The sequence below is a fragment of the Lutra lutra genome, chromosome 5 (genome assembly GCF_902655055.1).
Source record: "Lutra lutra chromosome 5, mLutLut1.2, whole genome shotgun sequence".
Classification (NCBI taxonomy): Eukaryota; Metazoa; Chordata; class Mammalia; order Carnivora; family Mustelidae; genus Lutra; species Lutra lutra.
The window spans coordinates 83,840,994-83,962,889 of NC_062282.1; the positions used below are offsets into that span (position 1 = coordinate 83,840,994).

The 121,896-nt window shown below is 41.3% G+C and overlaps 1 protein-coding gene and 1 non-coding gene across 4 annotated transcripts; both read right to left on the bottom strand.

The window, feature by feature from the left end:
* Positions 1-56,148: 56,148 nt before the first annotated feature.
* Positions 56,149-120,896, bottom strand: PRELID2 (PRELI domain containing 2). Of its 3 annotated transcripts, none has more exons than XM_047731166.1 (8): positions 120,729-120,859; positions 115,631-115,722; positions 107,718-107,775; positions 105,488-105,561; positions 103,826-103,986; positions 86,085-86,190; positions 60,418-60,487; positions 56,149-56,369 (listed from the first exon to the last, which is right to left on the bottom strand). In XM_047731166.1, the coding sequence occupies exons 3-7, from the start codon at positions 107,761-107,763 to the stop codon at positions 60,428-60,430; spliced, it is 447 nt and encodes a 148-aa protein (XP_047587122.1). In that variant the 5' UTR covers positions 107,764-107,775; positions 115,631-115,722; positions 120,729-120,859; the 3' UTR covers positions 56,149-56,369; positions 60,418-60,427. The 3 variants fall into 3 exon arrangements, with proteins under 3 accessions (XP_047587122.1, XP_047587121.1, XP_047587119.1); XM_047731165.1 differs by lacking the exon at positions 120,729-120,859 and adding an exon at positions 116,974-117,089; XM_047731163.1 differs by lacking the exon at positions 115,631-115,722 and having other exon boundaries at positions 120,729-120,896.
* LOC125101484 (U2 spliceosomal RNA) lies at positions 59,127-59,316 on the bottom strand. Its single transcript, XR_007127880.1, has one exon. It is a non-coding gene; the product is annotated as a U2 spliceosomal RNA (small nuclear RNA).
* Positions 120,897-121,896: the final 1,000 nt, after the last annotated feature.

Here is a 121,896-nt window from a genome sequence, read left to right on the forward strand (position 1 = left end):
GTTCTCCAGCTAGGACTGGGAAGGCACTGGAGGGTGTCTTTCACACCCTCATGATCACGGCAATTTGAGAGCAGAGACTAATGAATCCCACAGTTGGGGTTGGGAAGCTTTTGTCTCCTTCAGCACTGGAGAAAGCCCAGCTGGCTTCACTGAGGCACGGGGCTGGGAGGAGTACACAGGAGGAAGCTGGTTTCCCAGGTCGAAAACAATTACTGAAAAATTCTATCCAGGAGCCATGTTCCAAACCACAATGTGCACGGTAAGCAGGAAACAAGGAGCTGTGAACAAAAACTCCTGCCTATGTGTCACCTTCAGAGGACAAATTTTATCTCTATTAGGTTAAAATCTTCCTCCCTTTCATTTGCTTCTGCTTCCATGACATGGCCCTCTATCTTGTCTCTTCTCTGAATTTTCTTGGCTACAGACCATGCTGTTTTGTCCTCTTTCTACCAGAAGATACACATTCTGAGTAGGATCCAAGTCAAATTCATTTCCCAAATTGAATGGATAGTGCCTCACACAGAAAACCTGTTTACGAACACAGACTCTGCCACTTACTTCCTGTGTGATCTTGGAAAATGTTCTTCTCCAACTTTGATCTTCCTTGACTATGTAACAGAGCTAATAGCCCCTCGCTCTTGGATTATGGCTAAGTGACCACTAAGATGTCGGTAAGCACACTACCAGTAGTAGGCATTATTAGCAAGCACTAGCCTAATCAGTGACTGAACCAAACTGTGCCCCCTTCTCTCCTACACATTGTCATCACATTGTCCACAAGTGCCCCAGCAGCCATGATTCATCCACTCTACCAGTAAGGGGAACTAGGCTAGGAAGAAAGCATGAGATAACCATGGTAGTGAGTATAGGGTAAATGACTGCCTTGTGCCCAGCTTTGAAATGTGCAAAAATTCTACCTGCTCATGCCAAATTAGAAACGGCTTCTAAGTGCCTGATGCTACATTCATCACCATGTCCCACAAAGATGCTGACTGAAGGTTTTCAAAAACTTCAAAAGGCTCTCGAAATAATTGCATATTCATTAGGCAAATTAGTTCTAGATTATTTTTAAAACCATAACTTGGGGGGAGAAAAGAAGACCAACAAAGAATTTCAATAGAATTATGCAGGAGTTGTGTTTAGAATACAAAAAATGGAGAATACTATTCATTCTTTTTGAAAGCATTAAATGATTTTTTGAAAAAAGGAAAAAACAAGTAGAAGAGGGAGAAGGGAAACTAAAAATAAAAGGGCAATAGAGGAAAAAAAAAATCTCTCTACAAAATTTGGACCCGGGGAAGTATATAGAATTTCTCCATCAGTTTGGGCTATGGGGAAACGCGTATATTGCCACCTCTGATGGGAAATATCATTGTGAAAATAATAGCGACCATCAACATAACATTACATTGGCTGAAGTAGGTGATTAACACAGTCTGACCCCTAAAACAAGTGTCTGCAGTGATCTTGTTCATTGAGAAGCCACAATCTGGTGTCATAGACACCTGGGCTACATTTTTTTAGGCTCCATTATTCCTAAAGGGAAAAAAAAAAAAAAAAGCAGCTACCACTTCACCCACACATCTTAAGAGGGTGGAGAGTCAGGAAAGGCAAAGCAAAGCTACCAATGCAGTATCAGGTGGCTCACAGCTTCCTTCTTAAAACACATTACAAAATGGAAAAACAAGTTCCAGAACATGGGCTTAGGCAGGGCTCTTCAGAAGCAGCAAGGAGTGTAGACGCAGGTGTTCACCATGTGGGAAGGTTAAAGGATGCACTCCACTCCTGAAGCCACATGTGGACAGTATTAAGGTATAAACTGAAGAGCCCAGCAGTAGTTCTGGTTACTTGCCAGTGCCCACAGAGGTTGATCACTTCACCATATGCACAGGGCTGGCTGCCTTTCACCTGGCAGAGAAATCAAGAGGTTCGTTCCAAAACCAACCCCGTCTTCTATGATTATACACTATAGGGCTAGTAGAGGAGGTAGAAATTGAAAAAATAATTAGAGAATTAAATTTATAATTACAAACCACAGCTAGTGCTCTGGAGTTAAAAAAAAAAAAAAACAGAGCTACAGAGAAAAATAAAGGGCATTATTAACACTGGGGGAAAGTGAACAGGCAGAGAAGACCAACATTTTTTTGACAGTGGTTAAGATCCCAGGCACAGTTGTCCAAAAGATTTCCACTTAAATGCAAACCAGCTCCCTTTCTATCTCTGTGACTCTGACTTTGGATAGGTCATTTCCAAGTTTCAGTTCCCTCATTTGCAAAAATGGGAATAAGAATATGTAAATAATACCTAAAGATATCATGGTGTTTTCTATCTTACCTCTAGAGTATATAAGCACTTCTCAGTACAATTGTTATTTTCAGACATGAGAGTCTGAAGTAGATCACACCGGTACATTAGCTTGCTAAGGCAATCATGTAAATACCATAGACTAGGTGGCTTCAACAAGAGAATTTTATTTTCTCACAGCTCTGGAGCCTTTAAGTCCAAGACAAAGGTGTTGGCAGGGTTGGTTTTTCCTAAGGCTTTGCTCCTTGACCTCCCGATGACCACAGCAAGAAGGTGGTAGTCTCTCTCCTGTGTACACACACATCTCTGAGATCTTGCATCCAAATTTCCTCCTCTTAGAAGGACACCAGTGAGAATGGGTTACAGCTCATTCCAGAGGCCTTGCTTTAACTTAACAACCTCTTTACAGGTCCTATTCCCAAACAGTCACATTCGGAGGCACTAGGGATTAGGGCTACAATATATTAATTTGGATGGTAGACAATTTAACCTGTAACCACAGGTTGACCACGGAAGCTAATGGATCAGAAAAGATGCTGCTTAACCACTAGCCAATCAGAGCAAATGCTGATTGTACAGAACACAGAGAACTGACACAAACAAGTTATTGTTCCTATTATGATTATGACCATTCAGTGAATTTTATTAACACTGCCTTTACTCAGAGACATGCCATCTTTTCAGGGAGAGAGATCCAATGTTTCCTAGAGACCTGATTCCTGAAAGCAAAATACTCATCAGTCAATGTCAACTTCTACACCCTGTCTGTCCCTGGAATTAGACAAATACCTGGTGCCTTTAAAAGTTACCTAGTGAGAAGAGACAGGGCAACAACAGTTGCATGGGAAAGGAGAAGGAGACCTAGGGAAGATCGGTATTAGAAGACAAAGACCAAGAAGAAGAACATTAAGTGGAGGGAGGGAAAGCATCATGAAAAGGGCTAGTTATAGCATCCTGGGTGCAGGATGCTTCAGGAGTCCCATACCCAGATTTGGTTGCAGTCCAGGGGTCAGGAGTCAGAAACTTCACATGGTCAAAAAGACTCCCCGCATGCCTCATTTACGTCAAACAGATTCTTCCTTTTCCTCTGAACCCAAATGACTGCTTTGGTTTCCTTCCTGTGGGGTGTCAGAGTGAAGACTGTAGAACTAAACCATATCACCCTCTTTTACAGTATCTTCTTATCTCTCTCCTTCAGCTTGGTCGGCCTTTATTCTGTTCTGTCCATGTGCCACATTGCATCTCTCATTTATGCCTTCATTTCATCCTTGTGACCTCAACAGCTGTTATTTTACAAGTAACGTTTAGTGAGTCGCCAAGGGTCACACTACAAAGTAAGGGCCGAGTTAGGACAGGAGACCAGATCGCAGTTTGAAGTCTGCGCTCTGAAGCATCATGATATCCAGTGACTATACATCCAGGACAGAGCAAGTGTCAAAGAACCAAGCCTGGGCCCAGGTAGCGAGCAGCAGTAATATGTAGAGGACAGATTGTAGCCGTGGGAGCAGTCAGCACCACCAGGGCATAAATAGGTACCAGGAGCCTGAGGTCAATGCCAAGATTTGAGGTCATGGTATTAGGAAGAACTGAAGACAGAGGGAAGCTTCCAGGTCTGAGAGCAAGAAGGAGGTACGAGGTTGGGTAGTTCATCTTTGATTCCTCCTCTCTCTCATTCTCTACATCTAATTCATCCCAAAATATTGGTCTCACCTCCCACATAGTTATCATTCTTTGGCCTTTCCTTCATTCCCAACTACCACCCACCTCATCCAGATGTCTCAGTTGGTCTCTCTACTCCCAGGTTTGACCCACTACTACTTTCATTCTCCTGCCACCACAGTGTTCTGTCATGTAAATCTGATTCTAGCACTTTCCATCCCATATGTCTTCTGTAGCTCCCCATGGTCCTTAAGAGATGGTGTTGGATAGAACGTTTCCAAGGCTTTCTGTGGTTCAGCCGTTTCCAACCCCATCTCTCACTTGTGCCCTGTTTTCACTCTCCCATCAGTATATCTGAAGTCATCCAGAATGTTCTCTCTCGTCTCCGGGTTTTTGGCAGTATTCTGCCTGCTGTCTAGAGCACATTTTCTGTTACCACGCCTCAAGTCTCAGCTTGGACAGCGCTTTTTGGAAGCCTTCTCTGCAACAGTAAGAATTGGAAAGATAAACTTCGTCACATCAGAAGCTCCCTCACCACCGTCTCTTTCAACCCTCAACAGTCACTACCAAGGCAACTATAATTGTTATGATCTCACATCCATTTCACAGTGCTATGAAAAACTGTGGGTGTAGAGATGGAAGTTATGCATATTAATCAGAAGAATAAAGAAAGACAGAGACCGGAGAACAATTACCTATAATAAATATTAAGTAATTATCACCAGAAAAGAGGTTGAGCATATGGAGGAGAGAAAGCCACTAATTCAGAAGGGGAAATGGACCTGCTCTGTACAGAGCAGTATCACTGGTTCACCTTCAAAAGGAATCCAAAAACTTGATAATCCTCCACACCCTTGTCCCTGACAGCTTCTGTCTCAGAATTCTGAGCAAACTTCTCTAGGCTTTTCTGAGGAAGAACCCAGAAAAGCTCCTTGATTTCTCTGGTCACCTGGGTCCCTGATATCACCGTTCTTTGAAAATCCTTGGTCATTAGTTTTCCAAGTTCAGGGCAAATGGACAGCATGGAGATATGGATCTTCTTAAGCAAGCCAAATGCTGTTCTGCCTTTGTTCTTTTTCCATGAGATAAAAGTAACCATTAATGAGCAAATTACACATTTAAGCCTACCCACACTACCTCCCTCCAAGTCTAATTATGTGCTCCCTACCATCCTGTGGTTAGCCTACACAATTGCCCATGAATGCCCCCCCACACACATACTTAGGACTAAGTTCTCTGAAAATGGGAACCATGTCAGAGTTATTCATTTGTTAAATCCGCTACCTACCATGGTGTCTGCATTTAATGGTGTGTTCCACCATTGGAAATGGTGGTTTTGAATAAATGTTTATGCCATTAACAGCCCACACATGGCCATCACTGTTCACCAGTGGGACATCGATACCTGAAGTATTTTCCCTCACTGCTCACCCCCACTACAAATTGTGGCAACGAGAGCTAAATGTGGGGACGGTCTTCCCCCAGGCACACCTAGAGACATCTTCCTCAACTGCTTTAGGGATAAAAGGAAAAAAAATAAAATAAAGGCTCAACTAGAAAGCTGTGAAATGGCAGAGTTCATTTAGAGCTGGTTTGGACATCTTTTCTTAATAACATCTAGTCAAATGTTTAAATGTACTTGAGGTCCAATTCATGAACTTGAAAGTAGAACATGGGCTCAGAACACCAATTACTTGCCTCTTTGTCTCCCCCATTTCTTTGAGAAAATTTAGTGAGCTAACTCCTAGCATGCCAATATAATAAAGGACCCGACATTTGGGTAAATTATAGATTAGCTGCATCAATTGTTCAGCTTTTAAAAAGAATTTTCCAAATAAAAAGTTTTTTTTTTAAATTTTAGTGCATTTTGTTCAATGTCCTACAGTTTTGAAAAACACATCATAATAGAACTGAAATTGTCTCATGGCATTTAACTACATTTGGTCTAATTTTCCTAATGTTTTTCCTGTCTGCTCTATTAAAGCAGGACAAATTGTCACTTTGAGATGAAGACATAATGAAGAAATAAAATAACTACAGATTTTTTTTTTAACAAATAGTCACTCAGACCTGGAGGTACTAGATGACGACAACCAAGCAAATGGTGAGCTTTAAATGGGAAGTAGGTGTTCCCGATGGTTATCAGAATTTCAGAGCTGCTGTTATTTCCATAAGCTGGCTGTGTCACCAGGACAACTCTTCTGGGCTGGGGCTATAGGGTCTTCTGACCTCTGAGCCTCCTGGCAGATTTAAAAGGAAAGAGTACAAGACATGAGGTCAGGCATAGCTGCACCATTTGCTGGCTGCATGGTCCTAAAAAGCCCATGGGTCAAAAACAGACAAACCTGAACTGAGAGACCTCCTACGAAATGACTGGCCCAGCCTCTTCAAAATGTCAATGTCTTGTAAATCAAGGAAAGGCCAAGGAACTATTCTAAAGAAAATACAACTAAGGAGACCGAACCCAAGGCATGATCCTGGACTAGAATGCTCGATCAGGAAGAAGAAAAAAAAAAATTCCATAAGGAAAAATGTCAAGGCAACTGACAAAGTTGTCATTCTTCTGCTGATTTGTTACCTTTTCACATTTTTTCATCCTAGGGAGAACTCCATGAAGAGAAGAACATTAAATGTGTCTGCTTTTGTATCACTAGCATTTAAGAGACCTTCAAGGAGGTCTTTGAACCCATGAATGAAGAATGCTTGAGTGGGATCAGCTCTGCCAATCCAAGCATTTCCACAAACTGCCATGACTTCTTAGTTCTGTGCATGGTACTTTACCATCAGTTATTTCTTTTAGTTCTCTTCAAATCAATAAATCAAGTTAAAGAAAGGCTACCGGCTCTGTTTTGCAGATTAATCATCACACCATCTCACCCAGGGCCCTAACATCACTGATAAAACCAAGGCTAGAATGAAGTTCTGGCGCCACGGGCTTTGTTCTTACATCACATGGTGCAGCCCCAGGAAAGCAGGCATGTTCAGTCTTCCTGTCTGATCCGATACCTCTCAGCAGCATCTGGAAAGTTTATGTGTGAAGACTTGACAAGTCTTCGTTTTCCTCTGCTGCTTATCTTTGACACAATGCCTTCGGCGGCTGAGGGTGATGGGAAGGCTTTTAACCTGGTGAATCAATAGCTGATCCCTGTCCACCTCCATCACTGGAGTGACATGTGGCAGCCTCAGAGACATCCCAGGTCTTTAAGGCATCTTGTTTGTTGCCCTTGAGTCCCACTTTGGCAATTTTCACCACATTAGCTTGTCCTTTGGATAGGAGATGAAACCCCGGGTAATCACATAGGGCATGACTTGCGTCAACAGCAACGGTCACTGCATTTTTGTCCTTGCTCCAGTAAAGTAAAAAGCAAGCACCGTGATTTTCTAAGGAAGTCCTGGGCAAGGGATTTATTAAGCTACCTATGAAATTCCAGTTTCCACTTACAAGGAACTTGCAGTCCAGTGGGGGAAAAGGGCAATCGAGCAGTTAAATGGATGCCTTCAGAAGCAAAGGACAGGGTAACACGGGAAGGAGGAGAAATCAATAAAAAGCCTTTCTGAGGAGAAGGAGACCTCTGCTGACATCTGAAGGATATGTGACAGTTACCCAGAAATTCTCAGCATTCGTAGGAGAAGGGATGGTACCTTCAATGGTCTGAAGTGACCGAGGGAACACCCGAAGAACCTGAAAGAGTTCCCCATGCCAAGAACTTAAGGTGTAAGCTAGGCACAGCAAGAGATGTAGCCATAAACCAGCCAGGGCCCGAGCACCTAGACTTTATCCTAAGGGCAATGGGAAGCCAGTATTAATCCTCCATCAGGATGATTTTCCTTCAGGCTTACTTGGAAGGATCGTACGACACTGCAAGGAGACTGGTACTACTTCTGTCAGGGTCTCCTTGGGAAACAAACCGCACCCCTTATTTTAACAAAGCGATCTTCAAGGAAAGAGTTATTAATCAAATGTTGGAAAAACATAAAGACCAAAAGGAGACATAGAGGCATCAATGTAGTAACTGCCAGAAGCAGTTACCATTTCAAGGCCCACAGAAGCAAAGAGAAGAAGTTGGCATTATCAAAGCGTGTAAGCTGAAGGGAGGGGCGCTGTAGAGTTCCAGCCCAGCTCTCTGAGGAGAGGATGCTGCATGGTTGCAAGTCGAGAAGACCCCGCAGAGCTGGGATTTAGATTTCCAAAGAAAAGCTGGCTGGGAGCTACAGAGATTTCCAAGAGGTCACCATGGCACAGCACGTGCCAGTGTTAGACCAACAGACTGGAACCGACGATCACTGGCAAGGTGATGCAGCACTGCTGCGTTACATAAACAGGTGACAGCAAGGGCCTTCTTCCTCCTCCAGCTTCACACCTTCTTGGCTCCCCCATCCCACCAGGAAAGCCTCCCAAGATGCCATGAGACAAATGAGGTCAGCAGAGTCCCAGCCCCAGTATCACCAAGCTGAGCAACATGGGCATACCTGCTACTAAGGGACAAAGGTTACGGACCACTACCTCCAAGGTCTGCAGCCTTCTGGTTCCCAGGAAAGGAGAGCAAAAGAAGGAAATGAAACCTATCCTGGAGGGCGAAAATACAGGGAAGGAATCTGGGCATTGGGAGAATCATGGCAGCCCTACTTCCACGGACTGGAAGAGTTCAGGTTCATCAGGCTCAGCTGGAGGCCACATACTGCCACAGGCAGTTTACCCAGGGGCTCTTCAATTTCAGGTGTAACCCCCACTGCAGATGCTCTCCTGAAACTCCACCTTTCCCTAACCACGGCTCTGTCATACAGGTGGAACCCTCTAACCTCCTTCCCCACTCTGGGCAACCACCACCTCTCTGACCACACTCAGTGTGAAATACCAGATCAGCCTAGCAGAAGAGCACCTGCCACATGCCGAAGCCCGTGCCCATCGGAACCCCTCATTCTCCTCGCCACTGTGAGTGGTTCAGGAGGTCTGGGGCTCCGGTTCAGCCCCATGAGACTGAGAAGCAGGCTTGGCTCTGCCATATGAAGCCGGAAACAGCTGCAGCCACAGAACCACCGCAGCTGGGAAGCCTACTTAAACATGGGACTACAACACCCAAATGCAAAGCCCAGTGCCCGGAAATGGATCCTGGTAACATGAATGGAGTCTTGAGCTACAACTAAAGCCAAATCTATTGTCTGCAATTTTCAGGTAGGTCAACTACTAAATGTCCTTTTTTTTTTTTTAATTATTCAAACCTTTTGAAGTGTAACACCAGTGTCTTCCACCTTTTCTCCATTTGCAGAACAATCTTTCCTTATCCTCCTCCTGGATCACAGTACCAGCAGGAAAAGGTCTTCATAAGATAAAAAACAACACTATTAAACAAAATAAAAATTGTTTAACTTCACTAGTAACCAAAGAAAAGCACCTTACAAAGAGAATGAAGGCTTCTTAAATTGCCCCCTTAAAATTTTTTTTAGGGACATCTGGGCGGCTCAGTTGCTTGAGCATCTCAGGGTCAGGGTCCTGGGATGGGGCCACATGTCTGGCTCCCCACTCAGCAGGAATCAGCTTTTCCTTCTCCCTTGTGTGCTTGCACACTGTCTCTCTCTCAAAATACATACATACATACATACATACATACATACATATATACATAATCTTTTTGGAAAAAAAAATTTTAAAAAGGAAAATAACAACTCTAACAAAATTATGATAAAACAAAACATGTGCATTTCTGTATTGCACATGACTGGGTAAATTGGTATAGCTATTGGGAAAGCACATTGTAACATGTATTAATGGCCTAAAAGTGCTCAGTATCCTTGACCCCCAGTCATCACACACTCATACATTTATCCTAAGAAAGTAGTTGCAGAGATAATTCTCTATCTGGTTTGACCCTACTGATAGAGCTCTAGTTGATTCATGTCCTATTTGATGACATTAAACTGTACACCACATTCTACATATAGAATACAGTGTTCCTACCCATATGAAGGATGCTACATTGGATTTCTGTCCTAACGAAGCACGGGTTAACTTTTCTTTTGGAGTTTATACTCATCTTGTTAAACCTCTTACATATAACAAATTATGCATATCCTGCTTTGTGAGTCCTTCGCATGTTTGTAACGCCCTTCTGCAAGAAGACTCGAAGTTCCTTCAAGTCTTAGCTCTCCTCACTGTAACCCCCCAATATCCCAGTCAACAAACACATAGCCCATACCTACCACACAGCGCAAATTGTATAGCAGCTAGCACAGAGCCAGTCACAGCTAGTGAAGCATCAAGAGACTAGGATCAAGGTCTTTCTGGGAGTATTTGCACTCAAAACGGGGAAAGAGAGCCAAGACTAATCCCAAATGAATCAGTTGTAATGGAATTCCAAGCAGCCTCAGAAATTATCTCAGACTCCTAAGTTTTCCCATGGTCCTAAAACCTTAACACAAAGATGACCCATGGTCACACGTATTCAGTTGCCCCTTTCTGGAGCCCAAGGAGAAGCAGAACGTGGATGGGCTCTGCAGGAGCTTAGGCTCCTAGGACTGCAGGAGTTCTTGGGGACTGAAATCTCCTGATACTTCATGCTCTTTTGTAACTCTTTGTTTTTAAACATTTTCCTCTCTCCCTACAATCCCCCTTCCCACTTTGGCTACCTGATGAATTCCTTCATCAAGGCCTACCAGCAATGAGGCCTGCTTTGTGCTGTTTGCTCTAAATCTCTCCTTCCCGGGATGCAGGAGAATGCTGTTCCCTGCATTTATTATTATTTGTGACAACATAGCTTGGCCTCCAATTACTTCTTTACCAGGCTAATGTTTCCAGAATACCGTGAACTCTGACTTTGTCTTACCCTTGCATTCCAGCAAGGACACATCCCAGTACGGACACAAAGCATGGCCAATAAATGCTTGTTTAATTAGCAATACATTTTACAATGATTGCACCTGAATATTTTGAAGGCTGTTGGGGTAAACACGTTTCTGTGTACTCTTGTCCAGGCAGTCCTGCAAGTTTGTATGTACACAGACACAGACATACTTGCACATGCCAGGAGGCCTCTCTTGTATGCTCTCCGTGTTTCACTATTAGCAAAGAGAGTTCTTGGCCAGCTGGAGACTTACCCCTGAAAAGCACCACGCATCAATCACAAGAGTTTGGGCTGATACTTCGGGAGGTAAAAACATTCAGTGTTTTCACCCAAAGCATGACATTTTGTCTAATGATGTTAATTTTGCACCATTAACACTTTATACTACCAAGAAAAAAAAAAAAGAAATGCTTCTCAGAAAAAAAAAAAAAAAACAGTTACAAATGGCTAAGGAGAGACAGATTAATCCTGCAATAGTGAGTTTGGATTATCCAGATGACAAGTATTTAAACAATTTGACAGAGATTAATTAGCTCTATGTCTTCATACAGCAAAATCTTCTGTTTGGCTTGAAATAACACTGATCTGCATAGGGTGTTACGTATACAGCTATGGTTTACTTCACTTGCTCCGTCTTTACCTCAATTTCCATTCTGAATTCTCCACTCTCACTCAGAGCTTTTCCCACAGTTATATAATACCTCCATTAACGAACACATTTTCACTTGTACTTGGTGGGTTACCAACCCTATTTTCAGGAGAAGCAACCATTTGGTAAGAAGAAATGCAGGTGGACCTCCCTGGAAGACATTCACGAGGCAGTTGCCTCATACTCCAGATGTATTAAAAAAAAAGCCTACTTTTAAAATTATTCCCCATAAATTCCTTAAATTACTGTATATACTCATGTTGAGCTTTATATACCAGTTTGAGAAATTAAACCTAAATACACCATCATATAGGTGTGCATTTATCTTCAAGTTGCTTTTTTGGAAGGTTATTCATAGTAGGGGGGGGAAAAGGAAAATAAAGGAGCCAAACAATTCCTTTTTCTTTTAATACATATATATATAGAAGAATTGCAGTATTCAAGTACTCCAACACTACAAGTAACATTGCAATGGAACAGAGAACCCTCAGGAAGATGGTTTTGATTCAGTGATAGGGGGAAAAAAAAGTCATAATCAGTATTTGAAGCAGCAAAAACTATGGTTTAGAGCATGGATTCTGGAGCCCAACTACCTTGGTTCAAAGCCCAGTTCTAGCGCTCACTAGCTGGCAGGCTTCAACCCAGCTACTTCACTTCCTGGTTCCTCAGTTTCCTCCTCTGTGAAATGATGTAATATTAACACTTCCATCATCAGGCGTTGCGCCATATAAAGGATAAATGAGGCTTAGAACTTAGAATAGAGCTGTTCATGTAGTGCAATATCAACACTGGCTCTTCTTAACGTTTAGAGTAGGTTTGTTTTTAAATACAATGAAAATATTACACACACACACAAAAAAAAACTTGAAAGAGTATGCCAAATATTAGCAATGATTAAGTCCATAATAAGGGCAATTTTCACATTTTTTTAACTCTCCAGGAATAAAGAAAACACTTTTTTGTTGAACATTTATAATTTTTAATTAAAATCACCTTTCCAGGGGCACCTGGGTGGCTCAGTGGATTAAAGCCTCTGCCTTCAGCTCAGGTCATGATCCCGGAGTTCCGGGATGGAGCCCTGCATCAGGCTCTCTGCTCAGCGGGGAGCCTGCTTCCCTTCCTCTCTCTGCCTGCCTCTCTGCCTACTTGTGATCTCCGTCAAATAAATAAATAAAATATTTTTAAAAAAATAAAAAAATAAAATAAAATCATCTTTCCATTTATGCTTTTGGCTATTAATAAAACACCTTTTTTTAAACTAGCACATTAGAAAGTAATATATCTGCAGATTTTACTTGAAACTAAGCGCAAACCCATTTCACAAGTTAAAGAATTCAAAGTCTAGGATATAAAGTAAGGTAGGACTATGGTTTTGTTTAATGTTTTATTCCCTGGCATCAATTATCCCTATATGGCATTCAGAAATGTCACTCATTTATTCACTTAATTATTTTAAGTATCTGCTCTGAGGATAGAATGCATAAAGCCCTTGCCCTCAGGTATTTTTACATTCTCTTGGGGAGTGGCGGGGGCTCCAAAACAAAGTATCAATAACATTTGCAGGATGTTGGATGATGATTGGATCTGCAAATTAGAAAGCAGAGGTGCCAGGCTAGGGCAGAGTGGAAGAAACCACAGAGAGCGCCACAGTTTTAGAAGAGGGGAGTTACTAAGCCTCGCCAAGAAGTTGGTATACACCAGAACTGATGAAAACTTCTCTGGTGCATATAAATATTCATTCCATCATTCCACCAAAAGTTACTGAGCATTTGGTCGATGTCAGGTCCTGGGCTGGAAGTCAAAGATGCTGCAGTGTCCGCGCTGTCACGGGTGCCGCCGTACTCAACTAAGTCTAAAAATCGTATGGTCACAATACTATCTGGCCCTTTACAGGAGAATTTTCTTGACCCTCTGCTCTTACCTATGATCTCATCTGAAAAACTCATTTGAGGATGTGGGGAAAATCATTCTCATAACAATCTTTTTAAATAAAAACATTCACAGAGTTGGGAAATGCGGACTGTGCCTTTAAGGTTTAATACATTTAATGCTTGAGAGGAATTACAAGAAGACATTTTGTGACATTTGAAGCTGTTTCAATTTCAGCTGCCAGTTATCTGACACTCCAAAATAAAAATCACTAAAAATTTGAAGCCCACTTTACTTGTAAGTTCACAGAGGAGACCTGTGATTCTCCCGATGCCCCTCAAACACAGAGATCCTTCTTGGAGATGTTGTGGTTTGCAAGGCAATGAAAACCTATAAATTCAGGACTTTGGGTATTGTTAACTAAAAATAGTATCCATGCCTCTTTGCAGGCTCAAACACAGAAACTTCCATTTTAAGTCTAAAGGAAATTCATATTTCAATTACATTCCACGAAATCTCAAGTATTCACTCATTCCAAATTTTTACTCAAAACCTACTAGGTGCCTAGCATTGCCATTGCATTCAGAAGAGTTACATTTCAGACACCATCAGTCTATTTAGTATTACATACCCCTCACCAATGCCACTTTCACTTTTTTTAATTTTAAAAGTTATTTTTCAATGATTTCTACACCCAATGTGGAGCTTGAACTCACAACCTCGAGATGAAGAGTCCCGTGCTCCTCCGACTGAGCCAGCCAGGCACCCTAGTATTTTCACTTATAAGTGACAGGAAACAAGTATGTCCCTATTATCTAGGAATTTCATGTTATGCTAAATAATAGAGAATTCAAACACAGATATAAATAATCCTATCATTTAAATTGTCCAGAATGTGTGAAGAAGGTTCTAGAGAATAATAGGACATCTCAATCCTATTTGAAGACCAAGAAAGCTTCTTGGAGGAGGTGGCATCCATGATGGCAACAAGAGGAACGGGGCTAAGTAAATTATATGTAAAACAGTACCCTTGTCCCTTGTTCCAACAGTTACACACTGAAATGCTAAGGATTTGGCTAAACTGGGACCAGGATAGAGTATTTAACATACTCAAGTTGGACATTTTATTTTTACCCTTCTACATACAGACATAAACTTACCAATAGCTCAGCTGAATCTGGAAGAACAGCCAACACATCCACTGACCCAGAAAAAGGCAAATCCTACATCTAATTCAGCCTGGCTCTGTGACCACAGCTTGCCATTGTCCCAATGTGCACCCATTCCCAGCTCCTCGACCCTAAGGAAACTGGCCAGACTTGGAAACACCACCCAGCTCCCATTTCAGTTTGTGGGACACTGGACTATTCCGAACGGAAATCAATTTCAGAGCCATTGGATTTTACGTTAAGGTTTCCAAATGCAAAGAGAAGAAAATGTCAAAAGCTGTCATTTAAGCTCAACCCCATGCTCTCTACAATTTCGGCAGCCCACTTACCCCACCCTCATTAACACAGCTGCTCCATGTATTTCTTTTCTGGAAAGAAACATCAATTCTTTGGACTCTTGGACATTCATGAAAATAGATACTGGTGCTTTATGAAATGCCATTTCCCCTTTACCTGCTTTCCTGGTCCCGACACTATTTCTTCGTTGCAGGGGATGCCACCCAGAGTCAGGAAGCAAAGCCTAGGATCTCAGGCTCTACAGCCACCCAAGTAGAAAGCTATTCTCCCTTTACAGCAAACATGTATGTGGAAAGACATAACCACGCATCTATTTGTCACTTAATTCTCACTTGACAGTGGAAGAAAAATAATGAGAGGAGTGATGTGACCTCCACCACTCTAATGGCTATTTAGAGGATGCTTCAAGCATCAGTGGTACCCAGAGGTTATTCTATAGTCACCAACTGGTCCCAACTTTCCTCTCTTCTGAACATTCACCTGTAATGATTCTGGAACCAAAAGAGCAGAATTCAAATCCCTAATCTTGTTCACATTGGCTCTGATCTTGGGCAACTGAAGTGATTCACCTGAGCCTCAGTTTTTATACCACATGCTCAAAAAAATATTAATTTACCTTCCTAGATCCCCCTTGCTATTCTGCTTGTTTTCATAAGCAGGGTAATAGGGATTAAAGACTACTAAAATTTATCTCTCATTATGGTATAGAGCAACTGCCTTGAGCTTTCCAAGAAACAGCCCCTCCCAGTATCCCCAGAATCTCTTCTTAGTCCAGCAACTAAAGGCTAACTAACATATCTGGGACCTTTAAGACCCCACAGCTGGTATCCTTTCTGATTCGTTGATGCCCAAGACATTCCAAGTGCCAACATATCTGTACTTGCTTCCAGGGACCCCAAGGGCTAGCCATGCTTCACGTATGCACTCCTCCAGGCTGAGGATCCCCGACCAACCTGACACACACATACAGGGCAGTATAGTCACTATGCTCCCAGATGTCATTATCGTTCCACTGCCGGAAGGTGTCCTGAGTGGCACGGTGGGGTAGGTATGCCTTTGGAGGCACTGTAGCCACTGTAACCCAGCTGAGGAAGCCCTCTGTGTCTATCTGGCCCCTGGAAGGCTTTGACTCCCCACCTTGGGATGACATTCCCTCCAATTATCTGTGTGGCCACTGGTGGAAATTTCAGCCACTGGCAGCCAGGTTCTGAGAAAACCAGAAAAAGATGGGTAGAGCAGATGGTCAGGCCAGGAGATAGGAGCCACTGCAGGCTCAGACCAATGGCAGGAAGTTCCAACTGCATGGCTCACACTCCCCAGAGAATATAGCGAAGACCAAATATAAAACTAGTCATCTCAGAGACAGAGGGTACATGCTTAACCTTCCCATTGCACCACCATTTGGCCTGAAGTGTATTTTCAATTTAATTAAACATGACATTCTAGTAAGCGATTTTCATGGCTTAGTTAATAGGACAGAATTTGGCTATATAAAAATCTTGGGCAACATTTTAAAATCTGGGGAAAAAACTTTAATGTAATTGCTTAGTTCAGCAGAAGCTCAAAGAGGACCTTAAATAGTATTACTGATTTTAAAAGAAATTCTGTACTTGACTGCAACTCACCTAATGACTTGAACAAAATGGTGGGTACAAGACTTGGATGTAATACCCTGTCAAACCACAAGGTTTCATTTAGTACACCACAGCCATGCCACCAAAAGAGAACACCAGTGTCTAAAAAAATAAAACAAAAATCTCTAGGTCAGTAAATTTTATTTTAATGAACTATGTGTATTACAATTTCGTTCTTGGTAAGCAGTTTTTTGAGTTCAGAAGTTTAAAAAGAACACTATGTATAGCTTGATTTATACATTAACTATACTACTGTAATGCTTCTTAAGTATTTTTACATACCACCATGGCATTTACTAACCAAAAAAGTGTGTAGGTGGGTCAGCTAGCACAATTATCATCATCTTAGTTGTTATGTAAGCACCACCACTTTGCACAATACACACCTGCAAATCTGGATGTCCCACAGACCACTCCCCGTCTATGATTGAGGATAGAGCTGTGCACCATCAGGATATCCAGATAAAGACCAAGGAAAATGACAGATGTGCACTGTTGTTGTTGTTGTTTTGGGTGTGGGAGGGGAGATTCTCAGCATCCCTCCTTAGGGGGATCAACCCTCCCTTACTTCATGTGGTCCAGCCAGAATTCATCAGGAGGCTTTCCATGGCTTATGGCCTGAGTTAAACAGCATTAAAAAAAAAAAAAAAAACAAATATTTTAAAAAGCAGTCTCATACCATAGTATGACAGTCAGAATCTGGGAACATCGATCTCACAATCTAAGAAGACAAAAGGAAAGCTGTTCAATGCCATCAAGGTATCTTAGACTTAAACTTTTCCATAGCAATCCCACCTCCACCTTCCATTTACATCTTGTTGGCCAGAACTGAGCTATATACACCTTGTAAGCCAACCACTCACATGAGGGAAGAAAGGGTCTCAGTGATGCCATTCAGGGTATTCCCTACATTCCAGAGCACCCCTAAGACAACTTCAGCCCAAAGTCAAAGGAGAGTTCTTAGACTTAAATTCTACATCTACTACACGAGTTCACCAAGGTAGAGCTTAAGAATGCCAACTCATTTAGATGATATTTATTTCCACTTCTGTCAAAAGACACCAAACACTATAAAATAAACCAATCACTCACCTTTCAACCCTGACAAAAATGTACACTAACTATGCAAATATGAAGCTGTGTCCAAATTATGGGCAAGATTAACCCTTCCTTTACTTTCCATGCAGTACCTGTTGGCCATCAAGTAACAAGTATGTTAAGCCTTTGGAAGAAGTCAAATTACCAAGCAAACAATCTTTTCAGAGTAGACAATTACAGACACTATTTGCATCTGAGGAGGTTTTTTGTTTTTTGGTTTTTGGGGTTTTTTTTTTTAATGCAAATTGTTACAACACAGGCTAAATGACTTCAACAATCTACCCAGAGTGGGCTTTCAAAGAAACTTATGGATTCATCCTTCCCAAGGACTCCCGGCATTTCGTGTTGGTTTTTCCTCCAGTTGGGATAGCTTCAACATCAGACTCCATATGACAGACATGCTGTCCACCTACACAACAGCTCAAGTTTCACTCTTATGACAAAATGGCTGCCTCAGATTTAGATCCCACATTCTTATCATTAATGAGCTGTGGAAAACAGTAAGTCAAGACCTGGCTATGTGCCATGAATTAGGACCTTACATTGTCCAGAACAGTCTTATTTGGCTAAACCTAAATTAGTAACTGCAACCAAGGGGAAGAATATGAAGGTTGGCATGGGTCAGTCATAGTATATCTTCTCCTCTGTCATTGGATCAGTCCCACCCCCCAGCCACACTTAAGTGGGTATGTTCAGAATATAGTTCAAGGGAGGGAGTAGAAAGCCATGATTATTGGTCCAGCAAACAACAAATTGCTCCTCCACATCGGAGTTTGTACCTCCTTGGAGGAATTTTTCCAGCAAACCTCCAATTTCCAGGAATATTTCCGAGCTACACTGTACCAACCACAGGACTCATGATTCATTCAACGTAAGACAAAAAAAGATTAATAAAACCATGGCATTTATTCTGCAAATACCCTAGAATCAGTCAACATACCAAAAGCAACTTCCTCAGTTGGTTCATGGTTTTGTGGCTACAGCTCTCACAGATGAAACATCGTGTCAAAGTGGTTTCTGGATTCATGCTCCCTGTCCTATAAGCATCCCTAATCAAGCTTGGAAATTTAGTTGCTGGCATTAGACACAAAGATGTGAAACCAAAATTGGGCTAAGGGATGACATGCCAGCCCACATTAGCACATGGGTCACTGTCACGCATAACTCTGAGCACAGTGATCAACCAGGAGAAAATTCCAAAACCTGCATCTATCCATCAAGCTCCCAGCTGCAGCCTAGACCCAAAGCAAGAAATATGGAGGGAATTCTCAGTTTCCAAGGATCTATCAAGCAAGGAGATGAAAAATGAGCAAACCAGGACCTGTAGCCCAAATAGGACATACTATTGCAACAGCTCGAGTCCCCAACAGTCAACAAGTAGTAGTGGGTTGCACTCTGAACACACCCAGGATTGGATTCAGAAGATTTATTTGACAAATTACTTTGCTGCTTGGGTAATTCATTGGGTATCTACAAGACTCAATTTCCTCTTCTGTAAAATGGGAGCAATATAATGAAATAGGTTACTTCTGAAGCAACCACATGGCTTATAAAGGAGCCACATTGTAAATACAACAACCGTTTTCATAATCATTGCACATGATTGGACCAGGGATAAAATCTGGCCAATACTGAGCCAACTCTATTTCTTTCCCACATAGTATTTAGAATTAGGCCTGAAAGGGAATAATTAGGCTCCTTGAGAGTGATGGGACCAGGAACACAGAACCTCATGCTGTCATCACGGAGAGTTCATCTCTCGTACTAACCAGAGGAGAGAAACAATCTATGCAAAAAGATTTTAAAAGACACATAGAAAAGCTGAAAGGGAATCAGGAGAGTCCCAGCTGCATTCTAGGCCCTTGCAAAAATCCCAGCTACAGTCCTGCCAAAGTGTTCCATGGCGAATCCCTTAATCTTACATCAATCCTCCTCAATACCCTGCTCTGGTTAAAACATTTAAGTTGGTTTCTGCTACTTTCAAGCACATAATTTTTAAGAATTCTTCATGTCTCACTCCCTAGGCAGCTCTGAGAATTAAGGGGGATAATAATGATTTGCAATAGGCAACCTACTATAAAAACTGATAAGGAGAATCCATTTCACGACTGACAACAACAACTGATCTGACCAAAATGTTCCAAGTTTAATGAAAAACAAATTATTTGGCCAAAAGGAATCTGTTAACATGTAAAGATGTTTAAGATTTGTCATTAAGTTGATCATCAGTTTCGCAAAATAGAATTTTGTACCAGGAGTCAAACTTCTGTAAAGTGCCAAATTGCAAATGAGTATTTGAAGCTTTTTGGGCCACATGATCTCTGTCCTAACTACTCTATTGAATCAAGAAAGCAGCCATAAGTAATATGTTAATAAATAGATGTGGTTGCATTCCAGAAATGCTATTCATGGGCAACAAATGTGGGTTTCACTTAAGTTTTTCAGGTCACAAAATTGTATTCTTCTGATTTTTTTTCTCAGCCATTAAAAAGATACAAAAACATATTCTTAGCTGTGAGCTCTGCACACATACTAACACACACAGCTTTGAAAATCAAATTAAATTAAAATCCTGCATTTCAGGGATACTTATTTTCTTTTTGAGAACTGTAGGGGCCTATTTAGCCCCACCTAAACTGAGGTGGGGCCTCAGTTTAACAGCGATTTTGTTGTTTTTGCAGTAAAACTTAAACTGACCCTGACCCTGCCCCTGCCCCAGGGAATTTACTTAAAAGCAAGTCTGGGAAACCAGTCCCAGGTAACAAAGCCCAAATACAAGGGTGGGTCAGGTCAGGTGGAGACATCCAATCAGTAAAGCGCGCATACTGTCTCCCTAGCTACCAAGGAGTGTGGGCCCGCCTTTGGGGCGCCAATTCTCACCAAAGTGATAGGCTAGTTCAAATGTCTACTATAGGGTAAATTGTAATTCAATTGGTCACTTATGTGTGACCTAGCATGACTGTGCAGCTTTCTCTGTGTGTTACAATCTCATTGGCCACCTGTGTGTGGCCAGGCCCAACCACATGGCCTTTGCTCTCTAAGTTAGTCTGTAAGGCAGGGAGGGGTCGCCTCTTTGCAAGGGACCGCACTGGCCGGTCAGTTTGATTCTCCACGCTTGGCGCGAAATAAAGCTTTGCTTGACCTTTGCTTTGTATCAGTCTCGCTCCTTTGAACATGGACCCATTATTGGGGGACCCAACAATAACATATATTTTCTGTTTTCCTAGTATAGGCATGTATTACTTAAATTAGTTTTAGTTACATATTTAAAAAAGAAAAAAGAAATGAGGTCATGAAAGATCATTCAAAGACAAGGAGAAGGAAGAAAAAGGTCAGGGTCGGAATGTGCAAGCCCTCCTGTGCCCTCCATCATCCTGGGGGGCTAGTCCAGGAAGTCTCACTGAAAGCCAGGACTATACCACTTGGGAAAGCAGGAAATTCTATCTGAAATGAGCTTCCCCATCAACACAGAGATCCTTTACCACATTCACAACCTCAACTATCCTAGCCTCCAGTTCCAGGAATCATATTAAAAACCCACAGCCTGGAAGGACATAGTTTTTGTTTTTTATGTTTGTTTATTTGGGTTTTTTTTAAGATTTTATTTATTTGACAGAGAGAGACATCACAAGTAGGCAGAGTGGCAGGCAGAGATGGGGGAAGCAGGCTCCCTGATGAGCAGAGAGCCCCACAAGGGGCTCCATCCCAGGACCTGGAGATCACGACCTGGGCCAAAGGCAGAGGCTTAACCACTGAGCCACCCAGGCGCCCCAAGAACACTGTTTCTAATTGTGGCAGATCCAGATTGAGCAGAGAGTAGTTGCTTTTTCTTTTAGAACGTGAAACAAGATGAAGCCAGAGAGGGGGACAAACTATAAGAGACTCTTAGTCTCAGGAAACAAACTGAGGGTTGTTGGAGGGATGGGAATAGGAGGGATGGGGTGGCTGGGGGATGGACATTGGGGAGGGTATGTGCTATGGTGAGCTCTGAGAATTGTGTAAGACTGATGATTCACAGACCTGTACCCCTGGGGCAAATACATTATACGTTCATTTTTTAAAAAAGAGGGTTCCTCAAGGGAGCATCCATCCCAACTAACCACAAGACCGCATAGCAGCCCTTTTGGCTTACCCCCCAGCAGGGGCCAGAAGGAACTTACGTGCGCTGTTGCGTGTCAACGTCCAGGGCTTACCTCCTGTGTGCCAGGCATGATGCTAAGGGCTACTCAGAAGACACACTGTCTCCACCAGTAGCAGTACAGTATGCTCCCCAATCCTTCCTATTAAGGCTTACTTTAATAAATATGAAGTTAAAAGCGCACCAACCATAATGGTGCAATACTCCTGGAACCCAGGGTCTCATTTTTTTTTAAAGATTTTATTCATTTATTTGACAGAGATCACAAGTAGGCAGAGAGACAGGCAGATAGAGAGAGAGGTGGAAGCAGGCTCCCTGCTGAGCAGAGACCCCCCCCCCCCCAATGCAGGACCTTATCCCAGGACCCTGGGATCACGACCTGAACCGAAAGCAGAGGCTTTAACCCACTGAGCCACCCAGGTGCCCCCTAGGGTCTCATTTTAAGCCTTCACTTGACCTTCCATGTCTAATCACCCTAGCTGTGAAGAAGAGGCTCAGAAAGGCACAGTGATTCTCCCCAGCCAGCAAGTGTCCAAGTCAGGATTCAAACACAGATCTTCAAGTCACTAAGCATCCATGACCAAGGGCCTAGGACAAATGCAGAATTTCAGGCCCCACCCTCAGACCTCATAGTGAATCTGCATTTTGACAATCCTCAGGTGTCATGTGCCCAATAAAGTCATTGCCCTAAGAAACTTCTTCAGATTATAAGGAAAGGAAAGAAACAGGCTGTACTAAGTGCCTGTGGGTCAGGCATTGTGCACTTGAAGAGATTTTTTAATGACAAAATTATCTCCAATTCATACCCATTAATGTTAACATATAGGTGAGGAACCACAGGCTGAAGGAAGTACCTTGCCAACAATCACAGCCTGTGAAAAGCAGGGGATTTGACTCCAAGAACCCCAACACCTCTCCATCTGCCCTTCCTACTTTCATATCAGGCACTCAAAGGAGGTAGAGGACCACACAGCCAACTTGGAAGATGGTTCAGGTGACCATTGGGAATGGAGTTTACAACTGATGTCATAAACAGAATCATTTCTATTTTATACATTCAATTTTTAATTTTAATAGGCTGCATTAGGGCACAAGAGGTATAGGGTACTTAATTTTGTCCATGAGAAATTTTTTTAACCTCTTCTAATTAAGGATGTATAGTATTCTTATGAGGTTTGTCCAAAAGATGCTGAAATGGCAGCCTTTGGAATGGTCAAGTTCCTCATCGGTAATAAAAGTGGAAACAGAAATTAGTCTCAGGGCAACTATTAAACCCTCGGTCAGCTAAAGAGAAATGTCTGAATGAACGCTGAGAAATACTGTATCTTTTCAAAACAAGGAAAGACTGAACTATTTTCTAATTAGGTCAGGAGGGTGGTATCAGGCAATTACTTGTTAACAAGTAAATAAGTGGTATCAGGCAATTACTACTAAATACATCCAACACTGCCCCCAGGAAATCCGAGGCCTTCCACAGGGGTGTCTCTAGAGAATGCTGGGGGACCCTGGGTGGATACAGCAGGCATGCCGGAGCTCCCCCCCACATCCAGCTACAACGTCACCTCTCCCAGTACCTGGCTTGTAACTTACATTTACTATCCAGAGTCTCCTCACTACAAAGTCACTAAAATGTTGGCAATCCAGTTCAAGAAAACAAGATGGATCAAGAAAGAAGAGGATTCTAACGGTACTAGCTATGGAACCCTGAGCAAATGGTTTCACCTCCCGGGACCCCATGTTCATCCTTCATAAGACAGTGCAAGTCTGGTTCCATTATTTTTAAGGTCCTTCGTGTTCTGATGTAGCTTTATTTCATCATTTTAGTTACCATCCAATTTCATTTTTTCTTTTGCTTTATTTTCTTTACAACAAGCCTTTTTTTTTTTTGTAGGAAGACTTATTTTCAAAGACATATAAATTAAATTAAACTAAAAAATCCCTCCCAAGTATACCCTGAATTTGCATTGCTTTTAACAAAAGCTAGCAGAGATGTTTTCCACGTTCTCGCCTGGGGAACAGAGAATTTAAAGTCAAGCTGTAGGGAGAGCTGGAGCCTTCAAAAGCAAGTAATGCTTAATCTGTTCTATTTCTGAAGCACGAAATAAAACCAAACAAAAAAGAGAAATAAGCTACCGCTTCACCAGTGCCAAGTTTTCTCATGCATAAATAGAGATCCATCCAGAAAAACAGCCTTCTCAGTCGGGTGGGACAAATCCTTGTGTGCTTTTGTGGAAAATTCCCCAAACTGGCATCAAGGACACAGTCTACAGCTGCCGCCATGTATGGCCAGAAAACCACACAGAAGTTGTGAGATGCCATGAGTTCTGCTGGGGCAAGTGAAAGAAAAATCTGCTCCATCTCTTAATCTCATAGCGTAAACATGAGTGACAGTTCTTGAGCTGACTCCAAGACCATACTGAGCAAACCTTGTGTAAGAGAAGTCTGGTATTAGACCTTCAGTCTCCATTGTATGGGTGTGGCTTTTCTTGGCCCACCAAGGCCCTTCCCTCACCCATCTCCTCCACCATGAATTTGAGAGGTTAGTGCTGCTTCCCCATGAGCCTACCCAGTCAGGCACCAGCACCAGTCCTTGCCATGCATTCTTGCACTTTATCTGTGTAGACCTGCCCTTGATTTTTTTTTCTTATTTGTTGCTGTAAGTCTCGGAATGTTAAAACACAAAATCCAAGGACTACCCCACTGCCCACCGTAGTTTATGTCAAACACGGCCTCACACACAGTGAGCGCTCAACAAATATGCACTGAATGAATGGACGGTCTTGACTCACCCCTTACAGAGCCAAACTGACTTGGATGGGGCCCCCCCATCTCAGAGCGCTTAGGAACTGCTTTCTCATCTTCAAGGGCAAGTCAAGACTTCATCTCTCTACACTTCCTTTTCATGTTACACTGCGGTAACACTAAAGATTTTGAAAACATGAAACAGCAACCCATAATACCATCATCAAAGCAAAGCACTTCTGTTCACACATGAAGTATTTCCTTTCAGATTTTATTCATAAGCAGATACGTACAGTTTTCACAAAATTACAGCCAAAGAATGTTCACCATTTTACTGGGTTGCCTTTTTTTTTTTTTTTTAAGATTTTATTTATTTATTTGTCAGAGAGAGAGAGAGAGAGCGAGCACAGGCAGACAGAGTGGCAGGCAGAGGCAGAGGGAGAAGCAGGCTCCCCACAGAACAAGGAGCCCGATGTGGGACTCAATCCCAGGACGCTGGGATCATGACCTGAGCCGAAGGCAGCTGCTTAACCAACTGAGCCACCCAGGCGTCCCTACTGGGTTGCTTTTTATACTTACTAGGGTACACATTTTCTAGGCTACTGAGTATTTTTAATATATTAATGATAGCCACCATTGCAGAGTTTATTTGCCAGGCACTGTTCAAAGCCTGATATTACCTTGTTTTATCTGCATAGTAAGTTAAAGGTAGGTATATTATTTCCATTTTGTAGATTCCCCTTCCAGACAAGGCCCGTACACATGCACACTGTAGTTCTCAACCAATTTCAATAGGAAATTCTTTTTAAGAATGACTGGCTAGAGCTTATATCCATCAATGGAAAGTGTCAGTCAACAATGATGCAGTTCATCTGTAGAGATTATACCTCTTTTAAAAATAATTACTCACACATACAGAAGATAGGTTTAAAGCTTCTAACCCAAGTAGAAAAAAAAGTAGATGTAAAAATAAAAATATGTAAGAGAAAAATAAGAAGTATCCCATTAAGACTTGCTTTAAAAAGTCATGTACAGCTAAGGAAGACCACATGTTGTTTAATTCCATTCACACAAATCCACAATGGTAGCAACTTTATTGGTGGTTGCCAGAAGTGGAGGTGCGGGGGGGGGGGGGGGGGGCGGGGAGGGGAGAGAAATGAAGAGTGGCTGCTAATAGATACGGGGTTTCTTTTCAGAGTGATGAAAATGTTCTGGAAGTGGACACTGGGGAGGAGTGTGTAATTTGTGAACACCTCCAAAAAGCACTGAATTATCCACTTGACAATAGTGGGGCTTCTTGCTATAGGAGTTCTTTTACAATGGAGAACATATTTAAGAAGTAACTGAATAAAGAACTGGTATAATATACACATAAATAACTTAAAAATCAAGGAAAAGGTTAAAGGATGCACAGAACACAGTTCATAGTGGAGGAAGGAACTGAAGACAATGACCGAAAAGTAAGAATTTCTTCCTCTCTATTCTACATTTTCTCCATGGCATTAACGGACACTACATTAAAAATATACACACACAGGTGTTGCCAGCTCTCCGATAATCACACTGAAGAGTAAGGGTAAAGAATATGTTCTTTTTGTAAATTGTAAAGAAATTTGTTCATGGACAGCCAAGAACAAATCTAACACTGGTGTATTTTCCTACTTTCATCTCACCCAAAAATATACAATGAAATGCTCAAAATCCATTGAGTGAGAGGGTGGACAAAGCGGAGGCTTCCTGTGTCAATTATCTATGATCATCTACTTAGAAAAACAGACATAATCTAGAGACAAACTATTAGAATAAGTAAGAGAGCTCAGCAGTGCTAATATATGATTAGCCTACAAAGATCAATCTTACTACTCAACATTGGTAATAACCAGCTAGAAAATATAGTAAGAGAATGAACAGAAATAGAAGATATTTAAGGAGTTAAGTTGATCAGTAAAACAAAATACCTCTCTAGAAAAATAACTGTAAAATCTAATGAAGGACAAGGATGATCAGAACACGTGGAAATTTCAACAGTTTTTTACATGTAAAATTTGCCATCACTAATCTGTAAATCCCTAAATTTCAACTTCAACATTTGAGAAATAGTATTTGCTTTAAAATTCACATGGAAGAAAGATGCATAGGCCCACACATAGCTCAGTCAACTTTAAAGTAGAAAGTTGAAAAAGCTGGCAAGCAGATGCTAAAACACACTCTAAAGCCGTAATAATGAAATAAACCAGTGGAGCAGAATAAATATCTTAGAAATCCTTATGTGTATATGAAAAACCTCACATACAACAAAATGCAAGTAAAAAAGGGGTTGTTTAAAAGAAGGTGTTGAGAAAATTTGTTCACTACATGGGGAAAAAAAAAATCAAACTCTAAAAACATTCTAACACTATACAGGGGTGCCTAGCTCAGTGGGTTAAAGCCTCTGCCTTCGGCTCCGGTCATGATCCCAGGGTCCTGGGATCGAGCCCCACATCCGGCTCTCTGCTCAGTGGGGAGCCTGCTTCCTCCTCTCTCTCTCTGCCTGCTTGTGATCTCTGTCAAATAAATAAATAGAATCTTAAAAAAAAATTCTAACACTATATAAATAGGGAGACTCTGGATAGGCTTGAGATAGAAAAGCAACAGAACTATAGTGGTAACTGAAAAAAAAATTTCTTGCGCTTCATAAACAAAACAAATAAAATAAAAACATATGCAGGGAGCCCAGCTGCCTCGGTGGGTGGAGCATATAACTCTCCACCCTGGGGTAGTGAGTTTGAGCCCCATGCTGTGTGTAGAGATACATGCTGTGTGTAGCGATAACTTAAGTAAACTTAAGTTAAAAAAAAAAAAAAAAAAAAAAAGGTACCGACTAGTCGGGGAAGGAGGGAAAAGATGATTGATTTGGTTGCATCACCACCCGGGGTGGGTCGAGAGCACCGAGAGCATGTAAATCGGCATCACTCCACAATTGGACTGAAGTCCACAGATCAACCGTAAGAACAAATAAAACCGCAAACTGCTCAAGACTTCGGCCTCACTGCTAGATCAACAACCGCGATTCCCCCAAAAAGCTCTTATGGAAAATGATGGAAACCCAGGAAAACTGGGGAGGGACAGACAAGGATGATACTAGCCCTATACCCAGAGAGCAGGCGGAGACTGAAGAAGTAAATAGGCATAAGCCCCGCCCACACTAGTAGGGGACAGATACTAAAAAACAAGATAACTTACCTAGGAAGCTTCTCTTAGACGCTGCAAAATTGGGAGAACTCCACCCCCAACTGCCCCGTCTGATGAGTTTATAAAGAGGCCTTGACTGGCTTCCACTGTGAACATCACACAGATGTTCTCAATAGCACAAAGCTCCCTCCACACTGTGTCCTTGAAAATGACCCCAGCTGGGGGAAGGTGGGAGGAAGGGAGAACCGCTGATTGCCTAGGTTCCAGACTATGGGTCAACCAAAGGTCACATCCTCTTGATGACCTCCTTCAATACGGGGTAGTTGCCTAACACTGAATTAAAATCACTTCCAGAAAGAAAAAGTCCATACTAACTGTGACAAAACTTAGTAAGAAGAATGACTACAGAAAAGAGAGTTAAAGGTTTGTAGGACCCAAGGTGGCAGCCTCAGAAAGGAACAACATCTGAAGGGAGAAGAAACATTTTAGAGTCTATGTTGGTAAGGAAAAAAGAAGCATGTGGAGGAAATTTGGTATCCTACAAGACCAAAACACATTTTTTTTATCTTTATTCTATTTTATTTTTAAGAGAGAGATCACAAGTAGGTAGAGAAGCAGGCTCTCCATTGTGCAGAGAGCCCAATGCGGGGCTCGATCCCAGGACCCTGAGATCATGACCTGAGCTGAAGGCAGAGGCTTAACCCACTGAGCCACCCAGACGCCTCCAAAACACATTTTTAAATCAGAGAATGCCTGGCAGTTTTCTTGCTATGACAGATAGATAGATTATTGATAGATACACATTACAGACATTGCATCTCACTTCACAGTCATGAAAGTTCCTGAAATAAACACTTTCAGTCTTCCCAAACCTGATCCTGATGTTTTAAAGCAAAACAGACTCCAAGATAGTCTACCTGGACAGTCTACATCTATACAGTTGGAAGTATAAACCTGAGACCTAAAACTGAAACATTTAAACCGGTGAAGATTCTGCCACACCACCCCAAAATAACAGCAAAGCAGAACAAACTACATAGCACAATACTCCAAACCAAATCCAGTATTTTCAACCAAGCACATGGAACTATAAACATACCTGAATCAGATTATTAAAAATCTAAGGAACCAGAATGGACATAAAACAGGAAGAAAAAAAGTAAAAGTGGATGAAATGAATAGAAGAAAAAGAAAAAAGTCACCTCGGGAACCAAAAATTAACTTGCAATTTGCCCAACTAAGTTTAGAACCAAATGAACATTTAATAAGTAGAAGGGATATAGAAAACCAACTAAGATAATAAATTTATATTTTATTTTATAAAATAAAAACATAAGAAAAGGTCAAAAAGAAAGTCGTTTAAATGGAAAATGAACCAAGGCAATCCAGTTACACAGAAAAACAAAACAATGCAGGGGCACGTGGCTAGCTCACTCAGTAAAGCCAGCAAGTCTTTTTTTTTTTAATTAATTTATTTATTTATTTGTCAGAGAGAGAGAGGGAGAGAGAGCAAGCACAGGCAGACAGAATGGCAGGCAGAGACAGAGGGAGAAGCAGGCTCCCTGATGAGCAAGGAGCCCGATGCGGGACTCGATCCCAGGACGCTGGGATCATGACCTGAGCCGAAGGCAGCTGCTTAACCAACTGAGCCACCCAGGCGTCCCAAAGCCAGCAAGTCTTGATTTCGGAATTGTGATTTGGAGCCCCATGTTTGGTGTCCAGATTACTTAAAAATAAAATCTTTAAAAAAAATAACAATGGGGCGCCTGGGTGTCTCAGTCATTTAAGCATCTGACTCTTGATTTCATTCAGGTCATGATCTCAGGGTTATAAGATCAAGCGGGACATTGAGCTTCCAGCTCGACAGGAAGTCTCCTTAAGGGTCTCTCCCTCCGCCCCACCCCCGCAACCGCTTGCATACATACTCTCTCTCTTAAAAAAAATAAATAAATAAATTTTAAAAAAACACAATACAATAGAACCAATATTCTAAAATATAACCGTGAAAAGATTCAGGAAATGACAGAAAATCTAAATCCACATATGGAACAGGCCCACGAGGTGCATGGGAAAATAAGCCCAGAATAATCAACGCTCAGATATACCCTAACAAAACTATTAGACTTGAGAGATGAAGAAAAAAAACCTGTAGCCTCCGCTCAGGCAAAAAGAACTAAAAATTTTAAAAGAGCAAAAAAACTCACCTGGGATCACTCTTCCCAAGAGCAAAATACAAACCAAGGCAGGAAGCAAAAGCAACATTTGCAAGAACTCAAGGGGGCAGACATGCAAAACAAGGAGTTTATATCAGCTAAGCTGTTCAATAAAAAGGCCATAAATACGCTGTAACTTAAAAAACATTTTTTCACATGCAAGAACTTGGGGAATACTGGATTCATGAGTCCTTGAAGAATCTGCTAAGGGATGAATTTCATCCAACCAAGTTATGACTAAAGAAGTTTAGGCAAAAGGAGTGACAGGAAAGATTTGATACATCTAATTTTAGATTTAAGGCTAAGTCAAAAATGGAGAGAAGAGCAGAATAATATAAAATGCCATATAGTCCAACAAAGGAAATACGAGGTGAAGAAAAAGTGAAAGGGAGAAGTAGAAAAGAGAACAAATTCACTGAGGTTACACAGAAGTACTTCTCAAACTTCTTGTCCTCTGAAATCCTTTACAATTCTCAAATTTTTAAGAACTTCAGAAGGTTTCTGCTTATTAAATTTTTTTAATTTAAGTTCAATTAGCCAAGGTATAGTACATTATTAGTTTTTGATATAATGTTCAATGATTCATTAGTTGAATATAATTAATACAGGTAGCAATATTTTCCATATTAGCAGTTAAACCTGCGAAGTTATTTATTTACTTAAAAATAACAATAATAAACCTGTCACATGGTAACATTAGTAACAGTTTTATGAAAAATAATACTGTTCCCCTGAAATACAGTGAGAACAGTGGCGTCATCTACATTTTTTTGCAAATCCCTTTAAGGTCTGGCTTAATAGAAGATAGCTAGGATTCCATAATGCTTCACACATTTCATTAGCCATCAGGGTGATAACATTATCCAGTATCATATAGCCTCTGGAAAGCGTTCATGTGAATTCTTGAGAAAAAGTGAGCAGGAAAGCAAAATGATGTCTTAGTGTTATTATGAAAACGGTTGGACTCACAGACTTCCTGAAAGGATTTCTGAGACCTCAGGAGACAACAGTTTGAGAACCTTCATTGTGCACAGGAAAGGAAAGAGTGGGAGGATACACTAGAAACTGACAAATTAGGGACACCTGACTGGCTCAGTAGGTAGAACATGTGACTCTTGATCTTGGAGTTGTGATTTCCAGCCCCACACTGGGTGCAGTGTTTACTTAAAAATTAAAATATCAAAAAAAAAAAAAAAAAGCAAGCAAGCAAGCAAGCAAACAACTGACAAATTAGATAATGAAGGTTAAGAAAACAGTGGAGAAGGGCATTTAAAAAGGTGTGCGTACGGGGCGCCTGGGTGGCTCAGGGGGTTAAAGCTTCTGCCTTCGGCTCGGGTCATGGTCCCAGTGTCTCTCTGCTCAGCAGGAAGCCTGCTTCCTCCTCTCTCTCTCTCTGCCTGCCTCTCTGCCTACTTGTGATCTCTGTCAAATAAATAAATAAAATCTTAAAAAAAAAAATTAAAAATAAAATTTAAAAAAAGTGTACGTACAAAGGTTATCACTGAAATACATAATCTCTCTCTGCCTGCCTCTCTACCTAATTGTGATCTCTGTCAAATAAATAAATAAAATTTAAAAAAATAAATAAAATAAAAAATAAAAATATTTCCAAAATGACTCACAAAGAAATATCAAATCTATGATGTATACAAGAGTTATGCATGAAAACCAGCAACTCGGAAGGACGAAACGCAAATGGATGGATACCGACACAATAGGCAAAGGAAATCAGTAAGAAAACAGCGTCTGCAATGCTGATAGCAAAGTAGAATGCAAGCCAAAAACAAATTAAGGAAACAAAAAGACCACTATTAATACTACAAGCTGCAATTCAAAACAGAGATAAACATTTAGAAATATCTATGTACCAAATAACACAGCAACCATCTTTATAAAGCAGAAACTACAGGAGAAGCAAATACAAATACATAAAGGAAACTGCTAATGTACTTGAGCAAATTATTCTCGTTATAACATAGATCAAGGGGACAAAAAATTAATAGGGCTATAGAAGACCTAAATAACATTCTCAGTAAAACAGATCTTAGAGGGTCGTGGGTGGCTCCGCAATTAAGTGTCTGCCTTCAGCTCAGGTCACAACCCCAGGGTCCTGGGATCTAGTTCTGCATCAGGCTCCTTGCTCAGCAAGGAACCAGATTCTCCCTCCCCATCACTTGTGCTCTCTCATGCGCTCTCCCTCTCTCTCAGTAAAAAAAAAAAAAATCTTAAAAAAACAAAAAACAAAAAACAGATCTTACAGAAACCTGTCGAACATTAAACCCCTCAAACAGAAAACACATTCTCTTCTCAAGCCCTAATGGAACACTTACAAAATGGATCAAATACTAGGTCACAAAGAAAGCATCAGTAAGTCACACAGAAGAAATAGTATAAACTCTCTCTAATTACAATTTCTTCTTAAAATTAAGAAAACTCTTGCACCTGGGAATTAAAAATTTTCTCTTAACTCTTAAGTGAGAAAGCAAACACAGGATGCCTGGGTGGCTCAGTCGTTTGAGCATCTGCCTTCAGCTCAGGTCACAATCCCGGGGTTCTGGTATTGAGTCCTACATCAGGCTCTCTGCTCAGTGGGGAGCCTGCTTCTCCCTCTGCCTGCTGCTCCCCTTGCTTGTGCTTTTGCTCTCTAACAAAAAAAAATCATTTTTTTTAAAGATTTTATTTGACAGAGATCACAAGTAGACAGAAAGGCAGGCAGGCAGGGGGCGAGGTGTGGGGAAGCAGGCTCCCTGCTTAGCAGAGAGCCCGATGGAGGGCTCGATCCCAGGACTCTGGGATCATGACTGGAGCCAAAGGCAGAGGCTTTAACTCACTGAGCCACCCAGGCGCCCCACAAATAAATAAAATCTTTAAAAAAAAAAAAGCAAACACAACCCCAAATTTCAAATTCTCTAAAATGTAATGATAATGGGGATGCCTGGGTGGCTCAGTCAGTTAAGCACCTGCCTTCAGCTCAGGTCATGATCCCAGTGTCCTGGGATTAAGTCCTACATTGTGCTCCTTACTCAGTGGGGAGCTTGCTTCTCCCTCTGCCTGCTGCTATTCCTGCTTGTACTCTCATGCTCATTCTTGCTCGCTCTCTCTTTCTCTCTCTCTGGCAAATAAATAAATAAAATCATTTTTTAAAAATGTAATGATAATGGAAATACTGCCTATCAGGATCTATGGAATATATTCAAGTAATAATCAGAAAAAAAGTAATTGACATATATTTATAACAATAAAAACAAACATAGAAATTAATTAAGTTGCAAACTAAAACTACGTTTTTTAAACCCCAGGGGAACCAAGTCATGGCAAGGGAAGCCCATAAAACTGAGAGTTACTTCCAGAAAATGTTTTTTAAAAGAACAACCAAGTTCACTAAAATGAAGCATATAAAAACAAAATAATAGTTAAAAGTGAAAACTAATATAGCAGAGAAGAGAAATACATGAAATTTAATTAATAAATCAAAATTCTGGCTCTTAGAAGAGTATTAAGGAAGTGGGCATGTCACTAGTTAGCCTAATCAAGAAAAAAAAAGAAAAGAAAGCACAAATATATAAAGAAATAATAAGAAATGGCCACTGAGATAAAAGAAAACTAAAATCATGAGACCACTTCGCTTACCTCTAGGCAAATAAATTTAAAAACCCATATCAAATGAATAATTGTTTTGTTTTGTTTTAAGATTTTATTTATTTCTTTGAGAGAAAATGAGAGAGATCACAGAGGGAAAGGGAGAAGCAGGACTCTGGGATCAAGACCTGAGCCCAAGGCAGCTGTTTGACTGACTGAGCCACCCAGGTACCCCTCAAATAAATAACTGTTAAAGAAATACAGTTTACCAAAATCCTTTAAGTACAGTTAGAAAGTTTAAATGGGCTAATTTTCTTAGAAAAAAAAAATAGAGAAATGTATCAAGTTTATATACCCCACAAAAGAGCACCAGGCTCAGAAAAGTTTCACAATGAAATTTTACCAAACTATCAATAACCAGACAACCCTTATGTAATAAAACTTGTCCCTAAGCACAGAACATAAAGGACAACTTTTTAAATCATTTTATGAAGCAAATATAATGTTGATAGCCAAATATGGCATAGTCCAAATTTTTTAAAGTTTTGTCTATTTGAGAGAGAGCACACGTGCACAAGCAGGGGGAGGAACAGGCAGAGGGAGAGGATGAAGCAGACTCCCTGATGAGCAGGGAGCCCAGAGCAGGGCCCCATCCCAGGACCCCAGGAACACCACCTGAGCTGAAGACAGATGGTTAACAGACTAAGCCACCCAGGTGCCCCAACATAATCCAAATTTTTTAAAATAAAATTACCAACTAATATAATTTGTGATTATTGATTCAAAAATATTCAGTATTTATTAGCAAACAGAATCAGTCGCCACACTGTGAAAATAATATGCATTAACAAGGCAGGATTCATTCTAGGCACTCAAAGTACGTACACTCAATATGGGAATTCTATTAGCAGAAAATATCATAAATTTAAGGAGAAAAATCATGTTATTACCCTCATAAATGACGAAAACGTACTTACTTACTTACTTACTTACTTACTTACTTACTTATTTATTTATTTATTTATTTATTTATTTATTTATTTATTTATTTATTTATTTATTTGACAGAGAGAGATCACAAGTAGGCAGAGAGGTAGGCAGGGTCGGGGAGGAGCAGGCTCCCTGCTGAGCAGAGAGCCTGATGCAGGGCTTGATGCCAGGACCTGAGATCATGACCCAAGCCGAAGGCAGAGGCTTAACCCACTGAACCACCCAGGCGCCCCTTTGATGAAAACTTTTTAAAAATTCAACACCCATGTCCAATAAACACACATACACCATGATTCCAAAACTACATCTTCTTCAGTGTAAAAACACCACAGATACGTGTGAGATGTGTACCTCCAAGATGGCCTTAATGATCACTATACCCATGAATTCACCTCTGCATATAGACCTCTCCCCATTCTGAGTAGTGCTCATCTGTGGACCCAGTACACAAACCACAGAAATGAGTGGCATGGCATTCAAGGCTAAGTTATAAAAAACAATTGCAGTGTCCACCTGTCCTCTCAGATCATTTGTCTGGTGAAAGCCAGCTTCCATGTTTTGAGGATACCCTAACAGCCCTATGGAGAGGACCACACGGTGAAAAACTGTGGCCATCGACTTGCCAGCCTCTTGAGTGAGCCATCTTAGAACCAACAGCTTAGTCTCAGTTATCCACAGCCCCAACCACCATCCTGGTGACCCCTTCATGAAACTCCCAAAACTCCCAAAAGCCAGAATAGTCCACTCCTGAACTGTGACCCACAGAAAATGTGTGAGCTAATAAATGGTAATTATCGTGTTCAGACACCAAATGTAGAGGTTATTTGTTATGCAGCAAGAGATAACTAGTACAACCTGTATAAGACAACCTTAAAAACACCACTGAAAGACGCAAAATCAGATGTGAATTTATAATTTATATTTATATTTATAAATTTATAAAATTAAAGCAATCACAATAAAAAATATCAATAAGGTCTTATGAAGCTAGGTAAGTCACAACAAAAGTTCCTAAGGAAAAACAAATGGGCATGAATAGCTAGCTAGTGCACAGCAATGAAAAGGGACTAGTCCTATCAGATATTAAAACAGTCTATTGTGGGGGGGGCACCTGGTGGTTTAGTCAGTTAAGCATCTGCCTTCCGTTCAGGTCCTGATCCTAGGATCCTGGGATCGAGCCCCGCATCGGGCTCCTTGCTCAACAGGGAGCCTGCTTCTCCCTCTCCTCCCTACTTTTACTCTCTCTCTGTCTCTCTCTCAAATAAATATATTTTTTTAAAGTCTATATAGGTTCCATCATTAAAACGGTGTAACAGTACCGGCACATGAACAAGCAGGCAGACTGGTGCAGAAGCATAAAGGAGAAGCCCACAGAAAGACCCAAGCACCTTTGGAAATGTTACATATGATAAATGTGGCTCTCAAACCCCTGGGCAAAGGTGAACATTATTTTCTTTAATTGTATTAAGACAACCGGAGGGTCTTTTGGAAAAGATGCAAGTAAATGCATTCTTCACATCATATGTAAAAACTCCATACGGATCCAGAGATATAAAATGTAAAGTAAGATTTATTTATGCAGATATACAGGTAAAAAATTCAACTGTACGAGTCCTATAAGACAACACAGCTGAATTTATCTCTAACATGAATATAAGAAAACTTTCTAATGAAGACTTAAAATCCAGTTGAAAAACTTCTTAAAAGATAAATGTGACTATATAAAAACCGAAAATTTTTTTTCATGGAGAAAACCACATGACAAATGACAGCTGAGGAAGAATATTTGCATCACAATAGATCACAAATAAAAAGGTATTATCCTTAATATACTTGAAAACTCATAAAGGGGAAAAATGACCAAAACCTCAAAAGAATGATGAATTAAAGGCACAAACAAGTCATAAAAAAAAATGGTCCTTCGTCACATGAAACTATCTTGATTTTACTTGTAATAAGAAAAAAGCAAATAAAATTACACTGCGATACCATTTCTCTTCTCTGGGGTTGGCAAAAACTTTAAAAGCTTGGCACCACATTGTGCTGGCAAGGCTGTGGGGCACTCTCTTTCACTGCTGGTGGGAAGGTGGATGATAGAGCCCTTGCAGTGGGGAATTCAGCAATCTCTAACAAAATTACATATGTGTTTCCTTTTCATTTAACAATCCCAGTCCTTGGAATTTACCCTGAAGATACACCTCTAGCAGTAAGAAAATACATGTGCATTAGGTTCCCCAATGGAACATTATTTGTAAATGCAAACTATTGGTAATGACCTAAATCTCTCTGCATAGGGGATTGGTAAAAATCAATTATGATGCATACTCACAATGGGGTGCTTTATAATAAAGAATAAAATAGAAGATCTCTGTGAGTTAGTATGAAGTGAGTTCAGCACATATTGATGTGACAAATACAAAATGCAGATGTATTTATATTCCCTTATTTTCCCATAGACACAGTGTTGATGTAAAAGTAGCTAGTTACAAAGGAAAAAATGGTCATTGGCAGACTCAGCTTAATTAAGTAAAGTTATCACTGTCAGTTATGTTATAAATTGATAACATGTGCCTCCTGATGTGATGTCCTGAGAATACAATATCGGCTTTGAAAAAAAAAATCATAATAATGAAAAAACATCACACAAACATGCTTTGGAACAATGTACAGAAAAAAATGGTAAGGGTATAAAAAATAAAGACTCCTGAGAGACAGGAAGGAAGGAAGGCAGGCAGGCAAGCAGGTAGGTAGGTAGGAAGGCAATAAAAGAGATGTGACAGATAGAATCCTGGATTGGAGGGAGAAAATAACTACAAAACTCAGTATCAAGACAATTGACAAAATATGAACTTGCATAGTGGATGAGATAATATCGAATCAATGTTAAATTCCCTGATTCCATGCTTATACTCTGATTATAGGTTGTTTCTGTTCTTAGAAAACGCACACTGAAATAACTAGGAGCAAAGAAATACGTTTGCAATTTATTTGTGAATGGTTCTTTAAAAAACAAAAAGTATGGGCATCTGTGTGTGGAGGTGGGGAGAAAGACAGTGGTAAGTACATGGAGTAAAATGTTAAAGTTAGTGAGCCTGAATAAGTAATATACTGGAATTCCTGTGTATTAGTTTTACAGCTTTTGTGCAAGTCTGAAGTTCAAAATGGGTTTTTAAACATGCATTTCCATTTAAAGAGTCACAACACGGACAACATTCACCAGTGGTTGAAAGTATGAGAAAAGAAATTTGGAATGTCTAAAATCTGCAAGCACATGACTGATTATAAAAGGAATTCCTGCAAAGGAACAACAACAAAACAAAACAAGAACAAAAAAACAGCTATCCCAATAGAATAAAAGACAAAGGTTATGAACAACCTACAGAGGTAGAAACCCCCAAAGCTACCAAATGTATAAAAAAACAAGTTCTCAGAATCACTGGTAATTTGAGAAATGCAAATTTTAAAAAACAATGAAGTATAACTTCACTCTATATTATAAACATAAGAAATCTAAGTAAGTCTAAGGATTGTCAGAAATATGCAGATGTAGGAATCCTTACGCCTTGCTAACAGATATATATATGGTATTTATACATCATACACATATGTGGAACTATAAACCAGTATAGCCATTCTATATAACAATCTGGCACTACTTAGTTAATCAAATTAAACATATGTACACTGTTAAAGAAAATCTTCACTGGACACTCATTAAAAATGTCAAGGAAGACTTAAAAACTATTGCAATAGGGAAGAGAGACTGAACTCAAATCTTCTGAAATGAAAGGCAGGGGAATTAAATGCTGGGGTGAGCTAATGGAAAACTGCTGGAGAACATTCACAGTAAGGTCGGTCCATGTGACCAAAACATCTAGTCCGATAACCGTCACTTTTCAGAGTTAGGCTCCTCTCCTCCCTGGGATATGGAGACTATATCCTTCCTTGATTACATTTCATAGTTCCTTAAGAAATACATATCTGGGGGGTGGACATTTATAACACACTTGCAAGCTTTCGGAAGTAAATATACTGAGAAAAGAAAAGTCAGGGACTTATAATCAGGAGGAAACTTCTCTGAAGTTTAGTAAAGCTGAAGGGGATATTAAGGCAGTCTTAGACAACATCCACTGGCAACTTCACTCCTGATGATGGAAACATGGAAAGATGAGAGAGCTAGAAAGTGGGGGGGGGGGGGGGGGGGGGGGGGGACAGGCAAGTAGATATGTACTCATATGTCCACTATAGGTTGTACTCAGGATCAAGGAGTTGGAGCCCCTGGATAGGTCAAATGTGGTGGGTACACATTATGGAGATGATATGTAATTCCTCACCAAATCCCTTTGGCCTAATTTTTTCATCAGCTGTAGATTTTTACCCTGACAGGATCCTACCCTACTACGTGTCTATCAACTTTGCAAAGTTAGGCTTTCTCCCAGACAGTGGGACCTTGGTCCTCCCATACACATTGTACACTGGCTCTTAAGGCTTCTGTCTGCAAGTGACTTATGTCTCAGCCAGCAGTGTTCCACTGGCCAAACTAATTCACTTGGTCATGCCCAGTTGCAATGAATGAAAGGAAAATTCAATCCTACCATACACACAAAAGGTAGAGAGCATGTAATATTTAATGAGTCGCACTAACACTAGCATGCTGTCAAAATGCCAAACTTAAAGATGGTTTTGACTGTTCACAAGAGACATAAAGATCCATGGTAAAGAATCACTGGTGATTTTACGGAGGCATGAATTTGAATCATGCATGTTAATGAGATGAAGATGGTTGGAGAGAGCACCAAAGCAAGTTTCATCTTGAAGAATGAACCAAGGTAACTGCCCAACATCCACATCATGTCCTATCAAACTGCAACTTCACTGTTCTCTGTTGTTGCAAATGCACTCATTCTTATAAAATAAACAAGTTCCACCAGGGGAAATTATCTGCTATAAATTTGAGGACTATCAGAGTTCTTGGGACATTTAGTTTTGAACATCAGGGTCCATTCACCGATTCATAGGTCGCATCTATTGATCATGGCAAATGTTCATATCAACCACTGTTCTCAGTCACAGCACCTCTCAATTTGTAAGATTCAGAGTAACTAAGATGTATACCAACTGGAATTCAATGAGTCCAATGTATGAGACATAGTCATACATCAAAGTGGTTTGGGAACTGTGGACTTCTTTACCCCAAGCTGTTAGTGTGACACAGGAAAGGGCAACAGATGTGGAGCAGAGATTCACTAGCTGAATAATCTTGGGCATGATACTGACCCATTTTCAGCCTCAGCATCATTATCAGAAAATGAGGCTATACTCCAGCAGATCATTTCCCTCTTCCTTGCCTCATTTTGTTCCTTGTACTCCTCACTCCTATTAAAATTATGCTATGAGAAACTCAAATTAGGAAAGAGTAAAGTTTATTTGTCTCCATTCTGAAGAATCTAAATACCCAGTGTCCTTCTTTAAAGAGACCAGGTCCTAAGGAGCTACTTTGCACCTTTCAGCAGGGACCAGATTAGAGGACTCACGCCCTGATACCATAAGGGAACCAGAACGCTGATCTTCACAGAAGGAGATCAAAGAAACTAGAAGCCTCTGAATGATCTCTTAGCGTAGACCAAAAGGCGGTTCAGTGAGGAAAGTAAAAACCTCTCATACATCACCTTCTGCATTTTTCATACCTGAATGCCAATCTGGACATTTCATGAAAAACCAATGGTTACAATAATAACTGTTATCACCATAGGCAGCTGAAATCAGTAGGTTTTCAAATCATTATGACCTCAAGGATTATAGTGTATGTCAGCCTAGAATTCCTCAGAGACCATCTGGGTTGGGGCAGATTTGAAGTCCTTTAATTTGCTGGATCAAGAACCATTACTTACAGTTTTCATGCCCTAGACCCTCTTCCCATCTGTTTTATCGGGGACTCTCTCAGTCTTGAGGAATGAGTTATTCACACAAGCACAGCCATGCCAGTTAGAGAAAATGTTTCCAACTAAAATAAGCTGGGAGAGTTCTTCTGGGTCACTTGGGGAAGAGCTGTCCAACAGAATTTTCTGGGTTGATGAGCATGACCTGTATCTATGCTGTACTACACAGTAAAGAGCCAATAGCCAGAGACAGCTGTTGAGCACCTGAAACGTGGATAAAGTCACTGAGAAATCTACCTTTTGATTTTATATCATCTTAATTTAAATTTGAATTTAAATAGTCACATGAGGCTAGGGGCTACTGTATTGAATAGTGCAGATTAAAGAGAAGGTTTTTGACCCACAGACCTCCCAGTGTCCAAGAACAGCCTTTAGAAGACACACAAGTTGACCTAAAACTGTGTATGAAATGTCAACTATGCAAGACAATACTATTTATCTTCCAATAATACATAGTTATTCTAGATTAAGTATTAAAGAAATTAGGGTGGGTATCTACAGCAGTGCGGATGAGAGGTGAAGGTGAAAATAAAATAACATAAAATAAAATAAAATAAAAATAAGAGCATGGATCTGCACAGACTAAAAATGATAATGGAGCAAGAGCTGAAGAGTATAATAACTCAACTCTTTGTGCCCAAGATACAAAAAGAAAGAAAAAATTGTCTGTACGGGTATTTTTCAAGGTCAGACTTAGCTTTCATCAAATTCTCAAAGAGGTGCAAGATTCCACCAATATGTCAAGAATCTCTGAGCTAGGGGTGAAAAACCTCAGAACAGAGGGATGGAAATAGAATGTGGGTTAAATAATATAATAGACAATTTTTATCTGACAGAGTTGGGATTGGCAATTGGCTAGTTAACCAAAAAAGTGAGAAATTTTATCTTAAAGTGAGAAGATATAAAAAAATAGTACTCGTAAAATATTTTTATTTCAATTTATAATAAATGAAAATACATGTATTTGCCTTTACCAGTCTTCTGGTGTGGAGCCAAGGACTTTTCTTTGTGAATGAGTGCACTGACTAGATTTCTACATTATATTTCTTCCATAAATCAAAACCATAAAACATTTTTTGGTTTCCATTGAGTTTCTCTAAATAGAGCAAGAACATAAAGACACTTCTGAAGCAATCTAAGTGTGGAATCCTTCTAGACTTTCACAATTTTGCCAAAATGTAATAGCTATCTAACCTTCATGTAATTCAAAACCAATGATTTTCACTGTAACTTAATGACTCTTTCCAAAGCAAGAAATTGGATTTCATAAAAATACCCTCTCTCTCTTCTTTCAAATGCCAACAGATGTGGTAGGCAAAATAACTGCCACCCAAAGATGTCCATGCTCTAATCCTTAGACTCTAAGAATACCTTACTTTGCAGGACAAAAGGAACTTTGGAAATGAGATCTTGAAACAGGGAGATCATGCTAGATTATTTGGTGAGCCCAACGTAAGCATAACGGTCTTGTGAAAGAGAAGGATGGAGAACCAGACAGAAATCTGAAAACATTATGCTACTGGCTGAAGATGGAGAAAGGAGCCAGTCACAAGTCAAGGAATGAGGATGGCATCTAGAAGCTAGAAAGGAAAGGGAACAAATTCCCCCTTAGAGTCTCAGGAAGAAACACAGCATCTTGACTCTAGTCCAGTAAAACCCATTTCAGACTGACCCCCAGTAAGACAATAAATTTATACTGTTTTAAGCCTCCAGGTTTGTCCTTATCTATTAAAGCGGCAATACCAATACACAGTTTACAGAACTGTTAATTAAATGATTATAAATGAGCATAAACTGATTTAGGATGCAAACGACCCTTGCAAAACATGTAATACAATGAGTGAGACCAGAAGTGGACAAACATGAGTGAGGAACACCAGCAAAGATTATTCAAGATGATATGGGCATCAATTAGCATGTTCTATGGGAAAATGGTGAGCATTCAGCAATCCAGCCAACCAAGCTCTTAATCCTCAGAGAGAGTATCTATTTACTGGCTCCTTTTGAAGTGGTCATTATTTGTCAAGCACTGTGCTAATCACTTTACAACCATTCTGTAAATATACACTAATCTCAATTATTTTTCACCAGTGAGAAAGCTTAAATTCAGACTTGAAATGATTTGCCTCAGACCTCACAGCTAGTAAATGGCAGAATTACTAGCCAACACTTGCTCTGTGATCCATCTGATTCAAAAGCATAGGCTCTTAAAGGCCCTTCCAAACTGGAGTTTCTACAATTCCCAGATGCTAACTCAAACACCCCATTTTATAGATGACAAAATTGCAATTAGTCTAACTAATTCTAGCTCTATCACCATAGTAGTCAAGGTCATAGCAAGAAAGAGAATAACCAAACATGACAATCTGAAAGGAGGTGTATAAAGGACTTCTCACAAAACATGTTTTACACACACTCAGAAACACATCAAGCGAGGGGCACCTGGGCGGCTCACTCCGTTAAGCGTCGTACTCTTGGTCTGGGCTCAGGTCACAATCTCACGGTTGTGGGATCAAGCCCGGTGTCGGTGTCGGGCTGTGGGCTCAGCAGGGAGTCCGCCTGAGCGTCCCACTCCCTCTGGGCCCCTGTGCTCCCAGCTCCCCTCTCCCACCATTCTTTCAAGAAAGGAAGGGAGGGATCAAAATGGAGTTTACTCCATCTCAAGGAAAGAGGGCAAATAAGATCACATGACAAGGATGAGACACAGTGTAAGTAATAGTTTGTAATCAGGAAATATAAATCATGAGCTACAGAGACATTTTCTTTGATGTATCTAGCATTACACAGCATTACTATGAAATTTCTTTTTTTTTTTTAAGATTTTATTTATTTATTTGACAGAGAGAGAGAGATCACAAGTAGGCAGAGAGGCAAGCAGAGAGGGGTTGGGGGGAAGCAGGCTCCCTGCTGAGCAGAGAGCCCGATGAGGGACTCTCTCCCAGGACCCTGGGATCATGACCTGAGCTGAGGGCAGAGGCTTAACCCACTGAGCCACCCAGGCGCCCTACTATGAAATTTCGTTTGAGTTTTGATAAATATGTGGCCAGACAAGGACTACAGTTCGGCCACCTCCTCCCTGTGTCACTTAACCCACAGTTAGCCTTTGAGTCCTCATCTGTAAAACATCTCCTACCGTCTTCACAGGGTTGCTTCAAAATTAAATGAGATAATGGATATGGAAGTGCTTAGTAAATAAACCAAAATGTCCCCTACTGATAAGAGAGATGAAGATCAGTATAACCAACTATATCATGAGATGAAAGCAGTTTACTAAGGGCTCCCTCTGGAGTAAAATTTTAGCTCATCAGAAAAATGCTGGGTTTTGTTTAAAACCGTGTTGATGTTACAGGCTTGTCACCCAGGACCTCCCATCACTGCCTCTGATGTCTGAGAAATGCAAATTAAGTAGCATTTTAAAAGAAAGCAAGATGACAAATTGAAGTCCAGACAGGTTCCTTTGCAATTACAACCTAACACTGCAACTGGTTCTTGCTAAAATGCTTTCATTAAATCCAACTGCTCAATGCCCTTTTGCCGTGTACGGTTTTCAACTGTTGCTATACAGTCACACATGCATTATAAAATTAATATGCCAAAATCATAGGCACTTTGGCCTTTAAGTTTTACTCAAATTCTTTAAAGTATAAACAATATAGTGATGACTGGGCTGCCCAGACCTCTTTTCTGAGGGAAGTGTTTTTGTTTGAATGTGTAAATTAGTGAGTCAGAATGGACGCTAAGTGAATTGTGAAAAGGACTATCTTAGTTTTAGATCTCTCATACTCCTGAGCAAAATATTTGCTAACTAAGCACTAGAAAGGAGAGGGTGGCAGGTGGACAAGCAACTGATGCAAAGAGGCAATTCATAAAATATATGTAAGTGATCAATAATAATATTTTTTGAAAAAACAAAAACACCTTCAACTATAAGCTCCATGACAACTTGGGCTTTGTTTGGTCAACTGTTCTATCTCCACAGCCTCCCACAGACACTTAGTATTTGCTGACAGGATAAATGAGCTTCCCTGGTGTTCAAATAAGTACAAAATAAAACTGTAGTTAAATCATCATTATTTATCTAACAGATAACCAAAATTTATTTTGTTTTTCATGATGAAACCTGATGTTGACACGACACAGAAAGAGCAAGTGTCAGTATGACTCTATTTTGGAAATTATTTGGGAGGTGGAGAGAGAGAAAAGAAAATGAATGAGAGAGAAAGAAGGGAAAATGTAGAGACTGGGGGTCTTTAAATTCATCTATTCCAGCTGCCTCATTTTGCAAATGACAATGTCACTCATTTGGTCAAGATGGGACCGGCTCCTGGCCTCAAGAAGCTTATAGTCAAACGGTGGAGATAGACACTGAACAAAGTTATTGCAAGGAGAAATGCAAAGTGCTATCGAGGAGTGTAAGACACCCAGCCTAGAGTGCAGTGAGGATAGTTTCCTGCAAGTGACACTTCAGTGAAGACTTAAAAGAAAGATGAACTTAAGTAGAGAAAGGAGCCCAAAGGCTTTGGACTTTAAAGAGTGAAGTCATGGTACAACTAAAACTCTTAGACATTATATTTGAAACAAAATAAGATGACTAAGAAAAGTGGAGCAAAGAAGGCAGCCTATCTAAGGAACTTGAGATCCAAAGAACAACACTGCAGTGAGTTTGCTGGGTTTTCATTTTGCTTCATATATGCGAGACTGAGTTCTGGAGAGGCCAGCAACCTAGAAATGCCTCTTTTCTGAGAAAAATATAACATTCTGCTCTCTCTCAGCGAAGGACCAGGAAAGGAGCCACCCAGCAAGATAGAAAACATTTAGAAGACAGTCACTGTACTCCATGCTGTAAAAAATACTATGGCTTCTACCCCAACCCATGCCAGCAAAGGCCAAGTGAGGAGCCCAGACTTCTACTGTCACTGGACTTTAACAGAGGTTCACAATCCCCCTGCCAGGGAGATGTGAGAGAAGACTGAATAGGGAGCTGGGACTTTCATTCCCACCAAGTGGTAATGAAAACCCCCTCCATCCCCTCAGTGGAGACCATGTGAGGGGCCTGAACTTCTACCTCTACCTGGCAGGAAGGAGCTATTCCCCTCCCTCTCCGCAGAGGTGGTGTCAGGGGAGACCCAGTGGAGAGTCAGAGTATACAACAATACCACAGTAACAGTGGAGACCAGGTGGGGAGCAGTAATGAGGTACTCTCATCCCTCCTAGCTAAGAAGGTATCAGTGGGGACTAGCAGAGAGCCAGAATCCCCAAACCCACCACACTGTAACAGGGAAGGTCTCCCCATCCCACAGATGTCTATGGAGACTAGGCAGGGAACTTTTACCCCATGTACCAGTTAATAAAGCAGTACCCACCCTTTCCCCTGCTGGAGTGGTATCACAACAAGCCAGCTAAAACAGACTGTCTAAACAAGATCCAACATCTCATAATGTAATACTCCAAATGCCAGAATTCAGTCAAAAATCATTCTTCACATCACAAACCAGAGAGATCTCCGAACAAAAGCAAAAAATAATCAGTAGATGCCAACACCAATATGAAAGAGACATTAGAATAATCTGGCAAGTATTTTTGAGTAATCATAAATGTGCTTCAGTGAACAGTTACAAAGATGTATGACACAAATAACAAAATAGTCTACAAAAAGAAAGGAAGATTAGAAAGAAGAACCAATTAGAAATTTTAGAACTGTAAAAATAATAATCAAAGTAAAAAGCTCCATGGATGAGGTCAAAAGGAGAATGGAGGACACAAGAAGAACAACAACAAAAACAACAATGTGTAAACTGAAAGACACAGCAATACAAATTACTCTATCTGAACAACAGAGAAAAAATGAAGTGAAGAAACAAAAATAAACAGAGCTTCAGGAACCTATGTGGCAATAACAAAACATCTAACATTCCTGTCATCATAGTTCCAGAGGAGAGGAGAGAGAGACTGGGAAGTACTAAAAAGAGTACCTGAAGAAATGACTGAAAACTTTACAAATTTGACAAAAGACATAAATCGACAGGTTGAAGAAATTAAGCAAACACCAAACAGATTAAACCCAAAGAAATCCACATCAAAACACAATGCAGCCAAACTTTATAAAATTAAAGGCAAAAAGAAAAAAAAAATTGAAAACAGTGGGAGGGAAATGACAACTATAATAGAAAAATAGTGATTTTTCTCCCATCAAAAGCCACAGATGCCATAGAAAGTGGCACAAACATATTTCAAGTGCTAGAAGAACTGTCAATCCTGAATCCTGTCTATCTGATGAAAATATCCTTAAGGAATTAAGTGGAAATCAAGACGTTTTCAGATGATGAAAACTTGAAAAACTTTGTTTCTAGCAATTCTATCCTAAAAGAATGGCTAAAGTAGTTCTCTAAACAGAAAAACAATGATAAAAGAAGAAAATTCAAGATATCAGGAAGGAAGAAAGAATACAGAAAATAAAATATGGGTAAATGCAGTAAACTTTCCTTCTCTACTGAGTCTTTTAAATTATAGCTGTTGGTTAAGCAAAAAGCTGTAACACGGTCTGATATGGTTCTCACCACATGTAGAAGAAATATTTCATTCAGGCAATTAACTATAAACATGAAGAGGCAGGAATGTAAAGGGAGGTAAGGTTTCTACACTTCACTCAAACTGGTAAAATGATGACACCAGTAGTCTGTAATAAGACACACACACACACACACACACACACATCCAAGGAAGGAAAACAAAAACAGAACAAAGGAAAACAAAAACAGAACAAACAGAAATCAATTAATAAACTCGAAGACTTAAGCCCTAACATAGCAATAATTACATTAAGTGTAAATGGTCTAAATCACTAATTAAAAGCCAGAAATTGGCATAGTGCTTTAAAAAACATGGCCAAACTGTATGCAAGAAACTCACTTCAAATCTAACCATACAGGCAAATTAAAAGAAAAATAATTGAAAAAGATATTAACATACAAATATTAATAAAAACAAATATAGGAATTCTTATTAAAGGCACTCTAGCTAGAGGAAACTTCGGGGCAATTAAAAATACCAGGGATGGAGAGAAAAGGGATAGAGAGAGAGAAAAGAGAGAAAAGGGTTAAGCCAAAATGAAGATACCTCAAACTTAAATGTGTACGTACTAAACAAAGAGCTGCCAAATATGTGAAGCAAAAATCAATAGAAATCAAATGTGAAGCAGACAAATCTACAGTTGTAGATGGAGACCTCAATATCTTTCTCTCAACAATTTATAACACAAGACAGAAGATATGTATATAAAAGAATTTGAAACTAACATCAACCAACAGGATCCAATCAATATTTGTAGAATGCTACACCCAAAAGCAGAATATCCATTCTTTTTCAAGTGTCCATGAAACATATATGAAGACAGATTATATATCCTGGGCCAGAAAAGAAGACTCACCACATTTAAAGAAATAAAATTATACAGGTGTGTTCTCCAACCAGAGTGGAATCAAAATGAAATCAATAGCAGAAAGACAGCTGGAAAATCTCCAAACAATTGGAAACTAAACAACACACTCCTAAATAATCCATGGGTAGAAGATATCTCAAGGGATATTTTAAAAATACACTGAATGGAATAAAAATGAAAATATACCATATCAAATTTTGTGGAACACAGTTAAAGCAGTGGTAGGAGGGAAATTTATAGCACTAAATATATACATTAAAAAAGTTAAAAGGTCTGAAAACAATAATCTAACCCCCCCACCTGAAGACCTAGAAAAAGAACAGAAAAATAAACCCAAATCAAGCAGAAGGCAGAAATAATAAAAAGCAGAAATCCATAAAACACACCAGTAAAGCAATAGAGAAAATCAATGAAATGGAAAGCTCGTTCTTTGAAAAGATCAATAAAACTGATAAACACCTAGTAACTGACAAAGGAAAAGAGAAGACACAAATTACTAGTATCAAGAATAAAACAGAGCTTATCATTAAAAACCGAGCCGACATCAACAAGTTAAAATGAAAATACTATAAACAATCCTACACATGTAAATTTGAAAATTTAGATAAAATGGACCAATTCCTCAAAAAACACGAACTACCACAACTCACCCCAAATGAAATAGGACATTTGTTAAATTCCCTCCAACTATTAAAGAAATACCACATTTGTGATTAAAAATCTCCCTTGAACAGAAAGCTTAAGCTCTAGACGGCTTCACTGGAGAATTCTAGCAGACATTTAAAGAACACCAACTCAACACAATCTCTTCCAGAGACTGGAGTGTTCACTATGTGCCAGGCACTATTCCAACAGCTTTTACATGTCTTGAGCTCATTTAATCCTTTGGATAACCCTAAAAAATAGGCCCTATTATTACTCCCTCCCATACGAACAAACAAAGCCCTGAGAATTTACATACGCACCTCGGGTATAACATAACCAGGACTCCAATTTAGGTTTCTAGGATGTATCTGGACAAATCAATGCTCAGATTTCTTGTATATTAATCCTCATCTATCACCCAATAGATAGTCAAAATTCACTTTTTCAAAGGAAAACTCAGAGCTGGCCAGGACATGTTCTTTCAACAAGAAACTTGGGATACTACCATAGTTGGCATTCTCAATAGAAATGTGTTTTGTAAACAAAAGTAAAGGTTACTCCTGCTGGCAACTGCCATACAATTCCCATCTAGATGACAGTTAAAACATATCTGAGAGAATACAACCAGAAGAGAGGTTTATTATTGGAAATGGTTAAAAGCTTCACTATAGGAGAACCAGCCGCACCACTATAATTACAAGAACCAAGAATCAAAACACTGCTTCATTAATTTTTTTCCTTGTGTTTGTTATTTGACCCCATCAAAACTAATTATACCCCTTCCCATGGATTTTTAACGAGCACTGTAGACAGAGTGCTTAGAAAAGCTGTGGTATACAGGTATATCTGAACTACCTCCATTCAGGAAAACACGGTATGTCAAAAACATTATACTGACAACCAAAATTTTCCCAACTAGTGTTTTCTCTTAACAAAAGAAGAAATATGACTACCTCCTAATAGATGAGAGAAAAATAAACTATAACAAATACTCTTCATGCTTACGTACCTCCCTCTCAACAACAAGAAGTCGTGCATTAATTTAACCCTCAAAATAATCCGTGATGCCCCTGATGGCAAGGCCCACCAAAGTTTACAGGATATTTGCCCCATTTTGTATCACAAGATATTGGCAGGGGAGGGCCATGCTGCTGGGATGCAAGGCTGCCTCTGAGGGACATGGGAATTCTGGGAGTTCTGGGGACTGGGGTGGGCTACATCAGGGTTTCCCAAACTTTTCCAGAGAGGAACCTGACTCCCACTAGCAGAATAGGGCCCTGGAACCTTTGGGATATGCTACCTGCCAAGTGTTTGCAGCAGGCTGAAGGACGGGTGATGGCCACTCTTAGTATTTTCAACAGATTCAACCTCCTATCACACCTGCCATGTTCTAGGCAGCATGCTAAGCAGCGCTCCAAGCAAAAGGACTTGAGGGCTTCTGCTTTTTCCTAAATTAAGGTTCCATTCCAATCTTACAGTCTACAAAGTTAGACGTTTAATATAAAAACAAGGTTTGCCACAAATCTTTGAGAAAAAGGAATGCTTTAAGAGGAGCATTCTGCTCATTATACCTTCATGGTAGATGGCTTCATCCACCCCTCATGGAGTTGGCTATATATTCCCAAGGGTACAAATACTCTGTTTTGGAAATTGCAGGTGACACTCCTCAGGTAGATGTTTCTGAAGCAGATCAGGGGGAAATAAATGCCTACCTGACCCTCTACTCTTCCCCAATTCTTCTCTGCAAAATCCTTGCCTTAGTAAGGCCCCAAAACATTGTTAGCACTTATTTTTTCCAGGAGAAATAGTTCTCATAGCACTTGACAGAACAATTAACACCTAAGGAAACAAGTTATAAAGCTAGCTTCTGACTTCGCACATACAAAAAGACTACTTTCCATACTGGAATAGTTCCAACTGTAATCTGATGCTTCGTTTAATCCAATTTAAAACTGTAATTAAAAATTGTAGCCATGCAGTGTCTCAAATGTGCCTCCAAGTTTTCCAAAGTCTTTAGATCCAATCATGAAGACCAGGAGAAAGCTGCACTAAACTTTTTCTCTTTGTCTATGAATACATACAGAGAAATGCAGACATGAGCTGAGGCTCAAATGGTCACCCTAGGTTTCCTCATGGTCACCCTAACCTACTCAATGACAGGTATAACCTCGATAGGTTTTCTTCCTTTCTCCTCCCTCTCCTGGCCCCATACCCTGTTTCCAGCGACAGAGACTAGACTCTGGGGTAATTCATTTGTTAAATTCTTTCTAGGCATTTTACATAAGCCTCCTGTCCTTTTTTTTTTTTTTTTTTTGACAGATTGGCAAGAATGACTTTAGTTTTTGAAGAGATTAATGACTACATCCCGAAACACAAATAACAGAAGCTTCAGCCCAGAAAGTAATTTCCCCTAAACCTCTAAAGAAAATCGACAACACGGTCATTTCCAAGTTGGCGCAATTGATGGACCTGTGAATTCAGGGGGACATCTAAACTCACAATAAGAAAACAAAAACATACAAGTGAACAGTTCATATTTTCTCCTTCATCGTCGGATCTAAAAGTTCAGCCTGGCACCAACACAAAGAAGGAATGATTCCATCAGCAGCCTAACAGATGGCAGGCACAAAATGGTTGTAACCTTCTCCAAGAAGGCTGGCGAATAGCTCCGTGGAGTTTAATTTACCAGGATGGGGGCTGCTGTTTTCTGCCCAGCACCTCCTGCACAGCAGGCCGGGCCACAGCCTGGAGAACTGCCTCCTAGGGTCCAGCAGTGCAAGCTCACAGGTTAACCCTTCGTGACGAGCAAGGATCTTGAGTTACTACAGCAGCCTTCTTCTGCATTGGATTCTGTTCCAACAAATGCAACTCAAACTTTTGATCATAACAAAGCCAAGTGCGCATGGTAGAGTATTTTGGGGATCGTTTTCTTCCACTAGTATTTAAAGACACGGGAGCACTTTTTTCTTGGAAAGTAAATTACATTTTTTGGAAGGCCTAGAGGGAAAATTCACCAGGAGTAGGGCAAGGGGAAGGTCTCATATTGCCAACTCCCTCCTCCAGCTAGCTACTTAAGGGTTCCCACTTAGGGAAAAACAGACATTATTTCTGAAGGTGGTAGGAATTTCCACCCATGGCTTCCGGATCAGCTGGGGAGTTTTACACAATCCTGATGCCAGGGCCACCACCTAGAATCTCTGGGGCTGGGACAAAAGCATCAGTGTGTTTTAAAGCTACTCAAGGGGTTACGGTCCGCCAACAAGGTATGCAAGAAATACTGCATTTAAAATTTTAAATATTGCTATTTGTATATTTCTAGAAATTGTTACAATAAGTTAATATAATTTCTATTCCTAGCCCCCATCACACTGGGCTTCTCAATGTTAGGATTCCACCTCTCTACCCGCCCCAATCTCTCCAATGCTTGTGTGAAGGTTCTCTGGAGTTCACAGGATTAATCCACACTAGTTAGCATGCCCCACCCAGACATCAGGGAACTACTACCCTGCAGCCTTGAATCCAGGAATCCCCTTGAGGCAAGCTGTGATAGAACAGTCTGAAAGTAGAAGGTGTTTATGCCTGAATACCCCATACCCGGCAAGCACTATGCAGTGGGATATACTATGTGGCTCAGATGAGGAGGTGGTCTCATGCAGGGCAGCTCCACTCTTCTACCTATAAGGACCACCCTAGAGAGAACTGGTTACCTTCCAAAAGGTACGATGTGTGCCTCTAACTCAGGCAGGACCATCCACAATGGTGCAATCTGCCAGTGAGGCTTCAGGGCCACCACGCTATATATTTATGTGTTTGATCTCTTCGCTGCATGTCCTGGGCTGATTTTTTTCGGCATCCTTTAAATGAGCAAATATTGTTTGATTTATTCAGGAGATCCGTGCATTGGGTCTTACCATCAACTGGTGCCCACCCTGCCATCTGTCTGTAGACCGTCAGTGCAGGCCTCCTAGAAACCCCTGGATCAAGTCCAAACAGAAGATAAAGGCTGCCTTTTTCCTGAACACCGTAGGTGCTCCATAAATGCTGGCTGAACCAAGGATTCTACCCCTAAAGGTACTCGACTCTAATAAAAGAAAAGCATCGACAGAACTGGGACAGGGCATTTTGGAAACCAGGCAGAGAAAGCCACTCAAATTCATCCAAGTGAAAAGCAGGCCAGTGAAAGGATCTCATGAAGTCTCATGGAAACACAGTACAGAAAACAGAGCTGAGCCCCACAACTCAAAAAGCAGCGGCCACGTCTCCCTCTCTCTCTGGGGGTCATTTGACTTCCCGCTGCTGCCTGTCTGTGTGGGCTTCGTTTCTTCTCTCTCGGCCCACCCTGGACCTTTCCCCATGAGCACATGGCCCCCTCAGATCACCCAGTAAAAGGAGCCTCTGCTTATTTCTGGGAGAAAGTTTACTGGCTTATCTCAGGGCTCACCTGGGAGAAAGTTCACTGGCTCACCATATGGTCAGTGTAACACCCGCATCTGGAACTGTTGTGAAGGACGAGGATCATCACAACCAACGACAAACACAAGCTCTGCTGGGTGACGTGATACCCCCAGAAACTAACGATCATGCAGTATCAGTCGTAACACCCTTATTTCAGAATGTCCACGGGACTGAATTTCAGAGCTATCCAACTAACGGACAGCTCCAAATCACAGTAACACTGAATCAAAAAGACTTTTATCCTGCACAAAAACGTGCCCTGAGAAATGTTCATTTGAATTTAATTTACTTACGTTTCACATTATGCAACTGTACATATAAAACCATGAACACAGTTCGGGAAGACAGTGGCTTCTAGACCAAAAGACGTCATTTGTAGCAACATCTCACCGACCTTGAGGTCAAAGGTTTGACAAGTGTACTTGGGCAATCAGGAAGTTATAGGAAAATAGCAAAATACCGTCACCAGGTCAATGCAGCAACGTTCGTTCATTTTACTGTTCTCAGGAAAGCCCCTCAAAGCCTGTTTAGTGTTACTTGAGATGTACAGTTTGCAGGGACATGAGTTCCCAACTCCAGACAGAACGGAAGGAAGTTTCCTAACTGAAGGTTCCAGACTAAAGGAACTGCTTAGAGCTCGACGGGCAGAGCCGTCCGGTGGAGGGGCTTTAACAAACTCAAAGAGGGTCTGAAACAATGAAAAACATAAAGGATGACCTTAAAATTTTTTCATTATTTTTTAGTAGATTGTTCACAAAAGCAGGGAAATGTATACTGAGAGTTACAATGTCAATGGTTCAAATAAAGCAAAGAAGAGGTTTAACTTCAAAAACAGCCTTGACTGGTCTGCACTATGTACCCTCCAATGTCTGACAAATGGGATATCATTACCACACATATACTGCTTATAAAATACACAAAGCGATTTATATAAAAAGAATACAGCACCTTTTTTTATCCACATATGATTGAAACCATAAAAGCCCCTTCGTGGTAAAAGCACCACCATCACGTACGGATAGCCTCAGTCAGCTTATCTCTGCATTAAGAACTTTATATTGTGTCCTGAGCGGTCAATTCTATCGATCAGTGGACCCAAATGACTGCCTTTTTACATGCTAGGAGACACAGAGGGCAACACCACAGCCCCTGAAATCAATGTTTCTCAAAACAAGGTCTGTGGAACAGCACGACTGAATCTCCTGGTGAATTTGCTTTACAACATAGATCCCCCAGACCCCGATGAAATTTCATGAATCACAATTTCCAGGGGACGGCCCGGGAACCTACAGTTGAGCACTCCTCCCCGAGAATTTCTGGTACAAGCAGAAGTGTGGGAATCACTCTACAAAATCACTGCCTTGAAGGGTAGGCTCAGGGGCACTGGGGTGGCTCAGTCAGTTAAGAGTCTGGCTCCAGGCAATTAGGGCAAAATTCAGCCTTCACTCTCTCTAGTTCTAACAAAAATTCTTTTTTTTTTTTTTAAGATTTTAATTTATTTATTTGTCAGAAAGAGAGAGAGAGAAAGCACACAAGCAGGCAGAGAGGCAGGCAGAGGCAGAGAGAGAGGCAGGCTCCCTGCTGAGCAAGGAACCCGACGCAGGACTCGATCCCAGGACCCTGGGATCATGACCTGAGCCGAAGGCAGCGGCTTAACCCACTGAGCCACCCAGGCGTCCCTCTAACACAAATTCTTGCTACAAAGATCCTTCCCTACTTCAGAAGTGTTGAGAAAGAAATCAGATAATGTCTGAAGATCACCGAGAATTCACTAGAGCGTTCTCATCCCTAGTGGTCTACTGGAACCACCCAGGGAGCTTTAAAAGATAGAGAGGCTGGTTCCACTGAACAGTCTACCCACGCCCCACAGAGATTCTGCTGTATTGCTCTGGGGCATAACGGGGGTGGGGGGGTGGGGGTAAAGCTCCCCAGGTGGTTCTAATGAACACCCAAGGCTGAGAACTCCTGCCTTCAGAGGATGCAGTTTTTGAGTACGAAGCATTAAGTTCATTCCAATGTCAACCTCCAAATACGGACTTCTAACCTCTCACCCTTGTGATAATTTACATCACCTTTTGTGTTTTGAAATGGGCTATTATTCCAAAAGCCTACCAAAATGCCATTTACAAACTGGAAAAGGAAGTCAAAGTGTGTTCTGGTTCCTACCACTCCTTGTCCCTGCAACACACCTGAAGAATGAAAAAAATGAGGAGAATTATCCTAAGGGACAAAACTCAAGCAGCACAAACAGCTCACACACATTAAGAAGAAACTCACACTGGCAGGCTTATATGAAGTAATTTTTAAAAGTGCTTTGAAATTCATCACTACACTAAGTGAAAAATTTTCAAATAGTTAAAAAAAAAAAGAACAATTTCCCCTGGTCTTCCCAGTAATGGCCCAATTTTTATCTTAAGCAGATAAATTCCAAATTATTGCCTCTCTTCAAGTGTTCTGTTAGGTAGTGTGTATTTATATTTTGGTTTCCAATCATGGGAAATGCAAACTACCGTCACCTAATTTTCAAACAGTGACACTACCTTACAATACATCTGAAAAGCACATTTTCAAAATGGTTTCACTAATAACAACTTCTGTTTACAAGACTTCTCCTAGGCAAGAGACAGCATGCTGCACTTGATAAACGTGACCTCAGATCGGTCCCACAATCACACGAAGTTAATCCTGTAACCCGTTGTACAATTAAAAAGAGTGAGCTTCAGAAAGATTGGAAATTATGTACATGATCGATCACTGAGCTAGTGGGTGGCAACACTTGCACTCAAATCCAGGTCTCTCAGATTCCCACACCTGGGCTCTTCGCACTGAACTATGCCCCCTGTCCTTCCGTGCTTAACCATCACGAGACAGAGACATCTGCGCCCAGTTCTCCCGACTTGCCAGTGAAACACAGAGAGGCTAACAAGCTGCTCCACCCCTCACAATGCCAAAGCTACACCCTGCCTCCCCGCTCTCCATGCCATGTTCTTCCAGAAGACCAAATCACACAGCTGATATGTTACATTACAGAAGCTATACTGATGGGCCTTAGGTAGTACTTATGGATAGAACATTACTCTAAATATGGCTTAGCTTGAACACAGGCCTGGTACATTCTTTTCTGTTGTAGGCCACCTAAGCATCAGGTATCAGCTTCAACTCCTTTATCTGTCCCAAAACCTTCTCATGCATCCTATGAGCAATGATGCTGATAAACGTAGGCAAAAGTGCCACTCGCCAGGCCTCTGGCCTGTCCTTGGTGTCCCTGACACCGTCACTGGGCAATCAGCAGGACATCCTGAAGAAGGGCAGACGTCACCTTCTATGGGTTTTTTCCTTTATTTGTAAATCATAAAGACACTGTGCCATAAAAATCCACCTAGAAGGTCTCCAGTCCAAGAGCTTCACACCCTGGCAGGAAGGTCTCCTCTTCTTTAAGCTGCTGACACTGTTTCCTTAAGCCTGTTTTTGGAAAACTGCATCAGTGATGGGTTCTGGCCAAGAAGTGATTCTCGAGCAAAGGTAGCACTACACAGGTCCCCTGCAAGAGAAAAACAGGCATTATCACCTAATAAACATGTCTCGCCAATCGATACTTACTTGCCTCTTTTCTGAAGCAACTCTTAAAATAAGTCACTTGAATGCTATCACTATGGATAATTCTTGAAGAAACTGCATTTCTGCCTCCTAATGATCTTCGAACAAAGCTAGCACCTTATTTTATTCAGTCCGGCGACCAAAGGAGCTGGTTCAAAGGGAGTTAAGACAGAGCTAAAACTGAAGGCTTAATCATTCCAGTGTGAAAGAACTCTGCTGTGTTGTCAGCCCTCAGCAAGCCCAGTCTCCCGGCTACCGGCGGCAAGAACAAACACACGTCAGGGCTATCTGTTTTATTCAGAAATGACAGGAAATCAAAAATCTATCAAACGGACATGTCAGCAACACCACCACAAGTATACTGGTTAGTGAGACTTATGCACCTCCATTTTGGCTCGTGACAAAACCACCTTCTAATAAGCTTTCTAATTTTCAAATGCCCACGAAGATATAAGGCCAGAGAGTTCTGGGGAAGATCTTGAGGAATGGGCACCATATACAAGGTGGTCACAGTCTATATGAGTTTAAATTACACAAATCTGAAATGCGGTATGATATTTAAAAAGGAAATAATGCCTTCTTATGCACATTCATCCAAATCCCACAGAATGGTTTTCTTTTCTTTCTTTCTTTTTTTTTTTTTTTTTAATTAAGAACTACAAAATTCCCAAACTGGCAAACTGAGTCCACTGTACACAGCACCTAGACCCCAGCCACATGGCTGGGCTGCTTTATCTGATTAACAAAATGCCTACTTTTCTACTCCCTTATGCACATGCACTGGAACTTCACAAGCAATGGTAATATGACTGTTGCTATTTTAACTTCACTGTTGTGACAATTTCAATGCTTTCTTAGGCCTCAAAATAAAATCATCCGAGTGGTGAGGTTAGAGCTAATACAGAGAAAATAAACTATCACAGTATTAACTCTGAAATACTGGTAAGATATGGTCAAATACTATATTAAAAAGGCTAACCAAACACACAAGGCTCCTTGATCTTAACTTAGGAAGGGGCATGCTCAAGCGTAGGGGACAGTAAAGCTTTTCCGTAAAGGACCATACAGAAACTATTTTAAACCTTGTGGGAGGGGAGTTCTCTGTCACAGCTATTTACTCCAGTGTTGTAGCCATAACGAAGCCAGTGACATAGCTGTGTTCCAATAAAACTTTATTTATAAAAGCAGAGAGCAGGTAGGATTTGGCCTGAGGGCAAAAACTGACTGACCCTTCCTCTACAGCCTTAGACCTGATAGCTAGCCCCCTCCTTTAAAGGTGACATTTAATTGCTCATAAAAACAACCACTCTTCCATTTTCCACAGAGCCAATTTTGAGAAAAGACGTTTCATTAAAACAGGCATATTTCAAGCTTGCAAAAACTATGTAATAATAGCCAAGAAAAAAAAGGGAAGCAATGAGCTGGCAAAAACAAGGCAGCAACAACAAAGCTGTAAAATGTTCTATATCATCTTTGGTACCATGCTTACGTAACTATGTATTTGTCAAAACTCACCAAACCGTACACTTAAAAATTGGTCAATTTAATTGTACATAAATAATACTTCAATAAAGTGGATATTGACAAAATGCTTAAAGCCTCAGCAACAGGCTCTAATCTAGATTAGATTTATGTTGTAAGGATATATATGAATATATCTATATATATCCTTTACTTCACATTTGCCTCCCTGGGTCATAAATTAAGAGAGCTTGAATTATGTAAATCCTTCAAAACCTCTGTTGCATTATATGCCCTGAAAATAACTGTCCCACATTACACTCCTGGCAGTCCCCACACCTCAACCACTTCACCTGAAAGAGGAGAGTCAGTTGCTTTTAGAAACAATGCAAAGCCCCAAGTTCATGGCTTAGCTTTCAACCACCGTAAAACCAAAACAAACAGAAAGCCCAAGAACATCGGTAATTTATGACAATAGGTGAGGCTTGCTGAACTTTCTCATTTCACTTAAAACCAAAAACACAAGTTGGTGTGAGTGTCATCTCTGTTCTTATAAGTTGTCTTTCCTCCAAGGTGGAGCATGTCACCATATAAGCAGGAAAAAAGAAGTTAAACAGGATGTGGCTGAGATGCTAAAATCAGGGAAAAGCCACACAAGAAAATCATTCCTCTGATTAATCTAAAGGCAATAAAATACATGATGACAATTTTGAAAACCCCAGCTATTAGCTTCCTCAGGGCCCTTGTATTTTATCTGTCTTCACTCAGGGCCAAGACCTCATTTAAAGCAACTGTTCTCAAACTGTGGGCCCTGGACCAGCAGCAGCATCACCATCACCTGGGAACCCGCTGGAAATACAGATCCTCGGACAGCACCCCAGACCTACTGACTCAGCGACTCTGAGGGGGGGGACCCACCAATCTACATTGAACAAATCCTCCAGATGACTGTGATATTCACGGACATTCCAAATCATTAATTTGAAGTTTGACAATCAATGTATACTTGTAAGTGGAGTCCCATCACATTCTCTCATTTAACTTGGAGCTGACCTTAGACCTCACCCTTTGGAATAAGATGGGATCCACGCTCAAGTACATGAGCTCTAGAGCTACTTGGTGAGTCTCACAAAAATGCCTCAAATTTTTTTTTTTTTTTTTCAAAGAACAGAGCAGATATAGGAACACAGCAATTTTTTTTTTAAGTTCTTTTTTTGGTACAACAGTTAATTCCACCCGAGGGGGCGGCACCATTCCTGGAAGTACTGCAATACCAGGTAGATGCGTGGAGTGGACGGAGCAGCTCCTATTCCAACTCCTAATTCCAAAAATCCATTTAATATAATGTCCTCGGATAGAGGACGTATCAGATATTAAACTGATAAGAACAGGTATTACACTTGGTCTTGGCCAAAAGGCCAAGAAGCAATGAAACACAGCATTTTTAGATTGCATTTCAGTATTTTTGAGCACCTGCCATGTGCCATGTTTGTGCTAAATGAAATTATCTTACTTAGCCTCCCCAGTCATGCATAAATCCATTCACAGGCCAGGCTAGCATGCATTCAATGCCAAAGAACTTGTATATAAATGTTCACTTTGCTTCTTCTTTGGTTAACTGTCCTCAAACTTTACTGTGTATCACAAGTATAGTCTAAGGTTGCTTATACAAAACCATGTATACTATAGTAAGCCAACATAAGGAAATCTGAGGTAACGATGAATTACCCACGACGATGTCTGCTTAACTCCAAGGTTTTACCTTCTCACGTGTTAAAAATCCAAGTCCAATAGATTTGGTCAGAAGCAAATCCATTACACTCATTTATTTTAGGCTCTGCTTCTCTCTAAAATAATGTTGTTCTGTCCTTTCCATTATGGACACCATTTTCCTTCATGTAGACAATAAAAACTTAAAGGAAAAAAAATTAAGTGATTCTAAACCTGCTTCCCAGGTTTAGATGTGGCAAGTGCCGATCCACCAGCCTCTACACACGGCACCCTCCCATAGACCTGAGAGTGTCCTCTAGATGTCAGAATCCTTCTCTATAGTATTTCAGGCAGCCACTCCCAACCAGTGGAAGGATTTATGGCCAATAAAACAGATTTATTTCACTGGCCAATCAAAGCATGCCCCTTTCTTACTTCTCTTCCTGCTTCAAATACAGCTTTTAATGCCCTCCTTTCATTGTTCCCAGAACAATACAATTAAGCTTCAGTTAATCCTAAACCACAGTCTACAAATCGAGGGCACCCTGAGGGTCTCAATCATGCTGGATTGTGCTGAGCAGTTTGAACAATTTGAATGCAGTTGTAACCCAGCACGTGGCACCATGCTGCTCCAAAAATCAAAGAAGTAAGTAAATGACGGTCCTGAAGAGATCAGGAAACACCTGTGAGGCCGTATCCTCCACCCGTAACTGGGAAGTGTACGGGGGAGTAGCCCAGGGAGGTTGATGCATTATAACAGGACTTAAAAGCATGAAAACATGGCTGGAGTAAATAATCCTGATTTTGCTTGTGGTACTCACTGATGATTCTTTATTCGGCTAACGGGGCACCACACTGCTCCTTCAGCAGCATCTCCATTATTCTAATTCCCTAGAGAGAGAAGAAAGAACCATCAGAACGCCACAGTTCGTGGACAAGCACTTTTACATTCATCGTGACCCTTTCCCTTCAAGGAATCCAGTCGGGGCCCTATTCTCATTTCAGAAAAGTAAGCTCATAGTCACACCTTACATTTCTACAATATTTTTCTCACCAAAGTCACATACATTTTCTCTACATGGGCTCAGAATTAATCAAAGGAAACGGGTACAGGGGTTTAGAATTTCCATTTTAAACTTAAGAAAACAGGCCAAGAGAAGGTAAGTCATTTCTTGAAAGTGGCCCGCTCAGTGGCACTGCCAGAGCTAAATCATAACAGCAATAACAAGTATTTATCGAGCACTTACAAACGCGCTATGCTGGCTGCCCAGGTTTTCGTGAGCATGGTCCTGGGCAGTGGGTGCAGGGTGCACCACGGAGATCCTCCAGCACCTGGGCACCCCTTCCCCACCTGCCAGCACTGGAGGCACAGCCACCCTCACCCAAAGGTGAGCTGCCTTACCTGAGGTCATCAACCCCTCTCCAGGGGCAGCCCACATCCAAGGACTGGTAGATACAGAGGTCTATAGGCCCTGGTCCCTTCCCTCAACTCCAGACAACTGGGAAGGATACCCCACGTCTGGAGGTCCTCATGGAAGCAGGTGAAACCTTCACAGTAACATTACCCAGTTTAAAGCCCCTCCTGCCTGAAACCTGTTTCCCCCGCTCCCTCGCAAGGGCTGTTCCCAGAGGCTCTCTCCAGTCACCCTCTGCACCAAAGTCTCCATCTCTGAGTCTGTGTCCCAAGAGCCAGCCTGGTTTGATACACACAAAGCCCCTGAACAAGTACTATTCTTACTCCCATTTTACAGATGAGGAAACAGTAACTCCAAGAGGTTTAAACAATGTCCCCCAAATCATGTATCTGTTGAGTAATAATGCAAGGAAAGAACAGAGCCATTCTATTCTGGCTTCAAAGGTTCCCTGACCCTTCTCACAAGCTCCGTCCATGACTGCACATCCCGACCTTCCATGCACCCACCTTGCCAGTCAAATCTGCCCTGGAGGAAAGAGGAAAGCAGATATTCCCTCCTTCCTCGTTCAAGAACAAGTTCTGCAGACCAGGGCACAAACCTTCACAGAGAAAGACAACATGATGATATAATTATGAACAAGAGTTTTAAGGAAGTCAGAGCTGGATGTGGAGAGATCTGGTATCTGGGAATGGGAGACACCATTCTCAGGGACTAGAAAGCAGTCTACAGGGAACAGGAATGATCTAAGCTAACCACAAACACAGATCCCGGGACCACACACAGGAAGACTTTGATTTAACAGGACTCAAGCAGGCCTCAGAGTTGTGCACCGTTAGCCAGCACCCAGGGGATTCCCGTGATCAGGCAGGTCTGGGAAACACTGAGGGAGCTTCAAGAGAAAGTCTGGGGCTTCCTACTAGGGGTTTATTCTCTGCCACAGCAAGCGGGTGAGCCTCTAGAAAAGACCATAAAATATATTTAGTGCTAAAGTACACCAAACAAAATGTAACACATTCTTGAGGTTTTAGATGCTCCTTCAGATTGTGGCTAGCCATCGCCACCAATACTGTCCCATCCTACATGGAAGAAGTATCGGTTAAACGATTCTGACAGAATGCTGACCAGCACAGAGTCGGGGGACACTAAAGCTGCAAACTCTAAGACCAGGAGCACTGCTGTCAGAGTCACGAGACCCGGGTTCTGGTCTGCCAAGTTATTCTGGGGGTTTTTAGCTGAGTCACTCTTTACCCAGGAGTAACTAAGATTGGAGAGCAGAGAGGACAGCCAGGCCAGAGCGGTAGTGCAGCTGCACACCAGAACTGGGAGGGGAACCCACAGATGCACCTGCGCATCCCCACGCCCTGCTGAGACTCACACCGTCAGCATTTCTAGGGCTGGGGCCTGGAACCTGCAGATTTGTAATATACCTCATGTGGCTCTGAAGCCAAACTGGCTTATTTACTAGAATCTGTGAATGGCAGCCTGACCCCACCTCAACGATTCCTCCCAGCCCTGCCAGTCTGAGAATACATTTTGGAAGATACGGTACATGCTGCCCTCTGGTCCTCTTAGAGATACTGTCCTTGCAAAGACTTAGGGGGTAAGGAGGAGAGTGGGGATGAAACCACCAGTGCAATGAAATTTAATCTCTTTCCCTAAGATTTAACCGTTCATTTCTGCTCTCATTCACTCATTAACAGATTCACTCAATAAATATGATGCACCTACTGTGTGCACTAGAGATTAAAGGGTGAACAAACAAGACACGGCCCCTGCCCACATGGAGCTTACAATCTAGTAGTTTTCATTCCCCTTGTTTCCATCTGTTTATTTCAACAAAACCTTGAACAATAATTAAATGCCTTCCTTCTATTTTCAGGAAGAATAAAAACGGCCACGTTGATTCCATTGCAACCATCTCTTTGCATAAATCTGGTGGTACGTCTTTAAAAACAGGAAAGCAAACTCCCTCCTTAGGAAGTGAGCACTGGTGAACTCTCCCCATCCGTCCAAATTAAGAATGCCACCACTTACTGAGCTGAACACTAATTGACGTAAGTGAAGACTTTGAGGTTTGCCTTGGGAATTGAAAGACGTTATTTATTGAATCAATTATGTTCACAATGTGACAGTTGATTTTTCTTTCCCTTCCCCCCCCATACCACTTTAGTCTTTTTAAGGAGAACAGTTAGAAATAGAAGGTGAAGAACAGGGGCAGAGAGAGAGAGACCTATCAAGTGAATTAAGAAAGAGAAAAAAATCTAACAGGGAGGCCAAAGCATTACTTAGTGCCTCTCTACAGTATGGAGGGACCAAATAAAGCCCAATCAATAGAGTCCTTTCAAATAAAGTTCCAATGCTTAAAACTCAACCCCTAGGAAATCAGCCTTAAAGAGGTTAATTTACACCACTTATCACACAATGATGCCTGAAATGCAGAGCAAACATTAAGTGAATCCACCTTTATAGATATGGCTTAAAAGCTTTTTGGACTGACAAACCATAAACCAGCTTGATTTTATTACTCCTTTCCCCTCTGAGATTTTTTTCTATTACAAGGCTATCTTTCTCTATGTGCCAATGTACAGATAAGTGAGGCCTCTCGCGGTCTCATTTTCCTAATACAACACTGTGCCGGCCAAGCACATCCCCACAAAAGCGTCCCAGAGCCTCACGGATTGAAAACACTTCAGAGATCCCCCCACGCTAACCGTCTCTGAGAAATAGCTGATTATTGTGGGAAACAAAAGGCCTGTCTGAAGGGGGAGCTGGAAAAAAACGGAACTACAGGCCGCTCGATCCAGACAGTGTAGTATTTATTCTCTTCTCCAACGGATGCTTCCTTAAGCCCTGACTGACCTAGGAGGTCCCACAGACAGTGATACCAGACCCTGTAAAAACTGCAAACTTCTAAAGCAGTTTTCAAAAGACACACCTATAGGACGCTCTTAAAACAAGAACTGCCCACTTAATTACCACAACGATAAAAGACCGGTGCAGAATTCGGCACACAAAAGGTACGTGATGTTGATGGATTACAAGGCTGATACACTGATTACTTTCCAATGCCAGGCTGAAAAGAGGCTGAATTTTAGCCTTACAGTTGCTGCCTGCCCAGTGGTTAGCATTCTTCAAAGGGCAGTGGAAAAGGCCAGGATAACAAGGGCGCTCCAGGGGATCAAAGAACAAAACAAGTTAGGAATAAAGAATGGAAATGGAGAAAAAAAGAAAAAGAAAAAAAAAGGGGAAACGAATGATGTGAAAAGAATTTGGCAGCAGAGATAGGACCTAAAATGGGTCCCAGAGAATCTGGATTAGCCATGAGCGGTTCACAAAGGGCAATAAATTCAAATGCTTAAATTCTCATTATAAAACCATTCACCCTTCGATAAAAACATTTATATCAGGGCACCTGGGAGGCTAGTCGGTTAAGCAGGTTAAGCGGTTAAGCGTCTGCCTTCCGCTCGGGTCATGATGCTGAGGTGCTGGGATGGAGCCCTGCACTGGGCTCCCTGCTCAGTGGGAGTCTGCTTCTCCCTCTCCCTCAGCCCCTCCCTCCTGCTTGTGTACACTCTCTCTAATAAATAAAATCTTAAAAAAAAAAGAAGAATTTACATCAAGTTGACCTCACTTCTTTTTGGTTTTTTTTTTCATTCAGTTGGTTTACACAAAAACTTTCTTTGCATCTTTTCATTTCCTCTGTGTAGAATAACAGTATGAATAAAAGAAGGATGAAAATATGTCACTCCCTGCTTAAACCCTTCCAGAGTGTCCCATTGCTCTCATAATACATGCACACTCACTATCATGGCTCCGGGAATTTTCCCACACAGCTCAGGGCCCTGCACAGACACAGGCCTGCTTCCCATTCAGGCAACATGCACAGCTCCTTTCTCTTCCACACGCTGCTCTCTCCAGCAGGAACATCCCCGAATCTACCAGTGGCCGGCTACCTCCTTGCCATTCTGAGGTCTCAACTCATCGAGCACCTCCTCAGACACTCCCAACGGCCCTACCTGAAACAGCCTGGCCACAGCCTGGATCACACAGCTGCATCCTACTCCTCTTTATAGCACTCGTCACCACAGGAAATGACTATGGTTTTTCAAATATTTTGTACTGTCAGCCATCCCCTGCCCCAACAGAAAGTAAGCTCCAGGAGATGGGAGAAACACTTGGCCAGGGGACATCATCCGTGGGGAAAAAGGGACAAATCCGCATCTAATGTTCTCATTAAAGGTAACAGAAAATGGGGAGCCTGGGTGGCTCAGTGGGTTAAAGCCTCTGCCTTCGGCTCAGGTCATGATCTCAGGGTCCTGGGATCGAGCCCTGAATCAGGCTCTCTGCTTAGCAGGGAGCCTGCTTCCTCCTCTCTCTCTGCCTGCCTCTCTGCCTACTTGTGATCTCTGTCTGTCAAATAAATAAATAAAATCTTAAAAAAAAAAAAAAGGTAACAGAAACACTGCTCAAAGCTTCTCCAGGAACATCTTATGCCCCATAAAGCATCTTCAATCTGATGTAGGTTAAGTCCTTAGGTCTTTAGGTCTTCCTCATCCATAAAACTGGGATAACGCCAACCAATACTAATAGTCAAAATCAGTGGCACATGCTGTGCTGAGTGCTTTACCTGCCACTGGCTTACTTCATGCTCCTATCTGCCTTAGAGAATTATCCTTTTCTTGTGGGGGGATGAGATCTGAGGTTCAGAAAAATTAAGCATCTGGACCAAAGTCACACAATAACTAAGAAGCTGAGTCCTGATTTGACCCAAAGCAATCAGGATTGCGAGTCCAGGATCCAAGATGTTTCAGCACAAGGGGGAGGAAGGCATAAATGAGACTGCGTACGTGCAAGCACCTATTACAACGCTGGCTACACAGCAAGGGCTTGTTCGTCCCTTCCCTATTTACTATGTTCAAAAAGCCTGATAAATAAATCAGACACTGTAGCCCTGCTCCCAAACTAAATGGCACGATTCTTAATATATGAATCAATATTTAATCACCTCTACAAATTATTTTAAATACAATGCTTTTCAAGTAGGCACAGCTGATAGAATGTATGACCTCAATATAATTTTCCCATAGTAGCTAATAAACTCTTGAGTAAGATTCATTTTTATTTTGATAAGTAACCCAAAATCTTTAGGTGTAACTGCAGAACATGAACAGATATAATAATTCAGATGTCTGTGTGTCACATGATAAAACACCCTCTCTCCTTAAAGAGAATGTTTAATCTCACAATTGGTGATGGAAAAGAATATACCCCCAAATAATAAAATCTAAAAACTGGAAAAGACACTGTATTACCTAGTCCAGAGATGAAAGTCTTTTCAAGGAACCGAAGGTGGCCCACCTGACTTAGAAAGGTATCCCAGGATCAAGTATCAAGATGAAAGAGGCCCAAGCCGTCTACATCTTGCCAGTTCTCAAACTCTGACCTGGCACAAACATCTTAGCGGCTAAAAGGCATTCAGGCACTGGTGTTTGCCTATTTTATGAAGTTCCTTCCCCAACCCTCCAATGTAACCCCATTAGTCTATTTTCATTTTTAATTTTTTAAAAACAACCTACACATAATTTTATTTTTCCTGACTTGGACTATATGGCTTTCTCACCACTGACTAATCAACAGACCAGCCTCCTACCTAGTGCCACATGCCATCCATGACATTTCTGACAAATGATCTTCGGTTACCTACTTAGAAACCTCCACTAAGGAGAAGCTTTCTACGCCTATTCCATCTGTCAGTCCTCATTATAAGACAGTCTTCCCAACACTGAGGTGGCACTGCCTCAGTGGCTGGCACACTGAAGGGGTCTAGTACCAACTCTTTAAACAAACTAAAACACAACAGGGCTCCTGTCATTTCTCTTTACTGGCATTTATTCACTATTCATCAAATTTAAGTGCAGTCATAATTCTGCCTTGCTTCTTCCCTGTTCTGAGAGATAAAATGATTACCAGCATGCTTATTGTCTCTAACAATAAAGCCACTAGATGCCCAGATAATTCTCCTCTTATCTTTGACCTCTCCCCTTTTCTTCACCCATATTCACATTAACTTCTATACGTCAACAATTTTCTTTACATGTGAAGCCAGCCTACTGTCTTCAAATCTCATGTGTCCTTTGAAGGAAATGTAATTTTCCAAAGCCATATTTCAGTCAAAAATCCATCACAACACCTCTCACCAATACTGAGGATAGTGGGCTGACTACCTGCCAGTGACCTGAGCGACCTGAGTGACATTATCTCAGTTAATCCTCTCAATGGTCCCCGCAGCTAAGACACGTTCACTTTCACCATTTCCAGGTAAGGAAATTGGGCCATAATGAGAGTAACTTGCTTGGGGTCACAGAGCAAGTTAAGTGACCAACCTGAAATTTAAACCTGGATTTCTCCAACTCTTTCCACAATGACTATTTATTTACCTCATTGTTTCTGGACCCATACAATGGGCAGAAGGAAGTGAGGAAGCATATTTCCTTGCAGGGTTGCTGTGAGGGTTCACGGAAGCAACAGATAAAGCTCCTGACACATGACAGACTTTTATTAGGCATTCCTGCCCATTCTCCCTGGGGCCTGAAAAGCGGCTACTGATTTCTTAGCAGACCCAAATCTGACTATGGGCCCCTCACAACAGGACTCCCACAACCAGGCATCCCCCGTTCAGTGGATGGTCAGTGACCCACAGGAAGTGTGCACAAGGGCTCACCTCATGCCTGGATCAGATTTCTCCAGGTACATTTTACTTGATCTTCACATCACCTCTAAGAGTTACTGAAACTTCTATTTGACAACACTGAGCCCCGCAGGGTAAACCAGCTTTCTCTAGCTCACAAGGTCTTCAGCAAAAGGAACAGAACTAGAATCCAGGTCACAGAAAAGAACTGTTTGTAGAAAGGCTACAGCCCTATTAGGCTGTGCAGAGCACATTATAGGCTGGTCTCATTTAATCCTCACGCTCAATGTACGAGTCAGTGGTATGAAGAAAATGACACTTAGAGAGGCTCAGAAACTTGACCAATAGCACCCAGCGATAAAAGCGCAGAATCCAGATTCACACCCGGGTTTCTGTGACTGAGCCCACAATACACCACCTCCTTCAAAAAGTACATCTGCAAGGTTCTCTTCTCACATCACCAAAAAATGACATGTTGCCTTAGGCATAGTCCCTTCCTGCCACCTCAAAGTTATTTCCATGTACATCTGGGTGATTTTAATTTATCCACTTAGGGAGGCAGGCTAAGACGACCAAGCCACAGGTAATTCTTAAAACTGGCCTAAGGATAAGAGCACCTCACCTCATCTCCAAATGCACTTCATTTTCTGTTGATACCAAGTGAAGCTCTTTCATACACCAGGAAGAAGCTGGAGGACAGGCACGTGCACAGGAAACATTTCTATTTTGACCCAATATCTGCCAGTTAGAATTCCTCGGTTTTATCGAAAGCCAACTAACTAGTGAGGCTGTTACTTTCCACAAAAAGCCTTTCATCATTTCTTGGGGATAAAACCCCGGGGAGGTTGAATGAGGTCTGAGGTTACAGCTTTGAGCCGGAGGGCCGTCATGAATGTTAGCTATAGAAATCTCACCTTTACTCCTCACCTTCACTCCGCCATCCTTCACGTTACCTGTGCAACGGCAGAACCATGACGCCCGTGGCAAATACAAGCATTTAATATTACAAATGAACACAAACAACCAGAACAAAAGCTACAAATAAACAACTAAAACCTAAAATCACTACATGCAAATAATAGCCCCTGCACTTTTTTAAGAGTCATTTATTTGCGAAGGGAAAAAAATGCCATGCCATGTTCAGATGCAAATATCCTTTAAAATCCCCGGCCATTATCCCCATTATTGCCATTATTATCAGACAATAAACTGATAAGGGGAAAGAGAGAGTGAAGAAATGGTGGTAATAACACAGTTGATACTCTTTAAAAATTGCTGTATTTCAATTGCTAACTAAATGGAAGCATTACTGGTTAATCCCTAGGATCTTATCCTTTGTCTTGTTTGGTCCCAGATAGTCCTTCATGAATTAGTGACTCCCACATGCATGATGTTCTAAATCTACCAGCTGCCTTGAATGTTTAACAGTGCAATAAAATTCTTCCCTTCAATAAAAAAAAAAAAAAGCTTAGGTTTATAAAAAAAGAAAAAATAGATTTGCACATCCTTCACTTGGTGAACTGCAAACGTGGGACTCCTTCTAAAGAACGGGCCCCTGGAAGGGATTCTGGCTCTCGTTCGGAGACCGAAGCAAAACCCTCTAGGCGCAGGGACACCTGATTCACACTTCGTCTGGAATCCGGCCAAGAAACTCAGGTTCCCTGGGAGATCATTTGTTAGACCCGACAACGTGGAAGAGGGTGAGCTGCTGGTAAAGTGAAGCAGGAGGGCTCTGTAGCCTGGTCATCAAGTGCAGAGACTAAGGGTCTGACTGGCTCACGTGAACACGGCTTCTACCACTCAGCACCTGGGTGGTTTGGCACAAGTCGACTCACCCCTGTCTCCTCATCTATAAAACGGTCCTAAGGGTCCTTACTGCAGAGCGCTGTTAAGCAAATTGAAGGAGGTAACACAGCTAAGTACTGAGGATGATGCCTGGGGCAAAGGAAGTGCTCAACAAATAGGACCTGTTATTACCTTCCCTTCACTGCTTTTAAGACTATTTTAGTAAATTATTAATAAATAAACTATTTAATAAATAAATAAAGTAAGCTAGAAACAGGGACGCCTGGGTGGCTCAGTTGGTGTAGTGTCTGCCTTCGGCTCAGGTCATGATCTCGGGGTCCTGAGATCAAGTCCCGTGTTGGGCTCCCTGCTTAGTGGGGAGTCTGCTCCCTCCTCTCCCCCAGTCCCTCCCATACACTGCCCATGCACACTCTTTCACTCCCTAATAAATAATCTTTTAAAAAACTAGGATAGAGGGATGCCTGGTGGCTCAGTCGGTTAAGTGTCTGCTTTTGGCTCAGGTCATGATCCCAGGGTCCTGGGATCAGGTCCCACATCGGGCTCCTTGCTCAGCAGGGTGCCTGCTTCTGCCTCTGCCTGCTACTCTCCCTGCTTGTGCTCGATATCTTGATCTCTCTCTCTCTGACATATAAATAAATAAAATCTTGAAAAAAAAAACTAGGATAGAAACATGAAGTCTTCATACATTTGGAAAAATCATCTAGTAACATGCACACGTGTTCACTGAGTAACTACTGACTGAGCATGGACTATGCGCTATGTGCTCAGTCCCACACTGAAGCTTCCTATTCACTAAGACAAAGAATCACAACAACAGTTACATCTTGGTAACAGTACTTCAGGGAATCTTTTCTAAGGTGTTGACACACAATATGAAAGATTCCATGTTTAAAGATGTTTCACATGGTCTCGCTGCTAATGGGAAGCCTGGAAACAACTTCAATGCTCAATCTAAAGAAACAGGGCAATCAGTTATTTTACAACAACTTAACGAAATATTATGTGGTCATTAAAATGTTGGCTTTGCAGTTTCTATAGTTGCTGTGGTAGGCATTTGTGATATAATATTACTTGAAAAGAGCAAGACATGAAATTGTACTTATACCATAATTATGGCTGTTTAAAAATCTGCATATAAAAGACTGAAAAGAACATGCCAATTTGAGCTATAATAGCAAGATAACAGTTATCATTTCTGGAGTATTTAATATGTGCCAAGATATTTTAAGCACTTCTTTATACCATTCCCTTTTATTCTCCTGCTCCGAAGGTAAGTACTATCATTCACATTCCATCAGAGGCTCAATCTGTACACACCCTATGAGTGAGAGGGGGCCCAGAGATTTAAGATCGGGCTCCCAAAGATAGGCTTATCAAAACCTCTAAAAACAACTGTCTGTAGCCTTCATAGGAAAAACAAGTTCTCGCTTAGAACTTCCTTGCATTTTTCTTTTCAAATAATAACTGATTATTTGCTGTGTGCCAAGTCTTATCCTGAGCATTTCATGCATGTAACTCATTTACTTCTCCCAAGTACTTGATGCAATAGGTTCTAATATGATCCTTACTTTAGAGGAGGAAAACGAGACTCGGAAAGTTAAATGGCTTACTGAAGGTCACACAGCTGATCAGTACAGGACATTCTGCTGATTTTCAAAGAGATCTGGGGCAAAAGAACCTATATGGCTCTGCTGAAAATACGTATTTTTTGACACTTATGTGCAGGTAGCACCTACTCAGAAACACTTTAAACAAAACCTTAATTTTTTTTGTTTGTTTACAGACTAAAAGAGTCTTTTTGGGAGAAGTGAAGCCATTTTTAAAATTATGAAATATTCAAACATATTAAGAAGCGAAGAGAATAGAAAAAACAGTATGCTTTAAAAAATGTTAGTATCTTGAAAAGTAAAAAAGCTACATCCCCACCAGAGGGATGTAAATCTTAAATTGGTGTCAATATGAAAGGAGCTACTCTCAAAAACCCACCATTTTCCTTTACTAAGGAAATTCAGAGAAAAATAGAAAAATAGTTTAGCTAGAATCTAAGTAAGAAAGCTAGACAAGAACTAAGGAGTCAAGGTGACTCAGTTTGTTAAATGTCTGACTCTTGATTTGGGCTCAAGTCATGATCTCAGGTCATAAGATCAAGCTCGGTGTTGGCCTCCACAATGAGCCTAAAGCCTGCTTAAGATCCTCTCCCTTGGGATGCCTGGGTGGCTCAGTCGGTTAAGCCACTGTCTTGGGCTCAGGTCATGATTCCAGTGTCCTGGGATCAAGTCCCACATCCAGCTCCTTGCTCGGCAGGGAGTCTGCTTCTCTCTCCGCCTCTGCCTGCTTGTGCTGAAGGGCGCTCTCTCTCTGATAAATAAATAAAATCTTTAAAAAAAAAAAAAAAAGATCCTCTCTCTCTCCATCTCCCACTCTGCCCCTCCCTCCCCCCTCACTCTCTCAAGGGGAGAGGAAGGAAGGGGACAAATTCCAGGCAGCAAGGGGGATTCCAAAGAAATGGAAAGTGACAAAGAAATATCACTCCAACAAACGTTGGTTCACAAGCCACAGGCTTCTTTCCTCCTTACCCGGCAGGCACTCCAGCCTTGTGCCCCTCTCCTGCTGGGGCTCTGCCTGGTACCACAAGTCTCACAAAGCGTGGGCACAAACCAAAGGGGTCATTCAGCAAGAGATAAAATTATCCCACAGAGTGGGGAGACAGAGTAAGAAATCACCACCTACAGAGGAGGAAGAATGATCAAGGGGAACAACTGGACATCCCAGAGAACCCACAGAGCATTTAATTAGTATGCTGCTGGGCTTAAGCACACAACTGAAGTTTAACTATTGGATGTACCTTTAAGAAATTAAATTACCTTTGCAATTCAAGTTGCTCTACCCAGAGTTCTGTATTAATTCCTGATCTGAAAAGCCTCAATGACATTTTCTTGGCCTTGTTGGTTAAACTAAGAATCTTAATTTAGCACAAAGAACCCAGCTGAATTCAAGTCCAGTCCGACAGCAGATTTGATCCACAAAAACTCTGTGCCTCAAATACATCTAATCCACACAATCTGCAGACACAGCCCCAATTTTTCTAATATTTCAATGCCACCTGGCCAGAGCTGTTTCAGTTTTCAATTCTGTGTCTGCCTTGGGTTTCTATGAGGTGTGTGGAGATTTATGGTGGCCACCAATACCTATGTTCTCATTGTCTCTGTTTTTGAATTTAGTACAACAGAGTGGGAAAGTGAGCTCAGAGAAGTAATAGAGGGGTTGCAAATTCTATCTGGAACAGTAGGGAGAACATGGCTCCCACATCTCCAGAGACTCCTGGGTGGGAGTGAGAGTGAAGAAACATTAGGAAAGCAAGTATCACAGTAAGTGTTATGAGACAATGACATTTTCTCTGTAGTTTGACAAGTGTTGACTTCAACGTCATCAGACTCAGAGGTCATACCCCATGCTGATGGAGACCCACCATGCATTTGTCCTGTCTCCTCAGCCAAGCTTTTTGGGGGAAAGGATTCTGCCCTCCAGGTCAAGGAGTCAAAGAGTATGGCAGTGAAGAGGATGGGCTCTGATGTCAGACCCCCTGGAATTCTAGCTCTGCCACCTGCTGGCTGATGACCCCGTGCAAGTAAAACAACCTTTGTGCCACCACTCCCTCACCTGCAAAATGGAGCAGTAGAATAGTCTCTCTCTCTCCCTCAGAATCATTGGGAGAACCCACTGCTTATAAAATAGTGCAGTGTTTGGCTCATGGTAAATACTCAATAGATTATAGTTAATATTAATATTGTATCCAGTTTTCTCCAAATTTCCAGAACAGTCTGTGCTTTCAGAAAGCATGATTAAAAATAAGGCAACATATCTATAATGGGGTACCCATAGCTCAAAGACCCCTACAACACCCACAGATCTTTGTAATAAGCACTTTATTTAGCTCATCTGAGTAGGACTATCAAGTGAAACTGTAACTTCCCTACCACATGCTTACCACCCCCCTTGCTAACTGGTATTTTATGCAAGCATGTTTATTATTTTTAAGTATCTTATCACCAACACCTCAACCCTTGACTACCTAGTTGTTACATGAATTATCTCTGACAGTCCTGGATCCCAACTTAGCTTAAAGTCCTGAATGTTTAGGCAGGCTTAAAAACTATTTGTTAGAAAAAAAAATTCAAATCTCGGTATCTACACACTGAAGGAAAGGAGGAACGGCTCCAAATAACAACAACAAAAAAATCGTTATCATATCAGAATTAAAACCAACTCTCCTAGTTCAATCCCTGGAGTTCAGAGCAACCAATCCAAGCAATGTGCCCACTGAGTGCAGCCAAGGCAGGGTCACCACCTGGATTTCCTGATTCTCAGCCCCTGCGTTAAATGCTGTATGATGTACACAGACGTGACTTCCGATCACTATGCAAATAATGCCAATGACACATCTAGAGCTTAAGAAACCACTTTCTGCCATTTCACCTAAGTACCTAACCTCTCAGGTTCATCGAGTTTCATAGAAGGCAATGCCTCAAGTCTCACAGTCAAGGTAAAGGCATTGACTTAAACCCAGGGAAAGGACCAAAGACTGTTACCACTCACAGCATACTCATTTTCACCTAGAGGTTTTCACTACAAGGCTATCTTGCTCGGGACTAAAACTCTACAGAGCTAGCAGGACAAGCTGAGCTGACAGGGAAGGGACAGGTAAGCAGAGGGCTGTTACTATCATTCAACTGATCTAGCAATAAGCTGTTGAAAATCAGAACTCCTGGGGTGCCTGGGTGGCTCAGTGGATTAAGCCGCTGCCTTCGGCTCAGGTCATGATCTCAGTGTCCTGGGATCAAGCCCCGCATCGGGCTCTTTGCTCAGCAGGGAGCCTGCAAAAAAAAAAAAAAAAAAAAAAAAAAATCAGAACTCCTGGGACGCCGGGGTGGCTCAGTGGGTTAAGCTGCTGCCTTCGGCTCAGGTCATGATCCCAGGGTCCTAGAATCGAGTCCCACATCGGGCTCCTTGCTCAGCAGGGAGCCTGCTTCTCCCTCTGCCTCTGCCTGCCACTCTATCTGCCTGTGCTCACTCTCGCTCTCTCTCTCTCTCTGACAAATAAATAAATAAAATCTTTAAAAAAAAAATCAGAACTCCTGGTAATATTCTCACAGCATCTAATGAATAAATAGGGAATAAATCAATCTACTTGAGCACTCAAGAGTGGGATTAAAAAGTATTATCAACAGAGGTAAATTGAGAGCAAGGAAATAAACCCTGTGGAAGTAAGGACAGAAAATAATTCATCAGTTCTTTCAAGTGGTTCAAGTGATGTAAAAAGTCTTGAAAAGATTCACATAACCAAGGAAATATAAGTATCCAACATGCCATCAGCAGATGATTACACTGATGTTCGTATGTCAACTTGTTGTGACTTTCATTTATTCTTCTGAATGACATTTTTATTTGCTGTCTTCCTCTATTACTGGGTTTTGAATGTCCATTCCTTTTTAGGGTTGTGACTACCCTGCGTGTGTGTCTACTAGGCATTCATTTCACAGATGAGGAACTGAGCAGCTCAGGGCAACCAGTCCGAGGTAACACCATCAGCTTGGAGGAGGACTGAGGTCAAACAATTAGTTAATGACAAAAGCATTAACTTTCAATGTCTTTGTAGAAGAATCAGAAGAACTAGCTAACAATTTCATTTCCTCTTCGCAATAATCCTATGAGGGTAGAATAACGAACCCTGCTTTCCTAATGACAAAGGAAATTCTAAGAGGTTAGGTCCTTCATTCAAGTCACACAGCAAGAAAACTGGTAATACCCAGTTGGCTTCTGATGGAAGCTACGAACTGGCAAAAATTCTTTTGTAAAGAAATCTAGTGATTTGCATCAAAGGCCTTAAAAATATGCACACTCTTTATCCCAGGAATTGATGAGAAATATACACAAGTATGTGTATTCATGGATATACCACAATATTATCTATAATGGTGAAAAAATAGGAACAACAGAAGCAATTCTGCCAATGGAATACTATGAAGGCAGCAAAACTCATGTTTTCAAGGAAAATGTTACCAGTGTATCCATAAATGAAAAAGATGGGATAAATAAACAGAATAATCCCAATTTTGTCTTCCAAAAAAGTTCCATACATACATACATATGCCAACATACACAAAGACACACAGAAGGAACTAAATCAAAATGTTAAATGTGGACACAATAAGTATTAAAATTACAGATTTAAACAAATGATAAATAATGTTTGAAACACCATAAACTGGGCACCTGGGTGGCTCAGTGGGTTAAAGCCTCTGCCTTTGGCTCAGGACATGATACTAGGGTCCTGGGATCAGAGCCCCACATTGGGCTCTCAGCTAAGCAGGGAGTCTGCTTCCTCCTCTCTCTCTATCTGCCTGCCTCTCTGCCTACTTGTGATCTCTGTCAAATAAGTAAATAAAATCTTAAAATAAATAAATAAATAAACTGCTGCAATCTAAAATTTTTGTCCAGATAAGTATTTAAGAGGGTACTTACATATAAAAATAACTTTCTTATCAGAGAACTTCTCTTAATGCTAGTAATTCTTGAAGCTTCTCTATGTGCCAGCCGTATTTCATATATGTACCCTCACTTAATTTTTAAAGTAACCCTATGTGGGGCGCCTGGGTGGTTCAGTGGGTTAAAGCCTCTGCCTTCGGCTCGGGTCATGATCCCAGGGTCCTGGGATCGAGCCCCAAATCGGGCTCTCTGCTCAGCTGGGAGCCTGCTCCCCCCCCACCCCGCCTGCCTCTGTGCCTACTTGTGATCTCTGTCAAATAAATAAATAAAATCTTTAATAAATAAAAATAAAATAACCCTATGAAGTACGACCACCATCACTCTGTTTTGGAGATGAGAAAATTCAGGGTCCAAGATGTGAAATATGATGTGTAGGAAGTAAAACACCAGAGCATGGACCAAAGACGACTTCTCTGAAGCTTCACATTCAATCCCGTGTTAAACACACAGCCAGCCAAAACCTTGTTTCATGCTGAATGATCTTTCTAAAGGCAGAATATACTAGGTTCAGGAATTGGTATCTGGTATGATTATTAGGATATCTGTAATTTGCTTCAAAATATGTGAGCACATACAGTATCTTATTCAGGTGCCTGTGTCAGCTGTCCTGATGCAGGCTGCAAGCTCTGTGTGTTGGGCTATGAGCATTCTAATCAGCAAACCTACTCTCCAGAAACTTCAGTTACCTCTATCCTTAAAAACAGCAGGGGCTTTGATAATTGGAATAAGGAATGTTAAAATTGTGAATTTTCACTGGTAAAGCTAGTGACTTCCTAGTGAGTGTGCCACATGGACTCACCTTAATTTCATTAGTGGAACTTAAGATACAGGGATCAGCTCAAAATTCCAGAGACAGACCCATCCTTGCACAATGAAGCTCTAAGATTCTATCCAGCAAGCCCTACACCAGCCAACTTTAGGGCTGGCACCCAAAGTTTATGCCTAGGTGGTTCTATGACTGCCCACTGGATCAGAAGATCTGGCTGCCTGAGGCTATCTTTAAAACAGCTGAATCCTGCCTTTGGAAGTGTCAGCTGTTTTCAGTGAGCTAGCTGCTTATGTAATTCATGGTCAGAGCACCCGAAAGGACAGAGATTTAATCAAACTGATAAAACAGGTGAACTATTTTGTGCCTACTTATAAACAAAGGCTTAACAAAATGTCTGCATGCGTTGCAGAATTTTTTTATAAGCTGGAAGTAAGGTTGTGAGGGTGCAGCTGACCCTTAACAACTTCTAATTATCATCAATTCCCAACAGGTGTCAAATGGAATTTAACAGTTGTACGTGCGACTTGGCATACCAATCAGCTGAGGTCAGAATGGTAGGCAGTGCTGACATTGCTCCTAGAGATTCCTGCCTCTTGGTGTTTATACCCTGTGTAATCCCCCTCCCTTGAGGGTGGGCTACATCTAATGCACACAATACAAAAAAAGAAATGGACTTCACTTCTATGATTAGGTAACAAAAACTATGGCTTTTCCCTTGCTAGCAACCCCCTACCCCCTCTCTTGCCTGCTGCCATGTTGTGAGAGCCCCATACGGCAAGGAGCCAAGGGCGGCTGGTAGACTCCTACCAGCAACGATGTGAATGCAACTGGAACTGAATCTTCCTCACAGAGCCTTCCAATGAGATCACAGCCCCAGCCAACACCTTGATTACATCTCCGTAAGACCATGAAGCAGAAGACCCGACTAAGCCATGCTCAGACTCCAGACCCGCAGAACACAAAAGACAGTAAGTGCGTGTTGTTGTAAGCTGTGGGGAGCCAGGATCATGTGTTATACTGCCACAGATGACTAGCAGAGTTTATGGAAATGAGGTGACCAAAAAGTAGCCAGGTTTTTCAAATGCCCATTTGGACTACTACAAATACCATGTCTCAGGGTACTTGTGCATGTGTGCGTGTGTGTGTTGTGTATAGTGTGTGTGTATACATGTACACACACACACACTTATATATACTGGTAGGTACACAAGAATAGCATCTTGCGTCTCAGGGAATTATATTCCACTATTAAAATGGGTTTTTATAAACCCCCTAAGGAAACAGCATGTTCAGATATCTTTAGCTGAAGCATGTGTAGGCCAGACCTTCTTTAAACTGATGTTCAAACTGTCTGACTTGCCCACATTGTTTCAGTGACAAATATTTCATGTGCTGTTGAATTCAGCTTCTCTCTGCTTCAGCCTCCCGATCAACACAAGAATAATGATGGCAAGAATAATGGGGCCTTGCCAGGAGAGTGGCTAGGATAACAAATTATTTTATTACTCATTGAAAATGTATTTCACAATCTTAAAAAAAAAAAAGAAAGAAAGAAAAAAAATCTCTACCTGAGTACATCATGAGAGCTCTGCATTTCCATAGCTTTTGCAGTGTCTCCAAGCACAGAGACAATGGAGCTAAAAAAGCACACTTGCAGACAAGAGTGTTATCACCCATATTATCTCCTAATCCTCGCCCAGAAGAAGAAAACTGGAAATATGCAAGAACCACTTGGAAGATCACTAAAAAGTTCTTTTGCTTTTGGTTTGGAATTTTGCAGGTTGGGGTCCGGGAGACTGGAGACTGAATTTGGGAGATTTGGAGACAGTTAGAACCAGTGTGTATGAAGCACACAGTCTCAATGGGAACCGTATCAAAACAAGGTGGCAATTTATTTGGAGGAGTGAAAAATATCTTATACTTTTTATGTATAAAACCAAGGCATAATGTTATGTATAAGCAGATAATCATGTACCCATGGCATTAATATTTCATGGGGAGGGGACAAACAGGAAAAAAAAAAAACGTCTAAAAAGATTCACTGGGTATGGGTGGATGATAATGAAGAAAAGGCTGAAGATGAAGACCCAAAGGCTACCTTCCCAGAACTGGAGACAACTGCAGAGCCGCACATACCCACGGAATATCCTGATCTCTCTGTTGTGTCCTTCTTCTAGGATCCCTGAGGTGGACTTGACTGGCTTGGGCTCCACCAGCCCTGCTTCACAGCTGTTGGCCATTCCCCCTAGGCTCCAGAAATGTGTATGAGGCCTTTCATGTGTCTCAGACCTCTCTCAACCTCTATTTTCTGTCAGAGATTTCTCTCTGTTTTCTGGATCTGTTTTTTGAATGTGTTTGCTTGCCTCAAGGCAAGTTAAAATATGTATTTAAGTAGTATCCAGTGTGCTACTTTTCTGTGGCACTTTTCAACAGTTCCAACCCATCATGGATCAAAACTGTTCCTGAGAACCTGAAATTACAACAGGGACAGAGACTATGGCGGAGTCAAGAGACAACCGAATGCCTCTCAGACTAAGGAGAGCACCATATGGCACACTCACTGGTGTCACCAGCCAACAGTAGCGTATATATAGCACCACTCTTCTGGACGGACTTGAGAAAAATACAGAGTAATGGTATACAGTCCATTGCTGCCATGGACAAAGATAGCTAGCTATCTCAAAAACAAACTTTTAAGCAGTTCCTCAAAAATTTAAACAGAATTACCACAGAATCCAGAAAAAGAATTGAGAGCAAAGACTTGAACAGATATTTATAGACCCATATTCATGGCAGCATTACTCACAATAGCCAAAAGGTGGAAGAAACCCAAGTGTCCACTGACAGATGAATATAAATAAGATGTGGTACAAATACATAATGGAACAACGCTCAGCCTTAAAAAGAAATACTGACACACACCATGACATTGATAAACCTTGAAAACATTATGCAAGGTGAAACAAAAAGCACAAATATTGTACGATTCCACTTACATGGACTACCTCAAGAAGTCCAATTCATAGAGACAAAAATAAAAGGGCGATTGCTGGGAGTTGGGAGAAGCAAGGAATGGGGAGTTAACATTTTAGCTACTGAGCTATTCTTAGGAAGGTGAAAAAGTTCTGGATTTGGATGGTGCTGATAGCTGCACAACACTGAATACACTTAATGACCATAAACTGTGCATTTAAAAATAGTCAAACTGGTAAATTTTATATAACATATACTTTATCACAATAAAAAATCTTTAATATAGTTTTTAATATTTAGAGTGGGGGGAACCGGGAAATATTTACTGTAGGTTTACCCCTACACTTCTAGATCTATGATTTTGGCAAGTCAAATAACATCTGGAAAACTCATGCTTCCTCTTCTCTAAGGCCCCACTTCCCAAACTCGCAGACCATCGCATGTACTCAACAGCTCGTACTCCGTCGTGCCCCCAGGAGTCTAAGCCAGAAAGTATCTGTGCTGTGCTTGAATGTGGATTTGATTAGCAGCTCAGGAAGTGAAGGTCCTTCCACCCTGAGAATCCACGATTCCCTGAACTTTCCAACTGGCAGGTGACATTTTTGCCTCGTCCTTTATGTCACCAACCACACCATTCTCCACATCACCTTCACGGGTGTGTTTTCTTCTTATTGAAATGCACCTGGCACACACATTATATTAGTCTCAGGTCTACCACGTGATGATTCAGTATTTGTATGTACTCATACCATCTGTCAGTGGATATTTAGGTTGTTTCCGTATCTCGGCTAATGTAGATAATTCATTATTACATGGAGGTATATCTATCTTTTGAGGTAGTGTTCTCATTTCCTTTGGATGAATACCCAGAAATGGAACTGCTAGATCATAGGATAGGTCTATTTTTAATTTCTTTAGGAACCTCCATACTGTTTTCCACAGTGGCTGGAAAACCACTTACATTCCCACCAGCAACGCACAAGAGTTCTCTTTTCTCCCACCGCCAACACTGATTATTTCCTGTTTACTGACACCAGTTACTCTGACAGGTGGGAGATGGTATCTCATTGTGGTTTTGATTTGCATTTCCCTAATAATTTGTGATATTCAACATTTTTTCCTGTACCTGTTAGCCATCTGTATGCATTCTTTGGAAAAATGTCTATTCGGTTCCTCTGCCCATTTTTTTTTTTTAACATTTGTTTAGGGGTTTTGCTATTGTTTTTTGTGTATGGTGTAAGGAAGTGGTTCAGTTTCATTCTTTCTCATGTAGAGTTCCAGTTTTCCCAGCACCATTTGTTGAAAAGACTGTCCTTTCCCTACTGTATATTCATGGTTATTCTGTTATAAATTAATTGACTAAATAAGCATGGGTTGACTTCTGGGCTCTCTATTTTGTCCCTTTGATCTGTTTGTCTGTTTTTAGGCAATACCGTAGGGTTTGATGACTACAACTCTGTCATACAGTTTGCCATCAGGGAGCACAATGCCTCCAGCTTCTTCCTCAAGACTGCTTTGGCTGCTTGAGGTCTTCTCTGCTTCCATACAGACTCTAGGACTGTTTATTCTACTTCTGTGAAAAATGCAATTGAAATTTTTTTTTGTAATACGAAGATACTTCCAAGACAGCACAATAACAAACTCACAGTCCATAGGAAAGCAGAAAAAAAGGATATAACTAAAAGCTGAAAACACCCTCAACCTGTCCGGCACTCTGGAATTTAGACCAGATAGAAGCTGGGTAAAACCAGAAGCAGGGAGCTCTGACCAGAAGGGAGGACACTCTCCAGCCATTCAAAACCCTTTCAACTACCAACATCAGAGCCCCTCATTCCCCTGGCCATTCCAAGTTCTTCCATAGCAAATGAATTCCTTGCTTTTGCATTCCTCTCTCCTTCCTGTAAATACCACATCACCTTGCTCTAGCTCTAGTAAGCACGCCACATCTGCCACCACACACGCGGTTGCCTAAGGGGAGAGAGGGTAGATGTGGCAGTGGGATATAATCATTAACAGCACACTCTACAGCCCGCGAGGTCAGGGTTCAAATCCCAAGTTCACCACTAATTCTGTGACCTTGAGAAAACTGCTTTATGGCCTGGGACCTCAGTTTCCTGATGCATAAAACAGGACTAAAAGTTCCTATGTCACAGAGTTTAGAAAAGTAATTTGGGGGTGGAGGGGGCGCCTGGGTGTCTCAGTTGGTTAAAATGTCTGACTCTTGATTTTGGCTCAGGTCATGATCTCAGTGTCCTGGGATGGAGCCCCACACTGGGCTCAGCAGGGAGTCTGCCTGGATTCTCTCTCTCCCTCTGCCCCTTCTCCCTGCTCACACTCATTCTCTCCCCACCAAAAAAAGTAAATAAAGCTGAAAGAAAGAGGAAGGAAGGAAACGAAAGAAAGAAAGGGGGCACCTGGGTGGCTCAGTGGGTTAAGCCTCTGCCTTTGGCCTCAGGTCATGATCTCAGAGTCCTTGGATCGAGCCCCGCATCGGGCTCTCTGCTCAGCAGGGAGCCTGCTTCCCCTTCTCTCTCTGCCTGCCTCTCTGCCTACGTGTGATCTCTCTGTCAAATAAATAAATCTTTAAAAAAAGAGAGAGAGAGAAAGAGAGAAAGAAAAAGAAAGAGAGAGAGAAAGAAAAGTAATTTAGGTAATGTGTACCATGCATAGTGCTTGGCATCTAGTAACCTCTTTTAACTACAGTTGTTATTTTAATACCCTTCTCAGCACTGTCCATAGTGCCAAGCACCAAGCACCAAGTGGGGCTCAATAAATTCTCACTATCAGATGTTTATTCATTGCCTGTCAAGCTGCCCACCCCAAGCTTTTAGATACCTGTGAAATAAAGCTGTATAAGACACATATTCTACTCTCATGAATTCTCCTTCCTATTGGTATCTCTAGCATCCCACCCAGTGCCTGGCACACAGTTGATACCCAAAGTGTTTGTGGAACTAAACTTCTGAGTTTAAAACCTACTTGTGTGTTCCTAGGAGTTTGAAGAAACAAAAATGTAACCATAAAAACAAAGTATGAAAAAGCATGTGACTTCAATTTTTTTTAATTCTTGAAAACAAGAAGAACACTATGTATATTTAACCCGTGTTTTTCAATCAACTAAAAACTTTCAAACATAGTTTTCACACATATTTGTGGAATGCATTAAAATTCCCACCTTGTGGGACGCCTGGGTGGCTCAGTCGGTTAAGTGTCAGCCTCCAGCTCAGGTCATCGGCTTGGGATCCTGAGGATTGAGCCCCATATTGGGCTCCCTGCTCAGTGGGGAGCCTGTTTCTCTTTCCCTCTATTCCTGCTCCTGCTCTCTCACTCACTCTCTCAAATAACTAAAATCTTTTTTAAAAATCTTAAATTCCTACCTTGTAGACAATTAAATTTAGGATCAGAGGGATAACGTGAGTTGTGCCTCATTATGAACACAAGGGGCTTTAGTGGCTAGACATTAGAACGGCTTCTATTTCAAAAACCTAGTTGTTGACCTGGCTAACAGGGGGCAGTTGTCATTTGCCTGCCCGCAAACTTCCATTCATTCTAAGAGGAAAGTGAGGTCCGAGGGATATATGAAAAAAGTCAGCTTTTGTCTCAGAAAGGCCCCCAAATTACAAGTCAACTCCGAGTGAAGGGAGGAGAGAAAAGCAATCGCACCACTTTTGGAGGCACAGAAATACAAGCAACCTCACCTTGGGCGCCGGTATCCAGGGCCAGCTTCTAGCTGACAGACAGAGACAGAAACTTTGTGACTGCCTCACTGTGCTTTTTCTGGATAAAAATAGATATCAGATCCCACCTTCACCATCACGAAAGAGCCTCAAGGATAAAGTCCTAAAGTGAAAATAAAGTCACCTAAAACACTCTTCATGGTAACTTCCACAAAAAGCCATTTACGCAGGCTCCACTGTGAAGGTTTATCACGAAGTGAGGCTGATACCGGAAAACATCAGCACTTGGATAAAAGGTAAAAGACAATTTAGCACTAGTGGCTCCTAAAATTGAAAAGATATCTCATTAAACTAAGCCTCCGTTAAAAAAAAAAGAGAGAGAGAGAGAGAGAGAAAGAAAGAAAAGGAAAGAAAGAAAGTCAAAAAAGGCAAACCTAGCGGGAAAAACATATTCTTATTTCTGAGCAAAAGTGAGAAAAAAAGAGAAATTAGTTGGGTTCCTCACTTTAAAAATTTATAGTCACTTGATGATTTCTAGATCACATTCATCAGAAACCAACTGAGATAGAGCTATGCATTCTATCTCCTTTCTACTCATTTCCATATAAACGTTGGAGCACTGACCAAGCTACTCTGAGTTGAGGGGAACTGGGATTAAGATTAATAAAACCGCCTCTCTGCCATCAAGAACACGGAATCTACTGTGACACCACGCCAGAAACCTTTGGGACTATTGGCACATCCCACCACCTCCCTTCCCTGGGAAGTGACATCCCAACCCTGACCCACATACATCCCAAGTCAAGCCTTATTCATAAAACTTGACTTCCACCCACCTGGCATGCTTGACCTATGAAATGACAATAAGAGTCCCTTCCAAGGAATTTGGAGATGAACGAAATAAGCAGACAGTCTCTTTACTGGCCAGAGCTCTACAGACCTTGCACACCTGGACGGTGGAGGCCCACGTCATACTCTACAGTCTGTGGAGCAGAGAAGAGAATCAAACAGTTGCATTCTCTGCTGAAAAAGGAGTAGCATGGGCTCCTGGCAGCTCTCTGTCCAGGCAGACCATTCTGAAGCCTGCCTGCCTGCCTCACAACCTTTGTACCCTTACAGTGAATGAGCCTGAAGTAGTTTCTGTTATTTGCAACCAAAGAGTAGTAATAACTACAGAGGGAGTAAGACCACAACATAAATGCATCTAATACAGAGGATGGTGCTGAGGCAAACATTCTGCTTCGTTTATCGGAACATATCTTGCACAATAAAGGGGCAAGGAGCAAGACTTGTTGCAAAAGATGGGAATGTGAGTCCAGACTCCACCCTTTGCTAGTCCCATGACCTTGGGTAAATCCATTTAGCCTATGCTTACCACAGTGCCTAACACAAAGCAGGTGCTCAGCATGTATATGTTAGAAAAAGGAAGGCAGACTAGAAGCCACTCACATTTTAGGTACACTTATGCCTTCTAGACATTTCTCTTCAACACAATGGGACTAATAGTGCCTACTTTATGCATCTCACAGGATCAGAATATATACAACCAGTGATAGGTTCAGATTGATGGACAGGTCGAACATAGACCCACCTGAATTAATCAAAGAATATTTATACATTTTAAGTGGGGGTTGGCAAACTGTGGAGCCCACAGGCCAAATCCAATCCACCGCCTGTGTTTGTATGGCCCACAAGAATGGTTTTTACAAATGAACACTTGCAATTTGATGGTAGGAAACACTAACTTTGAGTCACAATTTACCTAACTGTTATGTTCCCCCACAAAACAGAATCCCATTTTTCTGACTAGAAAAACTGTACTACAGGGGCACCTGGGTAGCTCAGTGGATTAAGCCTCTGCCTTCGGCTCAGGTCATGATTTCAGGGTCCTGGGATCGAGCCCCACATCGGGTTCCCTGCTCAGCATGGAGCCTGTTTCCCCCTCTCTCTCTGCCTGCCCCTCTGCCTCCTTGTGATCTCTTTCTGTCAAATAAATAAATAAAATCTTTAAAAAAAAAAGATGTAAAAATAGAATAGTACTACTTAAAACACAGTATAGACCTTAGAACTGTAAGGCAGCCTCTGAATCACCTTCATGGAAGCCTAAGCTCCCACAAGCATGGAGTCTGAAAACCACAAGAATTGACCACCAGGAGCCTGTAAAAAGAATTACTTCAAGGGTTTGTGGGGATTAAATTAGATGAAAAATTAAAAATCCTTTTTACAGCAAGTGGTATATAGTAAGTGCTCAATAAATATTAAGTATTCTCTCTTTTTAGGAAATAGTTGTCACCATACTGTATATAGTGCAAATATAATTGTTTCTTCTGATTATATCTCTTATTTAGACTCAAAGTATTTTCCATATAATTACATAATCTTCACTGGGATATTTTTTAATCTAATGGGTCAAAAACAGCCCTTAAGGTTTACTGTGATTTGGATTTAGGTAATCAATAGCAAACATAATTATTTCTGCATCTATTTATTTTTATTAACTGTATTTTTTTTCTCATGACATATGCTCATGAGCCTTATTCAATAACCCAATGGGTTATTGGGTTATCCGTGGTTTCTTAAAATGAAAGTTGTTTCAAAGCAGAAACAAGCTTACCTTCTGGGCACCCTGTCTTAAGAACGTGCTGGCGAAAGTTTCCAGAATGCAGTTGAGAAAGCCAGCCCCTGTAATTGAAATCCTGCCTCTCTGAATAAACTCCGTCCTGTAAAAAAAAAAAAAAAAAAAAAAAAAAAAAAAAAACCAAAGTGCATCTTTAATGTCATTCTATGTTTGGATATTTAAACTACAGAGATTGCCAACAGCATAATTATCACTTATGATCAGCACAAAACAATGTCCATAACAATTCAATAATTGCCTATTACAACAAAATTTTTGTTAAAAAGAGACTTAGAGCTTATATATACACAATTATTTTATTCAAATTAAAGGATATTTTTTCATATTGTTAAAGAGTAAATTTTTTTACTCAAAATATTTTTAACTATGAGAGGTGATGAATGTGTTAACCTTATTACAGTAAACATTTTGTAATATAAATTTTCATAATATAAATATATAAAATTATGTTGTATATGTTAAACTTACACTATATGTCAGTTATAGCTCAATAAAGCTCAGGGAAAAAAGAAAACATATAGCTGCGTTATTCTAATTATAGCAACTGCAGAATATAGGATTTTTAGTCATACCTACGACATAATCCCATGATAAAATTATGATAGTTGATGTCTGCACTCTATCTTTAAAATGTTACTCTACTTGACCCACAACAAACTTAACTAATTCCCATTTATACATATAATTATGAATATATATATTCATTCATGTACAAAATGGCTCTTAAAATTGAATCTGAGATAATTAACAGATGTGTAACTTTGATTAGATTACTAAGACTCTCTTAACTCAGTTTCCTCATGTACAAAATGAGAATAATCATAGTATCATCCTTTCATAACTACTGTAAGAAATAAATCAATTAATACACATAATGGGAACATGAAGTGTTCCTGAGAAACAATGAGCATTTACTAAATGTTAGCCACTATTACTACAGAGAGACAGGCAGTAGAGACAGATTAGAAAGACAGAAGCCTGGAATAACTTCTTTTATCCTTGAGGGGAAAGGCTGGTGTGATTAGATGTGCCACTATGCTATTTAAAGTTCTACCAATACGGGCATCTGGGTGGCTCCCTCAGTTAAGCATCTGCCTTCATCCAGGGATTCAGCCCAGCACCGAGTTCCCTGCTCAGTGCAGAGTCTCCTCCCTCTGCCCTGCCCCTGCTCCTGCGCTCTCTCTCAAATAAATAAATTCTTTAAAAAACAAAGGTCTACCAGTATTAATTATCTCCACTTCATAAAATGGATTAGGTAACACTTGAGAGTAACATCAGAAAGATGGCAGAATAGAAAACTCCAGGTCCTCACTACCCCCATGGAGGTTCCAAGTTAACAGTATATGGACCAACTTGCCATTGGGAGAACTCCACAGTTTGCAGCACTCCAGGTGAGTACAAAGTCAAGAAAGCCACACCAAAGTGAGAAAGGAAGTTCACTCCATTTACCCAGCTTAGCTCCCATCCACAGAGCAAAGCACTGTGCAGCTGAGGAAAAACTCCCCACTTCTAGCTTCTCCTGCGGGAGGCAAGCAGAAGAACGGAATATCCAGTATTCTGGCTTTACAAGGGGGCTGCCCAACTCTCACCTGACTCAGAATGCTGAAAGGAATGGCAGGATACTTTGGGGGCTGCTGAGAACAAAGGTGAGTGTGGTGGCCTATTAGAGCACCAGACTCTGCAGTGCCCCAGACAGATACCAGGTACAGCAAGAGGTCATGGCAACTGGAGAACAGGGGTAGACCTCTTTAACTATAACATGGGAACACTGGGAGAAGGAAAGGAAAAATGAATTGGGGGGAATCAGGAGGGAGACGAAGCATGAGAGACTGTGGACTCAGAGAAGGAGGGGAGGGGGATGGAGGGTTGGGTGAGCCTGGTGGTGGGTATTAAGGAGGGCACGGATTGGATGGAACACTGGGTGTGGTGCATAAACAATGAATCTTGGAACCCTGAAAAAAAATTAAATTAAGATGTTAAAAAGAAAAAAAGAAAAGAAAATTTCACACACAAAGCTAGAGAACAATCATCCTCAGAAAAGGTTTGAAAGACCTCCAGAATCTCTATCCGGGCTGATTAGTGAAGGTCTTCCGCTCAATGAAGCCAGTCCATTAAGAGTGGGGAAGGCGGCTGTTTTTTTCAAATGCTTGAGTTTCCAGAAAAGATCATGAAGTATACAAAGAAACAAAGAAACACGGCCCACTCAAAGGAGCAAAATACACCTCTAGAAACCAAGCCTAAAAGAAACGGATCTATAACTTATCTGACAAATAATGCAAAACAATCATCTTTAAAAAATCCTCAATAAACTAAAAGAGAACACAGAGAGACAACTAAACAAAACCAGGAAAATGATGCATGAACAAAAATGAGATTATGAACAAACAGTAACCATTTAAAAAGCAAACAAACAAATTCACAAGGTGAAGTAAAAATAATTGAGCTGAGAAATGTCCTAGAGAGATTCAACAGCAGACTTGAACAAGCAGAAGAATCAGAAGACTTAAACACAAGTCATATGAAATTATGGAGTTAAGGGGAGTGAAAAGAAAAAAGAATGAAGAAAAGCAAGATAGCTTAAGGGACTTATAGGACATCACCAAATGATCAATTGTACACATTATTGGAATGCCAAAAGCAAAGGAGAGAATGGGGCAGGTAGCCTATTTGAAGAAATAATGGCTGAAAACTTGCCAAATCCGAGAAAGGAAATAGACATCCAAATTCAAGAAGCTCAATGAATACCAAAAAAAAATCTAAAGAGACCTACAATCAAGACAGATTATAATCAAGCCATCCCCAAGTAAAAATCTTGAAAGCAGCAAGGGAAAAAGCAATTTATCACATATAAGAGAACTCCAATGAGATTTCCAGAGAAATCTCATGGCCAGAGTGGCTGAGTGTCATACCAGCGAACAGAGGCAGAGTATTCCAATAAGGAAAACCACAAGGATCCAAGCAAGAGAACACAAAGAAACAGAGAATGTCTGAGAGGCCCCAGGTTATCTGAAAATGCCCAGTACTTAGTAAGGAGCTTAACAAATTCTGTTCATAGGAATGACCAGAGCATAAGATGGGCACAGCAGATATTAGGAGAGGAGACTGGAGGACAACTGGAGACCACCAGATGGCAAATGGTTTCCTCATGCTGAGGAGTTTAGACTTTATCCTACAGGCAGCAAGGACTCCACTTCTGAGGCCACCAAGTAACAGGAGCGGACAAACAGTTACACGTGCACCACTGACTAAATAGCTTATGGCCACCCTTAAATGCTTTCAGACCACCTCCTATCCCCCATTTGCAACAAAGTACCCACACTCAGTGAGTTCAGTAAGCATTTGTTATGTGAATAAACTAATAAATAGTAAATTTCTTTGTAACCAAAAATATTCAACGAAGAAAATATTTCCTCTAGCTTCATCCATCTCTACAGAAAAGAGATGAGAGCCATGTCTCCTGTATGTGGATTTGGCGGGGGTGGGGGGTGTGCATATATATATATATATATGACACATTTGCTCACACCAAGATACATACTCGAGGAAAATTATGGATCCAAAAAGCTGTGATTTGGGTAAAAAATAATTAGCATAACTCTTTTTTTTTTTAAGTTTTTTTTCTTTAATTTATTTATTTGACAGACAGAGATCACAAGTAGGCAGAGAGGCAGGCAGAGAGAGAGGAGGAAGCAGGCTCCCTGCCGAGCAGAGAACCCGATGTGGGGCTCGATCCCAGGACCCTAGGATCATGACCTGAGCCGAAGGCAGAGTCTTAACCACTGAGCCACCCAGGCGCCCCAGCATAACTCTTATTAGACCTTCTAATTCTCTAGTAGCAGGAGCCTCTACATTTCGATCGTGCATTCCATAAAAGGAAAGCTTCTCTCTCTCACACACGCAGAATTATCCTAGCCAATCTGACACAAATAGTCTAAGCAAATAGTCAGTCTAGGCAAAGCAGCTTCCACCTCTTAGATTTAAGCCTATTTAAAATGATTTGTTCATGTAAAACTATATCCTAGTGACACTAATCTTTCCTGTCTTTATTCCAGATTAGTCAGAGTAGAATTTTACAGTGATTTTAATATTTAAAAATGAAAAGTTGAGCAGTCTTACACTCTTGGGAGAGATAAACTCTTCAGTCCTCAAGGCAAGTGTAGGTGAGGGATTAATAAAAGTCTCCGTTACATCATACTCTAACTAATATTTCTTTCTGCTACTTTTGGGAGATGTAAGTGCTCAGAAAAGCACTCTCCAGGCTTGCCCACATATCAGAGAATAACAGGGCAATAAAGCGGGGTCATGCCCTCACCATCATTGAAATGAGTTTATCCTAGTATATTTTAAGCCTGCTAGAGAAGAAAATGTTGCACTTTCCCTCAATAATTCATTGACAGAGCACATCAGACATTTTCTTCTTACTACACATAGCCAAAGTAAATCCCTCATGCTAGATAAGCCTTCTTTTAAGTTCCCTGGAAAAACACAGCAGGTTGCACAAGATATAATTTCAGCTCTTAAAAAAAAAAAGAAGCACGAAAGAAAAGATGGACTGATGGATGGAAAGACAAATGGAGAGAGCTAAAATATGAAAAGAATCTCTGGATGTTAGAATTATAGGGTTTTTTTTTATCTTCTCCCTTTTACTAATTTTCTATAATATGTATTACTTAGTAATCACCAAAACCAATAATAATAAGGACCTGAGGATCATTTCTATATAAATAAAAAGTGATTCTTCAAAAGGCTCTGCGATCCCAAGGACAATTCCCAGTAAAGGTACATGCTAACTTCTGACATCATTCACTTTAAATCTTGTTAAATCACCTCTTGATTTCCCTTTTCCCACACTGTGTAACCTCTGGTTTTTGTGCCTTTTGTCCTGAGACTTTCCACTGCCCCCAAGCTTCAAGTGTTTGATGTTTCACTCAAGAGACATAAAGACGATTCAGGTTTTCCTACATCTGTCTTTTATCCCTGTGAAGCCTAAAGGAAGGACCAATCACGCTTATGATGTTACATACCCAGGGTCACTTTCACTCTTCCACAGTGTGTATTATGTATCAGACACCGCATGATCTTCTGAGGTTGTTACCCTTAAAACATTTTCTTTTTTACACATGAGGATATTGTGGTAAGAAGTTGTTCAATAACTTGCCCAGGGTCATACAGTTTGGTGGATGGACATTCATTACCTACTGCTTCAAAACCCCAGTCCTGCTCCCACGTCAGTTAATGACACAGCCATCCGCCTCGTCTATGACACTAGAGACCGCAGCAACGGGTTATAGTATTCCATTCCTAAACAACCCAAACACTCAGCCAGTCAGTAGATAGTGTTGATTTTACTTCTAACGGCCCCTCAGCAGCCCATGCCATTCTCTTCCCTGCCACTGCCATGGCCACTGCCTGGGGTTAGCCCAGCAATTTTCTCTCTCCAGAACCACAACTGCCTCTCATGGGGGATCCTGGTCTCCAGTGTACGCTCTCTATAATCCACACTGCCCAAATCAGTTTCCTAAGCACCGGCTGATCTTGTCAGGGACCGCTTACGAAGCCACAGAGAATACACCCACAGTGCTCAGCAGAGATTCATCCGTATCACTTCATGTAACTTGTCCGTTCGTTCTCACTGGCGCGTGGTGTTCCCTTGCTTGAAAACACTCCACATCATTTCTCCGACTGACTGAGGATGAACATGTTACAGGAAATCCAGGTACACAGGCCTGCAAGTGTCTCTAACATAGAGATGAGCTGAATGTCTGGGTCACAGGACATGTGCAGTTTCAACTTGATGGCAAATGTCTTTCTAAATGGTTATACTTGTGTGTGTTTTTTTTCTTTACTGCTTCAGTGCCAATTGCAATGGTTAGCATATGGTAGAAAAATCAATAATGCATTAGGGACAAAAGCATGGAGAGAAGGAGAGCAGGAAGAGAAGACAAGGAAGCAAAAGAATGAGAGAATTTATAGCACATCTCAATACCCTGGTCAGGGCAATTGAACCATGTATCTCGAGATTTCTACCTGCTAAGGTCAGTAGGGGGCACCCTTCACCTGGCTCAAAGATAAGTCACCATAGTATCTGGAAAATTACGGTAGGAGAGGAGGCTCCCTGAGATGTGTGGCGCCTGTATCAGAGTCACATCTCTCGCTCTGTCTGCAGGTAGGCATAATTCAACACAGAACACAAAAGAATCATGACAGAGAATGCAAACCTCAAACCTAGGAACGTCTTTGTGAAAGTGAATGCCAGTTTATACAACCAGTCTCCTACTTTCAGGTCATTTAAAAATGTGTTTCCTTCCGGATTGGGGAAAATAAAAAAGTTTGGGGATATGTGGATAAATTAATTCCCAGATCATGCAGCCACTAGCTCTGAATCCTCAAAACGGCAGTTTCCAGGAAAGCAAAAGCTCTTAATGAGATCCCGGCCTTGAATTATTGACTGGTTAGGTATGGCAAATCTTGCCTAATTGTTTTCATGATGGGAATTTAATTAAAGTGTCTTTGAGGGCGAAAAAAGTTTCCACAGATATTCCTGTTGTGATGACATCTCAGTTCTAATCATGGTGATTCTGGCCTTCTCCTGTGACCACACAGAGGGACAGCCCAAAAGACAGGCAGGGCCTGCAGGTCAGAATGCCTGCTCCTGCTCAGTGGGCCCAACAGTGCTGGAGACACTCTCCGGCTCCTACATGAATTCCACCATGCCAGAATACAGGGACTCTCCCACCCCGTCTTACCAAGCCCACTCCTATCATAATGCTCCCTCAGAGAACCAATCCAATCGGCAGAGTTCTCAATAAGTGCTAAGCAGTCTTAGCCTTCACACACACACACACACACACACACACACACACACACACACACTCGGAGAGAGAAAGGTAACATAATTAAGGATGTAGTTTTTGGATTCACACAGAATGGAGACCTGCCAACATAGGCAAGTACCTAATGCTATGTGAGGTTCAGCCTCCTCAGTAAAATGGGATTAATAATAGCTATTCCACAGGTTTTTCCACAGGAGGAATAAGGTAGTATGTGTAAAGCACTCAATGTCATCTGGGTAAGCATTCCGTAATGTTAGTTAATAATACTAACCTACTGCTATTACTGCCACTAATGATAATGCCATCTGCTACTACCACCATCAGTATTCCCATTCACACAAAGACAAACAGCGTGTCTGGGCAGTTAAATGCTCACAGCACAAATCCAACTCTGGTCAACTCCCAAACCTGTGCACCTCAGTAAATTCTAGGTGACACTCAATCACCCTAACCCACTTGGCAATGAATCCCTCCCTACCCATTCTGGCATTCAAAGCTCTTCGCACGCTGGAGCCCTCCCATCTTACCAGCCTCCTCCTCACCCTGCTATCACACATCACACTCACACAATCTGCACAACAGCCATGTGAAACCAAACACCCACTAGCCTCTCTAGCCCCCAGTCCTGGGGCCCTCCCGCTCTGAGCTGCTCTCCTCTAACAAGTCCCAGGAATGGGTTATTGACCAGAGTCCTAAATTATTAATCATGAGCTCCAGCAGGGAATTCCGTAATACTATGGAATTATCAAGTGGTAGAATCTCAGGAGCCCAACAGCCTAGCACAGGTACGTATTACAGGGCAAGGTGGCTCAGTCTCCTAAAACGCAGGTTTAAGAACTGATCATCAATTACAATTGATAACTTTTTTTTCATTAAATGAGGCTCCACATCCAGTGTGGAACCCAACACAGGGCATGAACTCACGACCCTGAGATCCAGACCTGAGCTGAGATCAACAGTTGATGCTTAACCGACTGAGCCACCCACGTGCCCCATATAACACTTTTTAGTAGCCCACCATGGTATTGCATTAAGTCCTTTATATGCATACATTTCCATTAATTCCCACAACAGTCTTATGAAGTAATATTAACCCCATTGTACAGATAAAAAAAACTGAGGTTCAAAGAGGCAAATTTGCTAAGGCCTCACAAAAGTAAGTGACAGGGCCACTATTTAAATCCACACAGTTAACCTCAGATCCCATATCCCTTCCAGCAACCCTACTACCTAGAAAAAAAATGTCTATTTAGGGCAAGCTTTATTGACATCTGAGTGGTGGACAAAGTTTCAAAATCTACAACAGTTTGTGAGCTGGTCCATTCAGAGTCTGCCTTGGGATATCAGGCCTCCCGGAGCGCAAATCCCATTTGGTGCTGGCTTCAAGGACATGCCACCTGTGCTGTTGCATGGTTTGCTACACACTTGGTTAAATGATCTATGTCCCTATTCCTGAAATTCTCAACCACTATGAACAAGGGACTTTGTTTCTTGGGTTTTTTTGTTTTTGTTTTTTTTTTGAAGATTCCACCCATCCATTTGTCAGAGAGAGCGAGCGAGCAAAAGAACAGCAGGCAGAGGGAGAAGCAGGCTCCCCGTTGACCAAGGAGCCCAATGTGGTACTCGATCCCAGGGCCCTGACCTGACCTGAGCCAAAGGCAGATACTCAACTGACTGAGCCACCCAGACGTCCTGGGACTTTGTATTTCCATTTTGCACTGGGCCCTGCAAATTAGGTAGCTATTCCCCCTCCCATTTCCAATGCAGGTCTATACAACACTGCCAAGTGCCATCCCCTTCGGGAGTTTTCTGAGATGTGGAGAAATGCGTGCTTCAGTTTAGCAATACCTAACCTTATACAAGCCCCAAACACATGCAAACCCTTAGACTCATATATCTACTACTAAAAATGTGTCCTCAGCAAATAATCTTAGTTGAGGGCTTAGAGCAGCCTATAAAGATATTCATCACACCATTATGTAGAAGAGCAAATAATGAGAAATAATGCAAATGCCCAATACGGGCATTTAATAAAACACCAGAATAATTTTATCCAACAAATACATCTAAACAGCCATGGAAAATCATTTTAAAATGACATATTTAATAAGGAAAGACAGTCCCAAATGTAATGTTAAATTAATGTAAAAGTCAGAACACCATGTACAGTGTGATTCCATGTTTGTAAAAATGATTTTTCTGCCGAATGAGTAAATAAACTGTAGCAAGTGCAGCATGCTGTAGGATGGTACGCCACACAGCACTGGAACGAGTACAGATATACCCAGAGGAGGCTCCCAGACACAATATTCAACAAAAGAAAATGGACACAGCAGAGTACATACCCTGATTCTGTTCCACAAGAAGATCAAGAACAGGTAAAATTAATCTATAAAGATGGCAGTCAGAATACAGGTTCCTTTTGGGGCCACCGACTAGAATGAGCACATACCTGAAGAGGGGATGAACATACTGTTTTTTCTTATCTGTATATTTCAACCATCCTATGGTGAATAGGCAATACTGGTAGAAAAAAAAGGAGGAAAGATTATCGGAACACATGATAACAAAGGATATTTGGAATAAGATTCCTCCAAACTAGAATTATGTGAGGGTTAGGTTTTCCTGTCGTCAGACAGAAGGCTGCTGAGTCATCTCTGAGCAGAGGGGAGATTAAAGAACAAGCTAGAAACCACCACCTCAATTCCTCTCAGCACTGCAACCCTCCTGAAGTGAGACGCATAGAAAGGGAGCTGCCTCCACCTCCACATGAGATGTCTCAAAATGAAGCTTTAAATGCAGACCAGGAAGCTGAAGTCCACCTGGCTTTTTTACTTTCCGTCTCTTTCCTTATTTTCTATATTATCCTTGATTGGAAAGACAACAACCAAGCTCCCAGATGTCGATTCTCAATCCGATGTGAGAAGACAGATCCTTAAATGAGCAGACGGGCATCAGATTCCTGCTCTGTTGTCCTAAGACCTGTAGGTTGCTCTGCATGGTAAATATAAATATAATATAAATAATAATATATATATAATATATATATATTATATATATAAAATATATATAATATATTATATAATATATAATATTATAATATAATATATTATATTATAATATAATAATAATATAAAGTATTATAACTTTTAATACTCAACATATTTACTGACAACAGATTTAAGAAACTAACCAAAAGAGAAAAAGAAAACTTACGCAGCATCTCTGATCCATAAGAGCCGAGACTGCAACACAATTTCGACAGTAGTCAGACTCACTGAAGTCTCCCTTCTTCCTCTGTTGCTTCCACAGAAAATTCCTTTCTGACATAAATTTAAGAGGACCCTCAACTGAATTCTATTAAACTTTCCAGGAAGGTGCTTCTGCCAAAAAGTGTTCACGGTTTGCCTGACAAGCCAGGTTGTCAACTGGTCATGCTATCAGAGATTAACAGGAACTTTGTGAAAAATGGGCTTTCCAAGAGGAGCTAGCAGTGTGTTTCCACCGGGACCACAAGATACAGACCAGATATCAGGAGCTCCCAAATCTATGTGCTCAACAGACTCGCCTCAAGAACTTCTAAAGCACCGAATCCCGAGCACCAGCCCAGGCCTACAACACTAGAGCCAACACAACAAATCTCCGTTTCACCTTCCCCCCGAATCCTGCACTAATACACAACCCAAAGGGCAAAGAAGATGAAAACAAAAAGTCAACAGGCGTCGACTAAGATATTTCAAAAATTCTTACTTGTAAACGGCACAGAATGCTCCCCTAACTAACCCTTATTTCCAGTTCAATTATCACCATTATTTTCAATCAAACAGCTTACGCCACTGAACTGAAAATTTATTCCAACAACAACTTTCATGCATGTAGCGCCTTATACTCTCCAGGTAGAGCATTCTCCTTTGTTATTTGTTATCTCAGTAAATCTTCACATTACTTTATGAGGGCGTTCAGGCCAGCTTCCTGCCTTTCCCAAAGTCAAACCGATGTAAGTGACCCAGCAGCAAAAACCAGGAGCAAGGTCTCCGTGTTACTGGTGATTTCAAGATCTCCTCTATGTTGAATTTCCTACCAATTCATCTTGGACTTGCCCAGTTTGCACTTGACCCTCTTGCCAATTCCACCCCTTCTCAGTTTCCTCGTCCCCATTTCAGCACATGAGCAGCACGATCTGCCGTTCTGTCAACAAACAGCACAGAGCCCCCTCTGCAAGCGTCTGAGCACTGTGCTCTGTACTGAAGATACAGCAGGACTGGAAACCAGAGAAGACTCAGATGATAGGAACACAAACATAAAAAGCAAAAGGTTATCTTTTAGAGGGCAGTCTTTTGTACCAAAAATAAGGCTCCTGCCCAGATATCATATTTACACAGAAAAGGCCTTGTTAATCAGTTTTCTGTAACTGGCAATGCATTCTAATTGTCTGATCACCCCCTGCTACCCTGGAAATTAAGGTGAATATAAGCACGGGGTATTATGTCTTGCGATGAATATGGTGGTACTTATCTGGGTTATTTGATAACTACATCCTCAAGCCCTTTATTGTCAGGAATGGGGCTTAGAAATAATTCCTAAGTAAAGTTAACAAAGCCACAATATTTTAATATTCCAGTGATAGCAAGTTTGAAGATCAACCAAAAAGGCTGGTGCCCAACACAAGGAAGTCACCAAACTGTCAAATTTGCTACTAGAGAGGAAAAAAAAAAACAAACAAAAAAACTTCAAAGCAAGGAAAAAATGGACACACACACACACACACTGCCCAACCATGAGCCTCTTGAAATACGCAAATTATTGTATTTGTGATTCACCAGATGAAGACTCAAGGCTTGGAATGTTTTAATCCAGAAATTGAAAAATAAAAAATAAAAAATGTTGTACATCTTGTAAGAATGAAGAATATTCATAAGTGTAACTTCAATTACAATGAAAATTTATTGAAATGAAAACAGCTGCTCATCCCATTAATTTAATCCCAGTGTAAAGTTTGATTCTGGCTTGTTTCTTTTACTACATTCCAGAGAAATTCATTTGATATTTTATAAATGTTAGGTCAATACATTCAATGCTATTAACCCACATACTGTATGAGGCTACACCCTTTAAATCTCAGAAATAAGGTTTACAGGCATCAATGAATAAACAAAAGCTGTCCCACATGGATGGTAAAGACACCCACCACTAAGATACTCAGCACTGAGCATGGGAGCATGGCCTTGTTAACCTGAAGCAAAAGCAATCCAGCTCGGCAACATCATGAATAAAGCGAAGTCTCCACTGACGGTGATAACTACAACCTTGCTTCAAGATAACAGAAAAGTTACTGCTGACCACAAAACCCATAGAGTTATGGTGAAAGAACAAAGCCCAAGAAAATACAAGATGACTATCTTTTTCGAATTGCCTGGATAAAGTAAATATCCATCATTAAAGCCAAATCAAATTTGTATCAATTACATGCCCACAGAGTACAGTTTTTAAAAATCTATTTTTAGGAAAAGAGCCAGGAGTGCCTGGGGGGCTCAGTCAGTTAAGCATCTGCCTCTGACTCAGGTCATGATATCGGGGTCCTGGCTCAAGCCACACATTGGGCTCCCTGCTCAGCGGGGACTCTGCTTTTCCCTCTCCCTCTGATCCACCTTCCTACTCATGCTCTCTTTCTCAATCACTCTTTCTCAAATAAATAAAATCTTTAAAACAAATAAATAAAGGGATAAATAAAACAAATAAATAAATTAAGTTGAGTGGCTTAGTTGGTTAAGCGTCTGCCTTTGGGTCAGGTCGTGATCCCAGAGTCCTGGGAAAAATAGAACAAAATAATAAGAAATTAATAAATTCATCTTGGGATGTAAGATTTCAGAAAGCAGAAACCATGACTGTCCATTTGAGGAGCTTACAGCTCCAGAGCTGGTGTGCTTGAGGGAACGTGAAATTATAACGTAACTCTTGCCCAAGAAGGTGCCCCAAGTGCAAATACACCAGCAGGAAGCCAAAGCTGGATCTGTGTTAAAAAAAAAACACAGATCAAGGCTTAGTCAGATTCTAAGGAACCCTTTTGGAGCCCATCTCTGAGTTGAGCCAACAGGCCACATATAGGGACACAATGACATCTGGTTTCCCATCACATACCCACACCTGCTAACCAACACACAGCTTGAGGGTCTTATTTTAGACTCAACAGCTTTGACAGCTTTTTCTCTTAAGGCGGGGGCGGGGGTTGTCCATATTTCATCTTCTGGGTATAGTGGCCAGCCATCATTGTCACATTCCCTGGCAAAGGAGGGGGAAGAAATAATGTCCTTTCCTCGATGTCCTCCCATGATCACCCACTCATTTAGAATGTCTGTCTAAAATGCCTTCCTTAAATCCATGTCAAGAGCTAAGACAACATCCTAGAGTCTGGACCACAGCTTTCATCACATTATCCCCTGCCCAGAAACCTTCATGCGGCTGCTGACTGCTGAAAGAACAAGACCCTTCCTCCATAACCTGGGATCCAAGGCGCTCTACAGTTTGACATAACTCCACCCTTTACCCATGTCCATTATTTCTAGCTTACCACTTTGCTCAAGGTGGCATCCATGATACCTGGACTCATGCCTTGGCTTGGCAACTTCCTCTCACTATCCATAAGTTATTTAACCTCAGCTTTAAAACACTGCTGGAGAAGGATCTGGTTTTGACCCAGATATGGTAGGTGTCAATAAAATATTGGTCTGATTATATCAAAAATCTAAAAAGAGTGTTTGGGAGAGGACAAGGATGTAAAAAATCAAAGGGGGAAAAAAAAGTATAATTGGTCAAACCTTTTTATAAAACAATCTGATAATATGTATCAAAATATAACCTTTGACCCAGAAATCCAACTTTGCTCCATGCACCTTAAAAGGTTATTGAATAACTACAGAAATACATAATAGGGATTTCATCACAGCATTATCTGTAATAGCAAAAAAATATTCTAAATGCCAATTAGGAATGAACTAAGAAAATTATGTAAATGAACACTATTTCTAGGTAATGAAAACTGTTTTTTTCCCTGGAACTGTTTCATATATACATATATGAAACATATATATATGTATACATATATATGTATATTTCTTTTTTTTTTAACCAAATAAGCCCACTGGCTTGCTTTATTTTTTTAAAGATTTTATTTATTTATTTGACGGAGAGAGACAGCAAGAGAGGGAACACAAGCAGAGGAAGTGGGAGAGGGAAGAGCAGGCTTCCCACCGAGCAGGGAGTCTGATGCGGGGCTCGATCCCAGGACCCTGGGATCATGAACTGAGCTGAAGGCAGGCGCTTAATGACTGAACCACCCAGGTGACCCTGATTAATATTTTTTATAAGACACATGTATTATATTTTCTAGAATCAAGGTACTGGAAAAATAACTTTTAAAAAAAGACACAAAGGAAAAAGGTACTGAAGGATGTTTTCCTTGGATCGTCAGGGCCAATTATCACTTTACATTTCACTGGTAAAGGTCCAGTGCAGACTAGCCAATAGCCCGGATCTCTGAGAAAACCGAGGCTAAAACAAGGTGGATGAAAGACTTTTGTGTTTTCTGTATAAAATTCAGACAATTCTGTCCTTTTACTACTTCCATGTACAAAACAAACACACAAAGACTCCCCTATACTCTGGCCACAGCTTTTATACTTAATCCCAAACACCCATGTTCTGTGTGAAGCTCCTGTCAAGGGAGAGGCTGAGGAAACACACCTAGTAGGTGGTTCCAGGCACACCCGCTCAGAGGCTAGTAAGCCGAGGCCTTCACACTCCTTCGGGTGAGCCTGGAGCATCTGAGAATTAGCACCACAGGACCGAAATCATGGGGAGCAGTAACAATCCATACAAGTGATGGGTCTCCAGAATGAATTTTAAATTCGGGGGTTTTAGTTATTTGAGCTTGAGAGTCTTACTATCTCCATTAAAATGACAGGTTAATAAAAGATTCAAATCATACAGAAAAACGAAAAACAGTACAGGATCTTCTAAAATCTGCGCTCACAGCAGTAATCACTTAATACTTGATGCCCCTTATATTTTGCCTTTGTTTTTAAGCCTATCTCAAAAGGAATTATCATTTCTCACCCATTACTTTGGCAAAAATTTTTTTTAAAGTATGTTAATAGGAACTGCTGGCTTAGGGAAACGAACTCTTTTAAGGTGTACAACTCAACAGTTCTGCTATACTTAGAGTTGGGCAACCATCAATGGGAGTTCCAGAACATTTTCATCACACCAAAAAGAAACCCCACACCCATTAGCAGTCGCTGCCCACTATGGCAACCACTAATGTTTCCCATTGCTATGGACATAGCAATTCTGCACATTTCAAGTAAGTTGACTCATAGGCTATGTGGCCTGTTGTAACTGGCTTCTTCCATACTGTTATCAAGCTTCCCCCACATTATAAAACCTGTCCTTCATTCTTATGACTGAATAATATCCCATTGATACGTATACCACATTTGGTTACATATTCATGAGTAGACATTTTCACACTCTGCCTATCAGGACAATGGTATTATAAATATGCCAGTATAAGTTTCTGTGTTTTTACAAAACACGTATGTTTTCAACAGAGTAGAAAAAGCTGGGTCCAGGGTAACTCTATGCTTAACTTTCTGAGGCCCTGAAAACCTGGTCTGCACAGCAGCTGTACCATTCACACTGCCATCAGTGGTGTGAGAGCCTTCCAATGGCTCCCCACCATTCCCCACACTTGTTACTGTGTATCTTTTTGACTGCTCTCATCCCAGGCAGGTTTGAAGTGGTATCTCGTCATGATTTTGATTTGCACTTCTGGATGTAGAATGATGCTAAGCATCTTTTCACGTACTTACTGGCCATCTACACATCTTTTTTGGAGAAATATCTACTCAAATCTTTTGCTCATGTTTTAATGTGAATTTTTTTTTAATTCAAGTATAATTAACATACAGTGTTGTATTAGTTTCGGTGTACAATACGATTCAACAAGTCTATACACTATTCAGGGCTCATCAAAATAAGTGTACACTCTCACAAATTATGGAGATATATATATATATATATATATAATCAGATATATGGTTTACAAGCATTCTCATTCTCTGCATTGTCCTCTGACCTTCTTGACAGTACCCCTGAAGCATAAGTTTTCAATTTTGCTGAAAACAATTTCACCTATTTTGTCTTTGGTTGCTTGGGGTTTTGGTATCATATCTAAGAAATCACTACCTAATCCAAGTTCACAAAGATCTTCAGCTGTTTTCTCATTAAAGTTTTATAGGTCTTAACTCTCATTTAGGTCTTTGATCCATCTTCAATTAATTTTGTATTTGGAATGAGGTAGGGCTCTAACTTTATTCTTCTGTTTGTAGATATCCAGTTGTGACAGCACCGTTTGTTGAAAAGAATATTCTTTCTATGGGGCGCCTGAATGGCTCAGTGGGTTAAAGCCTCTGCCTTCAGCTCAGGTCATGATCCCAGGGTCCTGGGATCAAGTCCCGCATCGGGCTCTCTGCTCAGCGGGGAGCCTGCTTCCTCCTCTCTCTCTGCCTGCCTCTCTGCCTACCTGTGATCTCTGTCTGTCAAATAAATAAATAAATAAATAAAATCTTTAAAAAAAAAAAGAATATTCTTTCTTCATTGAATAGTCTTGGCATATAGCTTTTCAAAGTCTTCCATAAATGGAAGCTTGACAGTGGCAGTGTTTATACAACTATGTCAAAACTCATAAAACTGTACATTAAGAATAAATTTTGCTGCATGTAAATAATATACTCAATAAACCTAACAATTAAAACTTCTCCTTTAAAGAAACATTCACGTATTGCCTATGTAAGGATCCTATGCTTCACAAACACTATACTACTGTTTCTAACACAGATAAACTGGAAACTGTCTGAATCTCTACCAAAAATAAGCTGAAGAGGGTCGCCTGGATGGCTCAGTTGGTTAAGTATCTGCCTTCCACTCAGGTCATGATCCTGGGGTCCTGGGATCGAGTCTCGCATCAGGCTCCCTGCACAGCGGGGAGTCAGCTTTTCCCTGTCCCTTCCCCAGTTTCTGCACTTGTGTGCGTACGTGCTCTCTCTCTCTCTCAAATAAATAAAATCTTTAAAAAAAAAAAAAAAGCTAACCAGATGTAGTATAATCATAGGGTTGAATACCACGAACAGTATAAAGGAATAAGCTAGGTTTTATATGTTAAATGGATAAAGTTCTATTAAGCAAAAAAATATAAGTACCCAATGACTGACACAGAATGAAAGCATATTATGTAAAAAGACACAAAACCAAGCTATACAGACTCTGTGAATACACATGTAAGTACCTAACTGTATCTCTTAAAAGTCTGGAAGAATCCTCAGCACACTGCTAACACTCACTGCCTCTCAAGAGAGCCAAAAGGCACCAAGACTAGACAGGGTGATCAGAACAGAGTTGAACTCTGTTATTTTTTTCCCCCAAAGGGAAATCTATTCATTAATTACTTTGAAGATTAAAAATTAATAATGTGGGGCGCCTGGGTGGCTCAGTTGGTTAAGAGTCCAGCTCTTGATTTCAGCTCAGCATCATGAGATTGAGCCCACATGCTGGACTAGCGCCGGCTTGAGATTCTTTCCCTCCTTTTCCTTTTGCCCCTCCCCCCACTTGCCCACATGCATGCGTGTGTGCATGATCTCTCTCTAAGATAAAAAGATTAATAATACGTACCTTATGTGAGTTGTAAACAGAGGTTAAGTATGGAATCATAGCTTTTTAATATATGCAGTCATTCGTGCATCCCTGCATCCAACCTACACACATACACACACACATACACACACACACACACACACACACACACACACACACACACACAGCTGATCTTACCAATTTGGATTTTCCATACTTTCCCGGAAGACAGACTCTTCCTTCATGGATGCATATTGTGTCCACGTAAGGCAGTGACTCCGTATAGCCATGTTCCTTTCCTGAGGATTGAACCAGGATTCCTCTTCCAATTGGATATTAGGGACCTTTAAAATGCTCACCTGTCCAACAGAGAGTGGAAGGCTCTCTCAACTGAGGAAGAGCAAGCCACCTAAAGACTAAGTCCAGAGTTGCTTTCAGTCTTGGGTGATTAAGAGGACAAGTGATGCTCATATGCAAACTGAGTCCTTGATAATCCAACACACCATGACCTTACTAAATGCTGGTGAGGACATGCAAATGGCCCAGGATTTATGCAGGCTGTACAGTCCATGGCCTCATTCCCCTAACTGCTAAACACTAAGCAAATTATCCACCTCCTTCGTGTCTCCTCTAGGGCTGGTTATGGCCTTCTTAAATTGATGGATTCTAATTGGGCCCACTGATGGGCTCGCATGCAGCAGGACAATATCAGATAAAATATCTTCTTCATTTTAAACTGTCCGATACCTCGAAATGTATGGCTTCCAAGGTGGAGGAGACATGGGAAACTACAAAGGCAGCATTGTACAAGTCAGAGGTGTCCTTAAATTATTTAAGAACTGAGATACCAGACAAAGTTGAATGCCTTTTTAAATAATAGATTCAAAGCCTGTATATAGGGCAAAGGCAGGGTATACACCCTGTGGAAAAAGCCAATGATAATTTGCTGCATACAGTGCAACACATTTTCCCATGTGGAAAATAAAATAAAGTTCTTTTCCTTGTCACATCAGCTTTCTTTCCTTCAAAGAATGTGACAGTCTTAATGCATGACCAGGAAGTGACAGAAGCCACCGTTTTTCCTACAAACAGCAAACAGCACAGCAGTGTAATCTGCAAGCTAATGGGCTTCTCCATCACAAACAGAATCACCTCCAGGTTGAAACAACCACCAGAGACATCGTATGAAATGCACTTCAAGATGCTCTCGTCTTATTTCCTAATGATTCTAAAAGGACTCTTGTCAATAATCCCACTATGATTTAAGTAATGTTATTAAAAATTCCCACTTACCTTTGCCAACCATCACCAGAGTGCTTAAGAATTTCAAAGAGAGAAAACAATTTGCTATCATGAAGATTTCATCATCACCGCCATTATAGAAACACACACAAAAAGACTCACAGAAAACACTGAGAACATTATACTCCCTGAAATAACTTATTCTCTGATAGTGAAATAGAAACTGAAGCTTTTATCTTCCTTGCTAAAGATGAGACTAAATATTTACCATCTGCCCATTTCTGATCATTCTTATCTAAAAGTCATATTTAGCCATGGACAGATGAGAAAAGCTGGTCACTTCAGGCAAAATGTGCAAGGTATCTTTACAATAATTATAGGCCATCTCTGTGTCCACTAAGAGCCCTCCACCAAAGAGAAGCAGAAACAGACAGGGGAAAAAACTATCTCTGGTGGCATCTGCCAAAACTGAGGTGGATATGAGAGTGCTTTCTCCCTTTGAGGGCTATAAGGTACACCTGGGAAAGTTCTCAAACTCCTGTACATCAGAAAATGCTGTCTCTTTCCAGGACTATGTGAAAATCACCCAAGTCTGATTAAATTTTAAAATGAATTTACCTTCCTTAAAATTTCTGGAACCACATTCTGACAGACTGCAATCCTCTTTCTATAGATGATCCCTGTTGACACATCTAGAAACAGAAAATTTTTACACTCAAAAAAATTTTTAAGGAAATATATTCTTGTCCTTTGTCAATAAAACCTTTCATGTCGATGTCAATTTTCTATATGTAGAATTCCCAAAGAAAAATGTTTAACTCAAAATACGGGTGTTCCTGACCACTTTTCTGGGCCAAATCATTCCAAATACACTCATCTGTGATCAAAGAATAAGGGTAAGACAGCTAATTCACACTGCACATTCTGAAGTCAAGGATAAAGAATCACAAACCATTCACTGCTATGGACTATCAATGTCAACCCTCCAATGACAAGGGCCAATGAGCCTTTTGTTCAACTTCAACAAAGAGAATGTTTTAACAAAGAATGGAGAATCTGATTTTGCCACTTTCTACACCAACCATGTTTTCAAGAACAGGCTTCTGGCTACAAAATTTAAATCTGTAATTAATTATATGAGCCACACTCTTTACTCATAGGGAATCAGCTTCCCAGTGACTGGTACTACTCTGCTTTGGAACTTAGTTTCCAGAATAGCACCGATAAGGTAAAAAACACAAAATAAATGTGAATTAAGAAAAAGGGAGACTGGTTCAGAGAAAAAAATAACCCTTGAGTGTTGTCTTTTGCCCTGTAAATTAATGTGACTCAGCCAAGCTCCTATAGGGTTTCTCAAAGCTCTGGCTAGAGTAGCATTGAACACTGGTGCAAATACCCAGACTACCCAGAAGCCACTGCCAGGGTAAGAAGAGGGCTCATCTTCTTGCCCGCTGGCATTCCTTTAGCCATCCCATCCAAGGTTTGTGGCACACATACTTAAAACAGATTAGCCACTCCTGCAGGCAAAGACGCCCCCATCAATGGTTGAAATTATAATTAATGTTCTTATATCACTTTGCAATGTGCACACTGTTCTCTCATTTGATCTTCACAACAAACTAAAAGCAGGATTATTATTATTTTCCCATTTAATAAATGAAGAAACTGAGTCTTCAAGAAGTAAGGTTATGCAGGTAGTAAACAGGGCTTGAAATCAGATTTCTCTGACGCCAAATAACATATCCCTTCCACACTGACTGCAGATACATGGGGAAAAAAAGGCTTTTTTTAAGGATTTTTTAATTAGAATTAGATTTTTTAACTTAGAATTATGGACATGAAGAAAAGACCCTCAAAAGCAAAAGACAGTGTTGTGCTCACCAAGCACAGAGAAGACTTCAGACTCATGTAATGAACTGTGGCTTATTATATGTTCTCCCAGAAGGTCCAAGAGCAAGTCAAAAGTGTGCCTGGGTGTCTCCAAAGGCTTATATACTGATTCTGTGCATCACTAAAGCTTCCTGCATGGCCCGGTTCTCAAGTCCAAGCAAGGACAGTGAAAACGCTTCCAGTGAGATACGAATGACAGCAAGCAGTGAAAACTCCTACAGTCTCATTTGGGGGTGAGTAAACATCTCCTGTAGAGGGCCAGATGGTACATTTTTAGGTCTTGTGAGCCCGACAGTCTTATCACAACAGCTCAACTCTGCTTTTGTTGCAAGGAAGAAGCCATAGACGATATATAAACAAGTGGGCATGGTTATATGCCAATAAAACTTTATTCACAACATCAAGCAGGACAAGCATAGTTCATCAGCCCCTGCTCTGGTCAATATGAAACCATGCTGTCAAGTACAGTTCTGATTCCATAGTCTAATCACCTTATAGTCAATTTTACATACATGCTACTAATCACAACTGTTTTGCCATCTAAAAAATGATACATGAATATATTATAGGGATACAGCCATGCGATCTTGGGCAATTTGTTTAACCTCTCCATACCTTGGTTTCTTCATATATTAAATGGGAGTAATAACAACACATACACCATACATTAGTCTGAAGATTAAATGAGTTAATATGAGTGAGAGTGCTTGGCACATACGAAGTGCTCAGAAATGTTAGCTATTACTATTGTCATCAGTGATTAACTGAGAGAGTGATAAGAGCATATTAAGCAAGCCTTCTGCTGCTGTAAGGGCTGGGTACTCTTTTCTAACACTTGAAATACAGAGATATACCTGTTTCAAAAGTAAGAAGCTATACACACATACACACACACCTCTAGAAAAATCAGTTTCACTTAATGATCACCACCGAAGTGAGGTACATTCAGAAAACTTACCTCTTTTTTCCTCCACGGTTTTTACAGAGATGACATTTTTATCCATGGGGTTGGGATACTAAATGAAAACACATAAAGAAGAATTACCAAAGTGAGTTCTTTCCCAGCAACCAGAGTTCTCTGCAGGAACAGTACATATTTCTCAAGCAACCTCGAAGGCCCGTTTTCAGTCAAGACTCATCACTTCACTACTTGGAACTAGATAAGGAAGAGGTTATCATCAACTGAACCAGTATAAACCCAAGAAAAACGTTCTTGAGATCCAACCTAGCTCTGGGCAGAGAAGGGAGGGAGAGCTTAACTAGGTTAATTACAGAACCAGAAATGGAGGGTGTCCTCTGTGCCATGCCGTGTGCCACATGCTCTATGTACTTATACCATCTTGTTTAAATCCCAAAAGAGCCTCTCTGCTGTGACCAGGTCACGTGTTATCATTGTCTCATCTGTCAGAGATAGAAACTGAATGAAGATCTGAGAGTCTAGGATCACCCAGCTAGTCAGTGGGAGAGCCGTGAAATTAAACCAGGCCTAATACAAAGTGAATCTTCCCCTCGAATCGTATACCACTGCCTGGCAGCTGGGCTGCCATCACAGGAGAACAATTATAGAAGTCGTCTACTCCAGGTGCTCAATAAATCGTTTACCTATTAATTCCCCTGAAAGACAATTTGGATATAACAAGGCTGAAAAAAAAAAAGCTACCACTTTTGTCCCAGCCGTTTACATACATTATTTCAGTTTAATTCTCAAATTAATACCATGAGGTATATGCTGCTTTTTCCCTCTCACATGTGAAAAATAAGGCCCAGATAAACTAAGTAGTTTGCTCAAAACCACCCAGCTCAAGAGCTCCGAGACTAATTTACCCTCAGATATTCTCTACTGCCTTCTAAGCATGCCTACCTACCCTATCCTTAAATCTCCTCAGAATTACTCAAATACAATCCTTTCTATTGCTCCAATACAAAGAAAAAGACTTCCAGAGTGGAAGTGACTTCCTCCAAGCCATAGGACAAGGTGGTCCCTGATCCAAGCCTGCTGATCACCCCTTGGGCCCTTTCTCTAGAAGCTCACACTGCTACATGATGTGACCAAACCTAAAAAGGAAATTACAGGCAGTCTCATCCAGGACATCACAAAGTGCTGAGGGGGAATGAAAGCAGTGAAGAGGGGATGCCTGGGTGGCTCAGTTGGTTGGACGACTGCCTTCGGCTCAGGTCATGATCCCGGGGTCCCGGGATGGAGTCCCACATCGGGCTCCCAGCTCCATGGGGAGTCTGCTTCTCCCTCTGACCTTCTCCTCGCTCATGCTCTCTCTCACTGTCTCTCTCTCAAATAAATAAATAAATAAAATCTTAAAAAAAAAAAAAAGAAAGAAAGAAAGCAGTGAAGAGGCTGACAGGCAGGGGAAGTCTTCGGAACCCCAGGAAGTGGTATATGTAACTCAGTGTGGGTCTCCTCATCTCACAGCAACTACCTATACACGCACATGTGAGCATGTGTGTGAGAGAGAGAGAGAGGTTGGCTAACTGGTCTTCACAGAAAAGGGTCAACTACTTTCACACATATTAAAGGTATCTGTGGCCTCAAAAGACACTGAATGAGAACACAGGTTCTGTGAGAACCAAAATACGATCTAGTTCAGTCACTCCTCTATCCCTACCACTAGCACAGTGTCTGGCACATAGTAGGCACTCAATAAAGTTTTGCTGAATGAATAATCAGGAAGATGAACCTCGCTGACCTCAGGGGTCAATTTGGAAAATGAACCTCACTTTGCTTGGGGACCTATCTATGAAGAGAATCCAGAGGGTCAGTCCCCAGCAGCCTTGACACTTCATTGTGCCCCATTCACACTTCCATCCTGGCAACTGCCATCTTGAGAATTGTCACAAAGTGGATTCTTAAGTATTCATTCACTCATTCATTCATTCATTCATTTTTTTTGCTCCAGGAATAAATGCTCAAAACTACGATGACTGTTTTTTTGAAGTTTAACCTTCAAGTAACATCCACTAGGGAGAGTCAGGTTTAGCTACTCTGCTTCTCGGCAAGGGGCCTGACAAAGCACTCCTGAAGCAAGGAAAATATGTAAGTCTTACACAGATCCCCTGAATTACATGTGTGTTTGTGTGCATGAATAAAAACTTTCATACTAAGATAAAATAAAAGTCTGAAAGTATTTCCTTCACAAGTCTTAGTTTGCTCATTTTGTATTCATCAATACTTCCTGACTGAATATTACAAATATACTATAAGTTGTAGGAAGATTACTGAACTAAATTACGGAAGAGATGTGAAATATAATCATCAGAGGAGGACAGTAATAAAAGCTTTAAACTTCGGATTACTTCACTAAGTTATCAGTGAAATTCCTAAAGAATATAAACTCAGAAACTTCATACTTTTACATAATTTTAAGATTTCTTAGTAAGCCAAACAAAGGGCATTGACTGAAACAATAATGAAAATTCTCTTTCTTCAATTAGGAGGTTTTGAGTACCTACCAAACCAGGCACGGTTCCAGGCACTGAGATGTAGTAAAGAAACAAACAAAACTGTAGCCTCTTACAGAGTTTCCATGTTAGTTGGGGAAAACAAACAAAAAAATAAACATACCAGGAGAAAAATCCATCAGACTAAGGGACAATGGGGAAACAGGAAATTGTGGAGGGGTCACCCATTAGACAATGCTTATAAACAACAGGTGATCCTAAACAATTCACTTTAATAAAATCATCTGCATGATTCAAGTCATTTTCTCACCCAACTACTTTGGGGAGTTGAACAGACACAGCCTCATGTTTCCACACGAGAACAGGAAAAGAAATGAGAGGTTTATTTACAACAGCTAAATACCATGATGTGAAAAGCATATATTCTAACTTTTTTAAAATTAAAGATTTATTGTGCTGAGGCTCCCCCTACCTGGCATTACTTGAAATGATCTAACGCCATCTTGTGGTAACTTGAATATTCATGATTTAATTCATGAACCTTCTGAAGTCAGATAATAAGGGGTTGAAAGAGGGAAGGCTCTCAGAGAGGGTCATCACCAGGAATGCCAATTTGAGAAGACAGGAGGCGGTAGACAGTTTCTCTGGACACCTTTTTAAACATGGTGTGACAATGGAGTGGATCAAGCTAAGACCATCGAAGACTTGGTGAGCATCCATTGATCTACTGCACTGGGTATCAGAGGCCATCTTAGGCATTATCTCATTTAGTACTTCCCCAAAGGAGTAAGCCCACTATTACTAAGACAAGGAGTTTGCACTAAAAGCAGAAATGGCGTAAAGCCTGCACACAAGCAGAGTCACAAAGATTTCCCAATTCCCACTCCTAACCAGCAACTCTCATAGAAGCAAAGTGGTCTAAACACCAGATATCTGCCAAAACTGCTTGCCACCCCAGGACCTGGCTCAGTGAGTCACAAACTGTAGCAGCATAACAATTACCACGTGGGGCCACGTACATTCGCCCTGTGTGCCATATATCCTGGAGGACCTCCAGTATTTTCCAAGGTATATTTCACTTCATTTTGAACTTCCTTATGATCTTATTTCCTTTATAGAATGTATAAAAGAAATCCTTTATCTTTCCCCAAGATATAAATCTACTGCAAATATCACAGTCTAACAAGGGTAAAATGTAGACTTCTCTACAATGTCATATACTTTGCTTTCATTTCCTTTTACACATTGAAAGGTTAAGAGGCCCTAAACTGCAAAACACTGGATAAAAAAGAAAATCTACATTAAGACAAAGAAAGAACTATGAAATGTGAGAGGCCAAGAAATTGAGTCCATCTAATTACAGGAATAAGATACAATATATTTATGGGAGGAGCTTCCTGAAGATAGTTATTCACCTTTCTTATTTACAAGGGGAAAATATACAAGCTTTCATAAAGCCTGTTCTTAACGTAAGGAGTTTTTAAAATGCCAACTTTCCAAAAAAGCTCAGAAGTTAATGCCTGCCTTTTATAATAACACCTCCCCAAAAAAAGAGTTAATGACCTCGGAAGGAACCATTGTTTCCCAACTTCCAAATGGCATCATTCAAGAAAGCACAAGGAAGCAACTAAGCTGACAGGTCTATATGATTAGTTGTACAAAGGTCAAGCAGACCTAAAATAAGTCTGTAAATTAACATTTCTGTTTTATAAGCACCATGAGAATCTTTGCTGCTTTCAGAAATGCATGTGCAAATGGGGTGGAGCTGCTGAAGAGAGACCTGGCCTTGAGCTAAACAAAGAAATCACCATGAACTGCGCCAATTTATTTTTTTAAGATTTTATTCATTTGGGGTGCCTGGATGGCTCAATGGGTTAAAGCCTCTGCCTTCGGCTCAGGTCATGATCCCAGGGCCCTGGGATCGAGCCCTGCATCGGGCTCTCTGCTCAGCTCTTTCTCTGCCTGCCTCTCTGTCTACTTGTGATCTTCATCTGTCAAATAAAGGAATAAAATCTTTAAAAGAAAAGAAGATTTTATTCCTTTATTCGACAGAGAGAGAGATCATAAGAAGGAAGAGGAAGGCAGAGAGAGAGGGAGGAAGCAGCCTCCCCGCTGAGCAGAGAGCCTGATGCGGGACTGGATCCTAGGACCCTGTGACCATGACCTGAGCCGAAGGCAGAGGCTTGACCCACTGAGCCACCCAGGTGCCCCAGAACTGCACCAAATTAATGAGCTACACGCAACGCTGTATCTTAGAGGAAAGCAAAGCTAATTTTATACCAAGATCAAATGAATCATTGATTAATCAAAATTTCAATGATCAAGGACAAAACATATTTAAGTCAATAAATTTTTGAATGGTTGTTTCTTGGCCTTTCAGATCAGCAGGAGAATGAAGTAGAAAGAGCAAAGGACAAAGAGCCAAGACGTACAGACAGTGATACTGCCATCTGTGAAGCCAGGGATACCCAAGGCCTGTCTGGCTGAGAAAAGTTATGGTTCTAAACAAAGGCCAACGATGTCACATCACCATTATTCATTCAAAAATGTCCTGACAGGAACACCTCTGTGGCTCAGTAGGTTAAATGTCTGCCTACAGCTCAGGTCATGATCCCAGGGTCCTGGGATTGACTCCTGCATCAGGCTCCTTGCTCCGCAGGGAGCCTGCTTCTCCCTCCTTCTCCCTCTGCCCCTCCCCTTTCTTGTGCACTTGCTCACTGTCTGTCTCTCTGACAAATAAATAAAATCTTTTAAAAAAAAGTCCTAATAATTGGCAATGACATAATGAAGTTTTTGTTGTTGTTTTAACATATAATGTATTATTTGTTTCGGGGATACAGGTCTGTGATTCATCAGTCTTACAGAATTCACATAGTCAAGTTTTTAGAAGGAAACAGCTTACAATTATGACACAAAGGAAAACTCTCCTACCTCAATGTTAAATGCATACATAAACCAAATGCACTTAAAGATACAAAATCTACAAAATAACTGACCAGTACCATGATCCAAACAGACAAAAAAAAAAAAAAAAGAGAGAGAGAGAGAAAAGAGGAAGGAAGTATCCCACATTGCAGGAGACTAAGACATGAAACAAAATGCAATGTGGGATCCTGGACTGATTCTTGGATCCTGGACTGGAAAAATGACATGAGTGGACTACTGTGAAATTTCAGTAAGGTCGGTAGATGAGTTAACATCGTATCAATGCTAATTCCCTGGTTTTAAAAGTGATACACTGGGGGGCACCTGGGTGGCTCAGTGGGTTAAGGCCTCTGCCTTCGGCTCAGGTCATGATCCCAGGGTCCTGGGATCGAGCCCCACATCGGGTTCTCTGCTCTGCAGGGAGCCTGCTTCCTCCTCTCTCTCTGCCTGCCTCTCTGCCTACTTGTGATCTCTGTCTGTCAAATAAATAAATAAATAAAATCTTTTTTAAAAAAAAAGTGATACACTGGTTTAGGGAAGCTGGGTAAAGGAATTCTTCCTCTGTTTTGCAATATTTTGTAAGTCAAATAGTTGCTGACCCTTGAACAACATGGGTTTGAACTGCGTGGGTCTACTTTTATGTGGGTTTTGTTTTGTTTTTTCAGTAAATACGATACAGTACTGCATATGCATTTTCTCTTCCTTACAGTTTCAACATTTTTTCTTCTCTAGGTTTCTTACTGTCAGAATACAGTACATAATGTACATAGCATACAAATGTGCTCATCGACTACTGGTATCACGGGTAAGGCTTCCAGTCAGTGGCGGGGTCCTCATGGTTAAGTTCTGGGGGAGTCACAAGTTACACAGATGCAGAGTTTAAATTGTGTGGGGGCCAGGGCCCCTAAAACTATGTTGTTTTGGGTCAAATGATTTCTCAGTGAAAAGTTAAGAAATAAAAGACAAAACGAAAATGAGAATACAGAGTGCTGAAAACAGAATGAGTCTTGAATCCAAGAGACCTAAGTTTGAAGCCCACCTGTGTGAGTCTTGGGCAAATTACTTTAATCTCAGCCTGCCCTTAGTTTCTTCATCTGTACAACTGGGCGGGGGGGGGGGGGGGGAATCCATCTCAAAGAGTTGTCAGAGAAATTAAAGGGAATAACGTTATATAAAGTACAAACACCAGGCCAGTGCTCAATAAACAGTAGTGGTTTTTGCTGCTAAAGAATGAAACCAACATTTTTAAAACTTAGTTTCAGGACTTCAGCGCCTATCTTGCAATTCACTGTGGTGTGGCACTGAGTATATGCCTAGTATCTTCCTGGAAACCAAACAGATTTAAGCGATTACTTAAAAATTATTAGAAGATATTTCTTCTTTTCCAGACTTGTAAAACTTCATAAGCTCATGCTTTATTGATTCAAAGTCCATGTGACAAGAACTCCTGACACATTTCTATTAGCATTAGGGAAGGCATCATGTCAGAGAAGTAGGAGGACTAGAGAGAATATTTACTTTTTAAAAAGGCAATAAACTCTAAGTACTCTAAAAGCTGTCATAGATTTACAATTAATATATGGAGTGCCTGGCTGGCTCAGTCAGTGAAGCATGTGACTCTGGATCTGGTAGCTGTGAGTTCGAGCCCCACAGTGGGGTAGAAATTACTTAAAGATAAAATCTTACAAAAAATTACGATCCTTGCCCCACACACTATGTCTGTAATATGCCCCTGACAAAGCATTCATGATAAAAATTTATGTATTTCCCTCTGTCCCCTTGACAGTGAGCTCCTTGAGGGCTCAGGCCATGTTTTATTTACATCCTCATCTCCCAGAGGCAAAATGATACACAGACTTATTATAAATGTCCACTAGTAGACATACGAAACTTTCACTATTACTTTCACTATTACTCCTTTGATAGTTAAAAACTACCCGAGTTTTTATAAACTGATTAAGCCACAACTAAGTTGTTTTTAAACTGATTGTTTAAAACTAACTTTAAAACTAACTTTTAAAGTTAATAAACTGAGTAAGCCACAACTAAGTTGTTTTTAAACTGATTGTTTAAAACTAACTTTTAAGTTAAAACTAACTTTAAAACTAACTTTAAAACTAAGTTGTGCTTAAACTGATTAAACCACTACGTAAGTTTCCAAGCACACCTTCACGTCATTCAAACAACAGTTAAAAAATAAGTCATAATTCAAATGTGCACCATTTATTCATGCTCTTTCTTTTCTTTATTATTCCAGGTTGGTGAAGATTTCTGCAGACTACTTCTCTCAGCTTTTTATTTTCAAATTCATAGGATCAATGTGAGAAATTATTGTGGTTAGTATTACTATCAAGATTTTTACCAAGTACTTTAATGCACCTACTGTGTGCCAACATGAAGTTAAGTAGGTTACATGCAACTACGTGTGTTATCCACTTAATTTCCCCCAACAATGCCAGAAGACAGTTACTATCATACTCTGTAGATGAGGACCCTGAGGCAGAGAAAAAGAACTGACTTGCCCAAACTCACACAGCTAGAAGCGCTCCGTCCCCCCGTCTGATGTCAGAGCCCGTGCTCTTTCCGTTTGCACCATTCTGCTTCATGTCGTACCTAATCTTCTTCTAGCAGGATTGAGGATAAGAAGATAAAAGAAAGACTATTACAGTGTAAGTAAAAAGATAAATGACTGTTTTGTTAAACTAGCCCTATAATTTGTCAAATCATTTATTTCGGAAATATCAGTTTACCCCAAATATTTCAGGATTTTTTTCCAGGAAGAGATGTTCCCCACAAGTGGCAGATTTGCAAGGGAGAAAAGATAGGATCAGAAATGGAAACATTAATAATCACCCAATCAACTTTCTACTCTAAATGGAAATAGCCATTCATAAATCCCCTTTATAAGTTTAAGGGTAAACACTCCAACCATTTTGTTCAGCACAGCAGGCTCCTGGCTAGAATAAATAAAAACCTGAGGCCACTGCGTTGAAGCAAAAAGAAATGATTTTAATCTGTCCATTTTATTATAGGGCCGCAAGACTGAACCCCACACTAACTTCCATCTGAAATTACAAAGGGCTAAACTCCAGAGTGGTGCATTTTATTCACTCATTCCACAAGATCTGTTGAGCACCTACTATGTTCTAGGAACTCTTTGGGTGCTTGGGATGCATCAGGAACAAATGAAAGATCTCTGCCCATAAAGCTTACACCCTATTCACAATGCCTGCTTTGCCTACAGCACAGAAAGAAAATCAACACAAACAACTCTATAGTAAGAAAAACTCTAACTTCTCTGGCCTTAACTGAGTATAAACAAGAACATCCAGTCAACACGAGGGCCCTCTGAGTCCTTTTCAATTACTTTAAATTTTAGGTAGACAACACTGAAGAAGTGTTTGAATCCAGCTCATGAATGCAAACACAGCAAACAGACCCACGTAAGCTTGTAGAGATGAGTGAGCTTCTGGCCTGCACGGACGCAACCCTGCCTGCTCTTTGTAGGTGGTTTTAAGTAAAAGGAAGGAAACAGCTATAAGCAGTAAGAGCTGGAAAGCTTAAGAGTCATACAAAGAACCCTAATGCACTGTCAGGTGCACTAACAATATAGTGCATAGAAACTACAGTTTAGCATCTGATGAATAAACCATTTTGGGTTTCACAGCATTCCTCCATAAGGGTTCACTGAGAAACACTACATTCCATGAACAAAGAGTTCTGTGGTGTTTGTTTTCAAGGTACCACTTAGCTTTGAAAGCATGTAGCTAATATTTTGCCTGTGGTATCCAACAGGCAGGTGTAAGAAGAGCAAACATTCCTCAGGTTTTAAAAATAGTAGTATATAATAACTTGGAAGGCAAGTCCTAACATACCAAAAGACGTAGATCAGTAGACTCTATTTAAAATAGAACATCCTCGGCGCTGAAACAGCTTCAAACATACCATTGTGCAAAATCAGATTAAATGCTTCCAGAGATCCTCGTATGATTGTTCCTTCTGCCAAGTGCCTTCCTTTGAAAAAAAATACATAAAGACTAAAAGAAAAATAAAAGTATATTAACCCACAAAGATCATTCCTACTACCTTACACTTATAAAAAGCTCATGCTTCTCAAACTCGCACACATTTGATCCTCACAACAATTCTGGGAGACAGGTGAGGTCCGTGGCATTATTGTTTCACAGACACGAAATTAAGGCAGTAGGGTTGTCGCAGGTCAGCAGGCACAGGTCTACAGCCACCTAGTGGAAGAAGCACTGAGACAGAGCAGGAACCACACTTAGGTCCCCACACCCAGGAACTGGCTAACAAGCTACAATAACCCAGTTTTCTAGCCCTGCCAGCAGGTACTGCTTGCCATCAGAAACTCAGCTGGATGCCAAGGGGAACAGGCTCCAAACACCACCCCCCCACATACTTCTCAACTGGTCTGATCCACCTCAGACACTGTGCAAGCCCTCCACCTAAGAGGGATGCTTGACTGTGAAAACCAAACCAATCTAAGCCTAGATGGACCCCCACTGATGACCCTTTTTCAGCCAAATCCTCCTTAAAACCCTCCCAGACCTCTCCTTGGGGAGCCAGACTGCAGAATCTTTTTTCTGTCTCCCTTGTACTGGAGCATTAAGCCCTGATAAAGCCTTGCGTGGAACACCCACTCAGCCTCCAATTCTAGAGCTAAGACAGCCCAAGAGCCTGACTGGGTAATAGTTCCTCTTGCTAATTTTCAATAAATAGCCCCATTTCCTGTCCACTAGCCCCACTGTCTATGAGCTTGTGGAGCCCACCACCCAGATGAGGCCTCTTTCTAATTTGCATAAGGGCACAGTACAGACTGTTTAAAACTGTGTCCCAAGGCCACCCAAAAACCACTTTTAATGGGGAAAGCACAAAGATTAGAATCCAGATCTACTGACTTCCAGTTCATGGCTTTATGTAATGTAAGGTGAAATGCTCACAGTAAGTAGATTTACTGAAATCTCATAACTTATTGACTCACACAGCCCCTCTGAGGCATTGTTTTGTGAATAAAAAGAACGGAAGTATGGTGTCACCCAGTGTTTGCATTGTCCCATTGCTAGGCCTTTTCTGAAAATATTCTTTCCCTAGCCCTACCTTCCAAAATATCCTATTTACTATGTGCCTGTCACTTGGCCAAGTGTTCTGTAAGAATACTAAAACGCTGTAACTGAATGCAATTCTGTGCTGTGAATGACCTCACCTGTAAACATATGGCACACAAAAACCAGCCAGCTGATCCCAGTCAACCTACAAAATCATGAGACCCAAAAGTTTACCACTGGTTTAATTCACTAAGTAACAGGGGTGATTTGTTACATAGCAACAGAAAACTGAAACACTGTATTTTCTCACCTTAGCACACATCAATACTATACCCTTATATCAGGCACAGAGGGTCCCAGATGAATAAACCCTGAGAAAAGACTAGACAAAAGAACACTGGGATTGGATAAAGAGCACAGCAAAGATGATTCTGGAACATTTTTCCCCCTCAATGATCATCTGAGTGCCTATTATGTGGTAGGCCAACACAGCCTGGAGATGGAGGTTGAGACTCTGGATTCAGATGTGAAATCCTGGCTTCCCAACAGCTGGCTGTGGGAACTTGGAAAAGTTATTTAAACTTCTTTGAACCTCAGTTTCTCTAGGTAGTGAAATGGAAATGGGCCTTAAATCCTTCCCACAGCTGCTGGATGAAGTAAACGGGATGATGTATGAAAGCACTTCCTCCCCCTCCCTTCTTCCTTAAGAAACTCCTATATACACTTCAGCCATCATTTGACAAAGGCCACTTTTTTGGGAAAGCCTTTCCCAATGACCACCCTGGGGAACTTTAGCAGGACTTCTCTGCTATATTTGGTCCCAGCAACGTGAACTTTCTCTGCATAAATACACATCACCAATTGTAAGTATGTATTCATTAGCTGTTCATTTATTAATGTCAGTCTCCCCAACTGGAAACCATCAGCTCCATGAGAAGAGCGTCTATTGAGTGGGCCCCAGCACTGAGCCTGGCACACAGGAGAAAAGTATCTCTAAACACCTGCTGAATAAATGAAAAGCATTTAGCCCAGAAGCATGACCACACGCAAAGTCCTCTCTAAAAGAGAGCTTGGCATTGTGCTCTGTGCTTCTGTGGGAATGAGTCCTCCCCCAAGAAGCTTAGTCTCATAAGGAGAAAAGGTATGTGCGGAAGTAACTATCCAACACTGGAGAAGATGGTCAGTGATGCCTAGATCAAGTGCTCCCCCAGTTCTGTCAATATGGAGATCAGCTCTTGATAAGGATAATCCAGAAAGGCATTCCAAGGGAGCCAAGGCATTAAGGAATCCACACTCCAGACTGCCAGTCCTAATAAAAAAATGGAGTGTGCACTGTTTCTCCTTTGGGCCCAGAAGTCTGGCCTAAGGCAAAGTCTCCACCAGATCCACAATTCATGCTCTCAGTCATTTATTTATTCATCATTTACTAGTTTTTATTGAGCACCTTACTAAGTGAAAAATATGAACGATCTGACATGGGGGGGCGGGGCTCTATGGCAACACCATGTTAACCAGTGTCCTAATCAATCCTTGGGACCTGGGTCCCCAACCACATCACCCATAGAGGTCCCCTCTTACCACTTAAAAAATTAACTTCTCCCAGCCTCTCTGTTTTGCTTCTGCATTATATATGGGGCACACTGCCTGGTAGCTGCTGCCCAAGGCAAATTAGAATTCTTGCAAATCTTGCTTTAAAAAGTGAACGCTGAAGGGGAACCTAAAATGCCTTCTAATCAACACTCTTATCTTAGATGAAGAAAGCGAGGCCTAAAAGAGAAGATGACCCTTGACCAATGAAGTAACTAGAGTCAGAGACAGACTACAGTTCAGGAGTCTCAGCTCCCAGGCCTGGGTGCTCTGGATTTCTCAAGAAATTCCCTATTCTACTGCCAGGAGCATAGTCCTAGGAGGAGCCCCTGGGATAAATAGGACCACTGAGCAGTGAGCCTAGGGCGCAGTATGAACAACTCTAACATTTTAGAGGCCTAAACACCAGCCTGAGCACTTACATGAATTATCTCACTTGATTCCTCACAACCAGCCCTTTCCATTAGTACTTTTATTTCCCCCATTTCACAGATCAAAAACACTAAGGCACAGGGAGGGTAAGCTACCAGTTTCAAGAGATATTAAGGTGGTAGAGCAACAGTGCTGAGTACACCAGGGTGATCGCTTCCACCGCTCCCACTGGCTTGTACTGGGGGGGGCGGGAGGTCCATGATGTACTAGAAAGATCAACAAGTCACGTGCAACCTCAACCAGGCTCCAGAACGTGCATTCCCTAGGACTGTGGGGCAGGATGTGAACGTGCTGCCGCGCACGGAGCCTTCCCCGCACTCCAGGGAGCGGTGGGGAGCCTTCGAGGAACTGCACTTCCACCCACGCCCCGCACGTCCCGAGGCAAAACCCGCAGCTGGGGCGCGAGAGCGCGGACTCGAACTCCCGCGGGGGCAGGGGAAGGAGCAGGGGCAGAGGGCGGGCGCCCCGGGACACAGACGGCTGGGCCGGGGGTCGGGGCGGCCGGGGGGAACGCGGGCGCGGCCCGGACCGGAGCGGGCGGGTACCTTGCGGAGGAAGCTGGCGACCACCTGCTCGAAGGGGTACTTGTACACCTGGCGCACGTCCACCGTGACCCCCATCCCCGCACGCCCGGCGCCGGGCTCTGCCGCCGCCGCGGGCGCCCACACCCGCCCCGCCAAAGGGGCGGGGGGAGGGTTTTTTCCTCCCTTTTCAAACTTTCGAAACTTTATTGTCCTCCGGCAGGAACAGACGGGCAGTCGGGCCCCGCCCCCTTCCGCCACCGCGGGGTGTGGGCGGCAGGCCTCGGGAGGCGAGGCGGGGGCGCGGCCTCGCGGGTCCGGGCCCCGCAGGCGCCAGGAGCGGCCCGCTCCACCCGCGGCCCGGGAGCCACCGCCCCGGGCTCTGCACCTCTGGAACCCTGCTTTTCTGTTGTCACCTCGCCTGAGCGTCTTCAGACGCAGCAGCCCTAAGAAAAGTGATCATAAATACGGAAACTACCCGGCCTCCAAGTCTGGGTTGTAATATAACCCTCCTCCGTGTTGCTGAGTCCCATGTGACAAAGGTCAGCAACTGCAGGACACACACGACCCAGGCAGCTGCCTCAAAAGCTTTAAGTTGGGCTCATATACCCTGGGAGTGTTCAGGAAATAAAGAACTCGCGGCTTAGCATGTCCGACCCTGTAAGGGAATTCCTATGCTCCTCAAAGTTGAAACACCATGGAGCAAGGAACAAAGGGACATGGGAAGAATCTGAGTACTTTTCACTGGACTGCACGGATTTCCCAAGATCGAGCAAGTGAATTCATTTATTCAGTAAGTTACTCGACCTATCACTTACCGAGCATCTACTCTGTGCCAGGCGCTGTGGTAGGAACTGCACCTTCCGTAGTGAATAAAGTATGGTCCCCGCTGGCAAAGAGGATGGGTGAGCCAGGCGATCTGACATCCAATAAACAAAACAGGAAAACAAACAGAATAATGGATTATGGTTACGGGGATGGAGCATGATTTTAGCTAGAATGAATAAGGTAGTTCTCTGAGGTGGTGACCTTCACGTTTATCTTGCCTGCTACCGACACACATAGTCATAGCAGCACTGCAAAACCCCACACTTGGGTAAACCCAGCTTCCCATTACTCAGGGCTTCACTCCTGCCACGGCAAGAGGCTGGAGACAAATACACACCCACCATAACAGCCCTGCTTTCAAATT

Coding starts and splice junctions, on each gene's coding strand:
- PRELID2 (XM_047731163.1), bottom strand. CDS start 120,803: ATGGGGGTCACGGTGGACGTGCGCCAGGTGTACAAGTACCCCTTCGAG. Junction 107,776..120,728: donor TCGCCAGCTTCCTCCGCAAG/GTACCCGCCCGC, acceptor GTTTTCATTTAG/TATCCCAACCCCATGGATAA. Junction 60,488..86,084: donor TAAGACAGGGTGCCCAGAAG/GTAAGCTTGTTT, acceptor TTCTCTCTCTAG/GGAATTAGAATAATGGAGAT.